Here is a 144,179-nt window from a genome sequence, read left to right on the forward strand (position 1 = left end):
TCATTGGTTGTGACATCTGATTGACATTTTTGTCGTTTACTCCCTGAAAAGAAATAGAAATAGAAAGCAAACAGAAAAGTTGCTACTATAAACCATATAATTATAATTGACAAAATATAAACCACTGATAAAATAAAGCTCAAGAGAATGACAAAAGCATCTGAAATATTAATAGGATATGAACTACTTAAGGGCTTCTGTGGACAGCTTTTCTCGTGAAGTTTTTTTTTTTTTTTTTTTTTTTTTTTTTTTTTTTTTAACGAGTTTTCAGAAAAGCACCCGAACACAGCACTGAGCCTCCGACGCGGTCACGTGACCCGGGCGGCCAGGCCAGGCAGCGTCGCTCTAATGCCGGAGGAGGAGGTGCTCATCCCGTCTCTCTGTGTTTGTGCCTGGAAGAAATGGACTCTGGCAATGCATGAATTTGATCATTCAGAGATCCGATCAGTTGAGTCTGTGAATGGCGCCAAAACAGGACCCTAAACCAAAATTTCAAGAAGGTTGGTGCATTCAAAAACTACGACAGAGGACCCGTTGTCTGGCAGGAAGGGGGCGGGTTTGTTTATTGTTGCCTCTCCCGGCGGGGCTCGACAATAGTGGCCTCGGCCTTTGTTTACAGTGCACTGCCAGAAAGCTGTTATTATTACCTTATGGAAAAATATTCTCCACTATACCAAGCACTGACATACGTATCCACTCAAAAGAAATACAACGTTAAAGGTTTTAAAGGGCAACAGCGTCGAAGAATGTAACCGAGCGACCGTTAGCTAGTCTGCTATGCTAAGTCTCGGCTAAAAGTGTGGTTACAGTGGCACTGGGACACACACTCACACACAAATCCAGAAGTACAGCTTAGGGTTAGTGAAACAGAAACCTAGTCAGTCCAAAACGTGGGAAGTTTTACACCCAAATTGAGTTGAAAACTCAAACCTGAACGGGACTCTCATCAGTGCGGCTCGGACGATTTTTTTTTAAATCTCCTGATTCAATAACATCACAATACTTGGGTGCCGATTCTACATATATTGCGATTCTTCAGAACTGCAATTACATATTACGTTTTATTGTGTGTGTGTTTAAACATCATATAGTTTGTGGATGTAGAGTTTCATGAGGCTCTGATACTCCTCAAGGTCACAATAGGTTTATATATTTAAGTCAAGTTTTTAATAAACTGGTCCCACTACAATGAAGTGGCTATCCAGCTTTCCAGTCAAACCCGATTTAAGTCACTCCAAGACTGTTCAGGTTACAGTATGCAGAAATACACCATTATAGGATAGGCCAAAAAAAAAAAAAAAAAACTGCATGGGATTAGCATAAGGCTGGCATGTCTGCAAAGGGGAGACATGTGGGTGCCCATAGAGTCAGTTTTCATTCAGATATCCTGAGGTCAAAGGTCATGAGATCCCTTTGAAAATGGCTACGCCAGATTTTCTCGTGCCAAAATTTAGCCTAAATTTGGACTGATATTATTTACCTTGCCGTACCGCCAGATTTACCTTAGGTTGTCTTGTTTCATATGACAGCAGTAGCTTTCCTTTAAATCAATTGTATCATAAAAAATTGTGACGTTTAAGTGAATTGATTTGTATTTCCCACTCTGAGTCATTAGTTCAGTTGCAAATCACCTTTTAAGATGGGTTTAAATCTGAGCTGTCCAGGACAACTCACACTGTCTTTTAAACTTCATTCAGCAGGTGCGGATAAATCCCAGCTCAGCAGCCTCTCAACCACAGAGGTGCAACTCAGGTTAACATGAATAGGAGGCGATGTCCTTTAAAACTTAACTAATGTTAGAACTCTGTTTCATTATATAAATTCAGTAAGCCCTAGTGTTACATACATATGGTGCATTGCTGTTATGGTGAGAAAACCCATCCCTCTCATACATGACACAGAAGGCAGTTTTGTGTCAAAACGTTTACTGAGACACCTTTTCCACCTGGTGTTAGAACACATCCATCTGTTCAAACCTGGCATTAGAATGCATCCCCACCATAGAAAGTGAATGGAAATTGAAATTCTATTAAATTTCTATGGTCTCCATATGCCTCTCGCCTGCCCACTTGTGATGGGATCTCACTTTCCCACTTTATATGCAGATAAACACATATCGTTTTCATTTCCATCATTTCCAAATGCTTAGGTTTCTTTTTTCTTTTCTTTTTTTTTTGAGTTGAGCCAGAGCTGGTGTTTTATTGCCATATTCACAGTAAAACAGACGATTACACCATACAGTGAAATCCTTACTTTGCTAGTCCTCCTTTCATACAAAATTAATAAAAATAAAAGTAAAAATAAAGTGGCATTTAGCAGGCAACAAGAATTTAACAAAAAAGAGACATTCTTGCTCACCCTAGCCTCATTTTAATGCGTTGTCAGTTACTTGAGACACATTTCACATCTCAGAGTTATTACAGGCTTGATCTTAGGGGTCAGGCTCAGATTATTTAATTATTCTAACGGGTTTTAGAGGGTCGGGTTTCCCCTTAGGTGGATAAATCAACCTGAACCTGATGTTGAACTTGATTATTTGAATGTGCTGGTGGGTTGGGACTCTTCCACTGTTGTGGCTCTGATGTGTGTCAGAATTTACAGATGAGGTTAGGACAAAAATGAAACCCATTAATGGTGAAACAAGCATCAGGTAGACAGTTTGAGTTTTTATTCATTAAGCAACTGCTTTATAGCTGACATGCACTTCAGTTTGCATTTGATCCATCAGCTGACAGTTAAGCTGCGCTTGGCAGAATCAGGCAGGGATTTTTTTCTTCTGGAAAAGTGCGGGTTTGGCTGGTGTCGGTGGGGTTGGGCTGGATTAGAGCTTAAGACGGGATGTCAGGTGAGTAGGTGGTCCTTCAGTGCATCCTGGGATATGTGTGTTTACACTTGAAATGTGGGCAAATCGGATCCCAAGATGGATTGAGGACACTTTGCTGCTGTTTACAGCTGTACTTAGCTGTCCACTTGTGATCAGATCGCGCAGGTCGGATGTTAATGCCAGGTGGAAACTGGGCTTTTCAAACAACACTGGCCTATATCATCAAATTGCACTGAGATGACATTAAAAATAGTTTTAAAAAGATCTACAGAATGACATTTGAGTTCAACAGACTGCAGGGTTGTTGACATAATGACATTACCTCAGATTTGTTTCACAAACAAATAAACCTCATATAGTTTTACTGGTAGAAGAATAAAAAATCCAGCCCAATTAAGTGTTGGCGCAGAGATGGGCCAAGTGGTACCTGATTTTTCCGGAGATGCTGATGGAATTTGGCCCTGATTTGACAATCTTGACTTTTCCAGTCTCTAGTTTAGTCTAGTCTCGCAGAGCCAGACCTGTCAAGTTAGCACTGTGCCAGCAAGGACTTTCTATGCATAAGATACCTCAGTACAGGCTGCACCAATGGTATAAAATGGTACATACTTCCAGTCTCCTAAGTGGACGCAGTCATGTATCCCATCAATCCCCCCGCCTTGTTTTCCAGAGTTGTCAGAGACAGTTGATGTTGTGAACGTGGTGTGAATGTTGTGCTTCCTATTGCTGCACAAAGCTTGTGCATTTTTGATGGACTGATATATGACTGTTGCTTGTCCATGTCAAAACAATACAACACTCAATACAGTACAAATTTAATGTTTATTTTGCCGCTTGTTTTTATCCGATAGCTTAATATCTGATATGAACCCAGTACAAGGTAAAGTTCAACAGTAATAATGTTCTCTTCTTCCCCTCCAAAAAGAGTTAGCCTACAAAAAATACAATCGCATTATTAGGCAAAGAAACCAAGTTATATTTGACAACAATTCATGATTTCACACAAAAGTCACTTTAAATTTATGTTTGAAGCTTGTGTGAAGTGGAACAGATCGGTATATTTGTATACTAGCTCAGAAGTGGTGGTGGTTATTGTTTTTGTTTGACGTAGCGATGGGGATTTTGAAAATGGAATATGCAGATAATAGAAGGGGACGAGATGGCTGCCCAATAGATAGTTGCCCAATAGCAGGCTTACACCCACAGTCTACATCTGGTGAGCCAGACTAGGTTCAGCCTAAACCCAGTAATGTCTCTTGTAGAAATCATGTAAATGCCACTAGAGGTCACTGCGTATGAGGTCTAAAGTAAACCTGTTGCACAGATAATCTGAGGTTTAACTTCAAAAAAAGTTAATCTTCCACCAAATGCCATTTATGTTATATCGATTGCTTGAGTTTAAGTCAAACGCAACTCTGATTAAATGCATTTGAAAACTCTCACTTAAGCCCAGGGATTAACTTTGTTTCTGTAGAACAGTCTTAGGGCTCACTACCATGCACAAAAAAGCCTAGAAGACAAAATGAACTACACAAGGGTCTCTGTGAACAATTTGTGGGTTAGCAATGAGTTCTAGACAAAATGCATTAATTCCCCGCAAAGTCAAAATTTTGGGGCCTGGTGACAGCCCGGTCATCTGAGAAAAAAGTTGCTCTTCTGTTTTCCCTTAAATATTGCACTAACCTCACGGTCATCGAATCTGGGCTTTCAACCACAACTTGGACTTCTGTCCCATAGTAAATGCAGATATCACATTTGTTGCTACTGAAACACAAAGCAGTCTTTGTGAATGAAGCTCCTGCCGTGATAGGACGCTAATTGCTTAATCGTATGATATAGTTCTGTATGGAACGCAACTGCACTCTTTCTCAACTAATTTATACCAGTTTTTCCCTTTAATTTGTCACACTTTTGAATGTTAGCACTTTATATATTTTTAACGTTGACATTTCTGAAAATTAAAAGTTCATATAGTGTAGAAAAAAATGTTTCCCATATTTGTCCATGTAATGCTTAGGTTTATTTTTTACCTATTTCATTTTGTTAACAGTGAAATAATAAATTGGATTTAAAATAAATAAATAAATTTTAAAAAAAATATGGATACAGGTAAGACAAATGTTCATTTACTACTGAGGGTAAGGGTATGTCAGTGGGATTTGCAGCATTACACAGAGCATTGTCATATGCCATCATTTGAATTAGCTGTGTTGGACAGGGGTTTGGCAGTGGACATGAAGACCTGCAGAGCTCCAGGAATGCCCCACTCATCCTAACTCTGGCCTTACCACACCAAACTGTGGGTGTTCCCAGAGGTGGGCGTGTTATACAAACTGTTGTATAATGACCAATAAACATCCTTGTATCCTTGTATCCTTGTGAGGAGGAGCTATTCAGTCGGAGATGGGCATGGTCGCCTCCATTTTGGCGGGCTGTGTTGAGTGGACCATTCACAGTCCATCTGGTTTAGCTGTGGTTTAGCTGAAGCTGCGCGTGTTTTGGCACAGCAGTCACAGTGAAGTTAGCAAGAAGCTGCAGGATAAATCCCTGAACATGCCAGTTTAGCTGAACCAATTCTAAACCGCAGCTAAGCTAGTCAAATGCTAAGTGACAGAAACAGCTCTCCTGGGTCAACAGTGGCGTCAGTCAGGGCGAGTTTGGCTCCCAGTTCTTATGTTTGCCTTTCTCTCCTTTCAGGTGAAAGAGTCCTGTGTTTTCATGGGCCATTGCTCTATGAGGCAAAGGTGTGGTAGAGTGCATAATTTTATTTAAAATATAAATATATATGCATATATTTGACAACTAAACTAATTGCAGCCAATAAATGATGCATGTCTGTGTGATTTCTGGTTTTACAGTGTGTGAAGATCAACATAAAGGATAAGCAGATAAAGTACTTCATTCATTACAGCGGATGGAACAAAAAGTGAGTCGCTTGATTTGCATGCAGTCCAGCTTTTCTGTTTAAATTTCCTTTTGTGCTTACTATTAACTTCAGGATCCGTGGTGTTAAAATAATAAGTGATAAATGAGGCTGTTTTATTTTCAGTGGGACTAAGATTCAAGGATCGCATTATTTCTCTTTTTCAGCTGGGATGAATGGGTTCCTGAAAGTAGAGTTCTCAAATATGTGGACAGCAACCTTGCGAAACAAAAAGAGCTTCAAAAGGCCAATCAGTAAGTTTTTATTTACATGGAGCAGATATAAATTGAAGGAGAAGGATTCCATAGATTACTACATCAACACTAAAACTAAACATACAGTCTGCCAATAAATCACTTACAAATTACTATAATTACTAATGACTATGCTACTCAAAGAGGGCAGAACCTAAATTGCACTTCCAAGAAACGTTTGAATTAAATGTAGGCCTTACACTGGTATATGCTAAAATATAAGTAAACATGTTTCTCTATATTGATGAAATAGTTGATCTTGGTGCCTGATGTTTTTTTTTTTTCCAGGGATCATTATGTTGAGGGAAAGATGAGAGGGATAGCACCAAGCAAGAAGATTGCTGCTGTGCAGCAGAAAAATGCTGATCTGTAAGTGAAGTTCTTTTTCCATCTTTAATTATGAAATTTAGCGTGAGTTGTTCCTTGATCTGATGTAATTTTCCCCTGACAAATCTACTAAATGTTTGTTGTTGTTTTTTTATGTTCCAGGAAAGTGAAAAAGACAAAACAAAAGAGTAAGTCCAATGTATATGAGCTACATGACAATTTAGAGGCAGATGCAGGTTATGTCCCGCCGATACTGTCTGATGCCAAAATAGAATTTTAATAAACAAAATATGAAACCTCAAATGCAAACATACCATAATCACATGCTGTTTTAGCCATTTTTAGTCATTAGTCTAAAGTCAACAGAGAAGAGTGGCTGCTTGAATGATGTGTACATCTGTTGACAGTGTTAGATTATGTTTTTATTTGCCATATTGGGTTCTGAGGTATTTATAGTCTAGTCTAGTGATCATACTGCCGGTGGCACATTGTTTCATGTTTTTCCAATGTGTGTGTAAAAGGTTAAACCAGCAGTTTAAATTTGATCATGTTTTCATCTATGTCATGATGTATTAATTTACTGCCCTATTTGTATATGCTCTTACTTCACAGTATTACAGTATTTTCAGATGAAAGGCGTTTTTATGATGCAAATCAGTTGTAACTATGTATCTATGCTGTTTTAGAGTCAGTGTAGCTGCAGCTGAATTCACATAGAAATAATAACCCAAAATCTATTAAGAGTTTTACAGTTGCCATGATCTGTCAACAGTCATTGTACATTTTGCTAAAATACTGTAAACTGCTATTGTATTTATACCTTATTTCAATCTGGACTGCTGAAATAGGCAGAATACACAAAAGAACTGTTGTTTACTCGCTCATCGATAGCTATAAATAGCCTCAAATTGAAGCTGTCTACAACCAAGGTGTAATATGATTGCTGAGTAAAACCCACAGTGTTGATGTGCCGCTGTGCGATAGACTTGATCAGCAAATGTAAAACCCAGCAAAAACTGTCTGTCTGTCTAAGTGTATAATTAGTGTCTTGTTTAGCCCCAGGGGCTGGCGAAGGCACTAGCAGCGGAGAAATGCCCCAGGGACCACGGAAGAAGAGGGCACGGGTTGATCCCACTGTGGAAAGTGTATGTATCACCCTGTTTCAGATATTGACCAACCATGCACATACACTTACCCCATTATCTGTCTGAGCTCATGTATTATTCTGACATTTTCTTCATGCAAAATAATCCTCACCTCTCAGTGACAATAATGGTGTTGAATGTGTTGGCGGCCTGATGAAAGGTTTTAAAATCACACAACCAATTACTGCTGCAGTGTTTTGCTTTAGATATAGCAGGACTTAGGAAGCTTCCATCCTGAGCTGTGCACAAGGTCAGAAATTAATAGAGGATTCAGGCAAAAATACTACAGAAAGCTCAGAAAACAAACTTTAGGTGGTAAGAAAACAGACACTACTTAGGAGATGCTTTTTTGCATTGCACACTTCACATTTTATCCATCAAGATGGATTGCTTTGGGGCAGAGAGAGGAGATAATGGTTTGCTCCTCTTCTACAAAGCCTGCTTTGAATTTCTAGCAATGGGAAGGAAATTTGGGATGTGTGTGATCTATATAACAAATCTTAGCAGTATAAATCAACACTCTGCTGTGCAAATGTGTTATTTCATAGGATGAAGACCAAACTCTGGAGCACATACATAGACTATTAAAGGCTGAAAGCAGAATCAAAATACAGTGTTGGCGGCCTTTGTCTCTTATTGACTCTTATTAGTAAGACACAGCCAGGCTTGAAACATGAGTCACTGTGTATGCACAATAAATCTGTCACGCTTATCTGTGGGCTCATCCCTCTCCTTATTTTCTGTCTTTTGCTGTCCATAAATGTTCATATGAGCTGATGCGTGATGATGTCTATTATTTTGAAGTTCAATAAATTTGTCATCAAAAAGACCAAAACACTGTTAAAAATCTGAGCAAGGGGGCATAAAACACATTTTTAATAAAACGTTATCTCTTTGCTTTTTTGTTATTTCTTCTCAACCTGGGTGTGTATGTGTGTGTCCGTGTGCAGGAGGAGACTTTCACCAACCGTGTGGAGGTGAAAGTGAAGATTCCCGAGGAGCTGAAACCCTGGCTGGTGGATGACTGGGACCTCATCACTCGACAGAAACAGGTGAGCACGGACATGCACACACAGAGACCACATCACAGTCAAATGTTTTTCTTCTACTTGTGCTTTACTTTGGGTACCACTGACAGTCGGAAAAGTGACCCCCAAGGCCCTCATGATTTCATTTCAATCAATTTGATACTTCTCTGTATTGATTTCTAATGAAAATCCATTGCAATGAGGAGTAGGGTGACAAGTTACATGTCAAAAGCTACAAGTGTGTGAAACAAACTAAGTAGGTTGCATTAGATGCAGGATGTCGTGCTGATGCTGATTATTAACAGTTCATTTGAAAATGGTGTATTTATAGACAATCTCTGCATGGAATTACTTTCAAAGTGAGTCCCAAGATGATGTTTTCTAATTTTGTAAATGACTGCATGACAAAATAAAAAAAAAAAATTGGATAAGAGGAGTAATTTGCTCTTGCCTACACAGTTGTTTCATCTGCCAGCCAAGAAGAACATAGAGACCGTCTTAGAGGACTATGCAAACTATAAAAAATCAAAAGGAAACTCGGACAACAAGTAAGAAAAACACCCTACTTACTTTAGAGGAAGTCTTACAGTAAAGTAGAGAGACTGCTAGAATGATGTCAGTCATCACCCTTAAAATCCCACTTTGTGCTCCATCATTGATTTTATATCCATTGTATCTCTAAGAAATTGCATGCAGCTTACACACCATCATCTTTTACAGTTTACCCAGCATGTTAAAGCACTTCTCTCTCAGCCTTCATTGTACATGTTGTGAAGTCTTAAAAGCTGTCACATGAACATTTACCATCACTATCTCCACTATAAAGATAAAAACTGCCGCTTCTTTATAGAGAGCACTGTAATTTTCCCTCTTCCCTCCACTCAGGGAGTATGCAGTGAATGAAGTGGTAGCAGGGATTAGGGAGTACTTCAACGTCATGCTGGGCACTCAGCTTCTGTACAAGTTTGAAAGGCCTCAGTATGCTGAGATTCTGGCTGACCACCCAGACACGCCAATGTCCCAGGTCTATGGGGCGCCACACCTGCTGCGCCTTTTTGGTAAGGAACTCGGGCACATAGCCATACACACACCAGCCTTGGCCGAGAGCCACAGGCAGTCAACACACATACAGTTCACATATTAAACCAAGCACCAAGGAGTCATCAGCACAAACTGAGTGAGCAGATAGTTTTTAATTATTGTGCAGGAACTGAAGTACACCTTCTTTTTAGCTTTTGAAAAATATTTGATTCTTGAAACACATTTTTTTTTTATCCAGCTTTATGTTACGGTGTTGCATGAATCTGTGTGAAACTTGTAAGAAATGTGCTCCTTACAAAGTTCAATGCTGGAAAGGCTAATTATTGCCCTGTGTGAAAAGAAAATTCCCTTGCTACCAACCCCTCACTTAAATAATCACTTTGCTTCCTTTGTTATGTGACATGTCTGATAAAGGCCAGTATCTAGCATCTTGAGGTCAAATAGCTTGAATACTTCAAGCCTGTGTTCACATTCTCATGCTTGTCTCATTGTGGGAGACTGTTTAAGGAGTTTATGCTTTTTTGTCTATCTGCTGTATATCGTGGCAGCGGACTATATAAGCACCACACCAGATACAGTGAATTAGTCCTAGACCAAGATTTCAAAGTAGCAATAGCAGACATTTTGTTTTGTAACTATAGCGTATAAATTACAATATTAAAATAATAATTTGATGATACATTCATATTGTAAGCAATGTAAAGAATACATGTGTATAGTTTTTCTTTTTTGCTAACTTTGAAATTATAATTTGATTTAAAGTTAGAAGTTAATTAGAAGTTATGAATATAGCCAATTAAACCAGAGTAAAATAAAAGACAGGTTCATCATCATGCATTGTGCTCCCAGGTGGCATCAGCTTAAAAGAAGTAGATTTTTTTATTCAGTGAAGAATCCTAGTTTTGTCTTCTGCCCTGTTCTTCAACATTTGTTGTCCTTGTAACAGTGCGTATTGGAGCAATGCTGGCCTACACTCCCTTAGATGAAAAGAGTTTGGCTCTACTGCTCAATTACCTCCAGGATTTCCTCAAGTAAGATTCACCACCACACGATAGACTCAGTGTTATGTTTTGATTAATTCTCTGTGCCATTTTTGTAAGTATAATCATTCATATTCCATTCTAGATACACTTATTGTCACTAATTTAGCCATGAACCTGATTTTCTGCTCTTGAAAAGAGCTTCTGTTCTAATTGATTGTCCTCTCAACTACATTTGGTGACAGATGAGGTGTAACATTGTGCGGTTCTGGGCTAGGGCTGGGTGATTATGGCAGAAATCAAAATCACGATTAATTGAACATTTTACCATATAACGATTAATGAACGATTATTACCTATTATTATAGCTTGAATCTTTTGCAAACAAACCAGCAATGTCAAACTAGAAAAAGCTGCATCTCTTCTAAACAAATATTATTTCAAGTAATATTATTGTTATATTATTATTAGGAGTAGTATATATATGCACTAATAATAATATAGTGTGCCTGCATAGTAAGCAGGCTATATTAATTTCTCAGAATTTTGCTCCCCAATGATGATTATTATTATTGTTATTATTATTATTATTAGTAGTAGTAGTAGTAGTAGTAGTAGAAGTACAATAATTAATCATCAGTATCTAGGCTATATATTATTATCATATTATTCTTATTCTTATTCACTACCCAGAATCATGGAGCGATGGACGTATGACGTCATGACTAGGGTTGGGACCCGTTTGGATTTTAACGATTCTGATTCCTTAACGATTCCCTCTTAACGATTCCGGTTCCTACCGGTTCCGATAACGGTTCCAAATATATACATTTTTGTATTTTTTTATGACACCATTATACTTAAAATAAACAAGTAATAAACATCAAGCAGCTGCCAGTTTGAACGGATCGACTTGACTGTTGCTCCTGGTCTTACTCTTATCTGAACTTTCTGTAGAAAAATGTAACATTATATTAATGAACAATTAATTTAGAGCCAATTTAACAGCAGTTGAGTAAGTTGTAACTAAGTACAGACAGATTTATGTTTGCTGATTTATGGCTCTAGTTAACTTTATTCATATATGAGACAAACGTCACATCATTAGCGTTCTAATAACAAAATAAACAGCAGATTTACAACAACCCTAATAAAAAAATAGACATTTCAAGATCCGTAGTGGCGGGTAGTAGTATATTTTCCTAATGCAGGGATGCAAACAGGAAGACCTCAAAAAAGAGAGAAGTTTCCGAACCTCCAGGGGGCGGGGGGAGGGGGGTAGTGTTAGTGTATGTTTATGAGTTGTAGAACATAATGAATTCTCTTAAAGGAGTAGATGTTTACCAGTAAGCTTGACTCCAATAATTTAACAATATGTTAAATTCTTATTTGTTTTAAAAATGTAAATTACTTATCAAACAGACCTAACAATTTAACTACCAATGAATGAGCAGGAGTATGCCTGTGATAACATAGATTGAATATGAAAAATAAGCCGAAGTGATACCGCCTCTCTGAATAGACAAGTTAAGCCAGTATGCTGCTGTTAGTCAGTGAAAATATTTCGGAGTGGCAAATCTTCACTTTGTTAGACAATCCATGTCAGTGCGCCGCTGTAGCCTGGAAATTTTCTTTGCCTTTTGGACTCGTACGGTGCCGGTGCAGTTGTTTTTCTAATTCCGCGATTCCGTGTTCGCGGAAATTATAGGGCCCTAGTTAAGTTCTGACTTCGACATTGTTTGGTTACACTGCGGGGCTGCACTCATCCCTCTGCCTCGCTTGATAATGACGGTCCGACATTCTTCATAGCAGTGCAGTGGGGGCATAGCCACCCCGGGCCCGCAGTCTTGTAGGTGACGTGACATCACCACAGTCGCTTCAGTGCACACAACTGAGCAAAATGAATGCAGATGAGAAATTCCAGGAATCGTTATGGGAACCGGTTTTGCGAAAATGATGGATCCAGCTCCATTTCTTCAATTTTGGTTCCCAACCCTAGTCATGACGCTAGTTAGCTTCTGTTGTTCTTAGCAGCCAAGCTGTGTGCTGGTTGTGGGCTAAACGATGTGGTGAGGCTCTTTTGGCATCTCTCTTTTTAATCCGTGCTGCTTAAACTGCTGGAAGTTCACAGTGTACAGCCTGAGTGAGGGGGAACGGACCGTGTTTACGATGACTACAGGAACATTTTGTGATGTGACGTGTTGTGGTGTTGTAACCGGAACAACCGACATGGGCAAGAATATGTCGGTTAAGGGCCCTAAATGTCGGTTTCGGTTATTTTTCGATTAATTTCCCAGCCCTAGGTTCTGGGTAGTAAAGTTTCTTGTTATTCATAAATATGCTCATAAATGTTTGATTCTATTAATTTGATTTTATTAATATCATGAAACTTGCATGTCCAACCTTGTTTAAGTCAGCTATTTTGGAAACATTTAAAGGTATTCTATGTACGACTTATCTAGAGTAGCACCCACTGCAAAGACGCATGGTACAAAGATAATAAATATAATAAATCCCACCACCTTTTCCAAACAGCACTGCATAAACTTGACATACACTCTTCCTCACTGAGCTGGACCTGTCATTCTAGAAGAGACTGCTCATTTGCAAAAGATCAGATCAGTTCAAGTGGTTGTGTATATATGTTGGTGTTTCAGGCCCTCAGCCATGACAGATAATTCACACCAGTTCATTATACAGCACTCAGAACCCTGTTTTCAACATGCCACAGATCACTCAGTCACCTGGTGTTTTCCTTTAATTATCTGTTACCCCTCTGTAAATGTGCTGCGCAGTTAATATCTGGACTCAAGCATGGGTTACACTCTAGGAATTATGAACTACATATTATACTACAACTATAATTAGAGACTGGTTTGTGTGTGCATTTATGTGTCCCACCGCCCACCTCCCACCCGTCCTAAAGTTTACTTGTAGGGTTTTTTTGTTGGAATACCCCCTGGAGTGTCTATGTTGCTTCCAGGCGGTTCTTCATCAGGGTTTGGTCGTGGGTTAACATTAAATGTACTAAAAAAAGTAAACAATTTTGTGTCTCATCTTCTCCGCATGTGCAACTAATGTTAGCCTACTTTTAAGGGGGTGGGCAGGAATGACAGCAGAAAGGATCAGTGGGAGGCCTGGGCTGAAAAGCAGAGACTAAAGGTAGACACACTGAAAGGGCGCTGTTCTTTGCTTGCCATAATTTTGCATCACCAAACATCAAAACGCACCTTGCTGAACAGTGTATTAGCAAAGCTTTTGCCATAAAACTAAATGATCATCAGAGATGTAACAATTTTGATATAACATTGAGAAAATCAGCCTATGAAGCAATAGCGTATTGAAGTGATTATTTGAAGAGCAAGAACAGGTGTTTTTGTCCGCAGTCGCAGTGCGCGAGAGACAGAGGAAGGAGAGGGAGGAACTGTGGCTCAAACAAATAGCTAAATGAAGGAAATGGCCATTACAGTGAGTGAAGGGGCGAAGCTGCAAATTGCTCCTCCTTCCTTTAAGCAGCACATTGCTGTCCCAGATAACTATAATGACGCAGATTTTTGTGTTGTCAGAACAGCAGGAGCATACCTTTTGTGCCATGCTCGTGTACCTTATCCTGTGTCAGGCAGCACAACAAATACAGCAACACATAAAAAGAGGCTGAAAGAGACTTTTCCAGGCGTGTTTCAGAATAGATACCCTGTTCATGTTGCATAGTTGATTAAACCTGACATTTTTGTTACCCCATGACCTTCCCTCTAGTGTGAACAGCAGGCAATTTTTTAAATTTCTACACTAATGTCTCCAAAAACTAATTTAGCATTGCCATAAGACTTTGTTGCTGGAGGAAATTAAAAGATTAGAAGTGCCTTCCCCTACGATATCTTTTGACCTACTGTCAAAATATATGGTTTGATTAAAGTGAAAACCTAACATAGACTACGTTTAAGTTTAGCACCCTAGCTTTGTAGTGGATTGCTTGGTGTGAATCCAGCCCAGGAGTGAACAGATAATGATTTTCCTGTAGGGGACCCTTACTTATCTTGCTGCCTGTGGTGTTTATCTGGGTCAACCTTATTTAACTTCCAATTAGACTTCTGTCGGGGCTGCAATCTGATAGAATGGATGGGCATGTAATGATTTTCCATCGTTCTGAAACGTGTCATGCACGAATGCACATCCTCCCTGGAGTCAGTCTCTACTATCTCAGTGAAATTTTTTGTCAATTTTCCATTTTGGATAATTGTATATTGAGCCATACACAGCTGCTATTGAGTTACAAATGATCCTTTATTGTCAAACACCTAAACCTTTCTGCAATAACTGTTCACTGACAACCGTTGCAGGTATCTGGTGAAGAATTCGTCCACCCTCTTCAGTGCCAGTGACTACGAGGTTGCTCCCCCAGAGTACCACCGTAAGGCTGTGTGAGAGCTCTCAGCACAGAGCATTTCCCCAGAGGCATGCCATGCCTTCTCTCAGACCACATGTAATATTGCCATTATTACCCTTGGAGTGGAGAACTGGATGAAAACTTTTCACTTGAACTCATCTGCTTCCTCCATAAAGGTCTCAGGAGCTTGTCACAGTTCTAAGTAAGGATTTGAAGTAATTTTTTTTTGTAGCTCTGTCCTTTTTCTCTTTCTCTTTCCCTTTTCCCTGTCTCTCTTCCTGGCATTGAAAAGAGAAAAAAGGGATAATATGTTTCCATGTCAAGAAATTACTAGTTCCACAAACAACTGTGGTGTTTTTTTGTGCATTCCATCTGATGGATGTGTGTTCCTTGACTGTCACATGTGTGTATTTTTAAGTGTTTCCTCCTGACATATGAGGTGCACGTGTATGCACCTCATATGACACCTCATTTCGCACGTTTTTGTACCTGGATCCTGTGTATTATTGGTTATCAGTTTGTAATAAACATGTTTCTACACATTCTCTTCATGGTTTAATGTCTTTCATAGACATACAGGCGTGTCTCTGTTTACTTATTTGGTGGATAAACAACCAGTCACCTTTAAAGAAGCCTTTTGCCTGAAAAATATTACAGAAAAACACCTGCAGAATCAAACAGTTGCATCAAAGTGTAGGATGTGTTTTGTGTTCAGCTATAGATACATGCTAGTGCAAAGCTATGTATATGTACTTACATTCCAGAGGCAAAGCATTTCTCCAGATTATAAACAAAAACGACACAAACAAACAAACAAACCGAAACATTACCTGTTGCAGCTTTTAACACAGCAGCCACTTTATGTGCGAACCCTGTTGAAACCTCTGGACTGAACAAAGTCTTAAGATGAGGCAAGCCTCCTCAGTTCAGTTTTCCCCTCTCAGACATGGCCAATAGTGCTGGCAGTGAGGACTCCATGGTAACACTGTTGCTATGGAGTCTTAGAGGGACAAAGAGACACATGTCAGTGCAGGCAGCACTCAGTGAAATATGCCCTCAGCGTCTAGCATGTGATGCTGACTGGAACACGGTTTGAGTATAAGCGTAATGGAAAACCAACTTGAGCAGGTCATTGCTGGAAAAGCTTGTGCTCTCAGCCAATTGATCCTGGGTAAATTAAATTTAAGGGCAAAATATGGAGTTTGAAAAGGGAGGGCACACCGCTGTGTTTGCTAATGTAAAGGATGCATTTGAGGAAGGACAAAACCTGTAGTTGATAGTTTGAGCTCTGAATGCCAAGGCTGATAACCCTCGACATTAATGCAACACTGGAACCTAATTTGTTGATATTGCATGCCAGTAAAAGATAAAAAGTGAATGGGATATGCCCTTATAGTTTGGCTTATGATGGAGTGAAAGAGTTATTCTAAACTCCAGGCACGTATAAGTTACTTAATTGGCATTCATCTTTTTACTGTGTCAAAAAATTGTGCCACCTCCCCTTTGAAATGTCATTGTCTGCCTTTAACTAAAAATAAAGTAAGAACTCCTTTTTTTGACAGTTCCATGGTATTTCACCACATAGTGGAAGAACTAAAAAACAAACGGAAATGGTAACAATGAAGCAGTTCAAAATGTCGACTTTTGATGTTTTAACACCAATGGAGAGCACACTGCAATTACTTTGTTCTGCCGTGGTGAAAAATCACTGAAATCGGCCTGCTCCTGTAGTGACTTTAAGTGTTTCCACTCAAATTGGTGAGGTTAGTGATTTTATCTTAATTTACGGGCTGTCATCCTATTGTGTATTGATATTACTAGTCATACAAGTCACAGTTTTAATGAGATGTGTATGGAATGATCAGAGAAATGGAACTGATTGACATAGGATTCAATACCATCAATTCATAAATCATATCATAAATTGTATAATTATGTCTGTAGAAACAGAAATGAATCCAGTTCACTAGAATCAGATCCATTACTCTGATTTTTTTTTTTTTTTTTTCCAAGGGCATGATTCTTCTAAAATTTACCATTTCTGTAGCACTTAAGTGAAGACAAAACTTACTGGCCACATGATTAGGCTTCCCCTCCAATGATTAGTGACCACAAGGGGGCAGCATCCCTCACCCTGACCTTTCTTGGATCTCACACTAGCCAATTAACATCCTGTACCTGTTGCTTCTTTTCTTTCTGATGATTTATAGTTCAGGGATATAATATTTTATTTGGAGCTTCAACTAATTTCATTTTCATGTGTAACACAAAATATAATGCATTGAGGGCACAACAAATAAAAAAAAGCCTCTTGTGGCGATCAGTGGTGGTGGCCATGGTTGCTTGTGTGTGTTGTGCATCCAATGTGTTGAAATATTTGTATTTCTCATCTCTGTTTCCCTGTTGAACAGAAAATGCACCACACATATCAGGCATGGGTGGGTCATTCTGATCTGGGGTTTTCAGACACCCAGGGGTCCTAGAAAGACTTAGACAGATTGAGAAAATTCCCCAAAAACGAAACAAAACAAACAAAAAATTCAACTGACCTTGTCCTCGGTGTATTGTTTCCCTTGTGAAATAATGTGGGTGTCATATCTTCCACCTAGAAATGACTGAGTAACAATTTCTTATCCATCCTTGTTATATTTGTGTGTTCCCTGTATGATTACTCAGAGGTGTAACTCAAAAGTGTTTTTCATCTGCAGTAGCACTCCTGTAAGAGTAACCCATTTAGGCCAAAAAAAAAAAAAAAAACAGATCCCAGTCAACCATCAGATCCTGAGTAGAAGCATGACAGGTGAAGTGCTGAACTGATTTATTAATGCAACATCTGTGCTCTTACACTTTCATTTTGCTCTCTGATGGTGTAAAATGGCAGGATGGGAGGGAGCCTATAGTTGGAGAAAACCATCCTGTAGGTGAACTAATAGTTTTCAAGGTCTGATGTGTCTTGTTCATGTGTGCTTGAGGAAGAAGCCCTACCTGCGTACACACTGTGCTGTAGTTAAACGCCTGCCTTGTGAAACGCTGCACTGTGCGGTAAAAGATAGCCCAGACAAGTCTCATCAGATCTGGTTTATGATGTTCTCAGATTGGCGGATAGTATCCCAGGTATTTTCTCCAGGTAGTGGATTGTTATGTATACCTATTTGACTTAGGCCTATTCCATGCGTTTATAGGTCATTCATGTAGCTGTAGATTGATAGTTTTTACTTAAGGTGTTTAGTGTTTGACAATTTGTTTTCCAGGTTATTCTTCGATGAGGTAGAAAGTTATACTGCATCTATTTGTTTTATTCCAGGTGTTTATACCAGGTTGTTCATACAGTAGTAGATGTTTATACTCCAGGGGTTTGTTCTATGTAGATAGTTTTTACTTCAGGTGTTTATTCAAGGTGTTTGATAATTTGTATTCCAGGTAACTTTGTCTCTGAAGCAGAGCGCTATACTATATCTATTTGTTTTATTCCAGGTGTTTATGCTAGGTCATTCATAAAGTGGATAAATGCTCCAGGGGTTGTGTAGACAGTTTTTACTTCAGGTGTTTATTCAAAGTGTATGGCAATTTGAATTCCAGGTACTTTTTCCTGGAAGTACAGGGGAATATATTTGTTTTATTACAGGTGTGTCTGCTGGATAGTAGATAGGTAGGTAAATGCTGAATTTGGAAGCACGTTTGTGTCTTTAGTCGTTGTTGTTTGTATCTTAAACTAAACCCGGCGTGATGTCGGGCTTCCTGCCTTGTCCCAGGATTTCTCCAACGTCTCCCAAGTAAACGCCACTCGGAAGTCCCGCCTTCTCTCACCGCCGATTGGTTAAAAAGTAAAATCAATCGCACACTTTATTATTTCGATTGGCTCTGCCGGTTGCCAATCATCAAAGTAGGACTAGTTTGCGGTTAGGCGTCAGGTGAAACTCAGCCAGTGCGGGGGGCACAAATAAAACTTATTTAGTGTGAATGTGAACTTTTTTCCTCGAGCTCTTGCACAGTTTATGAAGGTTTTCGTCGTACGGGAGCTTCGGCATCACGAAACGAGACGGTTACAATGAAGAGCCTCAAGTATCGGCTGAAAAAGCACGAAGTTACCATCACAGTAAGTTGAATTGTGTTGTCTGTTCTCTGTGGTCGGGAGTTGTTGTGTGAATTACCATGTATTGTAGCCAGCCGTTGAGCTATGGCGCTAAACAGTGCTAATGTCAGCTCATGATTTGATTTTTTTTTTCATTACGTCGGTAACCCTGACCTCTGCGGTGAAAAACCACATTAACCGACGTGCTATGGTCAGTTTGAAACTTAACTTTCAGTATCAGTGGAGGCACCTGCCACCCGTGTGAAAACGGTCAGATAATGTCATGTAATGTAACGTTGCGTCCTAACCACTTAACACACATTCAGTTTTCACGGCCCTGGCCTGAAAATGTAGGGCAAGTTTTTGTGGACTTTGTTGTTCATTGAGACTCCCAGCAGAGAGCCATCAAGCATGTTCCGCCAAAAAAAAAAAAAAAAAAAAAAAAAAATCAATCAGTGCAACTAAGTGCCAGTTCCTCTTGTTATCATCTGGGACACTTGGCCAAAAAAAAAAAAAAAAAAAAAAAAAAAAAAAACTAGATATATTCATCTGTGAACTGGTAATAACCATGCGGCCTCAGCAGTTGGTCTGTCTTCATGTTTTGACTTGCCAAGCTTTAAAGACATGGCCCGCCACAAGCAGAGATGTAACTTGGCCTCTGTTCACTTCAAAGTCCTATGCAAATGCCCTTTCAAAAAGGCACTGTTATTATACTGCAACGAAATTTGGACGGGAACTGTACTAATAACACGTTGAACATGATTAACATCGTTTTTTTGTTTTAGCTGTATAAAACATACAGGGAGTATCAACATTTTGCACACATTTGTTTTAGCTGTTTTGGATGACACAGAGGCTACTTTGTTGGATACAACTGTACAGTCTAATACAACTGCTCTGCCATAAAGTTTACTTTTATGATACCTATAAATCTCAGGTTTGCTTTTTGTCACAGTAATAGGGGTGTTCAGTCAATTCTATGCTTGGCATTGAGCTCATAGTTAGTGGTACTGTTGTACTGCACTGCATTTCATTGAGAGGTGTTTCTACTGTTCTGTCCCCCTCATGTATATAAATAGAGAGGACAAAAAAATTGGAAACAATATAATGTTGTCCATTACAAGACCTCTGCTAACTACAACCTCAGTAATAAACACATAATTAAATTTACACATTCTCCCCAATGTCAACAAAAACTGAACATTACAAACTTTCTTGAAAGGTAGAATTTATGGCAGAGCTGTTGCATTGAACTGCTTTAGATGCCATTTATAACCTTCAAAACACCTCCCTCTGCCTTAGGGCCCTAAACAAACTTAACCATACCTGTAGTAGTGAGAGAACTAGTCCAGATCATATGACGTTTGGGAGGCCAGAACATGATTCCCACAAGAATTTTGATGTGTAAGGAATAGAGTGGGGGAGGCTATGTTTTAAGACACATAAAGTACCTGACACATAAACTTGGGTAACAAGTATTATTATAATCTTTGTCTGGAGGTTTTAAGTATTGGGGTCAAATTAATCCTAACTGGTAAAAAAATGTTAGAAAATTTGAAGGTAACAGGAGGGTTAAGAGCTACAGACAAGTTCCTGTAGGCATGATGCAGTGATTTTTTTTTTTTTTTTTTCATTAGGATAAGTCTGCATGTGTTGACAGCAATAGTATTGATTGACTTCATTGAATCATAATGCACACAGTATTATTTGACCTGTAATGGAGGGTAACCCACATAACCTAGGATAAACTTGTCTTGGGCTTAGTTTAGAATTAATTCTTCCTAAACCAGCTTATGGGCTATGAACCTCGCTAATAGACAGTCATTGCAATTCTGCACAGTTCAACATGCAGAGAGGGTTTTGGCATTGAGCTCTGTTTTCAGATCCCAGCAATTACCATGAGAAAGGCACAAAGCCAGAAGGAGCTGTCTGTCTGTTGGGTTAAGTCTCTGGCCCACTCTAGCAGAGAGAAAAGGCTCTCAGGAATAAAATGGTTATTGTGTTTGCGCAGACACTCCTCATGCCTTCAATCAGAAACTCACATTGTTTAAAATTCTCAGCCTGTTTTTGCTTTTTTTCTTTTATTTTGCCCCACAGCTGTGTGGAGAAATTTGTTTATAACTTTTAGATAGTTTCTGAAAAGCCTCGAGGTAAGCTCTGTTGAGGAAACAAACATGTGACATTACCCAGGTCTGAATGGTGACTTCTCGACAGTCCCATTACATTCCATTATGTGGGCACATGCCAAAGACCTAGTTACCAGCTCTGAGATGGCTACAACATTGCAGAATGCAAGTAGTCTAAGCAATAAAACTTGGAGGGCTTCAACTAATCTGCTGATTATTTCTGTGATTAATCAGTGAATCATTTTGACTATAAAATGTTTTGTTTTTTTTTAAATGCCTATTACAAGTTCCCATGCCCCATCATGATGTCTTCAGATTGCTTCCTTACTCTGACCAGCAGCCAATAAACCCCAAAGTTTTTATTTTAGAACAGCGTAAATGGAGAACAGCAAGTAATTCTGAGAATTTGTGAAACTGTAACAATAAATGTTTGTTATTTTTTACTTGATAATTGATTTATTTTCTGTCCATTGACTAATCAATTAATCGACTAATCATTTCAGCCCCACTTGAATTACAGACAGTACCTCTACCTGTTCATTTGAAAGCAACCGGAAGTCTGGGTCAGGGAACATGTAAGTTAATGGGGTGTTAGGCTGACAGCGTCTAGTCAAATGGTAGCCTACATTTTTTAGATGAGAGGACACATTGTTCATCGGTGCATTTTACCTGGCTGGGTGTTGTGTTGAAGTCCTCCCTCTTGTTATGATGGCTAATAATTAATAAATAAGGTAAGACATCTACATTGTCCACGAAGACAAAGGGAAAGGTGAGGGGGAGTTCAATCGAAACTTTTGGAATGTGAACAAAACTGAAATCTATCCCAGTCACTTGAGGATATCTCCTTCCTCTCCTTGCGTAATGAATTTTTCTCCACATTCTTTGCCCCTCCTCCCCCACCCCTTAAGCAGGAAGTGAGGGGTTTAATTTTGATCTATGAAACAAAGTTTTCTTTTCTGGAAACCTTGACAGACATTGTCTTAATGGTATTTTTATGTATTTTATTGTCCTCTAATGTTCCTCCTCCCGCAGGTTTCCTTAGTAATGAGTGGTGAGATGCATTCCTCTGTTTCAACAACCATGCTACCGAGTTATTCTATAGCTAGTATCTGGGGAACATGCTAAAAGCTCTAAGAACAAAATTCGAAAAGGGAAGGCATTCTTTTAATACCAGCCATAGATCAAACACAGGGCGAGGTCTGGTAGTTTGGCTGATGCAGCAGGCAGTGCTCCAGTTCCTCCTACCTTATGTGCAGAAAATCATTTGCTGTCAACACTGGTTCATTGCAAGCCTCCCCATGACATGGGTTGTTATAACTGTAATGTACCCGCACCTAGTGGAAAAAGCATACAAGAATAGGTCAAAGCTGAATATTCAGTGACACTCAGATGTTTTTGTTTTTATGACTTAACCAAAGTAATGTCATTTTTCTGAATTTTTTTTTCAAGCTCTGAGGGCTCAGCTCTCAAGAGTTTTAGTTATATTCCGCTTACTTGAACACAAACAGGATGTTGTATCATGTATTTCTGAGCAGTATTGATTCCCTGTGTCTAGGTGCATGGCAGTCTATTGCTGTGTATTTTGGACTGTCAAATATTATCAAATCAAATGGACCTACCAGACCAAAAGAGTAACATTTCTTCACTGTGTGTGGGTATGCTTTCTTGTGTTACATTTTCAGCTCTTGTGGGGGTTATGTCAGGGTGAGGATATGGGTTTTGAATTGATATTAGAACTTGGATAAAGTTTATGTTGGGATAAGGATTGAGGTTGGGCATGTTGTTGAGAGGAATAATCAAGGTGTTACCTTGATTATTGAAACAGCATATTTCAAGCAATGTATGTGTGCTTGTGTTTGTGTGGTATAGAGAATAGGAGGTTGAGTTGATGATTTAGCTGTTCCAAGTTATTCACTGCCATCTCAAATGTGCTGCAGGCATAATAATCATCAAAAACATGCATTATTGCTGAACACCCACAGCCCAGAAACAACTTTTAATGCCAGATCACTTGAACTATCACTGTGCCAAACTAGAATTATTGGATTTCTTAAGTATAATAATAATAATAATAACAATGATGATAATGTAAGTATTTATTGATTCCAGAAGGGAAATAAAATTTTGCTTGCCACCCTCCAGGGAGGTCAGAGTGCAGCTTAGCATTCCTGGAAAACAGCAGCCCAAATTCCCTGAACAGCACCCTTGGAGCAGATAGGGGTGTAGTGCCTTCCTCATGGTCGATGCTTTGAATCTGAGTTCACCTGAAGGATGATGTGTGTAATTACTAACTCGTCCTGCCACAACCCTACTGCCATATTGGTGGTGAGGAAGAAAATGCATAGTAAAGTGTTAATAGGAGTTTTACAATTTTGTTTAGCATTTTGGTCTGTCCTTTGATCAGTGTTTTACAATTGATGTCAGTGTTAACTACACAACTGTGCTTTTGAATCTAGTGTGTGAGCTGTTTTTGATTGTCAGGCAGAATTATGCTCTCATGGGAACTCATGTGGAAGTCATGACTTGGCTTTCAGCAACTCTGTGTTTCAGCCAAGAGGGGATTGCTGATCAGATGTTAGCAGAAGATAAAAGGCCACATGATCCGTTGAATCCCAATTGAAGGCTTTGCTGGAGTCTGCTCTGTATTTAATGCAGGGTTAGATTTTGTCTGCAGCTAAATATACAGCTAAATATGCAGGAAATAGTCTAGGACTTTATTTGTCTTATCCAGCTATCTATTTATGACCTAGTACTTCCCACAGAGTAGATAATCTGAATAGATTTTGGAGAACCTTACTGTCTAAATTTGTATATTCAGGAAGAAAATAGACTTTATTGAACCGTTCATCTCTTGAAACAACTGTAAATCCTTAATGCTGAATCCAAGCGTAAGAGTTCATATTAATATCACCCATGTGTTATGTAAAGACAAGTATATTGACAGTGATTTTTTTTTCTCATTAAGCCATTTATTTGCTTCCTTACTGACACGGTGTCACTGTTTATATTCATATCATAGTGATCATGGTGGGACGTAAAGCAGCTCAGGTTTCTTGTTATCATGCAGAGCATAATGTATTGCAGCAAAAAACACCTAATATTAATTAACCTACTGGCATGGTGTGGTCCTCTTTTGCTATTATGAGGGTTGCCAATATGTTGCTACAGTATTCCCTTTTAGTGCTTGTAATGAACCTTAATTATAAGGGTCTTGTTGCTGAATGTGGCAATTTTAGTGAATGGCAACTCACAGAGAAAGGTTTTTATCCTCACAAATCAGTATTATGAATGCTACTCTGTTATGCTACCTCAAGAGGTTACATGTTCCAGCTCACGTGCTGCATTCATGTGGAGGAAATATATCGGGGGATAACAGCAATATTAACTAGCTGCTAGGCCTGTAATCTCTCCAGCTCATGTAGTTTTTGCAAGATCGGACTTCATTTACATTGAATGCAGTTACAGTTGGAGGGAATTTCAAGCATGATTCTAATATTAGGCAGAATATCTTTCAGTTTGGCCGAAATAGTACTTCCAAGCTCAGTGAGAGGCCTGCCACTGTGAAAGGGGTGAATCACGGGGAAAGCTTACATTAAGCTTTTTGTTGGATTTCCTATGTAGATAGCCCTTCGTTCAACCCTTGAATGTAACAGAACACAAAGCAGCCTATTTGACACAACCTCTGTGAGTCATGCTCGGTGAATAAGGGCTGCAGGGCTATAATTTCATTCTGAACCTGATGTTAGTGTGGGTATTATAGGTGTTGCTGTGCAGCCATCAGTCCTCACCCACACATCACTCAAGTTTTATCAGACCCACCCTTCCTCCTTCCTCTCATCTTCTGCTCACAGTGAAACATTGTCTTCCTTTGTTAAGGATTTCTTTTTCCTTTTGGTTGTTTATGTTTTAAGAACCTAACATTTTTGTGGACTAAGAGCTCTTGCTCATTTTTAATGGAAGTTTGCAGTTTGCCTGGACTTTTTCCCAGCTTCTTTTTGTTCCTGATCACGCCCTGTCTTTCTTCTCTCTTCTCCCCAGTGGGCATGCGCTCTATGGATGAAATATTAGAGCCTCCCTCGCCCCTTCAAGTGGTGTTGTTTTACAAAATATAGAACAGGGCTGGAAGGTGTTGATGATGGCTTGATTGAGTAGAGAGGCAGATGGAGTTGAAAGGCATTGTTGGGAGGCGGAAACATCTCTTATTTCGAGGTTTCGAGGTTTGGGACACATAAGATGGGGTTTGGGGAGGGGGCGTAACAGCTCCAAGTCCTGACAATTATCTCTGTCTGATGTTTCAGTTGGGTCTCTTTGTTTACTGATAAGATTCTCATCTTTTAGCAATATCCTAGAAATATGAAACACAAATTACAGGAGGGGTACATTTGTTTGCACAAGCTCTGTTCAGATATCTGGTGCTAAAGTAGAACCATCATATTGCCATGTAGTGGTATTAGGACGCTTACCATGAGGTTGGAAATTACTGCCATTGAGGTTTTCGAGTTTTATTAGTTTTCTTTTTTCTCTCCTTATGAAATTCCTTATAAAATCAATTGTTTTTTCTATCTTCTCACTATTTACACAATGTGCTTGGGCTCAGCTACAAAATTATGGGCCACTATTGCGCTTTGCAGAGGCAATTAATGGTCTTAGTGTCATCGAAATTGTGGAAATAGTTTGATTCTGCTAGGATACGCTGGTTTAAATAGGCTTGAATGTTTTCCCAGGATTCTTGTAAGAAACCTGTTTTTAAGCAATGTACAAATTCTTTAACATCTCATATCTCCGTGAGTAGATGTAATTGCACTGTAGGGTTGTGGTTAAAAGTGAGAATTGTCCTTTTTTAAACCAGCAGTTGAGATATTCTGCCAGTGCAGGTCTGACTTGAGCCATGCAGTAACTGCCTTAGCAGAGAATACACGGTGCCTCATTTGAGACGGACTGCTTTCACAGTTTCACAGAAATGAAAATGTCATGTGAATATAATGCCTGCTGAAGCTGAACCAGTATTGCCAGGACTGAGATGGACGAGGGAGATATTGTGTTTTGTTATGAAAGCTACAGGATATGAGAAAAGATCTGTTCACTGAACATAAAGATGGTGTGGATTTTTATATAAACATTGCCACAGTGTGTGAGCTTCTATGTTTTTGCAGCTGTGGTGTGTTTTAGCTCAATAACGCCTGAACAATCTTTCTCTAGTGGTTGTGAAGCCTTTAAGGCTCTGAGTATCCACCACATGTTATCAAGTTGAACTCACCTTAAGAAAAAATTGGTGAACTTGCACACCCAGCAGGCGTTCCTATCCCACTGTTTCTCGAGGTGAAAAAATTGTGGAATTTACGAAATGTGCTGTTCCTCCCTCCCTCATGTCAGGGTATTTGTGCTTCTCAGTTTGTGAGTTACTGTGTCGTGCATTTTACATTTGAGTTAAGCCTTGGCTTACTACAAGACTGTACTGTGAATAGCTCCTGTGGTGGAAAAATGGTTTAAGTGATTGGTCTATTTCCAGTTGCAATGGGAAAATGCCCATGATTTGTGCTGAGACAAATATGAGGCATCACATGCAAGAAGACCAGGGATCACACAGTTGAATTACATTCAAATATTTTTTTATTCATCATGAAGAGATGACTGTAAATATAACTACAAAATGATGTTCTGTCATTTCTTGTGTCATGAATCAGAAGCTGGCTAGCTCTGTAGCTGTATTGTTTCAGTGTCTGTTACATTTGAGATCAGTGACAACACAGTGCAACAATGATGATGCCAAAAATGTATGCGGCCTGTGGATGTAAGTTTTACTCCAGACCTGAATGAGCTCTTAGCTCCTGCCCCACCTATCTTTCCCCTACATCCCCACTATAGTCTCCTATATTCAACTTCAGCAGAATTATGTTGTTATAATTCTTATAATTCTTACAGTGTAAGAAAATAAACGACATAGTAAAGAAAAAAAATAGGGGTGGGAACGTGTACAAAAAATTCTAAACGTGTACACGCGCCATATAATTGCGTGTACACATGTACACGTGTCTTCAGTGTTGGTGGATTTTGACCGATATAGAACCGCTAGAGGGCACTGTCACCATTCACATAACACAGTCGCAACCGCAATTAAGTTGTTAACTGCTTCGCTTCGTGGCTTGTAACAATGTCTGGATATGAAATCCTTAATGCTAACTTGCTGTTGTCGTCCTCCACTCGCACTGACGCTGGGCTCTGTCCCCAGGCTATTCGGGTGTTTCCACCGCAGGTGGTTTACCATTGAGCCTGTGCTGCTACCCTTAAAAACTAAGGCGGCTTTCACATAGCACACGGTTTGGGCCGCGCTCTGCGCTGGGTTAGGGTTAGTTAAGTTAAAAATTTTCAGCTTGGGCACAGCGTGCGCAGGCAGCGCCGCCAGCCTCGTGCTTGCGCTCAGCTCGGCACAGACCGGTGATCGTGATCACATACACAATGAATGGCTGCGCCGGCCGAGGTCTGCACCATGCACGCGCTATGTGAAAGCAGCTTAATTCAGCTTGACACAGTGTACATTTGACAGTGCTTCCACTTACGTTTCTTTGAAACAACTGCCAAACAGTGCTTCTATTTTTGGTGGATGCCATCGCACTCGTGAGTGAACTTAAAATCAAGTAATGAAAAAAACAACGTGTACACGATTAGTGTTTTTTTCTAAATGTTTATGATTGGCTAACCGTGTACACGTTTACAAGTCCCACCTCTAGTGTTTAAACAGTATTAATGTGCTTTATAGTTAAATCTTTGATACGTACATTCTTGACAGACGGTCATATGCGTGGCACAATATGTAAAAATAAAACTCTTGACAGGGGATGGAGGGAGGCCAAAGAACAAAGAAAAACAACATTGAGGTGCATAGGGGTGCATAGAGGTCAATGGAAGAACTTAAATTAATGTTTCTCCTGACATCACTATGCCTTAAAAGTCCAAAGGTTCTATTTTTTTACCATGTATGCTGCTCCCTTTACAATTGGAGTTAAAATGTCTAGTTTGATGTAGCCTTTACTGTTGGATTTTAGAGAATTTGAGAGCCATTTTGTCTTTAAGCACATCAGAATCCATCTTGGCCCTCTGCCCCATGACCGCCTCAGGGAAACTTTTGAAAAGCCCTGGTTCTTTGGACCCCTTTGTACTATCAACAAAATGACCGTATTCTATTTACTGATGTTAAGCCATGTCTCACCCTGCGATGGACTGGCGACCTGTCCAGGGTGTTTCCTTGCCTTTGCCCTATGAGCGCTGGGATAGGCTCCAGCACCCCCCCCCCCCCCCCCCCCCCCGCGACCCTAGTGAGGATAAGCGGTTTAGAAGATGAATGAATGAATGAAGCCATGTCTCCTAAATGCTTGGGAAATAATTGATAAATTATCTCTCAGAACAGGAGTTTGGAGGGTGGGCAGTTTTTGTCTGGGACATCGGCTGTGCTAAAGAGAGATGACTAAAGCATCAGTCTCGGTAAATGGAATACTAATTTCAACAGAGATCTTAATTTCAATGATTTCAGCCAAGGAAACCGGCATAGACAGAACTAAACATAAAAAAGCTTTCATATACCACCATATTTTTTGTTCTTGCTCTTTTTTAATAACTACATATTATGCAGGACATGAAGGTTGTATTCAATAGTAAAAAAAAAAAAAAATCAGTAAGAATTGCAAGGCAGTCTTGTGAAGGTAGAATTAACAAGGCAAAGTGGAAATCTTAAGAGGTCGTGCAAGCTCCATGTGTACTGTGAAGTACAATGCTAGTAGAAGGGTTTCTTTTTTATGCAAATAAGTCTTTGTTTGTAAGAATCTGCTGAATTAATTGATTCAGCAAGCAGTAATTCACTGCATGTTTTCTCAAATCTTACTCTACATTTATTATCCTTGTGGACTCCAAGGTGAACATTGATGTCCCTGTTTACTTGGCCAAACTCAAGACATTATTGCAGACCAATATAGAATGTTTTTGATTATGTAATATATAATGCAGACTTATTTACCCAGAAACGCAATTAGTATGTGTTCACATAACATCTTACAAACTTTTCAGTGTACTCAGTAAATTATTGAAATTGATGTGAATGGCACAGCTGCAGAGCAAGTAAACATTTGAAGGGGTTCCTGTTCTGTTTCTGCTCAAACAACATGACTAAAGGGCAAAAGTCAACTTTCAAAGTCTGAATAAATATAATAAGGGAATAATAAATCAGTAATGTATGACATCCATTGCTTTTAGTTTACAAAATCCCTACAGCTAGCTGAAGGTGGCCAGATGTGCCTTCTGTATGTGAGAAATATGCAGAATTGTTCACAAATTGTTCAAACCTCATCCAAAGGGGGTACTTTGATTAAATCGCACACAACTGTCTTTGTGCAGTTAAGAGAGGACACAAATTTTGTGCACACCAAACTATTTTCACACTCGGGGATTCAGGAGCACAGATGGTGACATTCTGGGGATGCAGTTGTTTTCACACAACTCCATAAAAGGTGCTCAGGGCATTCTGAAGCCCTTTCTCCACTCCCCTTCACCTTAGGATCCTGCTACCCATCTTTGCTCTGTATCCTCACCAAAATAATGCTGGTTTGCTGGAGTTGAAACAATTTCAAACATCATCTTCATAAATAGATTTCCACAAAGTAGTGCATGAAGCATGGCATTTTCATATTTCAACCTTTAAACTCTGCTTTTTGCTTAAAGAAATTAACGAATAAGTCCATGAATCATAACGTTTAAACACGAATCACATAACTGTGGACTAAGGTTAAACAGTTTTCAACACCATTCATGTGCAAATAGTTCATTATTTGCTTGATATGTGAAGGCAGTATGAGCAAGTATGGCTGAACAAAGCCAGCAAGTATTTGAAGGGACACTGTTGCAGAAATAAACTGTGGCTTCCTTAAATCTGCAGTTTTTCTACTTAAATATTAATTTGTTTCTGTATGCATTTCAATCTATAAAACTTGACACACATCTACTTCAGTATAGGATTTAAACTCAGATAAGATGACCAGAAGTTTGTTTTAGCCGTAAGGTTGTTGTTTTGGTGATAGAGTTGGTGGTAGCGTGACGATTTGTGTTTTTAGGATTAATGTCTGGCTCCATGGGGATAGCCATGAGGTCATCTCAGCAGTGCTACCCGTCTGCTTTCCCATGCTGCACCAGCTAGCACCCGTATGGAGCAGACGGCTCACCCTGTGGAACAGCCATCAGGGAGGACCAGTTTGTGGGGGGCATAATACTCAACATGTGTGTCTGTGTGTGTGCATGTGGGATTGTGCTTTCTTATGTGTGTTAGTGAAGGGATTACCAGCTATCTCTGGGGAGGCTGGCATGTCAAAGGGGGGCAGGGGCTTATTGACTGAGTTTGGGTGGGCCCTGGCTGACCTCAGCAACACAGTCAGCCGTGATGAGCAACAGGAACCCACGTAAATACGATTCTGCTGATGAAGGACATATCTCAGCCTTATCAAGCTGGACTGCATGTCTCTTTCTCTCTCTCTCTCTCTCTCTCTCTCTCTCTCTCTCTCTCTCTCTCTCTCTCTCTCTCTCTGTCTGTCTGTCTGTGTGAAGACTGGTAAAATGTCTCTGCTTTTACTGAAAACTGAAGTTGTAAGAACTGTTTTTGGTTTTATAACTTTTACAAAGACACATTGCCCTCCATTGGATGGATGGTAGACAGGAGGAGAGAAAATGGAGATTTTTTTTTTTTTTTTTTTTTTTTTTTTTTTATCATCAACACCAGTGCTGGTCTTTACCAGTATTCTATGAGCTGCAGTTTTTCAGTGTGAAACTGAATTTGACTTAAATAGTGTGTGAGTTTCTCAGCATACATTACTTGAACAGTTTCTTAAGGATTGTCTAGTGTACAAATTTACAAATTCTTATCAGCCAAATACTGGCAAAAAATATCTTAATAAGTAATGGGGCACAATAACATCCATGTACTTAGGAAAAGCAGCAGACTGTCCTACAGCCATATAATGCCTCTTAAGCACTGGCCATGAAATGCCATTTAACCACCAGATTCTGTTGTACCATTTCAAGTTTTTTTCTGTACCACTGATAGATGTGATGCGTTTAGACTAAATTGCTTTTAGGGCTATTTGAGAAAGAACAAACACTATTCTCACTGGTCACCCATCCATCATCTTACAGAGAAGCGTATCTAAACTGAGGGGAATTACCTTTTCCGTGATGTCCCCATTCACATAGTGAAAGCGGTAAGTAGAAGCTTTGTGAAGGGTAACAGCCACATAAAACAGGTCATGGCTGTATCTGCCACCAGTTGTCAGCACAAATTGAACACTTGGTGGAACAGTGATCAATCTTGGACAACCTTGGCCAATTATGGCGACTTGCTCTAGTGTAATTCCTGGGTGTGTAATGTGACTTTTTTTTTCAATGCTTTCCCTGTTGAAAAGCAAGTGATATAAAATCATACATGCTTGAGAAGTGAAGTGTCAAATTTTATAAAACTTATGCTGATGTTTACACATCTAAAGACAGGTACAAATTTAGATACATTGCATTAAATGTTGAATTGCATTTTGGGTAGCCATGCTAAGTCCCACTGCTCTTGGTTCTTCAACTTTTGTGATTCCAGTTTACCATTTCTTTGAAATTTTCGTGCTGTATGACCAATTAATGAGATTTTTTTTTTCTTTTTTCTCAAAATTTAGCCTGACCCATACCTCCTTTGCCCTGGTTAGAGTCTGTTTGATTTCATCTGTTTTTAGATTTTCAGCAATTTATACAAGCCAAAATATACCAAAAAAAGTACAAAATATAAATATACCATATATAATTGGGAATTGACTTCAATTTTGCTGGAAATGTGATCTGTAGTAATTAAAATCTCTGTGAAGATATATTTAATAAAGATCCATGCAAAACCCACACAGGAATTAACCACATCAATTTCAAACTATTTATCCATTGTGAGTATCAGGAATATGGCTTTTAGAGGGTGCTTTATAATACTGGAAGCCGTCTGTGTGCTACCATGATACATTTACTGATGATGATGGTAGCAGAGGCATTTTGTTAGCCAGTGCTTGGGAGACATGCATATTAAACTATGTCATCCAGCCAGAGACGGCTAGAATAATAACTACTGTAAGACAAATTATTGCTATACTTCTGACACACCAGAAAACAGCAAGAAAAGTCTCCTGTCAAAAGGAGGTCCATTTAGACCAATAGCATTGGTAAAATTGCTCCCAAAGGCCAGTGGTTTCTGTCATGGACACCGTGCCCTATAGCCTACAGTTTTTCACTCTAGCCATCTAATCAGGGACTGATTGAGACTCAGCACACTAGGGGTATCTAACCACTTGGTAGGATAAAAAACAGCATGCTGCTGGGTCACAAGGACCAAGGCTGAAAGTCGCTACTAAAGATTATAAAATCTGCCAGTACACTGCCCTTAGCTGGGGTCAAGTCAGTCAGAATAAGATACCATGGAAGAACCCTACTTTGACAGAGTCAGGGGAGAGAGCCTTTTAGGAACAACTGTGCCTCTGATGTACAGACATCCTTCCAGGTGGTCTGCTGTAGTCTAGTGTTTGAGAATGTTGGTATATTTTTGGCAGCCTGTGCATTTTGCATAGGCCTGTATGGCAAATGTGTTCTAAGAAAAGGATATTCAGCAAAAAACAGCAACCTTTATTTATTATTATTTATTTTCCAAAACAATTGCTACATTCACTTTTGTACTTAATCCTACTCAACACCATGCTAAAACATGATTTCTTTTCTCAATTTTTATTATTATTATTATTTTTTAAAGCAAACATTTAAAACATTCATGTTGGCTACAGTATGAAATCTGTCTGTTTTGGTGAACCTGTGACCATCCCTCTAGCACCACCAGCAAGTCAATCATTCAATATATTTGGTAGATCACCATGAAATTTGGTGACAACATTCATGTTGGCCAGATGATGAAATCTGGCGTTTTTGGTGACTCCACATCCTTTCCTTGATAGCTCCACCACCTAGTGAAATGTTTAATCTTGTGTAGGTCATGCATTATCTGGTGGATGCCATTAAATTAGGTGACAACATTCATGCTAGGTGGCATGTTAGGAATGAAATCTGTCCATGTTGGTGACCCTATGACCGTCCCACTAGCACCACCAGCAGTTAAAATTGTTGTTCAAATTGAATAGTAACATCTCAAAAAGTTTTCCACTGCCATGATATTTGGTGACAGCATGTTACCTAGGGGATTAAACCTGGCAGTTTGGGTGACTTCATGACCTTTCCTCTAGCATCACCAACAGGCCAAAATGTAACAGTGGTTATGCTTGTAGTGTTGGCTGTAGGAGTTGAAATTTTGTGACAGCACTCATGTTGGGTAAAGAATGAAATCTGTCCATTTTGGTGACCCTATGACCTTCCCTCTAGCACTGCCAAGAGGTCAAATCGTTAAAATTGCACACTGATGTCTCAAAATATTTTAGCATTGTCATGAGATCTGGGGCCAACACTGATGGTGTGGAAGATAAAAGTTAGGAATTTGGTGACCCAGTGACCTTAGCTCTAACACCAGCAGCAGGTCCAGCAAGACATTTGCATAAGAAATAATGTGTTTGTTTTTTATCAGCGATGACACTGGTCTTTTAAGGCTGGCTGATAAGAAAACACACATGGCACACAACTTGACTGGAGGGCTCTCTTTGCTGATGTGGATGAAGGACAGTGACAACATCTGCAATCTATTGCCACACACACCCCAGTGTTGCTATTACCTAAAAGTTTTTAAAATTGTGGCTTATCTGTTAGTGCCTCTGGGCTGGTAATAAATCTGCAATTACAGTGTATTGTCTGTTGTTTTTGAAAGACTTTCCAGAACATCTGTTTAGTCAGACTTTGGTCATAGGCAAAGACGGGGTGGAGCATTTAGCTTGTGTAAGGGACAAGTTATTACCTGCTCTGCATGTTACTCCACTGGAATGTGGCCTTCTTTTGTTCCCGATCATTATAGCAGCTCATCTGTGTCACTCATTCAAATATCAAATGAACTGTCATCTTGACATGACAGGCATGGTAAATGTGATTGTATGCAAAATTTGCTGCTGGATGCTTGATGGAATGCTGTGTATTGCATAACACTTTTGTACCCTCTGATAGTCAAGCGTAGTTACAGGGAATGAAATGATGTAGGTGATATCATTGAATTGCTTTCGTTTAAGACAGCGGTTAGGATTGTGGGTAAAAAATGGTTTCCAGTGTATGCATGGTCCTGAAGTCAAGACCATTTGACAGTCTCAAATTGCATTCTTTGCCCTTTTGCAGTCTGTGTGTGATGACTTGCATGTACTGGCCAAACAAGCATCATCACAAGCATTTGTGCCCAAGTACCAGCATGCCCTGACGGTTTCTGCTTTCACCAAATATGGGTATGGAAGACAGACGACTCCTTTGCTGTGGTGTTTTCCCTAATAACGCTTTATGATCTTATAGTCTGAGATCAATCCTCACTTTCTCCAGTCTATAACACAGGTTGATCAATGTTACTCTGAAAAGCAGGTACCATTGTCACAAGGATTAGCAACAGTAGTGTAAACTCTACTCTTCCTGCCTTTCTCTTTTTAATTACTCAGGAGCACTCATATGTCCTATGACACTGCATATATTGTCATGGAAAATGTAGCCAGGGCATTGAAAACACAAATTGTAGTGTTCTGAAATGTTAGAAATAACAAAACCCTGTCATTGTTATCGAAGCCTCTGTGCATAGTGACCTTAATGGTTCCTTACTGGCAGATAGGAATTCAGCTTGTGGCTCCATGGCTGTCTGCCCTCTGTTTTTGGTCCCTCTATCACCATATCAGCAGGCCAGCTGGAATAATACCAGCCATACCAGTGCCCACCTACAGCCAAAACCAATAACCCTGCTTGTTTTTAATACTCCAACTGGGGAACATTGTTAGTTCAATGATGGCTATTAAAATGTGTGAGTGAGGCTGCTGTCATTACAGGCAAAGGTTGTTTTTCCAACCCCATACAAAAGCTACAGAGGAAGCAGAGAAACCTGAAATGCCTTCACAAAATTACCAGAATTTTTGCCCTAGATTTGTTATGAAATTGATTAGACATTTTAATTTAACACTTTATGAACTCGCACTGATTAGTTTCTTCCCCCCCCAAAACAGTCATGTATAGAACTAGTTGTACTTGTTGGCCTTTGTTTAAAAAAAATGGGGCAGGGTTAGAAAATGGTGGTGGTGGTGGTGGGGGTGGGGGTGGGGTGGGGGGGGGGGGGGGGGGGGGTGACATAATAATGAAATTATGCTTAGAAATATGACTTTGCTCTTCTCCAAAGTCATTTGTACAATTAACTTTTGAAAGTGAAGTAACAGTAGATTGAGATGAATTTTTATCAGTTTATTCATATCACTCTCACATCTTAATCTCTCCTCTCATAATATGTCAGTGTCATTATGAAACTTCCATATCCAACCCCCAGATGATTAAGCTAGAGGCATGCTTAATTTATAGAGATGACAGTTAATGTCTTGAAACTAGAAGCTCATCTTGATCTAAAGGCTTCTGCAATTCATTAATGTTATGGCATATTTGTAGGCTTCTCCTTTGTATGCTAATATTATATCATCTTAATGAACTTCATCAACTTATCATCATGACTCAGACTTGAGAAACATGCATAGCATTTACTGTTTCCTTTTACTGGTTACATTGTGTTTCTTGTGAGTCCTCTTTGAGCATATGTTTAAATTTAGTCTGTTTCTTGATAAAACAATTTACTTCTTTGAAAGAGTTCTTCAGTGATTTTGAAGAACTCATTGAATGTATTTAGATAAAATGGTTCAAGTCTATCGGGGTAAAGGCAGTAGAAGTCATTAAAGCATTAGCTTCACAAAGGTTTAACAGTAGATAATTGGATTCTTCAGATGGCTACTAATGATCTTTTATTCTTTCTTCTCTTGAAAGGAACCAATTCAGTAATTATGGTCCTTTCTTCTTCATAGTGTAGTTGGCAGGGGCAAAGGTCACAGGGGTGGGGTCGCAAGAAAGCTGATCCCCTCCCTGGTGGCAGCCATCGGAAGTAGAAGAAAATAGCAAGGAAAAGCTTTGCCCTCTGTGCCAAGGGTCATCTAAAAAAGTGTGACCCAGCAGCTGGCCAGACTACTTTCCATTTTGGTTCTATAAAGGATTTATGAGTGAGGATAACTTGAATGGCCAATAGGGAACTACCAAAGTTACAGTTTACCTTGAGGGGTTTGCCACAAATTCGCTAATGGATCCATACTCTACTCAAGTATCTTAAAACAAATCTGTAATAGGTCATTAGCCATCTGTTGGGGTATTTGTGTCAACTGGACTAGTTACAGTTCTGACCTCATTCTCAGTGAGTTTAGCCTGTTTGAGAGATTCACATCAGAACTGAATACATGTGGAAGGGTTTGGAAATTACTTTAATACTAGAATTACATTTTATTTTTACATGTTTTTAATTACATTTTATTTTGGAGTTCATAAGGACACTTATTAAATCATTTGTAGTTTTGCTGTGAATCCTCTTAAAGCCATGCAGTAGTAAGCACAACTGTGGTTATTACTGAAGAATCAACAACACAAAGATGCAAGGAACTGTGTAAGGATGAAAGAGAGCCTAGATTGATGATATAGTCTCTTTTTTCCTCCCTTTGTTCTGGGTCCTGGATAGCACTGGGTAAAAGGGATTTGTAATTTTTCTGTTCACCACTGGGGGGCATGTCTGTCTGACTGTCTAAACTGGCCCCTTGCATACAGCTCTCAGCTCCATAAGAGCGGTGCCTTGTTATACAGCTATCCAGACATTTAGCCACTGCCTTGTTTGCATACCAAAGCAGGAGTTTCTCTTTATTCCTCTGGTTACCGGACCTGAAACATCAGTGGTGGCTTGGCCCACTCCAAAGGTGATGTGCATGTGAAATCATAGTTTTTACCTGTCCTATAATGATAGGACAGGAATCTGCAATCTCATTCTTTTCGTCACTACCCAGAGCTCATGACTATAACCCGTGAGGTGGAGGAGTTTGTTTGACTCTGTGACCCTGGGAGCAGTGCTGTCCAGAGCATATAATGCCTGTCAGGGTCACCCGAAACAGCGAGGTCTCTGATGAGGGGCCAGACAAAAAAAGAGATTGACAAAGTCCCCATGAATTGGCCCCATGGAAATACAGGCACAGGGGTATATACAGGGATGGTGGGATGGAGGGCAGGCCCAATTTAATCCAGCAGGCTGGATTCAGTTGTTTTCACTGTTTACTGTCATTTGGCAGCCAGCTTTTAGGTACATTATCGCCAACTTCTGGCTAGTAACATGTTACTACCAAGCACTAGTAAAAATGAGGGAAAATATATCAAGACAAGAAGAGAGTCACATAATCTATTCAGTGTTTTTTTTTCTTAATTGTATAATTTCATGTCTATTCAAATTCAAACGTCATCACCCATCCCTACTGAATCACAGAGCACTTGGCAGTATGCTCCTGTGTTGCTTATTTTAAAATTTCCTTGTTGGTTAACAGCTGTGACTCACGCATAATTACTAGAAATTTCTGTGGCACAGTCACTGGTATTTGAGCCGGTTCCTATTCCTCTTATCATCACTGCTGATGCAGCTCGAGTTTTGACCTGTCACTGCCAGGGGATGTTCCACCGATAAATCAGCTCATCACTGAGATAGTCAGATACCCCGCAACTATGTTTATGTTACAAACCAATACCTTGGAGGATGAATGGAAATTATAAACAGATGCATAATTGGCAACCCTGTTTTGGCCTATCCACAGGCCACAAGGTTTAGTTTTCATGTTGAGTGGTTAAAAGTGATATGGGTTGTCAGATGTCACAAGTTCACATCTCTTTGGCCGTCTTCTCATCTGTAATTTACTACTATGCTGCAGTACTTAATTGGTTTGGTTATGCTTACTGTTACCTAACTGTTAAACAAATCCTACTTTATAAATACACATATGGAGTTAGGTAGGTCAGTTTGTTTATTGGACAAAACACACCCACACACACACTCACACACATTAAAACTTGAATAAAACTAAGAAAAATAAATGCATTGGCAGGCATTGGTCAACGCTGACGTACATAAAACATCCTGTTGAAGTGTGTGTGTGTGTATGCGCGCGCTCGTGTGTGTATCTATATCTGTTTGTCTGTCTTTCTGTCTCTCTATCCATCCATCTATATATCTATCCATCCATCCATCCATCCATCCAACTTGCTGCTTTCCTGTCTTCAGACCTATTGCATTCTCACTTAGCATGAACACATCCAGGCTTCACAAATCCTTATTGAGCATTTTGGTGTTTTCAGTTCATTTAATGGACAAAATTAAAGGGTTAATCAGCTACAATAAGTAAATCAGATGTGAAAATGTCCTTCCTCTCTTTTTCGCAGGATTGCAATAACTTTCTCATCCCCAAATTTAAAGCATCAAACCAAAGGAGTTGCAAGCACCGCAAAAGGGTCTGTCTAGTTCAGTAGTCAGTACAGACAGTGTCTCTCAGTTCCTCTACCTCTACAGTTACCAAAGGTTGATGTTTCATGACATGCTGTAAGTCTCTTCACAGATGTCTCCTACGATCACTATCATCCCACCGCCATAACTTCATGAAGCAGTAGATAACTGCAGATTGGCATGGACACCACTATCACTTCACATACTGGCAAAGAGCTTTATGTTTTGGTCTTGACCTCCATTGGTTCACTGCTCTCAGATGCCCCAGTTAGGTATTTCCTACTGGTGATTTAATCTGTCATGACATTAGTCTGGCCAGGGACGGTGGGAAGGAAGGATACAGAGGTGTTGCAATGAGCTACAGCCTGTAGAAAGTGATAGAAATCCTGACCTGAAGATGATACGAGTCACTAAGTGAAGTATTGCGATACAGTCAGTGTAACGGTGTGGATAGATAGAGGCCTAATGTGGATCATCAAGTGTCGGGATGTTTAGCGCTGGGTAAACAAGGTCACAGTGTTAAGTTGGAAAGTTTGGGAGATGTGTGTAGTTCAGTTGTGTTGTATTCAACTCAATTTAAAATAAACCTTAGAGGTGAACACTTAACATGTTGTATTTGCCACCATTATTTGAGCAGTATAATTTTTCATGCTTGAAAATGAGTGATATATCTTGACTGCATACTACACAGAAGAGATATGTTTGCTTCTCAGATGGAGAACATACATGCTAACTGGCCAATTATAAACTAGCACATGAACAGATTTCCAAACAAACTCACACAAACACGCCCTTATGCGATATTTATGTGACTGTTGTACAGTATGCCCTGTGGCCAGGTCCCATTTTGGCGCCTTTGTCTCCATGCGAGGCTGAGCAGTTTTAGTAAGTTGACACCCACTTCTTCATATGACATGTCATGTGGAGGAGGCCTTTTTGCATGTTTGTGAATATCAGCGCCGTTCCGTTAACGCCAGTCTGGCAGCGGACAGTAATTCAAGCCCACAAGGAGCTGATGCACGGTGTGTAAATTAAACGGGCCCCCTGCTGCCTCCTCCTCCTTTCCCTCAGTCTCTGTGCCTAATTCTTTTCCTGTGATGTTTTGCCTCATAAAAACAGTTCCAGTGACGTCTTTCATCAGAAATAGAGCTAAGTAATCTTCTGCAGTGTTTACCACCGAGGTGTAAGCGTAAGTGGAGAGGCAGTGTAGTGATTCTGTGTGGTGGGGCTGCAGTCTCAGACAGCTGATTGTAAAAGGCTGACACCTAATCTTGCTACCGTGCAGCTAGGATCAGGGGGCTTTGGTGCCGCACCACCCAATTTAGACAGATGGGTTAACAGCAGCAGCCTTTGGCCCAGCAGCATCCCATAAGGGTCAGTGCCAGGACCACTTCAAATGTGCAAACCATAATCCCCCTCTGACATTAATATTTTCAGATGAAGGCAAACAGGGAGCATGGAGGGGGATGGCAATATAAGCAAGGTCTTTTTGGCTGGCCTTGTTTCATGCTGGCAGTGGTGATAGACACTAAAGCTATTACTCATGGCACAGGCATGTACAGAATGTATTCTTAGCCCCTGTCTTCCTATCTGTCACTGCAGAAAGGTTGGAGGGTCAAAAAATAAAGAGGTAACCAGTCTACAGGGCTGTCTGCACCACCGCTGTTTACCGGGGAGGGGGTGATATTTTAGACCTGGGAGAGCTCACATATTTACCCCAGTGGGCTTGACTGACCTTGCCATTTGGCGGGGCAAAGACGCTTGAGTCCACTGAGAGAGGAGAAAAGAAAGGGAAAGAGGAGCTCTTTCGCTCTACTGAGCAAGTAGCTGGGAGCTTTTATAGAAAGCAGATTGAGAGTGAAGAAGAGAGAATCAAAATTGCATAGGACTGGGGAAAAGGCAAAGAAAGAAAAGAGGACTGAGCAGAACCGAAGGTTTTGAAGATAAAGGAGGAGGATACTGGGAAGGAACTTTGGGGAGGAGAGAGAGATAGCCAGGCTGAGTTGACTTTTCACCTGAGGAGGAGCTGCAGTAGCCGGCCAGGGCTGGTCCCAGGGCTGGCAGGGCTGGCCCTACTGCTTCTCCACCTCCATTCCCTCCTCCTCTCCTCCTTCTCCTCCCTTGAGCCCTCAACTGAACTGCTGTGCAGTGATGAGCTTACAGGCAGAGCCTGGGAGCAAAGGGAGAATGCTTACAAAACCCTTCCGAAACTACTACTCCTTGAGTGAGAAAACCGCCAGAGGTTAGCTCTTCCGAAAGAGGACTTCCACTGCAGTATAAACTGTCACCTCATCCTCTCATCCAACAATTTCTGCACTCACTGGCTGAGTGCACTTAGAATCTGAGAGGAATTTTGTTTTTTACTTTTGTTTTCCATTATTTTTATTTTTTGTCAACCGGAACCGTGGCAACCTTTGCAGTAGCACTGTGCAAGGACCAGCTTCACTCACCCAAGATGAGCCGCTGGCTGAAATGCACCTCCATGCACTTTGTAGGTATTTTTTGGTATTTTGGATATTTTCAGAGTTTGTGAAATCAGCACACCATCACCAAAAGCATTTATGGTTAGGATTGTTTGGGATTTTATTCTTTCTTGGAGACAGTAAGACTCAAATGGATCCAAAGATGTCGATCTACTTTAACTGCATGGAATATTGTATAGATTTATTCACTAATTTATAACCAGTGACCAGTTTTGTCCTTATTAGTGAGTATATACTGTTAATTTCTGGTTCTCTGCAATTACATACTCTCTAATGGTTTGTGGTTGAATCAAAGTGGGGCATATTCTGTGCTTGAAACAGGGGGAGATTATATAACAAACACGAGTGCCCTCCATTCATTTCTGGCCATTCAACTGAAGGCCACTAAGAATCTGTGTACTGCCTAGAAGTTAATTCTTACCTTCAGTGTGCCCTACCATGTTTTATGTGCAAACCCTCATTGGTATCTTAAGTGCTGATGCAGTACACTGCACATTTTTGGCAAAATTGATGTGAGTTCTAACTCACATTATTGCCAAGCAAATTGTCCGTGTCTGTTTTGTTTTTTTGTCTTGAGTTGTGTTTACTGGTTTTGTTAGGCTACTTAACAGAGAGAATGGAAACCTGATTAAAGGATTTTCCTTTTGTACTGTGCACTCTCCAGTCTTTCTGTGTTTAATGACAATGAAGAATGACATAATTTTTCTTTGATTTATCTATTTGGTTTGAGAAACCTTTGTGTGCGTGTCTGTGTGCATACATTTAACATTCCTCTGTTATCACCAGAACACAGACTGGAATAAGTATGATGATCGGCTGATGAAGGCAGTGGAGCGTGGCGAGGTGGACAAGGTGGCCGCTGTTCTGAGCAAAAAAGGCATCATCCCCACCAAGCTGGATGTGGAGGGGCGCTCTGCGTGAGTTCACACACTCTCACACACATGCACACACTCAGACATACTCAAACATGTCCAGACATTTAGGCATGTATGTCCACAATCCATACATTATACACATTCACAAGCATACTGAGTGAGACAAAGTTAATTGCACACATGCAGTATCCCATGCAGTGATCTCCCCAGGACAGACTGGTGACCCATTTGCCCACATTATATTTTTACAGATGGGGAATTCCTCTAGAATGATGTCTATCTTATTCTGACAGAAGCTTTCACCTGTCTTACAATGGAGATCCTTATGAACCCCAGTTTCAGAATACTTCCCTCATCCAGTAACCCTATATATAGATCCCATTGCCTCAGTTGTGCCTCATTATATGTCCATATTTATTTCCAGAAATTCCTCTCCAGTGTTTTTCTGCCTCTGGAATCAGTGTAGGAGTTGGGAGTTTGTGTAAAGAATGTTTGTGGTCACTCATGGCTTGACCACTTTGGCCTGGAGCTGTTTATATGGTGGTCACACAGGAAATGACTCCCTGCAAATACAGATTTGATCTGCTCTTGTGTGTGCAACATGAAGTGAACCATTTAGGCCCAGCTGCAGTCTATTATCAGGGTCAGTTGACATGCCAAAGTAACACGTTTTAGAAGGGAGGATTCTTCAGTGTTAACCTTGGATTCATATTGAGTTTGTTTTACTTTGTGAAGGGCTGGATATCCACCCTCCATAAGGATTAGTTGAAGAGTGTGTAGAGTTAAGAAAAGGATGGGATATGCAGTAGTGGTTGGTCTTGCAAAAATAGGTTAGGTTTTAAGCCCAGACTAAAATCTGCATTGGGAATACTGGAATGTAGCAAAATGGACCAGCCAAGACAATAATTTCTCATGTATCTCTTGTAGACCTATATTTAGTTTGGAGTCACCAATGAGCATGTCCTGATGGCCACACCGCTGCAATAGGATGAAATATTTTTGCGTAAAAAAGATCACCCATTTGACCATCTTGAGCTTTAGGTAAAAGATGCTACCAAGTCTCACTTGTTTTCTCTTGTTTAAGCAGATTCCAACACTAGTACTTTAGGTAGGCAGGTCCGCTCACTTAAATCCCACATATGTGAAGAGGTTACTGCTCAGTGATCGTTGTTTCAGGTTTATTTTGACCTAGGCTTGGTTACAGCATCCAGAATCCAGAAGCCAAAGTGATGAGTATTTTTAGCAGTGAAATTCTCCCATGGCACCTTTGAACAGACCAATGATTGCACACACATGGGTGCATGTAAATAAACACAAGCAAACAATTATATACACACACCCTGAAAAATGTCTGGTCTCATAATAAGGTGCCAGAATTTGTCAGGACTAAATGCGGTGCCTTAGCTGTCATCACACACATCCATTCACTTTGCAGAGACAGTCCAGAGTTCATTGTACTCCAACTCAGTCAGCTTCATCACTCAGTGCTTACTTGTCACATTAACTGTTCTGACTGAGGACAAACAAACCAGATTTTTTTTTATTTTTTATTATGCAGTCTTCAACATATTAACATATTTCAGCCTGTAGAGACAGAGATCATACTTTTGCAAAATCTAGTAAAAACAAAACTGAACCACTCAGCAAATCCTCGCATAGTCCAGTGGGCCACACACATAGGCAACATGTGTCTGTGGCATTCTGGTCTCTGCTAAAGCCAGCAAAGGCTGGTAGAATAACAGTCCCTTATAATCACGGGCCTCTGTGGGGAAAGTAATTACAAACTGTTATCCCCAATGTATAATTTGGTGTGCCCTGGATTAGCCTCACCATGTTCAATTAATGAATTCAGCTCTAACCGCTCTATTGAGATTTCCAGCTGAGTAAACTGTTTATCTCCACTGTGTTATTAGCGGGATGCTAGCAAGGTAAGCCCCCCACCACACCTGCTCATTTGCAGTTTTGATTGCTGACAAGGGCTTAACAACACAAGAAAGTCACACAGCAGCACACCAATTGAGACAGTTACTCTTTGTGGACCTGCATTTTGAAATTACGACATTGACTAAAAATAATAGGGTGTGCCATTGTTTGAGGATTTGCAGTTATGAATTTTGTGCTTGAACTCTCTTTTTAGAATGACAAGCAGTGAGTTTCACTGCTGGGTCTTTGTGAGGCTCAGCCTATTCTTGTGACCAATATTGAGGTTTTGATGTTTGCATTCTCTGAATTAAGGTTAAGATTAAGTCAGGTCAGACTTTATTTATATAGCACATTTTATGGCCAGGCAACTCAATGGACTTAACACAAAAAGAAAAATTATAATAGCATATTATTAAGATAGGAAATGAAAGTTAGAATTATGAGTTATGGTCAGCTACATGTGCCAGTCATGTAGCATGATTACTTCTCGCTCAGTTCCAGGCTGTATTTGATGACAGTATGCGAGTTGGAGTACCTTGATTGTGCTGGTTTTAGAGGGACACATAATCATACATGGCTCAGCTACCAACATATACTCTCTGCTTTACTCTCCCTGTCTACTCTCTAATAATAGCAGCCGTATCCTGTAGACTGTCAACCTGAAAGCCACTCAAGGAGCAGGTGCTAAGATGAAATGACATAGTTGAATGTGCCCTCTGAAACCCAGACTAACTGCTGTCTCACAAGGTTTCAGTGTTAGTATGATTTGTAGAGTTGTATTAATGTATACCTACTTTATTAATGTGCACTTCTACTTTATTTATTTCTGAAATCAGGTTAGGTTGTGATTTGATTATCAAACTGAGTAGTCAGGCCACTGTGCTTGGACAGACTGGTGCATTATAGGAAATAATTCCTAAGACATGAAGAGGAAGAATTCACTTTGAGCCCTTTTAGCTCTTGTGCCATTATGTCATTCATTTAGCCTTGTGACTAGATCCTTATTCAACACCCAAAGTCATGAGAAAACCCACTGCACCCATTAATCTTTGCAGCAGTTCATTTTTTTGATATTGTTTAAAAGCATTCCTCAGGCATTCTTCTGCAAAATCCCTTGGCTGGGTAACAATTGTGCTTGGTGACTCTCATCTTTTATCCCCCAAATCGGATAGCTCTAGTTTGTTTCCTACACTGTGTCTGCCCGGAGAGGTCAGGGCCCTCTGCTGTTCCCAAGAGATCCAGCATCTCCTGGCCATCAACACGGCTTTTAATACCCATGCCACTGGAGAGGTGACAGCCTCGCTGTCTCCTTGGCGGATACCTTGGGGTTAGTGCATAAACAGGTTCCTGTGGGTTGATCGGTGACAGACTAAGATTGGTTTACAGGCAAGTGTTTTGCAGACCTTGGAGCTAGAGGCATCAGTGCTGCTGTGGGATAAATCAGAGAGGATTAAACAGCTATTACAAATCAAAGTCCTGATCAGATATGTTAGCATGGAGGTGCTTAAGTGTGTGCTATAGGAAGTTGTTGAATGAAGTAAGGTTTTGAAAAATGAATACAGTAACTTTTGGCAAAATTAATGAATAAATTAAAGGTTTGTTAATATGATAATAGATATGTAATAAGGCCAGTACTTAAATTAACTGTAGTCATTCAGGCTAATGCTTCACCACATTCTGTATGATCGCTGTATGGTACAAGCTAGTTTTGCATCATTTAAAAACTACTGTAGCACACTAAACATTGAACACAATGAATTTGCCAACAGTTATTATAATTGTTTCATAATAGAAAGTTGATGCTTGAGCTGAACTGACAAAATCTCAGTCTATTCTTTCAATGTGAAGTAGTCTTGTACTGATCACTTTCCAAATAGACAGAAAGGGCTAGGAGATAGGAAAGTGAAAGGGACAGAAATGGATGAAATGAGATTAGCCGAGCAAACTGCTACCACTTGTGCACCCGTGTTTACAGGTATAGAATTTTCTATGTTTTTAGCATCTGATGGCCTCATTCCATCTGGATGCCATGTTCACATGTGTACAGTGGGGTTAATAAATGTACAAGTACCTCTTGGACTGCCTTTTTGTAGTTACAAACTCTAAGGTTTCTGCTTAAACGCTTTCAGAATGCTGATCCTGCTGATAGCAAGGAGCCAGGCATCAATTTACAGTCCTTCTCTTGTCCTTAAATTTCACCCTCACCCCAGTTCTCTTTACACCCTATCACTTTTTCACTTGCGTACTCCTTACCGTCTGCTCCTCGCTGTCTCACTCCATCTCACGCTCTCCATCTCTCTCAGCCTTTACTCTTGACCAGTCCGTTTTCCCTCTTGTCCCTCTGTCTTCAGATTTCATCTGGCTGCAACAAGAGGGCACTTGGACTGTCTCAGTCTCATCCTGGGACACAATGTTGACGTCACAGCAACCGATGCTACTGGTGAGTTGGACAGTAAACACATTCAGTGTATTGCCTTTGCCATGATAAAAATGTCACAACCCTAGTTTGCATTGTGCCCCTTGGTGTCACCTGACATGCTCAAATATTAACAGGCTAGAGGCAAAAGTTTAAAATTCATGTAATCCACATGAAATGAACAAGAATGCACACAAATGCCCACAGTATTGAGGTGTTTGTACTATATCTTGTGTCAAAGTTACGTGTCAGTGGGATGACTTTGGGCCACCACAGGTGATTCATGGGAGTCTCTGACTCAACAATTCTTTCCAGTTTGTTCTAGATGAGCATGACCAAATATGCTGCCTGAAGCAGTGAAAAATGTTGGAAACATGTAGCCACAAATGCGCACCATGACAAACCGCTTCATGAACAAAACAGAAAACAACCAATATGGCTACAGCCAAGGGTGAAGTATCACTGATTGTAGACTCGGTCTTCTGGAAGGCTTACTGCCAGTATCCGCTAGTGCGAAAGAAGTTAAAACAAATCCTTGTGTCTTGGTACACATTGAGTGTTTATTAGTCAATATGTTATGCAAATCTGTTATTTCAGTTTAACAAAACTACCTTGCATAAAATCAGAACAAGAGGAGGAAAACTGCACCATGTGTTTATTTTTTTAAGGTTATTGCTTTCTCTTGTATATGTAATTTCTGCTCTGCATGTTTGTTCTACAGTTCTACAGTTCTGCAGTTTATTACTGAAATTGGGTTCAGGGTGCCAAAGCCTATCATCTCTTTTGGGATTTAGAAATGGTGACAATGGGAAGACAATTGGTCTTGTCAATGCTCTGTTTCCTAGTAGCATATACACCAATTTTCTTTGTTATAATAATATAAAATATGAGGTAAAATTTGGTTGAATCATGAACTAGAGCCATGAGCTGATACATCCTTTTTTTTTTTTTTTCAAACACAATTCAAATGGAAAAACTTTTGAAGCAGAGATGATGATGAAGTTGTACTTTCATTTTGGATTTTATGAAAAAGCAATGGAAACTTGTACCCATGGTACAGGCACACATAATCTTTTATATATGTAACCTTTATAAAACATTTTTCAGATGATATTTCTGTATTATGTGATCCATTTTTATTTGTGTAAGCTTGCAGCAGCATACATGCACATTTCCTTGGAGGTTCATTGTACCAATTGAAATCATTCATTGTACATGCTTTCCATTTGGGTAATAATTCTGCCTAAATAGTACCTATTTAGTGCTGCAGGCTGAGTGATAAATGATTAGTGGTTTTGATTTTATTTGTCATTAGATTTCAGTTGTCAGTTATGTGATGATAATTATACACACTGTAATTTTCCATTACAAATGCTTTTAGTACTCTACAATATGGATGTATATCATATTCTGATGGCTGCATTTATTGGCTTTTAGGTAAAAATGCTCTCCATCTGGCTTCGAGAAATGGGCAGTCTCTCTGTGTGCAGAAGCTCTTACAGGTAAGATGGTGTCATTTGGCATCAGCTTGTTCTGTGGTCTCTGATTTTTAAAAGTGCCACTGTTTCTGATGGTGGTGTGTGTGTACTTTACTGTGTGTATATTCCACAGAAGGAGTACATAACCACTGGCCAGACAGCTCAGTTTGCCTTTCAGCTCCTTTAAGTAAGCCTTACCAAACAGCTCTGGCAGCCAAGCCCACCAACTTATCGGTCAACAGCAGGTCGTGTTGAGTCACGATGCCCCACTGGAGGATTTATGTGTTTACAATGAGGGGGCTATCTCTACAACATTGTGCCCTCATAGTGCTTTAGCCATCCTCTCTGGTATGGCAGTGATCTAATGGAGGTGGTGCTGTCGGTGGGGGGTTGTTGGTGGTGTTGACAAGTCTTCCCTCCTGCAAACCTGCAGTCCATTCATGGTGCCGTCATCACGCCGGAGATAGCGGCTGGACACCGGCACCCCCACCCCACCCCACCCTTCCCACTCTCAACTCCTCCACCACCGTCGCCATCTCCCTCTGTCAACCCAAACCCTTGAGGTGTAGGATTTCCCCACTCTGTGCTCTGCAGTCGGCGCCTGCTGCCTCTCCACCCCTCCTGCTCTCCTTGTCATTTGAGCATGCTGCTCATTTTTGGACCTTGTTGCTAGAGAGAGTTGGGTTTTTATAGTGGGGCTTGAGCTGGCTCGCTGGAAAGCTCACCCAGCAACATAAGGCCCCTGTTAGAGTACTCATAGCTCATTGCTGGCCCTCATCTCCACAGTGGTACAGTCACTATCTGACTGACTGTGTAGAGACGGATATCGCAAGTGTATCACCATAGCAGCACTTTCTTTAGCCTAATATGACCTGCCTGTTGTTGCATCTCAGATTCGCAGCCACACTGGCCAGTGAAATTGAATCACTTTTGATTTACCACAGCTATGGTAGAAGAGAGCCAAAATCAATAAAACCACTAAAGCATGCAATTTTCAAATTATTTACGTAGTCAGTGTTTAGAAAACAACTGCAGACTGTCATTTCAAGCGAGCCCTTTTCAGGGCTTCAGTTCAAAATCAATGTAATTTGGAGGAGATACATTTACTAGTGTTCTTGGGCCTTGTTCAGACTGCCAGCCCAAATCTGATTTTTAGTATAGTGTTATATTTGAACACTTGACTCTGTATAAAGCAGCACTTTCAAGGACTGGACGGGTGCTTGTTGGTACTTAGTGAAGGAAATTAAGGTCATGGAGATTTTTTGTTCTTCTTGTTCTCAGTCAGTTGATTTTATCAGCTCTGAACAGCAGAAGACATATGGGGGTAGATTTATGCAACTCAGATTCAAGCCATCTTTGTATGTGGTTTGAAATGCAATTCACATCGGATCTCTACAGATGCGTCTTGGTCTGAGCCAGCTGTAACTGGAACTCTGAAACTGAAACTTGGTTGCATATATCAGTCTCCTGTGCTGAAGTTGTCTGCTGTAACAGAAGAAGTCTGCACGGTGCTTGTGCATTTCTTCAGCTTTTTGTTTTACTTACATATTTGAGAAAAATGTGATTGGTTACTGTATATTTAAAGCCCAGGTTGATGCCATAGCAGCCAGTGCAGCCAGTGTTAACAATAGGGCTCGGCAATATGGACAGAATCAAATATCACAACATTTTTGACCGAATACCGCAATATCGATATTGTGACAATATTGTGGGGATGAGCATACTTTCAGAAAATGTTTACACAAGAGATTTGATAATCATTAGTGATGTGAATATGATGACCAAATAGACAGGCAGTAGACAGGCAGATACAGAACAACTGGAACAGTTAAATAAGTTCAGAAAAGTGCGTCCCTCAACTGTTATGAAGCCTTTAAAACAACCAAAATCCCAGATGATATCTAGTCTCATATCACAGTTTCGGTATAATATCGGCATGTTGCCCAGTCCTAGGTAATCTTGCATGAACACACAAATCCAACTGGTCATTTGGATATAAGAGAACGGACAGTCAGTCCTAAAGATTTGTCTGCAGTCTCAACAAAGCCTTGGATGCATGAAATGTGTTCTATTTTCAACAACTATGCTGCTTTATCAGAGATCTTGGAGCACCAGTAAAATAATGATGACGTTTCACTTCACAGTATTGTGCCAACCTATTGTTGTTGTCTTGCTTGCAGCACAACTGTCCAGTTGGAAATGTGGACCTACAGGGCAGGACAGCTCTGCATGATGCTGGTAAGGAAATCTCTCTGTGTTGATTCATGGCTAAAACTCTGTCTACCTACAAACCCAGAAATAAGCATATACAGTCTTTTCATCAGATTTAAAAAGTTGTATGTATGCAGAGTTCTGTTTTTATAAATCTCAGTCATTGAAGAACTGGGCATACATGCATGAGCCTCTTTTCCACTCCCACAATCAGACTTAATTTAGTGAAGACATACCCTTAACCAGCCGTTTTCGTATCATTGCACCACCTGCTGCTTTACACCTGTCAGCAGAGCAAATGGGAAATCAAAAGTGCTATTTCACTGACTGTGTTGCACTCGAGGTTCTCCTACAGTCAGAACAGCTGTCATTATCTGTGACCATTGTACACGGCTGTGCGGCTCATATAATGAATTCATCACATGGACGTATTAAGTCATATCTCAGAAATGTATCAATGATGGTTTGTACTGCTCATGTCTGAAGCAGCATCACAATGCATGTCACAACTAAGGTCAAAATAAAAAGAATAACAGTCAAATAAAAAGTTGACCCTGACTTAATGTAATTTAAATGAGTGATAAAATTAATCTCAGTGATTACTCAATGTTACCTTTATCAATTTGCATTTGATTGGCATTTTAATAAATTTCTGTGTAAAATAAAAAAAAAAACTTTTAAAAAAACAAAAACAACTATAAGTGCATCTGGTTATCAACCTAAATAATGTTTTACTGAAAGATTCCGTCTCTCACCTGATATTTCATCTCCACCTCATCACATCACCCTAAGATCGCTCTAGAAAAACTTTTGTATGCATTGTCTAAAAGATGTGTGAGGTGCGCCCATCTTCACCGCACATTTTGTTTTTAGAAATACCAGTTTATGTGTGGGTGTATGCATTGTTTTTGTGCATACCTTTTGTTCATTCATCTGGCCTCAAGTCTTCTCAATGTAATTGCACTTTCTAAATTAAATACACACCCTGACAAGCCACTGCTGTCATATTGTGTCAAGGCTATTGAGGACAGCTGATATTTATTGACACCACTTGTGTTTAAATCCAAGAGGCTCGAATGTGCTTTTTAACCTCATCCTCTGATATGTGATCTATCTATAATGATAATTGCTGCCTAATAATGATAAATACTGTCTTTCAAATGAATTTTTATGGTGATTTTCATCTTTTCTCACATTTAAACCCAGACCTGAGTTGACTTAATGTGCTTGTATTTATTTATTTATTTATTTATTTGGATTTTTTTATTTATTTATTTGTATGGTAAATGGAATGAAATAATTACAGTTGTTTAACTTTCTTCTGTTCTTTCTTTCTCCCTAGTCATGGCTGGCTGCTCCTCCAGCGTGAAACTTCTCTGTGACAGTGGGGCTGCTGTGAATGCCAGTGATTTTGTGAGAATTCATGTTTCTGTTCATTCACACAGTGTTTGTATAGTAATATTTTTGTCATTTCTCCATGTATGTAGCTGTGTTTGTGAGGAAACAATATTCATCCGTGGGACTGTATTATGATTGTGTGTTATGTGTGGGATGTAGTATGGATATACATGTTTTTCCATGTTCTATAGGATGGGAGGACACCTCTGGTGTTGGCAACTCAGATGTGCCACCCACGCATCTGTCAGCTGCTGCTGGAGAGAGGGGCAGACATCACTGTCCGTGACAAACAAAACAAGTAAGAATCTCCTAATATGGTGTAGGTATGAGGGAGGGTTGCCCAAAACAGATATGCGTGAATTGTCTGCTTTAGATATAAAAGGCTACTTTTGCTAAAATTGGTCAAGACCTTAGGCCAGTCACTGTTGTTGGCATTTCTGTGAATTTCCTTTTAACAACAGGCTGATGTGATGTGACCAGCAAAAGAAAATTTGTTAGAAATATAAACCAACATTCTCCCTGAGAAGACGCTGACCTTGTTTAACTCCACGGGGGCCTATACAAATATTTAAAAATTGGAAGGCAAGTGTGAAAACTTGGCAGTTGTAAAGTAAGGATAGAATGGGTGTATGACAGCATGAGTAGGTTTTAGCATTTGGTTGAAGATTTTGATCGTGCGTTTGAGGCAGAGTGAGTCAGACATGTCATTTTCTGTGGTTTCACAATGTGAGCAACATATTACCACAGCCCAAACAGCGAAGAAAAACATAATTATAATAATAATAGACTTCATTCCTATGCAGTGTTTTGCCAAACAGGCCTCACAAACTGCTTTACGTAGCACATAACATAAAGTGAAGAAATACAATAAGAGTAGATTTAAAAAAAAACAACAACAAAAAATAATAAAAAGGCTTACAAAAACAAGAATTCCAACAGTTTAATACTGTATTTCCACCACTAATATGTGGTTAGGCGTCTGCCTCGCTGTTGTTTGTCCTTTCATAGGACCAAAGAAGTGTTTGTTTTTTTTTGCTTTTTTTGTGCCTATGTGAGAGACAGGGAGAGATAATGTCTACACACACTTGCTCATGTTGCTTCTTGTGTTTGTGTGCCCCTCTCAGGACAGCTCTGATCCTCGGCTGTGAATACGGTTGTAAGGATGCAGTGGAAGTGCTGCTGAGGAGTGGGGCTGACGTGACGGCGGTTGATGGCTTGGGCCACGATCCTTACTACTACTCACGCCTCAGCAAGAACCAGGAGCTTGTTGCTATGGTCAAAAGCTACTTCGACAAAGCTAACAGAGGTAAGGTGGAAATACACTACCACTTTTTGTTCAGAAATTATATAGTAATTATGTTTATTACATAGTTATAAATTACATAGTTATAAAGTATAATTTAATGGGACAGGTGACCTACCTGTGGAACTCTGGGTCAGGGCTTTGTTTCACCATAAACATCTTAACACTGAAGATCACTGTTATGCGCCGTTAGTGGACACAATGATCTGATAACCAATTTGGTGCTAAATGAAATAATTCACTGACAATTCAGTACATAACTTGTAGTCGGCCTTTACTTATGTCCCTGAATCTCCTTCCTCTCATTCATTTTTTTTCACCTGCACATCCCATTTGAGCTTGTCTATACCATTCCCTAGTTCCCTTTCCTTATGCTCTCTAAAAAAAAAAAAAGATAAGAAAATCAGAAAATAAACAAATAATAAACCTTATTTATACAGCACTTCTAAAAACAGTGACAGTGCCTCACAAACAAGAAATACAAAATTGAAAAAAATAGAACAATTAAGTCTAGTCAATAAAAATACAATGTTTGTCTTAAGGATAAAGCAGATAAAGGAATTACAAACAGCAAAATAAAACAAAGATAACGATGATAAAATGAATGAAAGTTAGATTATACAAAGGCTATACAATATAAGATAGATTTGAACAGCTGTATAAAAGATGATACTGAATGTGGCAGTCTGAATTCCTGAGGCAAATTGTTCCAAAGTCGCAGAGCTCCGACTGGCACAGGCCCGGTCACCTTCAGTCTTTAGTCTGGACACAGAAATCTCCTGCCTGAGGCTCAGGGGCCGCATGCAGGCTTGTAAGGGATCAACAGGGATCAACAGAATCTGAAAATCAATTGTAAAATGTACAGGGACACTTTTCCCCGTATCTTAGTTTTGGTTAACATGGTTGCTGCAAATTTTGAACACACTGGATTGTGTGGACATGAAATAAAAACGTATATCATTGTGTATTCTCACATTGTACACATGCATGTGATTATACCAGGTCCAAAAGTTTAGGGTATTACAATAGAATAAAAGCTTAACAAACTTGACAGTCAGTGTGAAATCTATATCATGAGAGATCTTCATTAGAAATACTGACTGTTGCTAGCAGATGTGTCAGTCAATCATAAGGCAAGGGGCACTGCATATTTAAACACGGGAACCAATCAAAACTAGCACACAGAATTTGAGCGAGTGCTTCCAGCTGAACGGAGCCTGTCCAGACTTAGAAATTACACCTCTGTCATAATCTTTTGTTTCATGACTTTGCACTTCATGCCATAATCCCAGATGGATTGGTTGGGTGTGGCACAGTGTCTACATTCAATATGACACCATATGTCAAACACACTCTCGTGTCCAAAAACATTAGCAAGGCAAAAATGCTGTGAACAACATTAGGTCATCTGCCCTGAGACTGCTGTGCATTTTTTCCTTTATTTTAACAGATTTTTTAAATTGTATTTTAGAATTGATGTAAAAATCTAGAAGTATTAATGTATAAATGAGTAGGGTTTCCTTTTTTTTATGAATTGTTAATCTGATCTTTAAGAAAGTAGGTAGGTCTTGTTCAACACAATTCTGTTCCAATTTTACATGACTTTTGGCATCCAGCCTTGATTTCATGGTAATTACAGTCCCTGTATATTTGTACATTTGTGCCTATGTGTTGTTCTGGTTGGACCACATATTTCATACAATGCCTTCTCTGTGTAACCAAATTTTGCCAGGTACTGGCCTCATACTGGAAGACATATCAGATTTTAACTTTGTTTTTTCTCATTCTGTTTGCTACAGACAAAGAGGTTGCTAAGATGGAACAGAGGAAGCGCCAGGTAACCCAGCATCTGCTTTATTGGCTTTTATTATCGATTATCTTCTTTGCCTTCCAGTTTTCTATCGTGACATCTTCTGTTTGCTTAGACCCGAGTTGACCATTTTTTGACAGTCCTAGAGATAGATTTACACAATGAGTCTTGTTTTGAATATAACATGGTTTGGTATTGTCATAGTACAGTCCCCCTATTTTCCAGAGCCTGCAAGCAGTTCACTGGTTGCTACTCAGTTGCACATGACTGCCATCTAGCGATTATTAGTGAGCATTGTCCATAGACGTTCAAAACTTATGACAAATATATATTTATATCAGCAAAAGGTGATAATAAAGGACAGCTTGTTTTGTCCTCAGCTGTCTGTGGAGAGGTCATAGGCAGTTGAGGCTAACATAAAGGATAAGATTATACATGTAAGTACACAGACATTCAAGGGTTTTCCAATATCAGACTCAGAGGCAGTGGCACTTTACTTGAATTCACTGCACCCAAAGTCAGGTCGGATTATGTTTATCAGGGCATGCATACCTATAACATGAGCATCACTCATTTCCATGTTGATGTGAAATAGTTGGTCTGATAGGATTTAGTTTTGATTAATTTATCACTTTTCGCCAGTGCAATAATAGGTTTAACTTTGTAAATTATATAGTTTGCGTGCCTTTGTGTCCATGTGTGTCTGTGTGTTTTGTTTGTTTTAGGACTTAGAGAGACAAAACGAGACAAAGCAGGAGAGTCTGAGGAAGTGCCAACAGGAGCAGAAAGCCCTGCTGGATAAGGTCAGCATGCTACAGCAACAGCTCACACAGGTAAGCAACATACCACCACAGAAGAAATGGACATAAGGCACACTAGCTGCACAGTAATTTGGCTTGCTCTTCTTTGACTACTGCATTTTATGAGTGGGTGTACCAACAGAACGCGTAAAGTAGAAGATTTCATTCCACAGTGTATAATGTGTTGAGTATAGTCATACCCTTTGAGCAATGTTCATTTATAACTTTAAAACCATAATTTAACCAAAAATTTCATTTAGAGGACATTTTTCTCCCATACATGTTTACGCAGTCAGTGCATGTTTTTAGCACAGGTTTCTTATGTAAAAATACAAGAGTAATAATTATATTGTTAATTATATTAATAGTGATATGTAACACTGCCAGGGGAAACTGAGTGATAGGTAATTGAGCAAATTGAGATAATTGAAACATCTATCAAGCATTTCATTGATAGTAAACTTCCAATCTTTTTATTTCTCTGCAGGAGAAGCAAACTGTGGAAGACGTTCACAAAGAGGTGAGGAAATCGACAGGGACTGCTTGAAGCCATTCTTTTTTAAGCACTTACACACTATGTGGTTATATGGATTTATGATTGTCAAAATTTTATTTAATTACTGTTGTATTTATGTATTTATTTATTTATTTATTTATTCATATGTTGGAAGATGTCTGTAAAGGCAGTTGCTCTTCCTGTCTGACATGTGTCATTGCTCTTTTTACTCAATCAGAATGAACAGTTGAAGCTCTTACTCGGTGCCAAAGAGAGAGAGGAGGGTGCACGAGGCCCGGAGACTGTCAAGGTCCAGCTCCGGAGCACCTTGGTTAGTGCTCCAATTAATATCTCCCCACAGCTGTAGGCATTAAAGGACCATTCCAGTGATTTTGAATGTTTGGCCCATTTATTAAAATTTACCCATATTTTATATTGCAAAAACTATTCATGCGGGGGTACTAAGGATTTCACACCATACAATCTGTATCCCCTGATTTTTAAATTTGAATGGCTTGATTAAATTGTACGAAAAATAATACTGGAGTTGAAAAAAACAACAACTGCTACCTTTGGCAAATGATTAGCAGGAACTTGAAATATATACATTTTGTAGATATGCTAAACATACAAAATCACTATTATGGTAATTCTGAATTGTAATATGTCCATGCAGTGTATATATATATATATTTTTTTATTACCTCGTTTTAAGTAGCTCTTAGGCAGTTATTTGCACTGTGTTGGATCTTTGCAAAATATGCCTACTGTTATATCTGAATAAAATTATATTGATAATGGCACTAAATAATAAATCATGTCTTTTTAAAATCTCAGAAATTTACTAATTATTGTTCAGTTGATGATGACATTGTTATAATTTCCAAAAGATATACACGTGTGCTAACTTATAAATAATGCTCGATAGTACAAGTTAAATTATGTTCTACTCAAAAGGACAGAGGGTAAAGAAACTGAACTGATTTTAAAAGATCTAGTATTTTTGTCATTATTCATTTTCTTGATCACATTTTCTTGCATAGATTGAAGATGGTCAGCTGTGTGTTTCATGTTACACTGATATTCTGCTGCATTCTGTTTCCCCAATGACACACGGAAGAAACAGACCAAATCTATTATTCAGGCATAATTTATCCAAAGCCTACATAAAGTAATGACTCAGACAAGGTGAAAAAACAGGCAAAACACAAGCTGAAAAGTAGTAAAATATTAAAATAATTCATCATCTGAAAGTGTCTATACATTAATGGTAGAGCAGTCTGCTGTACTGTTAAGGACAACTGCAAATAAATTTAACCTCCTCATATGTCTTCAATTTAAAAGAAATTGAGTTTTGAAATGCAAAAATGTACAGTAATTTTAATTTTATTATGTATGATGTAGTCATGATTCAGAGTTAATTTCCAGCAATTTTCTTATGTACCTGTGGTATCTTGGAAAAAAGTAATGTGATTTATTTTTTATTTTTTTATGTTACAGGGGGATTACTCCGGGCAGTCAGTAATCAAAGGTGGGCTTTGTTCAGTGTCTTATCAGTTCTTAACAAATTTGAATATTATATCTGAAATTTTTCTTACATAGAGTGAGTAAATGCAATGTTTTGTACTCTGTTTTGTCCATTTAGCAGGAAAAGAGAACATTTTGGTTAAGCAGTCTCACAGCTTGGATTCTAGCCAGGTAAGCTTCTCTCTGTGGGACATCACTAAATGATTTGCAAGTGCCAAGGGCACACTGTTCATGGAAGTGTTAGCCATTGTAGTCTATACAGTATGTGTCAGCGATGGTGGATTTATTGTAGGAACTCTCATTTGAAATTATTTTCCTGTACTCCTCAGAAAAAGATATAATTTATTCTCCATCGGTTATGGGAAAAGTCTGTTGAAAAGCTGAGCTGGCCATATGGGACTTTTGTGAATGAATTATAAAACAGTCAATCTTTAAAAATGTTTTTTCCATCGTCTAAAATTTAAGCATTTGTATGTGTTTTGCTTTTTTTTTTTATCGCAATGTGTTTCTCTGTAGATGCTGCAGAATCCCAGCATGTCACGTTCCCAGTCCAGACCTTTAGAGCTGAGCCAGCCCAGTGTGGGCTGGGACGTAACTGGTGAGTTAGATGCACTCCGACATGAGCTTGAGGCAGTGAGGAGAAGGCAGCAAGCAGCAGAGGATGAGAGTGCACGACTTCAATCTGCCCTGAACCGCAAGAATCGTGAGTGCCAAGAATTGATCCAGAGCCGAGACACCATCCAGAAACAGGCTGATCAGCAGGTTCAGGAACTAGAGGATGCCCTGGGGGAGGTCCAGAAGAGAATGCTTGATTCTGAGTGCAAGGTCAAGCAGCTGCAAGCTCATGTGGTTGCAGTCAAAGAACACTTAGGAGGCCAAGCTGCTGAAGAACTTCGTGCTCAACTCCAGGATGTTAAAGCCAAATATGAAGGAGCTTCAGCTGAAGTGGGTCGTGTCCGCAACCGCCTCAAACAGAGTGAAAAGGCATTGGAAGAGTACAAAAGCAGTGAGGGTCAGTTGGCAGCAGAGGCAGAAAGGCTAGGCAAGGAGCTGGGAGCTCTGACTGCAGAAAGAGATAAATTAGCGAACACTGTGTTAGAAATGGAAACTCAGCTGAAAGAGACCCAGGTTAAACATGGCAATGTGGTGCCAGCTGAGAAGTTTGACAACATGAAAAACCTGCTGACCAACGCAGTTGATGAGAAGGAGCAGCAACTTGCTGAGCTAAGGGAGGACTATGATCGTGTATTAGAGGAGGTGGCAGAGCTCCATCGAGAAGTAGACAGTCGTTCATCGCAGGGAGGAATAGGGGCAATGTCTGCTGATGAGCAACATAGGATAGTGGCAGCTCTTGAGGAGCACAATGTCTCGTTGAAAAGGAAACTGGCTGATGTTACTGCCAAAAGCCAGGCACTGATACAAGAGGTTGAAGAGAGTGAGGAAGAGAGGGATATACTACGGGAGCAACTGGATGAACTCAGTAGCAGGATCGAGGTGGACTTTGTACCCATCAAGGATCATGAAGAAATTAGGAGGAACATGGTAACAGCTATGGAGGAGCTAGAGGATAAGGTGGTGGAAGCCAGTGAACAATATGGCAAAGCACAGGCACAAGTACAGCACCTTCAGACTGAGAGAGCCTCACTGCATGAGAACATCACCAGTCTCCAAAGTGCCCAACAGAGACACCAGTCTGAAATGGACTCAATAGTGTCTCAAAATGCTGACCTGGTGAAGGAGCTGGAACTTTTGCAGAAAAGGTATGAAGACCGAGAGGAAGAGTTTGCACAGCTGTCAGCACAGAGTCAGTGTCTGAAACAAAGTCTGGAGGAAGAGTATGTGCCCAGGCAGCAGCATGAGCAAGTGAAGACTGAGCTGAGTGCTACTTTGGAGAGTGTCAAGGCTGAGATGTTGAAGTTGGAAACCAAGGAAAAAGAAAGTGGGAAAGAGTTGAAGAATGTGAAAGATGGAAGCGACAAGTTAAAAGAAAAGTTGGAAAAAGTGACGTTGGAGATGAAACAGGACTATGTAAGCCTTAAAGACCACAAAGCTATCACAGATGAGTTGAATGCCGCCGTGGTTGAGGCAGAAAGCAGAACAAAAGAAGCATCAACAAGGTATGTGTTGGCTCAAGAGGAAGTGGTAAGACTAACCCAAGAATTGGAGGCCCAAAAGAAAGAACTCGATACCATACAAGAGGCTATTGAGTCCAAGTTTATCCCATTGACAGACAGTGAGGAAAGAGAAAAATCTTACAATGCCAAATTGAATAACTTAACAGGGAAGCTGTTGGAAATGGAAGAGAAGTACAATAACGAAAGGTCCATGGGAGAGCTCAACAAACAGGAGAAAGAGAAACTAAAAGTTGAAATGGAGTCTGTTCAGCAAAGAATAGAAACTGACTTTGTTTCCTGCGAAAAGCACAAGGAACTGGAAGAGAAATATAAGAGCAAAATTGAGGAATTTACTCAGAAGGTGGTCAGTCTAGAGCAGCATTACAAAGAAGTGACCGTTGAGAAGGCTGAACTTGAAGAGCAGAATGCCCTGTGCAATGCTGAGATCCAGAGCCTTCAGGAACGTCTTATATTGGATTTGAATCGCCTTCAAAAGTATGAGAATGAGCTTGAAGCCCTCCAAGATTCCATGAATCAAGCCCAGGCTGATTGCATGAAAGCAAAGGAGGCTCAGTATGAGGAGGCTCAGAGGACTTGTGCCTTGCAAAAGGAGCTCCAGGGATACCACGGGGATCAGGCTGCCATGTTGCAACAGCATGTCCAGACAAAGGAAGCCCTGGAGGCTGAAGTGGCTAAGCTCCAACTGGCACTCCGTGAAGAGGAGGAGAGTAATGCCCAGAGGGCTGAAGATGTCTCTGCCCTGCAGTCTGAGCTCCTCCAGGCCACCCAGGCTCTTGAGGAGCTGCGCAATAAGGAAGACCAAATGAACCAGCTGAAGAAAGAGAAGCAGCAGCTGGAGGAGGAAGTTGCCAACCAAAGCAGCAAGCTCTTGAGTTTAGCAGAAGAGTGCAAGCGACTCCATCTGGAGGCAGCCAAGGCAAGGGAGGGTGAGGACAGGACCAAAACAGAGATGGAGACTGTCCAGGAGAAAGGCTATGCCATTGAGAGAGAAATTAGGGAGCTGAAGGAGAGGTATGACGAGTCACTTAGCACCATTGGCGATCTTCAGAGGAGGATTCAGACATCGGCTGAGCAGACTGAAGTCAAAGACAAGAAGGTTGTAAAAATTTTTTGCATTAACAAATAAGCGTAGTTTTAAAATGAGGTATCTGCCATTGAAAAGAATGTGTGATTATTTTATGAGTTGTAGAAATGACTAGGGCACTTGTTTTAAATTTTTTCTTATTGCATACATGTTCTTTGTACCTTTTAAAATTTTAAAAGAAAATATTTATTTAATGCTTCATTTTATGCTATTCTTCATTATGTTGTTGATGAAGTGTTGAGATGTGTATTTAGATTAATTTTAACAGCTGTGCAAATCTGTCTCTGTGTCTGTCTCAGATCACCGAGTTGCTGACAGACGTTGAGCGATTGAAGCAGGCACTGAACGGTCTGTCCCAGCTGGCGTACGCAGGCAATGCGCCCAATAAGAGACAGACTCAATACATTGACACACTCCAAGCCCAGATCAAGAGCCTACAGCAACAGCTGGCTGTGAGTGGACACACATTACATGTCCATTATAAGATCTATTTTAGGAGCACACAGACACGTGTACACACACATTTTCCTATATTCAGTTAGTTTTATGGCACACTAAATTGTAGTTTGCTGAATTGTATCCGTCTTTCCATTAGCAATTGACTTTGTTGAAGAAAAAGTCAGAGCCAATGATAAAATAATCCTTGCATTGATATGTATATATATATATATATATATATTTACACAGTAGCATTTACACAGCTGTCTTGTCATAGAATAGAATGGAATAGGGTAGAATAACTTTATTGTCTTACTGTAGAAAGACATTTGTCTGACACTAGTGCTACCCATCTCCTCACAATAGCTGTGTAAAAGGTTTATGAAGTTCAATATCTTATGTGACGGGTATTCTGAGTTCTGTTTATGGCTTGTTTACTGCAGAACTGAACAACACAATCACAGATGTACCTGATTTATAATGATAACCTCACCTAGAGGCCTGCCATGTCCACTTGGACAGTACAGAAGAAACACAAGCTTTAGCTTTACCTTCACTGTAGTTAGGCCTTTGCGGAATCTAGATGAAAAGAGAAATTATCCTTTGCAACTATCAACTATCAGCAAAGTTATTGCACATAGAATCAAATGTATGTCTTGGTCTGCATCAAGATTAAAAACTATATTGGCCGTCTTCAATAAAAAATAGTGGTGCTATTTTGGTCCTCAGACTTAGGTGTTGCTGAAAGCAACTGAAGCAATAACCTTTGTCTTTGTCTTTCTCCATTTCCTCTTCCCATCTCTCTCTTTCTTTACCTTGTTCTCTCTCTGTTTATCTTGTCATCTGTCTCTGTCTCCATGCTTGTCCCTCTATAAGGATGCTGAGAGGCAACACAGAGAGGTAGTCTCAATTTATCGAACTCATCTTCTCAGTGCAGCACAGGTAAGTTTGTCTCACACCTTTGTTTCTCTTGCTCTATACTCTTTTGTTGCACTTCCTTTTTTTCTATTACCATATGTATGTGATAACAACAACCATCATTTTTTTAATAGTTTTATATTTGTTTGTATAATGAATGTAAGCAAGGCAAGCAACATTTAACAAATGCAAGCAATAAAAACATGAAACAAAAATAAAAATGCATACATAAAAATGTGTACATACGTAGAAAGTATGTGTGCATGTGTATGTAAGTTAACAGCGAAGGGTGGAATACTAATAATACCTGCTGAAAAGCAAACATAATACTATAAATCATGCTAAATATAAAAGTAAATGACACCTCTGTAAATTTTGTTGGTATTTGTTGTTGTTGTATTTATTGCTTTGTTTGTTATATATTTTTCACTGCTGGCTGTGAACCAAATTGCCTCTTGGTGATAATAAAGTTACACTGAACCTTGAACCTTGGGTACAACACTTTTAAAATAAAGTGTTTTTGTAGTGGAAACAGTTTGCTGAGGACACCACAGCCAGCAGCCCACAGCCTGCAAATGGGCTTATACTCAGAACCCATTGTTTGTATTTTCTCTCCCAGGGCCATATGGATGAAGACGTTCAAGCCGCCTTACTACAGATCATCCGCATGAGACAGGAGTTTGTGTGTTAAAGCATCCCCCAGCAAAAACACAATGCTACCTGCTGACTCAAATCCACCATTCTCACACCCCCTGCTGCAGAGTGTCCCTCCTGTGGCCCCTGTGGGTGCCTCAGTCAACACAGAACTTGAATAGAGTAGAACGGTCATCAAACTGTTTGCCATGCTCATTTGGCTGGTACACAATAAAATGGCAATTGTGGTGAGCTGCTACAGTGACAACGCACACACAGGGCAGTGAAGTGCTCAGAACTGAGATTTTTTTTTTTTTTTTTTTTTTTTTTTTTTTTCTGTGGCTGCTTGCTAAAAGTGGTAAATAAATGTTAACTGATACCACCATCTTGAATACAGAAGTTAGGCCAGTGCAGCGGCCACAGTTCTTTGTAGTGGCAACAGTGCGCATAAAAATGTTGATTTGAATGGGAAAGTGCATTCTACTCCAATTCAAGTTCTGTGGCCATGTGCGTGTGTGTGTGTGTGTGTGTGTGTGTGTGTGTTTGAGTGTGTGTGTTTGAGTGTATGTGTGTGTGGGGCATTAAGACAAGGTTTCTATTCCTAATCTGTAATTCCCATATGTAAAGTGGCTGTATGTTGGTTTGGAAAACTGTAAATCTTAAGGGTAGAGGAGTTATTTCAAGATCAGTAGATGTATGACAAATTACTCAGTTTTCTGTTGCTTTTATCTAACATTCACTGTATCTGACTAGAGGAATGTATGATTGCTCATTTTAAAATCATTTTGATGTGATTATCTACCTATATGCAGGATCTTTCTTCAATGTTAGATATGTGCAAAAATGAAACTTTATGCATTGCTGCCAAGTATCACTAAGAAAATATTAAACGCAAATCTCTGGCTAGATAGATTAGGCATGTTACAATAACTTAGGTGGGAGTTGTGCTAAATTTAGGTCCAATTTTAAATAACCAGCTCTTGAGATGCTCATCAGAAATGTGAAATTCATATGAATATAAGACCACCTTTCACATTCCCACCTGATGGTCACGTGATGCTCCCATGTCTTTTTGTCTTCTGCGAGGTTGTCATGTACGGTAGAGCTTACCCTTGCTTTCATTTCATTGCATTTCATTTCAGTCCCTAACACTACCTGCTTATTCAGACTGAGTCAGAATCCACTCCATTTTGGGGGCATTGGGTACAGTTACCATCTTCTGGAGGTCCAAACTAGCTTGCATGTTTTCATTGCAAAAATACCAAAGACTTAAAGGAGCCATTCACCCAGATTTAAAATCTACTCTTTGGTAAAGAAGTGCAGCGGTCTCAATAAGGATTGCTGTTTCCAAGAGTGGATCAATTTGGGGGAATTCTCCCTTAAGTTCCCTACACAGTACGGTGAAAATAAACCTGTACATGGAGTTTTGCTGGATTTGAGTCATGGGGTGTTGGGTGAATAGAGATACCTTTGCTGTGTCCTACAGTTTGCAGTGGAGCGTTGTCCTGTTGTTGAAACCAGAGTGTCCTCTAGTGGTGAGACTTGGCAGGCCAAGTTGATTGATATTATTAAGTAAGCCTGGCTCAGGGGTAGGCAGTTGCTGTTCTTGGAAGGCAAAATATCTATGCTGGAATTTAACACTAAGTACATGCAAAATTGATTTTTGTTTATCTCATTGGTTTCTTTCAGTATACAATGTACGACTTTGTCAGGATTAGTTAAAAAGCATCAGGAATGCTCAGATAGTCAAAATAGTTATATGAAACCGTTCTGCGGTATTCAGCAAAAATGTGCCAGGTGTTTATTTTGATCTGTTCCTATCTGGAGCGAAGCAGAAGTTTAAATACTTTTAAGACAAAACTGAGAAGCACTGGTGCCCCCCGAGCTAAATCTTAACCTTCTGTAACTCACTATGGGAGGCAGAGATCTTTGCAGCTACTACAGAACGGGAGCTGCATACCCCTGGGCCAGCTCTTTGTGACTTTTCGTGGTTTATTGTGGTGGTGGTGTGATTGTCGAGCAAGTCTCTTGTGCCTTTACACTGATATATTTTTTCATAGCTTTGTACTGCATTAATTACTATCCACTATGTGATGATTCTAATGATATTCAGCAGGTCTGGAATAGAACGGCACAAAACACTTGTTCAAGGTAACATTTTAATGTAGGATGCCATTTGATAAGAATAGAACAGATTCTTTTATTTATGTGTATAGGACCCCCCTTACGGATCAAGTTTTTGAAGCACTCTTGCAATGTCTTTGACTTCTAGCTAACATGCGTTACCAAGTACATTTTCTTGATATCTCTTTTGATATATCAGCCAAATGATCTATTTACCACAGAAGATACCTAAAACTATTTTTTAAGATGGCTTAATTACTTGTTAAACACTGGTGCCTGCAATTTGTTAACTAGAGGTATAGAAATAAGACTAATTTTCCTCATTTTGGATATTTCTAAATGTCCTCTCTCTCCAAAAAAAAAAAAAAAAAAAAAAAAAGTAAATAAATAAATTACAATGTAAATCCATTGAAGTAAATCTATACCAATCTGTTAAAATTTTTAGCAATGGTATTTGTGTTTGTGAATTAGTAATGCAAAATCAATAAAAGTGCCTAACATAGAAAACTACATCTTTGTTCAGTGCATTTTCTTTCCATTTCATTAAAGAATGTGGAGATGATGAAAAGATACAGTTCATATGTATTATTTTTTTATGTTAACTGTTGTGGAGCTTACTCCTCTCACTCTTTTCTTGTGGGAACGACACAGTTCATGTGGTTTCACTTTAAGCACAATCAACCCAGGAATGAGAGTGAGTGCCTCTTTGGCACACATTGCTCACTTTTATCTTTGAGCCTGTGCCTCTATTGATTTGTCTGCTGCTTTTTTCTCTTCCCAAGATTTATTTTTCATTAAAGCGCTTTGTAACAAGATGCTGAAATGTTTCCCTCAAGACAGAGGTCTAGGATATTTTTGTTACTCATCTTATTGCTGACGAATTCATGGTATGCCCAGGAGAATTTTCTGTTTAAAAAAGCGCAATGTGGTTGAATTGTTTTTTTGTTTTTGTTTTTTTGCTTTTGTTAGAGCAAATATTTTGTACACTACTTATGAAAAAACATATCTTGTCCCCTTAACACAATTCAAAGCATGACTGAAGTTTTTGTAAAGAGTTTATTCATTGTGTATCCCATCCTCTGTATGTACACACACCATGCATACACCCTCTAATTGATACAAGACTTGTCCTGGGTTTGATTGCTTTAACAAAAGCCCACTGGTTTCAAGTGGTAGCCCGCTCTCCTCTCTACTCCTTCCTTGGTTTTATGACGCTGTTATTTGCGGTCTGCACTGAATAAGCTGTTCTCAGCAATTATGGCAAATACAATTCAATCTGTTGGTAGATCTTTCTTTAATCTCATTTCCAGGGTCCTAATCAGTCCCATATATACACTTGAGGCCATTTGGTTAACCATTTTAACCCTTTACCCGCCAAGTACGGATCCCACCTCCAAAAGATTCATCATCCCAGGAAGATCAGAGAATTCAGTGGTTCCTCCTCTCTGCTTTGACATGGTTTCCTTCTAGGAACGCTGCACACTGTATCCCAATCCTTGTCTTGATTTTTCCACCTTTTCTGTGTCTTCCACAGAAAAGAATTTTTCCACCTTTCTCAACCAGCATGATTATCCTCACCCCACCTCTCACCATCTACCTTTAATTCTCTTCTCTCTTTTTTTTTTTTATCCTTTATTCCCTCTTTCCTTCCTTTCCACCTCTGTGCCTCCCCTCCTTGCTGGTTAATTCAACAGGTCAGGTCAGTGAAGAGGTCTTTGCCATTTTTGTTTCCCCGGTGTGATTGCTAACCATTTCTCTGTCACTAATAGGCCATTACTCAGACGCTCCAGCCAGCCAACCAGCTTGTGAGGCTGCACTGGGGGCAGTGAACACGAGGCCAGAGGCCCCTCTCTTTTCATTAGTCCCTTGAGGAATTGGACTGCTCTTGGCCCCAGGCCGAGACAGGCAAGGGCCCCTTTAATGTTTTTGCAAAGTTCCAAAACACTTTGTTGCCTCAATAAAGTTCATTTATGGGATAATAAGGCTCTGGAGGACACATGGTGCTGATTTGAGTTGGATGGTTTCAGCATGGCTCACATTCCCAATTCAGCTCTCTGTCTCTCTCTGCCCTTTCTCCACCTCTTTCTTTCATTTCATCTTGTTTCTTTTTCTTTCTCCTCTTCTCACCTTTCTTTCGCTCCCCACCCTATCCCCCTTTCTCTCTCGCCCCCATCATTTATTATTCCTCTTTCAAACACTTTGGCAGTGTAACGGTCTGATCCTGGGTTGACCTGGGATTTGCACACCTGGGAATGAGTAGCAGAGAGGGGGCAGGAGGCCCTCTCATTTCCCAGGATTTATTCCAGAGCTTTGGGGAAGGGTAGTGGGGGTAGATGAGGGAAGAGGCGATCAGAGGAAAGAAAACCCCGGAGCCCCAACCCTGGCAAAAGGATCAGGCTTGACGTGCCAAGACTACACCAGAGCTGTGCTCAGTTCAGTGCCCTGGACGTTTGCCGTATCAAAGGTGTGGAAGTACATGTATGGAATACATGCTCTAAAACAGATTCATGTTGTTTAAAAACGGGATAGTCTGCTACTCCAAAACATGCACACACACATACACAGATTGGAAACAGGTCCGACCTCCACTTCCCCTTATTCCTTTGGTTATTACACATGGGGCTTACGTGAGCGTTGGCCATCTTTCCTTGAAACCCAATAAGGACATTGTATACCACTGTACACTAAATGGTTTCATCTGAGCTCAATGTTTTTCTTTTTCCCTCATTAGTAGTTGGTTAACCACTAATGCTTAGTGTATCTGTTCAGCTTTTTTTCCTTCCTCCATTGACTTACCAAGAAACAGATGGGCTCAAACCCCCACATGTCTCTCTCCTGTCTCACTGTCATCCTTCCCACCACTCCTTTACAATAATCTCTCGCTCTCAAACGGAAAATCGCCCCAGTTTTGCATGTCTGCTCGTGGCACAACACATGAGACTGTGTATGTGGTTTAATAGGATAAGGCTGTGGGCTGAACGTTGGGTTGCTGGTGCTTGGAAACATGGCTGAGGCCACCTCTGACTGTTTCAATCATTTTAAAGACATTGGGTTAGGCCTGAGGGTGTTAGCTAGAGCTTGTTAGCATGGCTGGAAAAGGCTGTGTTTGATTCCATGATGAGAACTGGATGAAAAGTTGTGAGTCTGGAAGACTTATGCTGATGTGGTGTTGGCTTTTGGGGAGCCACTCCATTTTCAGATGTGGTATCTGAGGACGGCGGTTGGGATAACCAGTGCAGCCAAAAAAGAGCCTCAGCACTGAAGTGTAGACTCATTGGATGCAAATGACAGGCCGAGTGTAACATATTTATTCTGGTGGAAGCTGTAGCTAGACAGGTTGAGTGGGCTGGATGTTTAGGCTTTGACTGGCTGCAGCAGTTGTTTAATTGGGGGAACTTCCAGTAGTGTTTTATTTGATCTCTTCAACCATCTTTCAGCAGCAACCACGTCTCAACCGAAGGCCCTGGGTTAAAGCTCCTTGTGGGAAAGCATCCTGCTGAAGTGCCCTATCTCCAGGGGGCGCTGTTTAGACCTGAGGCTGAGCCTGACCTCTGACCTCCCTGTGGATGGGGAAAATGAGAAGCAAATTTCCCTAAGAATCTAATTGGCATGTACACTATGTAAAACTGAATTTAATTTAGTAGCCTTTAGACTGGCTCTTTCAACTGGCTGAAAAAAATGTGGAATAAGCATGGCATTTGAAGGCTGAGTTTGCATGGTTTTCTTTGTCTGCCACCCTCCCTGTTATTGTATGGGCTTATTCCACTTTTGTAGTGTGTAAACAGTCTTCACTTCAATCAAACCCCAGTTTTGCGTAATGCATCTTTAAATCCCACATTATCATTATTATCCGAGACATTTTGGTTGGCGAACAGTGGGTGGACAAATAACTGTATTGAAAAGATTCACAAACACATCTCCACATGAAATTTTGCATGTATAACGCCCAACTTGATGTGGAAATGGGTTTACTGCTACCCAGACTCTATGCAATATACACACGTTTTGTAGAGGCCCATAACTGTAAATCTGAGCTAATTCAAAGTGTAACAGGTCTGGTTTAAAGAAGTGCAATGATCGACTAATCATGAGGGGCACTAACACAATGCTTGATGTGAAAAAGAAAATACAGTACCAGTTGTGGTTTGATTACAGGGCCATTATCAGAGTCACTGCACCTCCTTTCCCTCTGCAGTTAAAAACTGGAGCAGTTATTGAGTGTTACAAAGTGGCTATAAAAATACCACTTCAAGGATCAGAATAATGAAATAACAGGCACAACTCACTATCATAAACGACAAACCACTTCACAGTGGTTAAAAACAATTTGTGAAAGTGTCTTGTGAAATATTGCCTGTGCAGTATAGTAGCGGTTTGCTTAAAGACCAAAGAAAGAAAACAACTGTCGAATTTCATTCTCAGCCTGAAGAATGATATGGTTGCAATGAAAAAAAAAGACTGAAACCTGTTGCCTTTGATGCTCAAACTGATATTTTTAAATTCATCTCTCAACAGTCCTGAGTCAGAATTCACCTACAATGATTTCCTATTCGCTGCACTGATTCCAAGTTAAAGCTATATGCATTCTACATTAATGGGAAAGATTAAAGAATGAATCAATTAAATATGAATTTAATCAATTAAATATGAATTAAGTGCTTGTAAGTGCAGTTACTATTCATGGTGTGTGCACACTGACAGTATGATCAAACGGACCTCGTCCACATGTGAGTGTGCTGATGATGGTGCTCAGCAGTGTACCGTTGTGGACTTAAATCTTAAATTTTTTCCATCTGGGAACACAGTTGCATGCAGGACACAAACCTTTGTGATCAAAAAATGATGGCTAGAAACAATGACGGCATACATAAACATGCACCATTTTGACTGGACATGTGGTCAGGGCAGCATGATAATGGGAGTGATACAAGTGTGAATCAGCAGAGTAAAAGCTTGCTCTGATCTGTCAGTCTGTGTCATTAAACGGAGACCAAAATGAAGGAATGAGTTTTGGCTGTCCCATATGAATGGGGTATATTTCATCAGCCTAATTGCTGTAAATTCAGTATTATTTGGCCTGGTCGCTGAGGCTGAGAAAATCCTGCAATATGATTCTACAATTATTAATTAATGACCTAGGTGACTCGTGTGTCTGCTTAATTACTGCCACTATTTTATGCCATGTGGGGCCATTGTCTACTTTGACATGAACTGTGTGTGCAACAGGAGGAGTTAAATGTGTGTGATGAGTTGCAATTAATAGCTGGCAATATATGTTAAAAACAATTGTTATTGGTAAGTAACATGAATGATGAGATTTATCCAGTCATTATTGAAGCTAATATAAACACACACCATTACATTATTGGAAAGATGATTTATGTGCACAGGATACCCAAACAATATAGAAATAGCAGGTAACACTTTCCCACATCCTCATTAAAGAGTTTTTCAGTCTACCTTTCCAAAAAGAGAAAACATATACCAAACTTTTACAATATCTTTAAAAACAAAAAAACAAAAAACATTCAAAATATGTAAAAAAAAAAAAAAAAAAAAAAGGCTACTTAATATATTTTGGTAATTATTTTAAATGCATTAGCAATGCATTAAATGAATTTCAGTTTTATTTGTGCATATTTTGAAAATCTCCCTGAAATATAGTTGACTCTTGATGGTATAGCACACCGTTTAAGTGACTTCTTTAAAATTGGGCTGCTGTTAAATTTTTCCAGCTGGTCAATGTTGCATCTCTGGTCTTTGCTGGACTCTTGCTGTGAATTAGCTTTTTGTCTTGCTTTATTGTGGGTGTGACACAGCGGTCGTTAATGATGTAGGAGGCTTGCAGAGTTTCATTTCCCCCAGGAAACCATCACAACAAGTGGGGAGGGTCAAAAGGTCAGACATTCCAAGACTGTTTCCGATCAGGGCCGTGGTTTTTATTTTCTGACTTGGTGCTGGTTGATGCACAGAAAGTGACTCCATCTGAGCGCAGAGTCAACTTGATACGCTGAGATGGGCCGCTAAGTCTGGGAACAAGTTACACACGGCCGTACTGTCACACCATCCAATTAGAGACATGAAAGAGGACGCTTTTCCTCAGGCGGGGATTCACAAGATGTCAACGGGCTATACAGGGGAGACATCTGTATTCATGTTTTCCTTTCTTCCAAAAGGCAGTAACATTTGGTAATCTTTAGCGAAACGTCGCTCTTGAGGGTAGAATTTGCCAAGTGAACATTTAGCTTGTCTTCTTTTAATGTTAAAGGGAAGGAGGTGTTTTTAGCAAGGCTGTGAGTGGATGTGCACGACTGTGTGAACGTATGTGTCTGTGTGTGTCAGGGCTGACAAGTCTCTGTGTTTTTGTTTTTATCCTCCATCTTCTTGAGGTGATAACTGGACTTTGTTACTTAAAGCTGGGAACTAATTACACCTTTAAATTCCTGCTAACAGACAGTCAAACAGTGGTGATTTCATCTTGTGTCATTACATTAGGGTCTGACCAACTAAATCACCACACACCAGCCCAGATACATCATAAATGGGCTAAATGAAGCTAAATAAGGCTAAACTCTGAGTAATATCTATATCTATTTATAGATATAGGTATAGATACATAGATATAATTTAGTTTATAAATATATATACATATTTATAAACTGTGCCTCCAGTATCAGTTTTTTATTATTTGATTTTGCTTTAAGTAATTACTTTTTTTTCATGCTATTTCATATGCAAAGCTAGAGAAATTCATGAAAAATGTATAAGCACATCTCTGACATTGCAACCATGTTGGCAAATATCTATTGGTCTATGATGAATAAGGAATTTTGCATAATTGCCTTCATTTGGAGAGTATAATGAGGGAGCAATTTATGTGTTGACAATGTAGAATCTGTAATTAGTTCACGGCATACTATGCAGTTCAGCTGATTATGTGCTAAATTTTGGATGTAAATACCCTTTCTTACTATTTGGCTAGACATCCCGGCTAAAAGACTATTATGAAAAATAAGTAAGAGATAAATTCTCATTTGGTTGCAGTGATGTTCGCAGTGACCAGGGCCTTCTCTAATCCTCACCTCTAACCTTTTCATGTCCATGGAAAGAAAGAGGTGTGCCATGCCCCTTCAACCCCCACAGTGCAAAATCCTAATTTAATTGCTGCCCCATTTTCTCTCATTAGGCACAGGTTGGGGGTTTATCACCCAGTGTTGTCTTAAAACTGTCTAAAATGTCTGCTTTCATCACAGAATATTCCTGAGTGTGAGCGTGTCTCTGATCTCGGCCCTGATGGTCTCTGATTGCCCCTTTGTGTCTTTGAGCTTTGATGCAAATTCACAATGATTGGAGGTTTCCGGCATTCCAGTGTGTAATCCCATGGGAAGTGCTCCTGTTCACCTGATCAGGGCTATTTTAGCTTGATGAGCTGCAGAGCTGTGTGTGTGTGTGTGTGTGAGAGAGAGAGAGGTGGAGAGAGAGAGGGAGGAGGGAGAGGGCAAGAGAGAGTTTTAGATTGTGTGCATGTGTGTGAGTAAATCTGTGGAGGTGTGTGTGTGTGTGTATGTGTGTGTAAGCATGCAAGCAGATCTGACTTTCATGTCCTCACTTCAGAGAGAGCTGGTTTAGACCTTTCCCCTGGCAAGATACCTTGCCCTTGGCGAGACCAAAGGGAAATATTTATAAATCATCTTCACAACAAATATTGAAGCTGGCCTGGGATGTCAAAGCCATTAGATGGACACACTCACAAGTAATGTGCAAATGCACCTCCACCTCAGCCCGCTGACCCACCAGGACATCCCTTGAACTACATCCTCGACCCAGTTAGCTCACTTATACATCACCCACACTATTTTGACCTACTAATAGCAGCACACTCCTGTATCATAAACCTCTGCTTGCTGCAAAGGAGCTCAAATGCAAGCCTTCAATAAAACCCAGCTCTATGATGAATCTCCTTTTTGTTGTTCTGTTCGCTGCTGACTGACCTATTTGAGCATCGCTATGACAGCTTGGCCCTATATGCTTGAAGTGCCTCACTTCAGCAGAGCATTAAATGACTGAGACACGTGGGTCATTTTATTCCCCTGAACCTGTTGCTTTACGGACGCCCAACTGGTAATTACCACACCAGCACAGTCCATCAATACGGGCTGTGCTTGGGCCATGTTGCTCCTCATTATGTGATGCAATCGAAGTACTTAAGATACGCTGGTGATACAGCCACCCTATAATCTGCATAAGTATACATACTGAATTACAGCCTGGGGCAAGTGGTCCGCTTGCAGCTTGAGACGGCTGTTAAAGATGTAAATGTGTATGTGGGAGGCATGGTGGTGAACATGAGGGTGAGTTGCTGAATGTGTGAACTTTGACTTGGGTGAGAGAATATTTAATGTAGTCAGCGCTAAAATATTGACAGCGGAGTGAACAGTGGAGTGAACAATATCAGTAAACAACACTGGAGAAGTCCGGAGAAGAGGATGGTGAGTAATATAGCAGCACAATGTCTGAAATATTTCATTATTGTAACTCAAGACTGCATTGTTGCAGGTTAAATGGCTGACAAAAAGATATTACAGTCTTATTCTGTAGTCATAGAGGTTGTCTCCTTTTTTAAAGTTACACAAGGTTGTTATTTTCAGGATTGCCAGAACTGGTGTTAAACTCCCTTTTTCTTTTTTTTTCTTTCTTCTTCTTCTTCTTCTTTTTTTTTTTTTTTTTAAATCAAAATGTTGGGTACTGCTTGGAATGATCCCTGACCCTAAATTGGATATTGTATAATTAATGTTACAAATGCATTCATGTTGTTATCTGCCTTTGTATTGATCATAATCACATACATAATTCATACATGACACTGTATGTGAAGACCATTTTGTGTACATATTTTGATATGGTTATTTTATGTACAATCAACAATGATTATTGGAGGAGCTTTTTCTGTTTCTCTGAGTGAGGATACAATATGTTTCAGTGGTGTTGTGATATCATGGCCTGGTGGCTCAGTGCTTAGCACAGTAAGAAGGTCCTTGGCTCACATCCCGGCCCTGGTCCTCTCTGAGTGGAGTTTGCATGTTCTTTGCTGCTGTACTTTCCTCCCACATCCCAAAGACATGCTGGCCAGGTGAAGTGGTGATTTGAAATTGCTCATTGGTGTGTGTTAACCCTGTGATGGACTGCTGACCTGTCCAGGGTGTTTCTCTGCCTTCCACCTGATGCATGCTGGGACTGGATCCGGACCCCATGACCCTGAGCGGGAATAGGCAGGTCTAGAAAATGGATGGATGCATAGTCTTTGATTATAACTGCAATTTCAGTGACAGCCTGCAGAGGACAGCATATCACCATGTGTTCAATAGCTGATGCAGATGAGATTCATGCTTAAAAAGCAACAAATGCGCGGGCCTATTGCATTACCAGTGGCACTGCCACTCCCCTCCGAGAGGACAGGATAAGATAATATAAGACTTTAATATTTGTTTGCACATGAATGTGTTCTGCACTTCGTAAAGAGGATATCAGATGTGATATCTGAAGAGATCATCAATCAGATGAACAGTGTTTTGATCTGGGTGAAGAGAGACAAGGGAAAGCCATCTACTGGCACTGCTGTAGGCACTAAATCTGTTATTTATTTATTTAGTTTTCAGGGATTTCATCACTGTTGTGCAACATCCCCTGCTTCTTGCATGAATGATGTTTTGAAATCTGTGACTGTTTGGATCATTTCAAAATTCTTCCACAATAACGAGTACTTTTGACCTTCAATCACACAAGACGGAGATCATAGACTCATAGACTGATATTCATGCTGGTTTTGTCTAACAAGGCCCCCTCTGAGACAAATTCACTGGAAATGTGTTTTCTAGAGAGGAAGGGAAGTGTAGAGGCTGTGGTTGGAAGAAAAAAGGAGAGTAAAGCAGAACAGAAAGAAAGAGAGGCGAAGTCTCCCTTCCACCAGCCTTGTTATTGCAGCCTGTTGTGGCTGTCAGAGGACCTGTCTGACCCTTGACCTCTCTTCCAGCAGCATGAGGAAGTGGTTAGGCAGCCTCATAACAAGACCTCGAGCAGCTGAGTGCTGAGAAAACTGAAGCTGTGGGCGGGGGAGGGCATGTTCCCCTTTGAGTTTTTCTCCATTTGGCACGACATTTCAGGCCACCACCACCGCAGTTCCTGTGCCTCAGAAATTCTCTCAGATTCTCCCCGGTGATAAGGGTGCGAGTTTTTGTGTCAGCCTAACCACCACTCGTCCTACTCAAAGAGGGAGTGACTCCATGCTCAGACCAAACGCCACGCTCTCATGAGAAAAACGGCCCCAATCCCATTAATGCGACCACTCTCTGCTGACCATGTGGGTGAAGTGTGGATGGATAAACCAGGCTCCTGCTCCACTGCACTCTGGCAGTTTCACACTCATAAACATAGTCAAGGCTCAATGACAGCACACTCATCGCTGAACTCCCACCCTTCCAATCCCTTTACATTTTAGTTCCACTCACACACAAACACACACACACGCGCGCACTACCCTGGGGGGGACATGCCAGATGTCAGTGCTCCGTCTCAGGGAGCAATTAAACTGGTTGTTATGATGAAAGAATTTATCTACCATTTGTTTCTCCTGCTCAAGTCTAATTGAGTGATTGTCATCTTAATTAGATTAGCTCTCATTTTTTTTCATTTTCATTGTTTCATTGTCGTTTTATTCCCCCACTGGTGTTTTAACTCTCAAACTTTGTAAAACCGGCAGGCTGAAAGTTTAATGGCCGGAGGCTGAAAGTAACAAGATTACTTCATGACTACAGCACTACTTGTACTACTTGTTTTGTTTTTTTTGTTTTTTTTTTTTGAGAACTGATGCTTTTAAGAGTACTTTTACTGGCAATTGTATATTTTTACAAGTTTCATTCATTTAAGTTTTACTTTTAAGAGTAGCGAGTGTAATGAAACCTGCCATTTACACGGAAACGCAATGAGTTTGTGATTTTACATCCCATAACTAATGGTGGTTGGCCGATATGATCACAAAGGGACCATGCCAAAATTGGTATCTGATAATGACCAAATAATAACCTGTTAATAATGACCCATGACATTTATACCAGTAATATCTGTGGCTACAATATTTTGACCATGCATATAAAATCATGATGCATTTGCTTGAGTATTCTAGTGAGCTGCCGTTACCAAAGCAATTTTCAAGACAATCTTACTTTGACAGAGATAGAAAGTACTCTTTCCACCACTGCTTACGATATTATTTCTCCCCAGCTGAGACATTTTCCCTCAGTCTCTGAAAAATCTTCTCTCATGGGTAACAAGCAAGGAGCCCCTGGAGATCCCAGACATTGACATCTCTTAATTTTAGTATCAAACCCAGATCATTGTTTTGGGCTTTAGGTGACTAGTTATTCACCTGCATGACGTGATACCAGCCTTGGTGACAGGGGAGGGAAGCATGTTCATAAAATCATCACACAGTGCCTCAGCTTCCTGTCCCAAAACATCTGCTCAAATGATTGTGAAAAATCCTCAGCATGGTGCCTGGTGGATTTGAGCACCCAGATGTCAACGAAGATGGAGGTAAACACTATTTGTGAGATGATGCTTATGCTGCAATGTGCCCTTGAAAATACCTGGGAGGTGGCCATCATGGTGTCTTCGCTGCACAAACTCAGATGTCTAAACGAGCAGTAGCGTCTGTGTGTTGTTGTGTGTTGTAGATTTTTTTTTATGTCTGTACTCTTGTTGTCTTTCTCTTCTTGTGGCCCACAATAAAATCAGCATCCCTTTGCGGTGCTCTGCAAAAAACATCTTGCTTTTTGGCGTGTTTTGCATTTTTGTTATTGGTGAGGCAGTAATTGGGGGAAAATTTATAAATGATTTATCCATTGGTTGTTAGCAAAGATGCTCTGCATACTAATAAACCCCCGAGATGTTTGATCTCTTATATACCTTGGTGCTGAAAATTGCTGATTCTGATAGAGCCGTATTTCAAAGGAGCACCTTCATTTTATGTCTGTTTATCAGTGTCAACCAGTTCATGTTTGGCTTGTTGAAAAGAGAAGTTAATAAAACCTTCAGATGTAAATGATAAAGTAATGGATTTTGATGACTGCACAGGTGTATGGTTATTATTACTTTATGGTTATTACTATAGGGTTGTTAATATGGCTTTTGTTGTACAGGATTGCTTATCAAGGTGAAATGGGTTCTTGGTCTTTGTGGATGTAATGTTGTGCTGTTAGGAAAGCTTTTCTTTTCTTTTTTTTTTTTGCTGCATGAATATTTGGTGAATGGGGAGCACTGAGGTGTAGTGCTGAGCTAGAAAGCAATGGGACAGTAGGGGTTAGTCCTACCAAAAGATATCTCTGAACAATTCTTCAGGAAATAATGTCAATCCTCCCTTTTTTCTGGAGGTAGGGCGTAAATTATTAGAGCAGGCAGATGTTCATAGATTGAAATATGCATGAATTAGTGCTTTTGGCAGCATCTCGCCCCCCACAACCTATTAGTTTTCATGATGCATGCTGTAGCAGTTGTTATCCTGGCTGTTTTACAAAGATCATAAATCTGGTCTGTCATCGTCCGAACCACACTGGTGCAGATTATTTCACTTGTGTAATCAAAGAACTTGGGTGCAACATTACAAATGCTTCAAGGTTAACAACCTTGGCAGCCACATAATCTCATTTCTTACAATCTCATCGGCCCCAAGCATGAGAGAAGCAGGGAGAAAGGAAGGAAGGTAAATGTTACCGTGCCGCCTCCCTCTGCTATCCGGTTTCCATCTGCCATTATGAATGTGTATGCAGTACATATCTGGGTCAGTGCCTGTCTTGAATTTCGGGTTTCTAAAGTCAGATTATTTTCTGTATGTATGTATTTCACTTGGAGGTCATATGGTAAGTCTGTGATAGTTTTACGGTTCTCCCTCTCTAAATTATGACCTCTGCTCTTGCCAGTGCTGCCAGTCTGAACATGGGGGATCAGCACCATAGGAACTTGTAATAGACAATCAAACTTTTCACACTCTCTGAACACTGGTGCTAATGTTACGTTATTGTCACTTTGGGCAAGATTTTCAGAAATAGCACAACACTACAGGGTGTGGATTAATTCGTTGGTGGAAACCGCATGCTTAGTGAAGCAGATCTTTATAGTTACACACTGATACTGACACTCGAACGAACGAACTCAAACTCGGCAAACTCAGTCCAGAAACGGGTGCTTTTGTAAAAGCTGCTCACCACATGATTTAAAATGGAAAATGGAGGAAATGGAAACCATCACAGTATAGCGCAATCACTCAACACTGAATCACATGTTGGGAAAAAAATAACATAGTTCAGCTGGGTGGGAATGCTAAATAACTTCAGTAACAGAAACAAAGTGAACCCACACACTTTTCCATATTTTAGGCAATTATTTATCAGGAGACTTTTCAGGTTTCAGGCCACTGAAGCCTTCGTCAGGTCTGAGATTTATTCAACCTGGCACCTACACTGATGTGCATGGAGCAGCTCAAAAAAATACTAAATAACTTGCTTTATAAAACTCTGTGTTTACCCCTCCATCAGTTCTGTCAGCATCTTACTTGACTGTTCTTCTCCACATGTCAACACATTAACACCCCATCCACACACACACACACACACACACACACACACACACACACACACACACACACACACACACACACACCTCCCTCCTATCCCTGCTCTTTCCCTCTCAAAAGTTCAAACAAACACTCAGTTCCAGCCCAGTCAGATTGGCTTAATACATTCACAAATTCCAAGGGGAAATTACTTGAAATTATTTTTCTTCAGTGGGGCATTGGCAGACCTCCATGACTGGTGTTTTCCCCTTAAGGACCTCTTACCTATGAATCAGAGAAAAAAAGGGGGATAACCATTATTAGAAATAGTAAAAGTGAAACATTACCAGTGCGAAGGGCTGCTAAGAGACTTATAAAACAGTTCAGTTTTTTCACCAAGGTCAGAGGTTTTTAACAGCTTGTTAGTGCTGCAAAACCTGGACAGTAGCGCAGATTGTGCCACCTCAGCTATAGTACGTTAACACCTCTGCATACACATGGCACAGTGCAATGGAGTTTCTGTATTGGATTTGTCTTGTTTTAGAGTTCCGTTGCCCGACTTGTACCTCCTGCTGTGAAAATTATCTGAAGGCGCTCAAGACCACCGAGTCTCCGAGGGCATTGAAGCAAGCGCTGCGTATTTTAGCAGAGAGAGATAATTCTTGAAAAATACAAGATAAATGGCAACAGAATAACCCTGAACTATGAATAGAAATCAGTGCTGAAGAGCAGCATGGCAGAGTATTTTTCATGGAATTTGCTCTTTCCATTTCTAAATCACATACTATGAATTTGACATATGCAATAAATGGCCTATCAGAGAATTTGAAAAAAAAGAAAAAGAAAAAGAAAAAAAACTAAGCAAAACTAAGGAATGAAATCTTGTCCTCTGAGGATGTAGAGGCTGATTCTAAGAGCTTCATGCCCACAATTAATAAGGTTAAAAATGAATTTAGTAGAACTATCACACACTCTCATAAGAAGCAGAACTATGATAGAAGGACATTTCAATTTGTACTTAATAAAGTTGTGAATGAATTGAGAAAGTCAAACGCAGATTTAATCCTATTAAACTTATAAATGATACCAAAGGGACTAGCAGGCAAATCAACAGAGCTATAAAGAAACATAGTCATAAAGGAGATAAAGGCTTTGACTTACAAGTACCAATAATTCAAGTCAAAAGTCAAGTTGCTGCTGTGTTTAATAAGTATTGTATGACTCAGTTAAAGACACGGCACAAGAGTTCAGACTGAGAATCAAAGTCATCACTCCACCAAATTACAATCTTCCAATTTTTAACATGTCTGAAGTATCAGTCTTCCATAACTAAAATCTTGAGCCAGTTAAAAAAAAAAAATCCAAGGTCATAGATTTTGATTCAATTTAACTGTAATTCTGCATTTGTAAAGAAATACTTAAGTATCCTGTATGCTCTTATCATTCACCTTCTCAACTTATCAAAAAAACAGTGCTCCTTTCCCAGTGCATAGAAATCAGCAGTCATAACCCCCGTTTTCAAGGCTAGAGACCCAACCAGAGTAAAAAGACCCATTAGCATTCTCCTGGTAATTCTCCTGGTAGCTGGTAATTTGCAACCAGCTAATAGTGCGCCTGAACTGTGGTCATCTCTCACTTCATTCCATGCAGTTTGGATTCAGGAAACATTATTCCACAGAGACAGCAACCTGTTATTTCATTGAGCAAATTAAATCCAGACTCGATCAGAGAGGAACTGTTGATGCTGTTTTCCTTGATTTTAAAACAGGCCTTCAATACTGCTAATTATAATGTTCTTTTATCAAAATGTCTCTGATTTCTCTGTTGAGGCACCAACATGGATGAAATCCAGTTTAAACAAGGAAGCAGTGTGCTCAAATAAATGGCAGGCATTCATCTCTTTCTAACTGCACAATTGGAGTACCACAGGGATCAATCCGTGGGCCAGTTTTATTTAGTTTGTACACCAATGATCTTCCTTTGATCAGTCCAGAGGTTCACATCCAGATGTATGCCGATGATGCAGTTATTTACATTCATGCTAAAAGAACAGAACAAGCTATAAACTCACTGCTGTATTTAAAAAAGTATCAGACTGACTATGTGATTGTTGCCTTACACTTAATGAAATAAAATCTCTAGTGGAATGTACTTTACTGTTAAGAAAAATGACATATTAGCCTGACATACTAATTAAGGGAGAAGTATCTAGGCAAAATAACTGACTCTAGCTTAAATTTTAAGAAACATGTAAAAAAGGTTTCCTGAGGTATCAAAGTCAGTTAAATGAATTTTAGACATGTGAGTCATCAGCTATCAATATATTATATTATTATATAATATATAGTATTATTATATTATATCAGTCTCTAGCTGCTGCTAAACTGTTTGTGTTTAAATGATTGTCTCACACTTACTGTATCTTACAAGCTGCACCCAAGCCAGAGTGACTACACTAAAATCATTGTATGCCTTGTATTATATTACATTATATTATTATTACATTATAAAAGGCAAGGACCTATCATCATTGTACAACTATTCAAAAGTATAGTCCATATAATATTAGTATAAAGAAGTATAGCATAATTATTTGAATTATACAATATAAATAGTATTCACTGAATTTTGCTAGTTTTTTTTTTTTTGAAGTATAAATTAATGCACAATCTTGCACCACCTGCAGAGAAAAAGTGAAGGAGACCAGAGCATCAGTCAGATGTGACCTGTCCACTAATTTTTTAAAAAACTTCCTCTTTCTTTTTTCTTCTCTGAGTCATAAGAGCACACTCACACACACACACACACACACATCATATCATCTGAGACTTTACCATAACTAAAGGTTTTAGTGAACTTAAATGTGCCAAAATGATAAAATACATACATAAAATATCAACGTTTTGCTTATTTTCTTGAACCATGTTGTACATTTGGGCTGTCATTTAAAAAAAAAACAAAACAAAAAAAAACGAATAAGTTGAAAATTCATGTCAAAATTTAAAAATGTCGTCTCATGTCATCTGCTTATTTGTGGCCATTTCTTTTAGCATTTGATGATGGTCACTGTGCATGTTATAAAAACAGGGAGAAGTCCTTTTCCTTCACAGAATCCTCTCAAATTATGTGGGGAAGAAGCAACATATGGACGCAAAGTTTCCCACAACTGAAGGAAAAGCAAAACCACAGTATGTGCTGCTCCCTGTGTAACCACTAAGTGCATTTCAGTGGTGGAACACTATACTTAACAATAAGTATTTTGTTTTCAAATAGGACAAAAACTCTACATTATACCCTTACATGACCAATCTATCATTTTGTGTGTATTGCGCACATCATTAATGTTGCATTTCTTTAAATATTGAAGATGGGAAAAACAAAGTGTCAACTTCCACCATCTACTGGCTGCATTCAACAACAAAAAAAAATCTCTTTAGTTCATCTTTTTTCCATACTTAAGCCCTTTGCTCCTCAAGGGTGCATATATCATTGATGAACATCCTCCATCTCACTCGGTCTTTTTTCCATAAGAAATTTTAAATGCCTGATTATAAATTGGTAACAGCATGCACTTACATACATCCTACATATTGAAAACGCACATCAGCTGTGAATGAGATGAGGCAACACTGATTTGCAAACACATAAGAGCATACACACACTTGTTCTGCATTAGTCTATTTGGAAAAATCTCATTAAAAACTATTCATTCATTCTGAAGGCAACAGCACATTAACTGGTGATTGTCCAGTGATTTTATTTCCATGATGTCGATGAAGATGAGGAGGAGAAACATCTGCACAACGCTATTGATGTCAGTGTCAGCTTGGTAGTTAGCATACAACATTAGCTGCCGTAGTCTATGTGCAGATTTACATTTAAAATTAATATGTTTAACCATTTACCACACAGGCGTCTATTTCAGTTCATTTACATCTGAAAATCAAGCTTAAGTGTATTTAGAAAATTTTAAAGTATGTTTGAAGCTGTGCACCATTTACATTGAATGCTGCCATGCTGACAAAAAGTTGGATGATGCTGACTTTCCTTACTGCTCTGGCGCATTTTTAGAAATCCAAAACTTCCGAAATCTCCTTGCAGCAGGAAATCTGAGGATGATGTAGTCTGAAGTGATTTTTACTACCTGTCAACTTTCTGTTTGAAAGCTGAGGAGGCCTGAGCTACAGCAGCCATGACAGTCTTCGCTGAAAGCAGCTGGAGAGCTCCGACTCTGCTCCTGTTATGAGTTTGTATAAACTCTGATATGTTACTCCTCTCTTTACCACAGGGGGCCATTTTGTTTATGGCCCGAGCCAAGCAGACCACCGCGTCTGTATTTGCAAGCTCTGCTCACCATGAGAGCTATAACAGGGCAGCGCTGCTCTGCAGAAGTTTCTGCCGTGCGCTGAGCCCCAGACAGAAAACAGCACTCTGGGGAACCACAGGCATCCATAAATATTCAGGCCTAAAGAAGTTTATAGAATTTGTCGTTAAGGATTTATGGTGGCCTGCAGAAGTGGTCCAGCATGGAAGAGGGGGGCTTTGAGCCTTGTCTCAGGGCCCGGCCTGAGGGACAGGGTTGGGGTGTGTGTGGGGGGGTCTTTTTTCAGAGTGCCAGTTTTGCGGTTGGGAAACGGAAAAAAGTGCTAAAATTCACAGATGCAAACATCACATCCCACCAGTGTGAATGTAATTAAGTTGGATGTGGTTTGGAAGGTTTAATATTCCTGTCAAGTTGTTGCATCATGGTGCACGCCAGTTCCACTGCGCTTCGTCACGTTCTCTCAAGAGCAAAACAATTTTGTGGATCACCATCTGTTTAGTGGTTTAAGGGTTTTGGTGGAAAACCCCAGGACAATGGGTTGTCATGTCTGTGTGGCCAACGCAATATTGATTCATTTAGGCCTCATGATATAATGCACTCTGGCATAAAAACTTTGCAGCACCAGGAACAATGTGAAACAAATACTGACACAGCACTTCTCTTAAGAGTGATACATAATGTATTAAAAAAAAAAGAAAACAGAATTGAACACATGACAAGAGTACATATCAGTTTCCTACATGGGTAAATTAAAGTAGCACACCATGCTGTCTTCCCTAAACTGCAGCTTGGCACTGGTTTTGTGTCAACATGCAGACTGTTCTCAGGTTTTAGGGAACTCAGAGGTTTGAGTCAGCATATTTGTCTTTCACAACTTGATTTCCTGTGGCCGGAGACATGCCCTGGTGGACGCACCGCGACCACATGATCCCCAACAGAGCTCCCGACGTGCCATCGGCATCATCTTGCCTTTCACGCCGACAGTATCTGTTCTCTTATCTGTCTGGTTTGTGTTCCTCTCTTTCCCTCCTCTCATTCCCTCATCATACTATCTCTCTCTTTCTCTCTCTCCTTACTGCTGTCTCTTTTTTTGTCCATGCTGAACTTTCAGTTATTTCCAGAGGTTTCTGTGCTACCTCAGCTTCCCCTTTTCTCTCTGTCCTGATGCTGTCATTTCAGTACGACTCAAGGCCACACAGCCAACGGTCATTGCGACAGCACCATTTCCCTTCAAAGAAAAGGAAAAAAAAAAAAACCAAAAAAAAAAAAAACCCATAGAGTCATTGGTGGCTCCACATGACACCAAGATAACAGCAATCCTGAAGTAAAGGTCAGGGTGACATTGTACTTGACAAACCCATTTCCCGTTTTCAGCCATTATGCTCCAAGCTGCTGGAACAGCCCTCCAGAGGATCTGAGTGGAGCTGAAAATATTGATATTTTTTCTTAAAGTAAACTAAAAACCCATCTATTCAGTCTGGCTTTCATGTAGTATCTCATAGCTCTATGTTTTTCTTTTTCTGTTTTTTTTTTTTTTTTTTTACTCATCCTTATTTTAGTCATTATCTACATTATTATTTATTTTATTCTATCAGTTATTGTACCGTGGATCATGGTTAATTTTATTCTATTAACATTTAACTGTTTTACTATAATCTATTTATTTTGTGTTGCATAATAATGGTAATAATGCTTGTATTAATCTTTTCCTATCTTAACTCCCCTTCTTTTTATTGTTTTATTATTCAATTAATTTTTTTATGTTTTCTTTTTTTCTATTCTTTTTTTTTTTTTTTTTGGTCTGCATTAGTCTCTAAACCCATTCTCAGCACCCTGCCTTTTGTCAGTCATTTGTAAAATATTTGGAATTCCAATATGATTTGTTTGAGATGTGCTACACAAGTGAAGTTTGATTGAATGGTTGATTTTCTTACAGTTCGGCAGGCTTTCTGGATGAAACGTGTGTGTTTTGCTGTAATTATTCTGCGATGGCTGACTGTTTCTATAGCGCTGCGGGCTCTCGAGAGTGTGCCGCGTTGCCACCTGAGTGAATGGTGTTCGCTTTCAAAGATGAACTCTCTTTAGGACACCGTGTGCAGTTTTTAATGATCTGGCTTGTGTGGCTTGCCTCGAGGCATAAGTGGCTGGTTGGCAGAGTGGATCCATCTGACCTTCACTCTCCCTCCAGCCACCTCCCTGGAGGCTGTAGTTACTGTAAGTATGTGTGTGTGCGTGTGCATGTGTGTCTGTGTGTGTGTGTCCATGCATGAGAGTATCCACATTCATATTGCACATACAGTGCAGTCATTATATTCACACACACACACACAGTGCTTGAGGCTACTTTGTGCGTCTGTGTGTGTAAGTGTGTGTGCACATATGTCTGTCTGTGAGAGAAACAGCCATGTGAAAAAAAAAAAAAAACCTCCAGAGAGTTTATGTGGAAGCCATCCCTCAAACATCCCCCCACTTCCCACAAGCCACACATCCCCAGCAGCGTCATGTGATCCCACCAGCAACATAATAAAAAACAGGAAGCCTCATTTCCTATCCCGCCAACAAATTGCTCATCCATCCTCCCCTATCTTCTCAAGCACTCAAATTTAAATAAAACAAGACATTGAAACAGGGGATGTTACAAGAGAGTAAACAGGGCCGCCACGTGGAGAATCCAGCTGCAATATTGCAATATATTAAGGGGAAATGTTGATGTCTATCGCTCTGCTGGAGATGGGGTTACAATAAAAGCAAGGCCAGTGGAGGTGCGGTGGGGCGATGGGGAGATTTTTTGAGTGCACTTTGATGTCAGCAAAGATAAACTATAAGAGAGCTATTTGAGAATGCAACAGACGTGAGCTGCCCCAGACACTGCTTACTGAGAGAAAATTGTCAGCATATTTAGTGTGGATACCTTCGCAGAATTTAAGGGGAATGACTTTTCTGGAGGGTGGATAAATAGATTATAACAAAGTTGCTTTGCATTATTATCAGACTTGTACTTCAGCCGTTGCCAAGTCCACACCCCCCACCAATTATAAGTCCATCTTTTCCTCCTGGAGCTATTAAGAAGAGCCAGGCCTGTCTCATGCACTGGCTAGCTGCATCGATCTGCCACTCATTAGTTCCAGTCATGATATTATTATGCAGCAAGGGAGGATTTTTTTTTTTTTTTTTTTGTTGGGGTGGGGGTGCATGAATGGGTGTGTTTGTGCCCGAGCGCACGTGTTCATGTATTGAATCAATGTGTTGTTGTGTTGCTTTGCCAACTATGCCCGTTTAGTAAAAGAGAGCAGCAGTTTCAAATAATCCAGCATTTCTTACACAAGAGAGTGAAACACTTATAGTGATTAGGAGAACTGTAGACCCATAATGGGTTAGCATTATGCAGAGCAAAATGGCCCTTAGCACCCTGAGCTAAAGGGATTTTAGAGTGCTGAGTGAGAGGTCTCAAAGTTCATTATTAGTAAAGCTAATGGGACTAACTAGAGGGCTGTTTTCTCATCTGTGTCATTAGTTCCTCTTACACAAGCTGGAATCTGTAAGCAGGAATACTGAAAATGAATCTTTTTCTGCTTTTCATTATTTTTCCCCCCCTTGGCAGCCCACGAGTGAAAATAAGATATGTGATGTTGCTGTCTCTCTCTCTCTCTCACTTTCTCTTCACCCACTCCCCCATTTCTTTTTTTTCACACTTTCCCGTATCTCAATCATGCACATACAAATGTGCACCCACGCACACTTACACACACACACACACACACACACACACTTAGAGAAGAGAGGGGCAAATCAACCAAACACCCTCATGAATTCTTATTACAGTGAGATTATTGAAATGGCAGTCCTTGCTTTAGATGTCAATCATCCCACTTTATGCCCGTGGTGATAAAAGCATTTATTTTCCATCTGGCTCAAGGTCCAATTACTCCTGCAGTTTACCGAACACATAGCCTTGAAATTCAGGTTCTCGGAGCAATCTGCTCAACAACATTTTGTGCTGTCTATCAGGATTTAATATGAGATGTCAATTAGGGCTTCCACAACTTTGACGGGCATCTTAAACTGATAAGGCTACTCGTCTTGAGGAGCCTCTGCTCTTGACGATAGATGAGCGCCGCATATCTAATTCAAATGCCAGCGATTCAGCATTTCTCAAAAGTTGCACACACCCCTATTTATGAATATATCCGTGCAGTGATTGTTTTTCTTATAGCTCTGCATTTGAATGCATGGCCGTTTTTGTTTCATGACACCTGACAGTTGTAGATTGAAAATCACAGCTAGACTGCGGGGTTATTTACATATGTTTGATGAGAATTACAGGACACAAAAAGGATAATGAGAATCGGGGCTGTCTGTCCTACTTTCTGTTAAATGCCTCTTTGTCTGCGTGTCCATCAGTAAGTCGACATTATATCTGTCTTTGTGTCGCTTCGCTGATATATTTATAGGAATTTCCGGAGGCTTTAGATGTTTCCTTAAGATGCCGGGTGCTGTCAGGTGGTGCGTTTGTGGTATTGGGTGACATCTGGCTCAGCCTAATGTTATATCTGTGGGGTTATCTGTTTTGACTGTGGACTGTCTGATGATATTTGTCAATATTTACTCATCTAGGTGAACAAAGACCTCTCTCTGACTGTGAGACTCACTGTTGACAAGGTCGTGGAGAGTTCATCCTGTGTTTGTTGGGAGCATGACCAGGGCATTCCCAGACATATATAGACTGTGGCAGGCTGTCTGTGCTGAGGCCGGGCTGAGGCAGACAGTCCCCTGTGGACGTTAAAGGACAACTTCCCAGACACGTTCAGGTGAGCTCCTGTTTCCCTGTTGTTCTGTCTCTCTGTCTGCCTCTATGTCTTTCTCCTTTGTCACACTTCTGCTTTTTTTTTTTTTTTTTTTTTGGTTAACTTTTTCTTATCCACCCCTTTTGATAATCTGCTTGTTCAGCGGCTTCTAGTTGAGGAAGTCTTACAAAGATAAGAGTGAAGTGCATTATGGGTCAGCTCGCTGTGTCAACATGCAGCAGCCACTGATGTAATAGCAGCAATAGGCCCTGCAGTGTGAACATTTTTGCTGCGTCTCCTTGCAAACACGTACATTACCATGTCATCTACATTATACTTATTATAATACTTGTTGTGGTGGCCTAATGCATTTGTTATTTGACACTAATATGGCCAATACATTATATGCATTTGTAATTCCTCAGCCACAAGCCTCTTTAAAGTTCAAATGAAACAGCATTTTGAGGAAATCTTTCCAAATGTGATCTTCTTTTGCTTAGGACATAATACAGGAAGGTCATCCAAAAGTGTATATCAAAAGAGAAAGGCAGTTTTATTTGTTTTATTTATAAAAGAAAGGCAGAAAGGTGTGCGTGTCCATGAATCTGTGATGGTTTTATTGATTGGAAATTTTAGTTATGCCTGCTGGTGCAGCATGAGCTAACTACTAAAGATGTACAGCGGCGTTTTCCAGGAAATAAAACAGGATGTTGATATGTAAAAAAAAAAACAAAAAAAAAAAAACTTGTTTTGGCATTTGATGTTCAGTAGGTGTATGTTATAGCATGAAAATCAGCAACCAAGGTAAAGAAATTACTTTCCACATTGTTGTGACTCCAGTCTTTGATGCTAATGCTAAATATCTTGTGTTGTTTACAGATGTTTGCAGTAATCCATATTATATATACATGGAGTTCTGTGTAAAGGGTTTTAAGCTGAAGTTTCACATCACATGATCTCTGCTGTAGCCACAAAATGTGACAGCTTTACAATGAGTCAGTGGTCAAACCGTCATTGTGGTGACTGATTTTTGTTTTATGGTCTAAAAATGTCTTTGATCAAGTCACAGTTCCTGTTTGACATAAGAAATGAAATCATTACATCTGTTTTGTGGAGCAGAACAGGAGGAGCCGAATGCAGGAGGCCAGGCAGGTTACATACAGGAACATGGTAACCAGGCAGGGCACAAGACTGGCAAACACACACAACGGACGACATGACAAGAACTAGAATCAGAGGAGAACTTACAAACAGAATATAAACTGATCTGACTGGCAAACTGCACACACCTGGAGGAGGGGAGGGACACAAGAGTGGAGGACTGGCTGAAACACAACGAGGACAGGCTGCACACGGGCACCGCTGAGGAGACGATGCGGTGCAGGTGTGAGGACGAACAAGCTGACGGGACCATGACACAATAGGGACAAAACGAACACAGATTAAGATACAAGAAGCACAAGGGAAATAAGAGCTAGGACTCAGAGGGGGGAAATCCCAAACTAAAATCCAGAGCATAATGAACCACACTCAAGAGCAAATACAGAAAACCAAACCTCAAAATCCATAAACCTCATGGTTATTATGGACCTCATGAGTCCATAATAATCAGTCTGATCCATAGCAGTCATGATTTAGTCTTTACACACACACACACACACACACACACACACATTTCCTGGGTCTTTTCCATACCAAACCACTGTAAATCCGACTTTGCAGTCATTCTGTCACCGGACATGTGTTGATGGACTAGCGGGTGAACCAAACAGACTTCCCAGCAGCTGATACACAGACCGACATCGAACTTCATCAAATAACAGGCAGTCAAGTCTTCATTAAGCTGTTTGACCTCATCTAACATTGGTCATCAAGATGCTAAATCCTGACTATTCGTAATGATAGTGTAGTTGTTTCGATTGACGTGCAAGATGGCGGAGCAACACTGAGTCACGTCAGCAAAAACTATCTGACTGAAAAACCTCTTGAAGAGATTTAAAAAAAAAAAAAAAAAAAAACTTTTGTCAGCTATATGGAGCACTGTGCCTTCTAGCCGCTGTGCTAGTTAACAATGTTTTTCCATCCAACTTGCCTGCAGTCTTTCTCATCTTACAGTAATTACTGTACAGTGCTGATCAAAAAACAAAACAAAACAAAACAAAACAAAACAAAAATAAAAGCAGAACAATAGTGCAGTGGAAATAAGTGCATAGGAATTCTGGCATTTTCAAAAAAAAAAAAAAAGACACAAAACTGTGGTTAATGGAGTTGTAGCGTTTGCTTGTTGGCTTTCACTTTGTCTTTTGGTGCCACAGGAGTGCAACATTACTCCTTGTGAGTTATGTTTTCACAGGCAAGACAACTCGTATGTGTGTGTGTGTGTGTGAGGGTTACAAGTTTTAAAGTGGCGACGGAAAGTGAGCTTCTTCACATTACTGGCAGTGACGAAAAGCTCCTCCATCCTTTGCTTCTGGGTAGCTCCACTCAGCTTCTGTCAACTCACTTGTTGGCAGAGGTCACTTGCCACCCCCTCCTAGACCGCGCCAGGGCCCCTGCAAAGTCTCATTATCCTTTTATCTCGACATTTATCTGACAAGAGAGTGGGGAGGGAGCAGCTAGGCCATCTTTAAAGATTAATGAAAAAAAGGCCCAGGCAGGGAAAAAAGAAAAGGAATAAAATGTAAAAAAGAGAAGAGGCCTTAAACTAGCAATTCTCTTTAATGTCTGTGATAGGGTTGACAGAATTATTAATCAGGAACTAGAGGAAATTCAGACCTTTGCTCACAGCTGCCTCACTTAGAGTCTTTAGTTGCCACCATTACATAGTAACTGAAGGTCGGGAGGTCTGTCACTAATTGGTTCTACAGGGTTTTGAATAACAATGAGCAGAGCCCAATTATAAAATCACTATGAAACACCACAGAGGAGCAAAAGAAAGAGCGGGGAGGGAAGGCAGGGAAGGAGCAAAAAAAAAAAAAAAAAAAAAAAAGGAGGCAGAGGGAGTGACGAGGGACCTGCTGGACCAGCGATGGGAGAGAGGGAACGAGGCGAAGAAAGAAAGAAGTGAAGCTGTTTCATCACTTTTGCTTCCCTTCCTCAGCGCAGAGCTATTAATAAAATTTATAAATCAGCGGTGGCATAAATTTTAATAGAGGGCTGTGGAAAACAGTCAAGGTCTCTGAAGATAGCTCCAACTCATTTGAAATTCCATTTGCATAAAAGATTCACGTAACACGGGCAGATTTGAAGGGAATCTTTTCTTTTTTATCGTATGTTCATTTATTAGTAATAGAACCCCTTTTATATGGCGGAATCTGACACAAACACTTTGGAATATAAATCAGTGTCTTTTAGAACAAGTGTTTCGTATTTTTCCTTCTTTCGCTTCTTTATGTGTGGTGTGCATGTGTGTTTTGTCTGTGTGTGTGTGTGTGCACGCATGCACAGCAAGCATGTGTGTGCATTAGCAATCTGTGTGGGTGAAAGCATCAGGCATGTGTGTAGGTGCGAGCGTGGAGTGTACGAGTGTGTGTGCGTGCCCGTGTTTGTGCAGATGCGTTAATGCGTGCGCGCTGTGTTGTGTTTTCTGTGATCAGTACATCAGTAGACGCTTTGAGCGGCCACCTGGTGGCTCTGTTCCTCTGAGCAACAAAGGAACACGCTCCTAAATTAGCACATTGTTAGGTGGGCGGATAAGCCATGTCAGGTGGAACAACATCCCCTCCCTTTGGCTGGCTTTCACACACACCATTGGGTCTGAGCTGACATGCTACCAGTTCATCAGGCAGGAAGCTCCAGCACAGCGTCTTTGGTGTGTGCTGTGCGAGCTTCGTGGGAGCGTGTCATTGTCTCAAAGGATGCTCTGGATTGAGGGACACATTTTGATGTTAAACACGGATGTTTAACATCTTTTGACGGATCAAAATTCTTTACACTACACCACAGCTGAAAAACAAAACAAAAAAAAAAAAACAGGAGCCTCTTTGATTATGTGGTTATTTGACTGATCACAGCGAAACAAAGAGTAATGATGCTCACTTCTGTCTGTCCACTGAGACTCACAGTCCTTGTCGATGCTTACAGTTAGCCTTAATCACCTGAGGCAGAGGCTACATGCCGCTTCCTCACCTCAGACTCCTCCACATTACGGTTTTGGCGGTATTGACGCAGGGCATTGAACAATAGGCCTGTGTATACACCCAGAACATTACAGTGTTTGATCTTGGCTGGACCTCCAAGCATTAAGTCAGAGTTAATCAATGGACTGAGACTGTGCAAACTAGTGTTGCGCACCTCGGGTCTTTTATTTCATTTAACCGGTGCAATCTTTTTTTGTTGTTGTTTTTTGTTGTTTTTTTTGTTCATGGCCTACCAGGTCCGGCCTTTGGAAATTTTTGCAGAATCAGCCATTTGCTAAAGATTTCACAAGGTGTGACCCATTTGACCCCCAATTTTACAGCTGAAATTTGTAGAATATGAAGGCAAGGAGGCAAGAAAATTATCCGAGATATTTTTTTATGATGTGCAGTTTCCTCTGGTTTTGCCACAAACACACACAGAAAATGCTGAAATTCGCCTCCCTCTGACCACATGTCACATCATCAAGATTTGTATGCACTTTTGTGCCGCTTAGAGCAAAACTTCATACATCAGCGGAGATAGAACTAAATAGTCATCTGCTTCTGTGCTGAAACGTGTCACACTTTTCCTCGTCGTGACATGGAAACGCTGCACCTGCTGCACCTGTAAGATAAACCGAGTGTGTACAGTTGCCATGAAAAAGTGACTCCTTCCTGTTTGCCATCAACTCCCATTTATTTTGTCTCCTAATTAAGCAATTAATGGCTGCCATTTCGATTGTTGTGTTTGCTGTTTGCCTTAGTGCCAGTATAATACCGCTCTATTTGTCTGTTTGCAGCGGGAAGACATTGTGCTGAATAATGCATGGCACATCACCGCAACAGACAGCATTGGCATTTGAATTATGAACACACTGACTGGGGCGAGACGCTAACTCACTCTGACTAGCCTGAGGTGGAGAGAGAAAGAGGCAGAAAAATAAGTCTCACCCCAAGCCCCTGCTACTTCACCTTTATTGGATGCGATGGATAAGAGGAAGAGTGGACATCTGAGGTACTTTCATGTGTCTTGTTAAAGTCCTTGGGAGCGTGATGGGAGGGAGGGGAGCGCCGCTGCCCTCGGAACGTGCAGCTGTCAGTACGCCTTATTTGACACATAAATACGTCTGATTTGCAAGTGGATTGGACTTTTCTCTTTTGACTCTTTTTTTGCAGCGAGTGTGTTCGTGCACAGGCATGTGAGTGGAAGTGATAGACAACCAAGAATCTCTCTCTCCCTCTCTGTCTTCTTTCTCTCTCCCCTCCTCTCTGTAGTCTCCCCTGTTTCTGCACTGCTTTATGATGATTTATTTATTTTGCTCTCCTTCAATATGGAACCACTTGTGTTAACCCTTTTACACCACTGCCAAGCTGAGTTGGATCCACTGTTGTGATGTGGGTGTTCAAGTAAGCCGGTTTTCATACATGGCTGACAATGGATAAGCCTGCATCTCTACAAACTGATGAACATAATTTACATATAATTCATCTCCACCTGTGCTCTTGTTCCATTAAGGTCCCCATAAATGGCTGGTAATAATTTAAAAAGAACGCCAAAATACACATGTAACTCACGGTTTTTATATTATGCTGCCACTGTTTTCATGACCGGAACTGAGACATAAAAATGGCCTTCAGGCTAAAACTGAATGCATAATGTATTCATTTTGAAATGTAAAGGATAATTCTGGCCACTGTCAATGTTGAGCTTTTTTTTTCCCAGTGTGCCCTTTGTCCTTTATGAAATTTCTATAATAACCTGTAGCTAAAGGGATTTTTGTAGATGTTCTATATTTTACTTAAATTATTAAAATGATTTGAAATGGGTCTTGTGGCAGATGAAACACAAGGACTCTCTGAGTGACTCTCCTCGTGATTTGGATGCACTTTGTATTGCTTGCATCATATTTCCTATGTTTAGATTTTCATGTAATGTTACACAAATGCAGTCTTGGTCTTATTAAGTCACTTAGGGGTTTCTAAATCACTAAAAACATTTCTAAAAACATTCAAGTGGAGATGGATAAGAACAATTTTCATTCACAGACTTATGTTTTTTTTTTTTTTTTTTACTTCTTTAGGAGGAAAGGACTATCAAAAATGATATTCCTGTGGCCAAAATACCCTTCAATCTATTAATCATTATTAGAAATCATCCTGAACCTACACATCAATAAAACCTAGCAATAGCTGTGTACAGACTTAATTACTGACAGCGTTTATGCATTCATGTTATGTGTTCAAAAACAAGCGGAGGCCATTGTTGCATCTGTATTTTTCCATGATAACTCCTGTGGCACCCTGTGGCAGTTTGTCAAGGTGTCTCCCTCGCACTTGTTCCCAGCTATTCTTTGATAGAGTTTATAGGGATAAGGCGCTGTTTGATCTGCGGTAAACGATGTGTGTGCTCTGTGCTGTAAGGAAGTGTGAGTAAGACATTGGGGCGTGCCTAAGGGGCAAATTGGGAGGAAACGCAGCACACAGCTTTCTGTCACCTTGAAGAGAGGCAGGATGGGAAATAAAGGATGCAGCTCAAATCTGCAGGGAATAGCACTTTCACGGGAGAGCTTGGGCATCTCTCCCAAGGGAGACGGGGGGGAGACAAGAGAGGATGTGGGTGAGAGGCAGGTGAGTATAACACTGAGGGAGGAGAGTCGTGAAAGGGGAATGTTGATAAAGGAATAATGAGAAAGTGTGCCTGGATTGTGTGAGTGAACGGGTGTGTTTGTGTGTGTTGTCGGCTGCATGAGTGTGTGTTCATGAGCAAAACTTACACAGAGCTGCCTCTGACATCTTATTAGCACATTAAAGTAAAAAAAGATAACAACACCAAAACAACAACACTGTGTAGCTGCTGCAGCTTTTAAGGGCATTTTGGCTGTGCTGCCTTTTCTACAGCAAAGCACAAGCCAAGCTATGCAAATCAGACTCAGTATTTGCCTAGCTAGAAAAAGCAACTCTATTATTATTAACAGCAAAAGAAAAAAGTCTGACTGGGGGTTATTTTACCTCTCCCAGCAGGAAGTCAGCAAATTAACAAAAAGAAAATTGAATGCAACATTCGCTTGCTCTATTATTTCTGTATTATTTCCATCTCTTTCCCCACATGAGAATGGTACCTCCTCTAAATTAATTAGCCGAGAATATGTCTTAATGATATTTATACTTTTTGGTGTAATTGTCTAATTGTGCTTTTCTAAAGAATCGTATATGTTTTGGAAGACAAGCCGTTTGCAAGGGAAAATATGGAGAGAATTTCTCGGCTTATTAAGGAATTTTTTTTGATGCTCAGCACATCATTAAGTCCGCTCCCATTGCGATTGTGCCTAACCAGCCTCCTCTCTCTCTCTGCTATCTCTCCAGGGAAAGATTCTGCACCAGGCTGGTGGTCAATTAGTCAGTGTGTGTAATTCAAAGGCTGAGAAACGACCGGAGGGAAATGGCGAGTGTGTGTTTTCTGGTGTGTACGTGTATGTCTGATGGTGGTGACGCTGGAATGGGAGAGGAGGGAAACAAATACAAAAACATAAAACGCGATAGGGCTTAATGGATGCTTGGCTTTAAGGTAATAAGTCTGGTCTCTTGAATTAATGATGAAAATGAAAATGTCATTATATATCAACATTCCCGTCTTGAGTGCAAGGCGGGCTTCCATAAGAACTGAATGAGGAAATCCATCAGCAGGAACATATGTGGTCTTACATGAGCTAAACATGCGGTATCAAGTGCATAAGATGACTAATGCCATTCAGTGTGTATGTTATAAAGAATAAACAACTACACTGTTAAATCAATAACTAAACGTGTAACTGAAATGGTAGTTCACCTCAGCATGAACATCACCTCCAGTTTGTTTATTATTTATAAGATATAAACTGAGTACATCCCTTAGGCAATTCATACCTTCTTTGAAATAAGGTAGGCATACACTTAAGGTTTAAATGCCAGATAAATGCCTACTTGTGGCTCACCATGATTCCCACTTGCGTTACATGAGGGGCCCCAATGCTCCTGTGCAGTTAAAGGTGTGTTAAACAAAACTGCCCCACACAGACTTGATGATTTTGTCTCACAGCAGCATGAGGGGGTGCTAGTTACCAAGACGACACGTGACAGCTTCCTTTGGTGTATATGCTGTTTGTCAACCTCAAAACACACTCCAGACATGCTGGTGTGTGACCGATGGTGGGGCCAGAGGTGGGGCTGGCATACGCCCATGACTCATTTCGAGTGGAGGACGAGGTGGTGACGTCAATTTGACCTGATTTCACTGCAACTTTATAAAGAAAATGAAAACCCAAACTGCGTTGGTGTGGTATGTCATGTTCCCTGCACTGAAAACTACTAGTTAGCTATACGAGTGGTGGAACCGTGCTGGTGTCTGTCTCTATTTTTGCACGGCTGGTCTATTTTCCTTTATGTGCGGCTACGTGGCCCTTCAACAGGGAAAAACATGGCTGGCATGCAGCCAACATGCAACACAGTCGCAATTGGTGTAGTAGTTTTAAAAAAACATAAAGTCGCTCCACCCCAGCGATGTGATGCGCCGTGTCTGTGCCTGGAATTTTAAATGTTAGACTCAAGTGACAAAAACGTGGAATAAGCCTATAATCAATAACAAACAATAACATCCATGTAGACGCCAAAATCAAATAACATGCTTATTCCATTTTTTTTTTTTGTCCGTTGAATGTATTCACTTCAACTGACCCAGTTTTGCATAGTGCATGTTTAAGACCACATAACCCTCCCAAGTATTCTCCAGATTTAGAAATGATGGCGACCAAACTTAGCATGATCTCACCTGATTTTCACCTGCAAAGTGCTCTCCACTTTGCCAGACTTCCTGTGTGTGTCTTCGTGTGCTTACGTTGGTTTAGAAAGACACACATTACACATGCATGTAAGAATATGCAAATGTGTGCCCACACACACACACACACACACACACACACACACACACATATTCATACCGTACAGATCATAAAAAACACATAACACATAGGGACTGATTGATGTAGTACACACCTACTCTCAGAGAAGGCAAACAGATGGAGGGAGGAAACACACACACACACACACACACACACACACACACACACACACACACTCAAGGCCTGAAAAATAAGCCTGATGGCAATCGCTTCCATCGTTCTGGGCCCAAACAGAGAAGCAGCTGCTTGATGTAGCAGGGAGGAAATGAGAGCTGGATTGGTCAGGCGTGGTTCTGAGCGTTTCTGTCAATGACTTCAAATGTTGCTAGGCTTTTCAATATTGCATCTCTCCCCCATGTGGCTTTAGCGAGGGGCTGAAGGAGCTTGTGTGATCTGATCCTGGGCATTATGCGCTGTGCCCCAGAACCCAGCCTGGCTCCATTCTTCAGGAATTTGGGAATATCAGGCAGATACATGCCATGGAGAAGGTTGGTATTGACAGCTCTTTCAATATTGTGCTCACTCCCTACTAAACGCAATCTTGCACTCTCTCGCAATGCTCACCTAGTATGTTTATCTCTGTAATGACGTTTAATTTTGCAAAGGCTGTTATTGCTCCCTTCGCCCTCACTGCACTCTTTCATCCCCAAACATTCATGCCTCCACCCCCTCCACTGCATTCTCTAAATCACTTTTTTTCACATTCACGTTTTGAGCTCCTCTCCATCTCAATCAAGGATGCAGCACATTTTATGAATTCATCAAGATGATCATGGACAGTCCGGCGAGGCATGTAGGGAGGCAACAAGGCGAGGCGATGGCTGTTGGAACAGACGGAGAAAGAGAACGAGAGAGGGAGGGGAAAGAAAAGCAAGGCGAGGGGGTGTTGCTGTACTGCTGAATTTTAATGAGTACCAGGGGGAATTTCTTCTTCACATTTTTTCTTCACTCTATCCATTTTTTTTTTTCTGGGATGCACCCCTATACTACTATGGCTCTAAATCACTGTCACACAAATGAGGTCTTACCCAGCCTGGCTTTGGTCTGGAGGCCTGGAAAAATGTGTCACGGCATGGCACCATCGGCTATGCACCAAGAGCACCCCAGCCCAAAAGTCCTAATTGAACTGCCAATTTGTCATGTTTATCTTTAGGGTCTTCCACTACTGTCTTCCAGCCACTGAACCACACATGCACATGCAGCCGCCACAGCCCTTCCCAGAAACCAGCGCGGTGTTTTTTTTTTCCGTGACAGATCTTCTGCTCATTACTGAATTATTCATTCTTTCATTAGTGTCTTCCAGATAGCATCATAGGCACTCTATTTCTTCTTCTTCATGTTTTTCTCTCGCTCACTTTCTTTCTCGTCTACTTTGTTGCACCCTCCACCCTACTAAGCCCTTATGGCCTGTGGCTTTCAGTCTATAGCTTCTCTCTCTTCTTCTCTCTTGCTCTCTCTTTCTCTCTCTCTCTCTGTCTGTCTCTCTCTCTTCTCTCTATCTCTCTTGGGAAAACTTTATTATGCTTTGCTCTGACAGCAAAGTACACAGATAAAAGATAATTGCCTGGCTTGACTCCTCCATTGATATGAAAATAGGATTTAAATTATTCACAGTGGTTTAAAGGTCAGTTGAAGGTTATTACTGGCAGAGAGAAGTAGAAAGGCACAGGCTAAGTAAAAAACAACTAAAAAAAAAAAAAGAAAAAAAAAAAAAAACACCTTGTGTGTTGCAAGCTGTGGCCGGAAGGTGAGGCGCTTTTCTGAAAGGCTAATTTGCAGTGCAGGCAGTGGAGGCATCTTGCGAACAAACCACAAAAGCCTCTCAGGGGGATTTGAACATGGTGGTGGAAGTCAGTTATTAAGCGGTAAATTAAGGGTGGCTTCTCCACAGAAAAACATTGTTAGTTGTAAATAAGGCTGTATCCGATCCTTGCTCGCGCTCTAATCCTTTTCCTTCTTGTGCCGTCTGGCTTTGCATGGCATTTCCCCCTTTATGCAAAGCCATCACTGCATGTTAGGTAATAAACTATGCCTTTCTCGAGAGGATCGGGAAGGCTGAGGCACTGGGTTTAAATCAGGGTCAATTCTACTGGGGCATCCGCTTGTTTTCCACTGTGGACATGATGGGCTCAGAGGGGGGGTGAGGAGAATTACCTGGTCTATTGTTGCTTGTGTCCCCTGAGGACACATTGGCTGATCACAGCAGGGGTCTGTGGGATAGATAGGAATGGGGAGAGGGGAATGTAGAGTGTTCTGTCTGCTCCCATTGTATTACCACGGCAACGGTCAGCGCTTGTCAGAAAAGTGCGAGCGGCTTCGTTATGCCTGCAGACTGGATTCTTACAGGTTGCAGTAGGTGGTCTGATACAAAACTACCTCATCATCATCATCCAGATGTCAGGCAGCCACACCTCGCTACAGCTATTAGACTCCCTGCAGATTTTATCTCTACACTCTGCACTCATACATAGATGAGTGAAATATTGTTTTGAGTGGACTAATTTTAAAACAACATAATTGCTGGTTTATTTTGAGGAGGACGCTGGAGATCATGTCTTGTCAGTCACTGCGCTCATGCCACAAATGCCACCCCAAATAGTGAATGAAAGTTTCAAAACTGAAATAAATAATTGAAATCTATACTGTGTATACTGGCTTCACATAGATAAACACACACACACACACACACACACACACACACATACAGGCACACAGACATACAGTGCTGTTTATTCCTGTATGTGCATGTCCATTTTGAGATGTCAGGTGAGATGATCTTCAGCATTACAGATTCACATTTTCCAACTCCCATTGCAACAAAAGTAGGGGTATCATTATCTATGTGCAAACCAGACTCCATCACACTTCCACAGTATAATATAGCAGCATAATATACCGTGTGCTCAGTACATATTGGTGGCATGTGCTGCAGGCTATCTTATGCGTTCAGTTCCTGTCAGTATCTCCACCTCAGAATGGCATTTTCTTGATTCTTACAAATGCCTATACAGGAAATCATAACTTTATTTTACGCTGCTACAAAAAGCAAGAATGTTTTTAAATGAAGGAAATAAACAATGAAATGAATGGTATATATTATGCTCATGAGTGGTGTTAAGTGGTGCTATACCCAGCTCACTTCAGCTCGTTCATTTTATTATCACAGCAAAATGAACAGGTCTATTACAAGTGCTGCCTAGGCTTCTTGGATACAGAAAAAAAAAAAAACAACTGAAATGATGGACTAAATGTATGATGAAGTGTTTAACCTGAATGGCCTCATCACTGACTGATGTTCGAATGATTGAAAAATGGATAAACAGAGTAAACTGCAGGGCTTAGATGAAAAAAAGACGACTCAGCTGAATATCCAAACCCTGACCTATATGCTTTAAGGGCTAACTGCATAATTCCCCTTTTTTCTTGGTCTGGAATCCATTTAATCAAGGAGCTATTTAACAAATCGATGGTAATGTAACCTGCGTAACAGTTTGATCCCATTAAACACCAATCTGCAGTCGTCTGAATGACAGATCTGCACACGTTTCACATACTTGAAGATACACCACGCACCGTCGTACAAGCAAACTTTTATTCATTGCTGAAAGACAAGGATCCTTCAGACTGTAAGAGCCTCTCTTTTTCTTTATGTTCGCATGCAGAAGATGGTTGAACCACTAATCTTGTTACTACCAAACATGTAAACTGGAAACTCCTGGAAACATCATTTTGAAGGGTCGGCAGGTTTCGCCTCGTGCTTATCTCGCACCATAGATTTTATGCCATTTTTCTCAATTTCATCCCCAAAAATATGTCATATATATATCTAATGTTCAATGATTCTGCTCCCTTACAGTGAAGCAACTTTGTTTTTATTTAAAATTCAAGAGTGAGGGCCGCTCTCCCCCGTGTCCCTCTGGCCCTCCCACATACGGAGCCTATTGATAACCTGAAGCCAATCACTTGGCAGCAGCACATCCTTAGAGAGCAGCCAAGCACCATTTTCCCTCGTATTCTTTAATTAGCGATACAACCCATGGGCACTAATCTATGAATCCCTCTCTGATATTCCTTAGATGTGCACCGCTTTGATTTCTCTGACCCAACAAGGAGTATTGGGATTGCTGTGCACTGTTGGAATGCTAATGTGTGCCTGGAAAGGGAGACACTGTCAGCCCGTTGGCAGACGAGACGAGATCAAGCAGGACTTTCTTCTCTCCAAATTCACACCTGTACACATCATCCCTTTCAAATAACTTCAGATGTACTGCTGTCCCCGAAAATTGTTGAATGTAATATTCTCAAATTTGGCAGGCAAAAAGGACGAGTCTCCAAAGAGGTAGCCATGACAGATACAAATTCACGCCCTTGAAAGACTTCCCGAAATATCTCAGAGCGATGACAAAAAGAGAGGAAGAAAATGCCCCAAAAGCCGCCACATGATTCCGAACAAAGCCGCGCATTAATTTCAAGCTGAATGGTAGCCTGTGGTTTGCTATAACACATGCTGACAAAATAAACTGTGAAATTAAATTCGAGGCGAGAACTGAATATCACTTTTGTTCTTTTGTGGTTCAATTTTTTATCTTCCAGCATGTGACAATAATTTCTATAACGTTATATCACAAGTGTTTGCCCCTATGTAGTATGATACAGTTCTGTAATTATTAATTAAACTGAAGTTGTTGTCACTAATCATTTGCATACTTTTTTGATATTAATCTCCACACTATGTGATCTTATCTTACTACCTAAATATAGTTCGTTGACTGGTACACACTCTCATACAGTTACACACCTGGAAGCTGCCCACAAGAATTGCAGTTATTTGTTACTGCTTGGGGGCCATCAACAGGGCCCAGGTGCGTTGCTCAAGGGTAACTTGGCAGTAGTTGGAGAGTCAGGGTTTGTGTTTTTCCCTCCCAAATTTCCCAGCTAGGATTTCACACTCATCCTCCTAGCACAGTCTTGCTTCTCCATTTTGTCCGTTTGGCCATCACTGCCTTCATTCCCATAGAGGAATAAAGTGACATGTATACAACTGTACCATAGGAAATCTCTAAAATAAGCGACTGTAGAGCCCTTGAATTAATCGAGCATTAATGTGTGACTGCTGAAGAATGGTGCGGCTGCTTGGGCTTTCCTTTGATGAGGCCAGATTTGTGTATCAGTCACAACCCACAGCTACCTAACACACTTCAAACAGGCTCAGCGCTAAGCCAATTAGCATGACCTCGCATGGTGTTGATCTGCCAGTGACATGGAGCAGGCTGGGCTTAATTGCCGAGCGCCGCATGCTAATGCTTCAGCTAATGCTAATTCGGTAGCCTCCAGGAAAGCTGAGCCCTTAGGTAAACAAAGCAGCAATACGGCTAATATATTGTTAGTGCCGTCTTCATGCACCGCCAGCACTATAGCTAATCTGCTTACAGTGAGCACCTAGTCATGCGCCTTGAGGCGGTGCACTGCATTTTCTCACAAAATACATCAGGGTTACTGTTACTGTTAGCTATCTACAGTGTGTGGTTAAATGTTAATTACTACTGACACAGTGATAACGGTTCAGGCCAGGAGACGCAGTAATGATGAGGGAAAATGTCTCAGGCTTTTTAGATTGGCCTATATAGGCTAGTCAAACTGGGGGGGTTTCTAATCACTTCTGGGTCACATTTAGGGTCAAGCTGTCAGGGCACATGCTTTTTTTTTTTCTGAACACCTTCCCTGAAGAGCTTCGCCTGGTAGAGTCAGCGTTATCTTTCAAATTACTGCTGAAGTCTTCTTCCTGCCAGTGTGATTTCAATATATTATTCCAGTATATTTGTTTGCAGAGATGGGCAGACGATACTTTATAAAACAACATGTTACAAAATGCAAATGCATCCTTGTCAGATGTCAGTTCAGTTCAATTCATTTTTATTTGTATAATATCCAATCATTACAAAAATTATCTCAAGGCTCTTTACAGAACTCCAGTACATTTTAGCTTATCCCATGAGCCAAAATTTCCCAGTGGCAAGGAAACAAACCTTTTAACATGGAAAAAATACCGGCGTAAAGATTTATTAAATTAAAAGACATATATTTTACCAAACAAATAAATAAAAAAATACATTTATATATAATAACAGTAATATTCCCATAAGTGTCAGTGCCAATAGATTAATGAACAAAACAAGAATACCGTATTGCAATATTTTGAATGTGATTATGAAAAGCAACTGTCACTTTTTTCCCCCAAACTTTCAGCAAGCCTATAATAACCTACCACTGCAGTTACATTGTGTATGTGACTTGCTGTGCTTATGGAATATAGTTACAGATACATTTGAAAATCCTCTGGTTGCAGTGTGATGAGGTTTGTTGCTTAAAAGGCCCGTAAAACCCTGAAGGAAGAGCAGGAATTCTGGTCAAACGGATGCGAGATACTCACAGGCAAAATTCTGTATTGAAAATCTGCAACTGGCAGGCAATATATAGAAAAGGCAGACATTGTTAATAAGGAAAGCAAATACTGAAAAGTTTGAAGAATGAATGCAGCGCATAACTTTAATTCAATCCCTTTTCATACAGAGTCATAGAAAAAAGTTTCATGATACAACTTTTACTGGTAACTCAGCTAGTCTGACTCTACAGAGCTTTTAAATGCCAAGCTTCATCAGATGTCTACACAGACAATTTTAAAAATAGTTTATTAAAAAACATTTTATAAAAGGAATTCTGTGTCAAATACTTTGTTTTTTCCAGAGTTCATGATAAAAGTAGGTGACGAGTGACACATCTCACTTCCGACTGTCTCTGTTGACAGCTGCACATGTTCAATACCGATCAGCCAGTGACAATCAGTGATCATCAGCTAATTATGATAATGATAGGTACTTTAGAGCTGACACAGCACATTATTCTGTAATGCAGTGCTTAAGGGGACGACATTCAAATGAAAACACTGACGTCTGACATCTTTGATCTCAAGTATGGCCTTTTTGTGGTATTTTTTGAATATTTTAAACTACAAAAGAAGTAACATATTACATATTAAGTTATTTTTTCAGACTGATCTGATACAGATTGCAAAATACTCAAAAGTTAATTAAAACATGTATTTCCAAACTTTCACTTAAAATACCATCCATCCCTGCTTGTTTGATAGTATACCCACGTCACACCCCCCTACCCGTAGCCCTCCATTTGCACTTCCCATTGTAATGGCCATGCCTTTGTGACAGTGCTCCTGTTATATAACATTTCTCTCTAATGTAGAATTGTCACTAAAATTTGTCTTGCACTATATGGAATAGTTGAATTGCCTTCAAAGGAAGAATCTTCTCCACACCAGCACAGAGCCACCAGATAATGTATATGGTACCAAGGTACTTCAAGTCACATCATTGTTCAGTTAGTCATGCTCTTCATACAGTGACAGACAACCACAGAGACCAAGCCTATGAGGAAATTGTGATCATGGTGATTTCTGATTGAAGAAATTCAGTTCAAATACACTTTCATAATACATTAATCAAATTCAAAACAGATAATTAGATAAATGAGTGAAATAAATAAATATATAAGAATCAAAAACAAATCTAATACTTCTTAAAACTAAGTTTGTACAGGAAATCATGTATGTCACATAAAAAAGGGTCTCAATACTGACCCAGGTAAACATCTCTTTAGCATTAAAGTTAATTAATTTAGCAATAATGCCAGCATCTTCTAAGTGCCTCAGTGAGGAGAAAAATAGTCTCTCTAGAGTGCATGTGAATCGAAACCCTTGGGCACCTGTAATGCTGCAGCCAAGTACAAGAATTTTTTTCATTTTGACGCTTGTTGCTCCGCCTCCACGTGAGAAATTAGTTGCAGTTTCAAGTCCTCACTTAAGCCATTGCTTGCATCAGTTGGTGGCAAATAATCTGATCAGTCAGCAAAACAAGCGTGATTGTGTGAAGATACATGGCGGGACTATTTTGAGCTATTTACAGACAGTGAAAGGGTAATACCACATCTTAGCCCAGTCATATTTCCATGTCTCTTGGCTTTCTGAGAATCCAGAAATACACTCAGACAGACTGACACCCAGATAGACTAATGCACGCTATCTTGATCTCCTCAGACAGGTCTGCAGAGAAAAGCAAGTGAGAGAAAGTGTAGTGTGCGTGGCGGTGAGTGTGTGGATGTGTATACTGGGTGCAGTGAGGGCAGCCCAGTCTCAGATCTGAGGAGGCCTGCAGGAATGTTCTCTGCCTTTGAAGAGCCTGCTGTCTGCGCTCAACAAATATCAGGTCCAGAATGAAGGGAATGTGGCTTCACACAGCTCCATCCGGCCCTGTTTTATTAAGGGATCCCGTCCGCCTTTTCATCCTGCTGCCTCTGTTGTTGTGGGGGGATGAAGAGGGCACATACATACTGATGAGGTGAGCTGGACTCTAGGCTGGAGCTCAAAGAGACATTCGCCTTCAATCAAAACACACAAACGGGGCGCAGACTGAGTCCAAGGTGAAGGAGTCACAGGGAAACAGCTGCGTGCGGGTGAAATGTACTCCTATAATGGAAATTTTTCAGAAGAGAAACTGTGCTCGCTCACTGAACTGAAGACACATGTAACTATGTTGTCATTAGCGAATGTTCTCAAACACAACATGACCAAAATGACATATGAGCAGGTTATACTAATATAACTAATGGGCACAGGGAAGACACACCTGACCTTCAGCAGTGAGGCAGCTTGCTCAAACCGCCTGCCCCCCCCCCCCCCCCCCCCCCCCCCCCCCCCCTCCCTTCCTCCCTCAGTCCATCCCTCCAGCACTGCATTACTTAGCCTTGACTCCTGACTCAGCGTCTCACTGGCCCAGACACCCATATTGAGCGCTTTTTATCGTAGCCGCACTTTTTCCTCGTTTGAAACAATATAGCCTGACTGTTGCTATTGATTTTAGTGGATTGTGCTCTGGTAAGCACTCCTTCAAGCCCCAGCTGCTATATTAAGCAATCGTTTCCCACAATAGATGACACCCTCTCCCTACCTCCCACAGCAATTTGGTTGGCTCTAATGGGCCTGGCATTACTCAAACTCTACATTGATTGCACGGTAGAGGATTTTAAAAGGAGGGGTCGAAGTTACCATCAATGCGTGTGTCACAAATGAGCCTTTTTTTTTTTTTTTTTTTTTTTAGATATATGAGGAATTGTTCCTGTGGATTGATTCACTCTGACAGTTCATGGTACTTGTGCCATAAAGTGATATTCAAACCATACTGTAATGCAGGAACTAGGACTGTGCAAAATAAAACTCAGTAACACAGTATGAAGTATCTTGGACTCAAAATGAAACCTTGAAACATTGATGTGCCCGGATTGATTCCACTGGCCCGGCATTTATTTGCATGTCTCTGGTTCTAATGTGATGTGACTACATCCCCCTGCCAGGCACTGGAGCCCTCTGAAGTATGTCTCTTTAAATCACTCGGGCCTTGGGAGTGCAACTGCAAATGATTTCAGACGCAGGGCTGCTTTTCACATCAGTTGTGGTGCATTGGATTCCCGCTACGCTATCTGCTATCTCCTCCCCATGTCACTGAGCGTCAATAAATCAGTCCGCTCTACAGGCAGCCCGCGGAACATGTGGGGAGCATAACATGCCCTGTAGTCACGCATATTTAAATATACAAGGGCTCTGTGTTGCTGCTGATTGGGCCACACATCACAGCCCAGTGCACCCAAGACAGTGGAAAAAATGGCTGCCATTTGGGAGCGTTTAAATGGTGAAGCCATTTAGCATGTGACTCACCGACGTAATCTAATTGGCTGCAGCCCGCAGACAGGGCTGTGTTTGTGTGAGTGAGCATGTGTGTGTGTGTGTGTGTGTGTGTGTGTGCCTCTGTGTGTTTTTGCGAGTGCATCTGTCTTAGGGCACCGTGTGTGAAATTTTAGGATGGAAGAATTTCACACTGTGTGCATATGTGTGTATATGTATGTGTGTGTAAGTCTCTCCAATCAGCAGCCGGCAGATGTGTAGAGTATGATACAACCATTTCATCACAGTGTAGACTTCTTTATTCATATGCGCTGACTTGCAATACCAGCTGATTTGGGGCTATAAATGCAGAAATTTTCTGCATGTTTTTCCAACAGAGTCTGTGGAAGCTGAAATGGCAGTCACCAAAAAAAATGCTGTTGAGCATCATAAGCACTTAAAATTGTTAGAAGTGTTCCAATGAAAACCTTTTACTTGACTCTGGAGCACTGGGAGCTAATATGCATGTGAAATGTTTGATTTAACACAGTATTCACACAAAGCTTTGGTTTCTCTGTCTTTCTAACTGCACATGCACAATTAACACTGTCTGAATGCTTTCATCCTATGCAGAGAGTGGACACATAATACAGTGTGGGGGTATTAATATCCCAGCAATATCACTATTGTGGCTAGGTGGCATAGTTCCATGTAAAAGGCTGCTCCTACCCACCCAGCTGCCTGTCAACATCTCTGAGGGGACAACTGTCAGATTAAGAGCCCTAGCTTAATGTCAATAGATCACAATCTGCCTCCTGGCCTCAATTATATTGCCTCTCGTCCTCCAACACTCCCCCTGGTGTGGAGAGGAGTATTAGCTGTGAGCCTCATCATGTATTCAGAGACGTAATGGCTTCTGTGTGCCTGCATTGCATAGATTAGCACCAAGGGCCGAAGGGAAGCTACATGTTGGCACTGGCATTATGAGCATTGCCATGATGGATGTCGGGCCCGAATGTCATTAGTGCTGTTGTGCTGTGAATTCAGCATTAGATTGCCAGAAAATCCTCTCAGCATGGCTTGATATCCTGTTAGTGTAGCATAGCCATGGCATGGGACATGTGCACATGTGCAGTGAAGGCTAATTTGCTAATGCAGATTGTGTATATTTTTGCGAGTCGCCAGGGTTTGGTATTTTTAGTAGTTCTTTGTGAACTTTGTCTATTAATTAATGTCTTGTCCTGCTCTCGTAGCAATAGCAGTTGTGGTAGCAGAAGTAAAAGCAGCAGTAGTACTAGTACATATGCTTTATTAATCTCAGAAAGGAAAATCCTGCGGCACAAAAAAACATCACCAGCAACACAGTACAAACTCCAACATGGCAAACAGAGACTAAAAATAGTGCGTACACATATGCAAACATGTCCGCCCTCACAGGGAAGTCATATTAGGCAGTCAGGTCAGGCAGAAATCCATTAACGTCATTCCACAATCTTGTCACACTGTTGGTGTTGTCAAATAGCGGGTATGTACCGAGCAGAATCATCCAGCAAGTATGAGGAGTAAAAAATATCACTGGCACACACACACACACACACACACACACACAATCATTTTTCTCTCATTTTGCTTTTACTCCCCCACTCTTCCATACATGGCCAGTCCCTCCGGGCACACCTTCTCTAGCCAAGGTTTATTATCTATTTGACAGAAGGGCTGGCGGAAGGCATTTTGAACACCCCATAAATTGTCATGCAGGCTGCAGTGTGATGCCTACCAGTTTCATTCCCTAAGCAGCCTGGCATATAACCTCAGTGCCAGCCCCTCACATTGCCATTTGTCGATCCAAGTTGAAACAGTGCAGTGCAATTAATGGCATAGATCATTTACATAGTGGCAGAGCTCATTTTCATAATGTTTCCTTTATTATCTGAGGAAGAAATTAACCCAGGAATATATTTACATACCAGCCGCCAATGGTAACAGCTTGCTAATTGCCTGTTAGATGATTAATAAGCTTACAGCAGATGCTAATGAATCGAGCACTCAGTGTTTCAAAGGTGCTCATGTGGCAGGGCTTGTGTTTTTTTGCAGCTTAATAATAGCAATAATTATGTACTTGTTGCACCGGCTTTCAAGCAAATACAATCAAATATTGAAAATGATATATATCTGAGTGACTGGATGACTAATTGTGTTGGAGTGCTGTCACTAGCGGCAGCAATAAAAGCAATAAACCAAAGTTACGTGCTGTGATGTGGCTTTAATTGAGGGTGCTCACCGATGACCTGAAACATTGATCTAAATTATCGCTGTATTGTTTTCTGTGTACAACAGAGCCAGAGGTGTGTGTCGCTGTGCATCATTTTGCATCACTGGTGACAATAGCTGTGCAGTGAATGTCACCAATGATTTATGGGTTTAGCAGCTTTATATTTTATGTTTAGCTCACCACACTGTCACTGAAATTAACATTTTGGCCATTTACTGCAATTTCAGGCAGTTTCATTTTTTATTTTTTGGCACTGTTGCCTTTAGTAGGCAGTTCAAAGTAGAGAGAGGCATGAAAGACTAGGAGAGAGAGTTTTCACCTTCATAGTACATGCCGCAGCCTGCCAAGCCGCAATGATGCCCCACTTTATCTCAATCTTTTATGTAGTGTTTCACAATTTGGTAATTTAAAAGTATCACAGCATACACTTTATGCTTCATTCTAAAGGAGGTGTGCTCTACAACTTAAAATCTCTGCTCTCTAATGCCGTGCTCACTCAGACATTTTCATCGCGGGTCCTTTGACCCCTTTCAAACTGCAACAGCAACCCTTTCAACATTTTACACCGTAGTATTCCATCACATTACACCACACAGTTGATTGCCAAATGACTCAGTTAGCAGCTAATGGCTGGTGGTCTCCTTCACCCATTTTCCTCTGCTGTCTAATGCAATCTGTGTGTGAACACTGGGCACATTAAACTCCTATCATGTACCACTTCTCATTGTGGTTTACTGCAAGCTTTGGAGGAATGGCAGGATCATTTGGGATAAAACGGAAGATTTCTACAGGCCAGATGCACAAATGTGCTTGCACAGAAATATGCACACATGACACAAGCAGGCGCACGCACACACACACACACACACACACACACACACACACACACACACACACAAACACATTTATGAATTCATCCCCTCTCCTTCCACTGGGCCCTGTTCTGTCTATTCTTTGGTACAGTATTATCATACCCATCCTAACAGACAGATAAGCTTTGGTTTATGGAATAAAGGCTGACTCGCCGGTTGTGATGCAGAACCGAATAAATCCCTTTTCAAATCCGCTGTTTTGCATCAGTTATTATTTCAAATATCCCTTGTGCTGTTTTAAAGTCTGAGCTCGAGAAGCCCTTGCAACACACACACACACACACACACACACACACACTCACACACACACATACACACACACATACACACACACACACACACACACACACACACACACACACACACACACACACACACACACATTCCTTGCTGTTGTACAGTGAGGCAGGCTCAGTGCCCATGTTATACATTTAGAAAGAAAATATATCCCTAATCCTCATCTCTTTTTTTTCCCAGGCCTTATTTTACAGTTTAATAAATTGCTGTGATTTAATTGCACCGCAGCACACTGCTCTCAGTGCAGCGAGTGATTAGCACGACAATGTCTCCTAAAACCCTGTGCTGCTGTTTATTTAATTGTCCCTATGATGCCATGGCTATGCTCTATTTATTTTGCTGCTTAACTAAAACAAAAGGCAGGGTTCAACTCTAGCAGAGGCTCATGCAATATTGAGCAGAGTGGAAGACTGCACTGCACTCTAGAGATGTGTCCCCCAAACATAGTACACAAAGCCAAGCAAGTGTGTGTGTGTGTGTGTGTATGTGTGTGTGTTCAGTCATGTTCAGTCAGTGTTTGTGCCAAGGCTGTGAATAGCATAACTTTCTGTCTATGAATAATTTCCAGTGTTTATGCTTTCTTTGCCCCCTGAGTTGCTATTTTTTCCCTCCTGGATTTCTTCCATTCCTCATGCAGATTTCTCACCACCATCTCCCGCATTTGCCTTGCTTTTACCTGGTTGATCACTCCTAATCACTACTGAAACAACTGAATATAGCACATTGTCATAATTTGTGTTGCATTTATCTTTTTACTGTTTCCCACAGCATTCATGACAAGTACCATCAAATGCTATTGCAGCAAATCAGCCACTACAAAAAACGATGCCACTGCAAAAAAAAAAAAAAAAAAAATCATCAAGTCACTTAGTCTCAAATTACCTGAGTGTTCATATTTTGCTTATCTTAAAACAAGTGGAAAAATCTGCAATCTCTTTTCATGTTTTCTCAGAACAAGTATAAATACGTTGAAACAAGGCAGCCCAGCCCACTAGTTTCAAGATAATGACACTCGATGCAAGACAATTCAAGTAGGAAGCAAATAGTGCCGGAAACATGTAGGAGGTTATTGTTATTAGAGAGTATTTTTGCAGAATGTAGGTCCATTAAAAAATAGACCGTGCTTTATTCTAATTTCAATGCATATCAGTTAAGAGACGTTTAACCTCATGTATGCCTGGTGTGATCTGTGATCTGGCTATTTGATCAGAATAAGGAGAAAGGTCCCCATGCAGCGTGTAAATCCACAGCACACGCTGAGATCAGAATGTGATCAGATTTTCCAGACCGCCTCCAGTCTGACTCGCATTGTGATCTCACCCGGAGTCAGCCAGCCGCAACAGCAATCCATGCAGTTTGTTCCTATTAGTGAGAACGTATGTAAACAGCAGAGACATCCTCATGGTGGGTAGAAACTAGGGCTGGATGGATTTATGGGTTTACAAATATATCAGGCAACTTTTCTTTCTTTTTCTTTTTTTACATTGGATATCAATGTGTCCATGTTCTCCGTTTCCGATATGAAAGGGGTTATTTTGTAGCTCTGTTTTTAAAAAGGGTTTTAATATTGTTTAACAGTATCTCTCATTTTTGTCCATGCATATTCTCATTTGTCCAGGTCATAGGCATCTCAAGGAAATTGAATCAGGTCAGCTGGACTTAGTTTTGTCCAGAAGACGTTTCGCCCCTCATCCAAGTGGCTTCATCAGTTCATGCTGCTCACTAGACTAGACTGGTTAGTCTTAGTTTTTCTAAGACATATAACTAAGTCCAGTTGACCTGATTCAATTTCCACGATATCTCTCACTTTCGTTTATTCAAACATTTCAGTAAAAAGACATTTACTGTAATATTCTTGATTTAGCAGTAATTTTCAAACTTACTTTTTAATGAATACTGACACAAAATATTAGATATCAAGAGCCGCGATATACTACTACTACTACTACTACTATGAAAATAAGAATAAGAATAAGAATAATCCATAATCAGTATTGGTCTTGAAAAAACAATATTAGTCAAATCCTTGTCAGAATATCATCACAGTGCCTCCCTCTGGAGCGTCATTACAGGAAGGCCTTTGTGCACCAAACACAATTGTGCAGTAGCATCACAACATGCAGTTTTTTTGTTCGCAATTAAGCAGCTCGTCAACATTTTTCAACTGTGGTGTGAAAAATGTTGTGGTGAAGGCCAACCACGTTGCAGACAGAGTGCAGAGTACGATACCGGCTGTAAATGCAGGGGCACGCTCGGGCTGTTCATTATCCGGATCGCATATCCAGATTGTATTTTAATACCAAATGTAAATTAGGCCTTTGTTATCATTCCCTGTCAGTTGTGATTCCCCCCTCTGTGCCACCATTGTATTTGCTATGGCCCGGGGGGCAACTGGCACCTGTGGCAGCTGACCTTGAAAAGTGGAGGGTTGTAAGAGGCTCACAGGAGTTTTACAACCAAGTTTGTATTTGGGAGATACAAAACAAAAGGGCAGAATGGCTGACATTTTTTTTTTTTTTTTTTTTTTGTGAAACAGTAATCGCTTCTATTCTAACCTGCCACTGATCACTGTACTGTGGTGATAATTACTGAAATGGCAACACTGACTGATGTAAATCACCAGGGAACCTTGGAAATTTCAGCCAGCATTTTCCATCCAGGTTGGGGAAAACAACAACACGCTCACTTTGAACAAGATTAAATTCAGCAGAATCTCTCAGGTAATGTGAGGCCACACTTTGTAAACTACATTTGAAATCCAAACACATAGAGACATAGAGACTGAACACAACTATCCCTGACTATCAAACATGCTTATATAGACATACAGTATGATGAACAGATTCAGATCAATCCCCAAATTCAGATCAACGGATCAGTGTTTAATCTAATCAGTGTCTACTGTGTAAAGATTAAACCAGTCTCTAGTCCATTTCCCTCTGTCCCGCTTCAAGACAATGGGGCTGCTCTGTTCTCCATTATGGGACTTCTGAGGGAAGACAGGCTATACATATTTAATACTAATCCCCCACTCCTGTCACCAGGGGAGCATGACCTTGCATTTCATTGATGATGTATTATAATCTCAGATTAAATCTTTACTCCCAGGGCAAAGTGTGGTTAAAAGAACATCTGAGTGAATTTACTAAAGGACTGGTTGACAAGACACACGAGAAAGATCCTCAAAAAGAACAAAAGACCCATACACACACACACATGCACAGCTTAGATATGCACACAGATGCACACAGACACACACACACAGACACACACACATGCAATTGGCAGGTCATAATCTGGTGATGCATGGTGGGCCTCCTGTAGCTGCTGCTGCTGCAAGCAAGGGATGTTGTGGAACCTCGTCTCAACTCATTAATTTCCAAAAGTTGGCCAGAGTCTGCAGAATGTTGCTCATAAAATATTAATATCAACAAATCTTTAAGGGAGCTGTATGAAAATATCATAGAGGGACCAATTAAGGAGTGTGCCTGGAGATAGGTTTTTACAGTTTATTCCATTCAGGTTCACATTTCTTCACATGTTTAACACTTGCACAGGAAATTGCAGCTTGTGGAACAACACATTTTGACTTGAGATGTGCTCTCTGTCTGAAATGTAAATTCCTTATTAAGTTTAATTTCATGAGCTAAACACATACAATATATACACGCACACACTGCAATGTGTGCACACTCTCAGAGCCTAGCACTCAGCTGATCCGTAGATGTGTACACTCGCCCGTATGAGCACATATGTATTTGTCTGTGTGTGCTCTTCAGCTCCTGCATTATTCATTTACTTATTCAGCCACCATTTATTCATTCGTGCCCATCTCGCCATTAAAGGGAAGTGTGCATTTATTAAAACAGGATAAAGTTTAAAAAAAAAAAAAAAAAACAAGTACGCCTAGTGTTTTGCTGTGCATAGCTAAATATAATCTTGGAAGTTTACAGTTCTACTTTTAAACGGATGTTTAAAAGGATGTTGTGCTCGAGCGACTGTCCACAATGCTGCCGCTGGATTGGCTCATCCCATTCCAGTAACATCTTCACTGATGTTATTTGGTATCTATCTTCATGCTGCTACTGTATCTGAGCTGAGGACGCCAAATAAGGTGAAGGGATGCATCTTCCAATTAAAATAATCCTATTAAAGTTGTGATGTTATGATATCATATATTCATTACGCTCTGCCAGTTAAATAATACAGTAAATAATACAGTAAATGTCTACACACACTCATTGTCTGCAGACATCCTCTCCACCCCCTCCACCCTAAGGTTACAGCTGAGCAATCTACACGCCTATTATTGACCATTCACCCACAGGGAGTGACTCACGCGGTGATGAGTCATCGTGGCCCACATGTGCATCCAGGCCGGAGCAGCACCTGAGGTATTCTGCTTCAGTCTTCGACGAGGTCAAGTAAACACCAGGAAGGAAGACCACCAGAGACGGCCCCAATCAGGCAGTGCATCAGGCAGCTAAATCCCTTTTCCAGAGACATTCCAAACAAGCCTCCAACATTGTTTGCTTGCCATTAAGGGAAGGCTTGACCTTCTTGCAGAGAAGACGTCGGCAGGTTTTTTGAGGATAATTCTTTCATTATTTCGCAGTGATATTGCCGCTTTAATCAAAATATGGAGCTGTATGCGTGTGGGTAATGTAGCTCTTGGCACACGGGCTTCCAACTGGAGCCACGGCGTTTAAGGTGAACGGCCTCGTCTGCTCACAAATATCTTCTAGCTGAAGCACCTTTTCAAACACAAAGTAGTCAGTCACAAATAGTATCACTGTGATCTGAAATCTGCCTGTTGGCAATACAAATGCCATCCTCCAAACAATTCTGACAAAAAAAAAAAAAAAAAAATCTTTTCTCTCTCTCTCTCTCTCTTACATAGTCCCATGCATATTATTTTCTTTAATCTAGTTGAAGATGACTATAATTATTCATTCCTCTGGAAAATGTTTAGCAAAAAATCCAAATTAGATTTTACAGATCCATTAAATACCGCAGTATGTGCCTTGATAAAAGATCACTTGGGAAGGTGGATGCACGCAGTAATTTACTTTACATGGTGAAATAAAATAACAGAGTTGAAAAGCCCCTCCAAATCTACAGCTGCTTTCGCTAAGATTGGATTACAACTGTTGCTCACTCCTGACTGTTGGTGTTTGCATAATACAACATTACATATAAATTTCCGCCCCAATCACAAACATCTGGCACTGCAGTATGCGATGAGTGATACGACGAGGCTAAATGTGCAAAACAAACAAAAATGGCTGACAAAACTATTTAGTCAGTGCAGTAAAATGTGTTCAGCTTGAAAGCCATAACAACAATGTCAGCTGTGTACTTGGCCTGTCTTCAATCAAACCTCCGGGCCTAAGACACACAGTCATTTGTCTGTCTCAATCTTAATTGCCTGGGGGGAAAAGCCAAGCTCAAGGTTTGTTCTCCACTGGCACTCTGTCCTAATTATAGATATTGCTTTGGCAAACCTTTCAATTCATTCAGCATTTTCTTTGTCTTACCGGGTGAGCACTTGTCTCAAGATAGGTTGTTAATGGGAGGGGTGTGTGTGTGTGTGTGTGCACATAGGAGCTGGGCTTAGGGAAAAACACTTTTGCTGGGAAGTGTCAGGAGGCCTTACTCACACTGTATTGGACCTGGAAGAACGCAGTGACGTCTCTTTGCTACAATGTGGAAACATTTATGGGTTTAATGTGTTGGAACTAGGGGTGTAAATCACAAGTTTCACCCCAATGTGATATTACATCGATTCTTTGGACAGTGATAGGACATTTTCCAGCAACACAAAGACAGCCCCAATACGATTTTGATTCAATTCAATTCAGGGGCCTACGATTATTATGAGACAATATCATTATGCCCATTTAACAGAACCACTTACATTACCATGGCGTGTTTCTGTTTTAGGTGCTTGGCTCATTTTGTGCCATGAGTATTTTATCCTGTATTGACATTGTTTGTGTATGGCATGTAATTCATCAGCTGACCTGTCTTTTCTCTCCAAAATATTTCCACACTGCTGATATATTCCAGAGAAGGCAGTAGAAGTACTTTTTTGTCTTTTTCTTATCGGCTGGCTGCCATTATCTGCCTGGCCTGGCATTATTTGAACGTTTAGGAAGGTGAAGGTGGTGTGCTTGGACAAATATGGCAACACAGACCTACATTGAGAATTTCAAAATAAAGGCGTATCTCTGTGAATACGATATGGATTGATTTTTGTCACTTAGTATTGATTATATTGGATAGTTGATTGTTAGATAGATATGTCGGACCACACCAATGGATTGTAAAACACGTAGTTGGAATGCTCCTATCCATGGTTGTAATCCCCACTAAAGACAAGAGTGGTCCCTTTAACTTGGTCTTTCAATTTGGTCTCTCCAAATGGATTTCTAGATTACCCTCAAGTGTAAAAATATATCCAAGGTGAAAACTGACATCTATCCACATCAACACATATGGGTATATATCATATTTCAGCTGGCTAGGTCTACACTGAGTCATGCAAGATTCTGTAAAAATGCAGGAAATCAATTTTCAGTGCTTACACATTTCCTGGGTGAGGACATCAAGACACACCCTAAAAGCTGCATCATCCTCCCCTTTCAAACTACAGTTACACCCTAATTCACATCCGGAGTGACTTTTACTCATAACTTTATAGTCAGACAGCATCAGATACTACTCACTTTTCTTAATTAAGGCTAATTATATCTGTGTATGTGAATGATTATTAGAGCTTGCACTGCTGACATCAGTGGATTGGTCGTAGCACGGGTGTGAGATGTCAAGTCCACCAAAAAAAAAAAAAAAAAAAATCCCAAGTCTTAATTAAAACTACCATTAGGATGCTGACATGAATTAAAACTCTCATTAAGATGCTGAGGTGAACATTTCCCTCCAGCAAGCAGTTTGTATCTTCATATTAAAAAGTGACATGAGTGTGGCATGATGGTAAATGCAGCAGAAGGATACACACAGTACAGGTCATGTTATCAATGTTGTAGATCCCATCTGAGCGGCGTGTGCTCTCTCACTAATCACACAATACTTCTCTACAAAGAAAAAGATTTGTGTGCTCAGCTCATGACTGAGATGTATAACAGAGAGTGAGTGCCTCTCTCTTGTACTGCAGGGCAGCTATAGAAACATAAGAAAACACTGTTGTAACTGTGCTGTCCTCGCTATACTTTGTGTGTGCGACTTGACAGCCAGCTAAGACCTTCCTTTCATCACGACTCTGAAGACAGCTCGCTGTTTTCTCCACAGGCTTACTGACAAGGAAAGACTAAAACTGAGAAACAACAAAGAGCATAATCAGCTTCGTGAGGTGGAAGCAGTTGCAATGACGTTTGTGAATAAACTCTGATATGGATTGCGTTGCCTGTTTTGAACTTACATTTTACATTTTACTTTGCCCGTTTTATTATGACCTTCCAATAACAGGGACAACAAGTTTCCTATGAACTCTTATATGCTCCTAAAAATAATGCTCTACAGTTGTACATGAGAATAAGATAAGATACGATAAGATAAGATATTCCTTTATTAGTCCCACGGTAGCGAAATTTCACGTATTACAGCAGCAAAGTGGATAGCAAGATATGAAGCATAATTTACACTATAAACAGTATAAACAGATAATAAGTACCAAAGAGCAATATAAACATTATAAACAAGGAATGTAGAAAAATACTATATGAGCAATTTAAACAATAGAAGAAAATAACCTAAAACCTGGGGGACAACACACTCCGCCGGACGTTCAGGGTTAGTGTGAACCCATGAGACCAAGTGGCAGAACCTGACGCCCGGTAGGGGAGCGAGGGATACAACCTAACATTTCAGGCCAAAGGCAAAAAAATGTAGAATATGTAGGAGTTAGAGAACTCATTTTTTAATACAAGCAACATACACATCTCTGCTACAAATGAACACTTTAACTTTGTTTCTATAACCTACCATTTCCGTGGAATTTCACCCTAAGTGGAAGAAGAGAAATGTTACAATTTACCCCACAGGTGGGGTAAATTGTTACGAAGGGAGTCTTAGTTGTAACACTTACAGAAAGGTTTGGTTTAACAGAGAATCAGAATCAGAATGCCCTTTATTGTCATTTTACAATAGTAGCATGAAATTGCAGCACACAGTTTAATACAATCTCATGTGCATTCTACTGGGGGATACTGATTGTGTAGGCCATCAGTGGCGTAGCGGGACTGCAGCTTAGTTGTAACACTGCGTTACAACCAACCCCACTGTGTAGTCACTGCTCTCAAACCTGACTAGCACTTGCTATGAGTTGAATCAGTGCTATGTTTTAGGCAACATGATGCTTAATAGGTTGATGTAAGATTGAATTCGGTAACACACACACACGGTTCAGTAGTCAAAAAATTAGAAGGATAAAGAAATTCACTTACTTGGTGGTAAAACACACTTTTACACATATCTCCTCAAAAATGCAGCCAATTCTCCCCAAAATTCGCACTGAGCTCCCTTACGATCATGTGACGAACAAACCGGAAGCACTTGCCAGTTGACCTTGTGCAACTACCTTAAAAGTCCGTGTTACAACTGACCCCGCGTTATATCATTATGCTCATTTAACAGAACCACTTACATTACCTTGGCATGTTTCTGTTTTAGGTGCTTGGCTCATTTTGTTCCATGAGTATTTTATCCTGTATTGACATTGTTTGTGTATGTCATGTGATTCATCAGCTGATAATACAAGATACAAGAGTAACAGAGTGTAACAGTAACAGTAACTGATACCATTGTCTCTATTATTGGTGAATAATAGTCTCTGACTGGCTGGAGAAACTGTGTAATATACACAAATCTAGCTGAAGTTTTATTACTATTTTCAGTTTATAAGCTGGCCACAAAGTTCAAAACCAATCTATGAATCCATAACATTTTTAAAAGACAGATCAAAAATTAGTGTGAATGTTTAGCAACAGTTAAGGCTGGCATAATGTTAACACCAACACGGAACTAGCTGAGCCGTTGTTGTTTAGATGTGCCATAGCAATCCAGTTTGGCAAATCCACAATGTCTAAAATGCATTGGCTCAAGCTGAATAACGCTAGCCAAATCAGCTGGTAGTGTCTCCGTGCTAGGCGGTCTGACTGTATTAAAATAGTGTGGAAATGTTTACTTTCATCCTAAATTAATTACCTCCTACCTACAGATAGATTTATAGCCCTGGTAGATTGTAAATGATCACTATGGTGTTTTGAAACACTTTATTGTGCTTATGATTGCCATGCAAAAGAGATTCATTATTATTTTGCTTGTGAGTTTTGATAGCATAAGGTTAGGTTTACTCTTCAGTGTCCACTGAGTAAAGAGTGACATCACCATGGTTAGACTGACAAGCAGAAACCTTATCCCTTCCCCAGACCCTCGTTTTGACCCCTGCTCTCCCAACCTCCCTCCACATGTGTGACAGCCAGGGAGACGTGTCTGTGTCTGGAGTGCACTTGGCTGGCAGTTACAGCAAGCAGCCACGGTCACAGAGAGTTGAACCCGTGTTTTCATTAACTTGGTGCCGCTGGCAGCCATGATGGAGACACTCGGCGAGATCCCTCATGCTGTCACATTCCATTTGGAGCACTTGGATTAAAATAAACTCACGTCATCCCTTCCTCCTCCACGCTCTCCGTTTGGGATGTTGTTAAATCTCTCCAGTCATGTTATTTCACATTCCACATTTTCCTCGTAAGTGATTACTGCACTTTATAAACTCCATGACTCACGACTTACTATTACCAGCCTGGACTGCCTCACTTTTCTCTGCCCGATTTGCAGCCTCTTTTGAAACATTAGGCCTTTGGCCATGCCTCAGAAACACAGACATTTCAGAGATGTTATTAGACACAGTGCAATCAGCTGTAAACCAGTGCCGAATTGACTACAAATTTGACCCCTTACCCCAGCCTCTGTGGAGGATTGTTGAGGACTGCGATCTGTAAACACCATCAAGTCACTTAGAGAGTCGATGCACTTACTCGGATGTCGTATGTGCACACTGTCTCCATTAAGCGACAGAGGGAGGACAATTATGTCAGCTATGTAGCGGCGGACACAGACTGCAGCCGTACATCCATTACTTTGATTTGTCCATGTCTCCAGAGAGCCAGCGTGAGTAGGAGAGGAAAAGGAGAGGAGAAGGTGGGTGGCAAACACATTCACTTAAAGAGCAGGGTGAGGTTACATGAAATGCCTTTCACAGAGTCAGAATGCCAGGTGCCAACTTCTGGTTCTCACTGTATATCTGTGAATATGTGCGTGTGCATATGTGTATGTGTGCGTGTGTGTAGGTAGAGCTGGCGTTCTGCCACAGCCTTCTGCCCTTGGCTGATGACAAACCCTGGGAGGCAGGTGGGTAATGGCTTTCCAGCACCTGCTTATTCATCCAAAATCCCTCACTTAAAGGACGAAGGAGATTAAGTCCCACTCAGGTGTCCTGCCTCCCCTAAACCCGCCGACCTTCCCTGATTGACTCGTCAATGCCGAGCCAGCTTGGTGCTTTCGGAGTCAAACCACCCTGCGCAGCAGAACAGAGAGGTTCACCTTTTGACAAATGAAGACAAATGTCTTTTGGATGGCAGCCATTTTTTAGGGAAATCTTTTTTTTCCCCCTTCCCCTCCTGTTAATCACTCCGAACATCGAAAGATTTCACTGCGTCTCCATGTGAAGTAGAGTGCTAAGTGGGAGCAAATGTGCTGTGACAACAGCTTTTGGAAAGGGAAGCAGGATAGAATATCTCTGAGCTGAGGGGTTTTGTTAAATGTGCGAAAGTCGCTCTTTGGCTCATTGGAGGCTCTGGTTGTTGGCTTGCATAAAGCTTTTTTGCCACAGCTCATTTGCGCTGAGGTTTTGGGATGATGGACTGACTGTGTGTCCAGCAGGTTTCCTCTGTTGCAGTGGGGTAAAGAAATGGACAGCAAAGGACAGTGTACCCTGAAAGAGACATGGTAAATATTATGACCACTTGAGACAACAATTACATTGTTGTTGTTTTTTGTTTTTTTTTCTGCATGCCATATGACTGCTTATTGCATTCTGTATTCCAGTTACAAGCATTGTATGTTTATGCAGTTTTCACAATGTCAACAATAAATTCACATATTGTCATTGAATTGGCATTATGGGAAGGATACATTCACTTTTGTTCACCCTCACATACACACACACATACACACATACAGCTATCATAGTGTGATAATATGACCATGTCCTTGGGAGCCTCTGACTACAGTGTACAGTGTCATGGCCTCGCTCTCACTAGCATCCTCTGCACTCCCTTGACAGCAGCCGAACCAAACAAGGAGTCTGTAAGGTGCATTGAGAGAAAGAGACATCCTCATTGAAAAGTCTGGGCACAAGCAAACAAGGAAATAGCTTGGCTATGGTCGAACCTGAAAATAATGGAAAAAGCGCTCTTTCAATTTAGCCATTCCAGAGGTTTTCCCATTTTTGGGATGTCGTGGGGGGAAGGAGGCGGGGTTGTGATATGGCCTGAGGTGAGGAAAGGTAGATGGCTTGGAAGTCAACTGACAAAATACCACTGAAAAATAGAAGCAAGCTATAAATAAACAAGCAGCAATATCCTGTGTTATGAATATATAATTTCTGTCTTTAATAACTATTGAGGCCTGGGGGATAGTCTACAAACGGCTCAGCGAGCACTGATATTGTGATTGTGAATAGAATTCCTATTGAATTATTAAGGTACCTGCACATTGCTATCTGCCCTACCAGGTGACTGCCTCTGCTCTCCGCTGACACCTGTTTGGGAGCCTCGCGTTGAATTTCAAGCCCATGATTCCCCCTGTTTTTTTGTTTGTTTTTTTTCTTCTAACTAAAATATAAAATGATATAGCAAGTAGTACAACACACAGTTTTAAATTGACTTATTTTGTTGACCGTCTCTGCTTTAAGGTAGTGCTTAATATTTATGATGTAAATCATTACCTTAGGTATCAGAGACTAATCAATTCAATTCAATTTTATTTGTATAGCGTCAAATCACAGCAGAAGTCAGTGATTTATGACAGCAATCAAACCATCTCGTGAGAGGAATCCCACAGAGGACTGAGCCAGAGAATTCCCAAATTGGACCCATTGAGGGAACAATGGAGATCAATGGGTTTCAATGGTGACTTTGGTCCTTTTGTGCCAAGTTTCCCTTTAGTCACAGTTAGAGGTATCAGATTTCATATTCCATTTGCTAAGTCTTTTAGTTTATAATCAGTATGTTGTTTATGACAACCACTGTTTTTGTCATTTTGCGAAGTGTTTCATCCCAAATAACAAAGATTTCTCTCTTTCTTTTTTTGCATGCATAGACTTTTTTTTGATTAAAAAAGATAAAACCATGGTAAAACAGAAACAATTGAGCTATTGAACACATTACAGTAAGTGTAAGAATAGAGGTGCAACATGTTGAGGACCGGTTTCTTGAGATACTATCTCATTAATATATTCAGTGTCAAAGCTTTAAAAATAAATCAGCAAAATGAACACTTTGATCAGTTTTAACTTGGTATTTGCAAAGGAATGGAAAAAGTTGCACTTTACCTCAGGTGCTTTCCCTTGAAGGACGGTTAATTTTTGCTTTCTGTTGGCCTTTGGATAATCAACACCTTATCAGTTGAGAATTTGCAGCTTTTAGTGCCACACTTGTGTTATTATGAGTCATTGCACCAGTCTAAGTGAGCTCAAAATGAAACTGCATGACCCGAATGAAAAAATGTGCAATCTTGTGCAAAATGTGCAAAATTGTTGTCAGATAGATGCTCCACTCCCTGCGCATCTTCTTACAGAAAATGTCGCTATGTTCCTTATCCATGGAAATCATTACGAGAAAATTATCTTGAGATAACTGGTTGGCTCCTCAAAAATGCGCTATGATCTCTCTTGCCTTGTGTCTGCCACTTCCTGACGTTGCGTTGTGGTTGCTTGCTCAAATCAAAGGTCACTTCTCTGTCATATGAAGCAAATCAGCGAGTTAGATGTCTTTTTTGTTTTCAAAATTGCATGGTAGTCAAAATGAGGAAGATTAACAAATCTTTCACTGAATATGCTCTGTCTGCACCTATAATAAATGCTCTCACTTGGATTTAATGTTTAATGCTTGGAAAATTACTGATATTGATGAGAAGGAGAAATTTGATAGTATATTTCGTAGCTTGACAAAGCCAGAATAGAAACACTCACATACAAATGGCAAACTCGTTTTCAACATTTCAAGAGCCACACACCATGACATTATCCCATTATACAGACCAGTGGCACGCTAGTGGAAAAAAAACATTACCAAACTGCATATTCAGGTCATTTCCATTTGCAACTCCATTCTCTCCTTATCCAGCAGCAGTCAGTTCCAGTTTAGCAACAGTGCTCAAAGTCTCCCTGTTGATTTACATTTCATCGAGAGTAACCTTTTTGCACCAGCTGAGGTATAAAGCAGCGTAATGAAACAGAGCTACATTTATGGCCGGCGCATTCATATTCATTAACCGCCCAGCATTAACGCATCACTTTCTGTGACAGAGCACAAATGCATGTTTTATGATGATGGTTAATGGTAGACTAACAAAGCTATAAAAGAGCCCGATGGGAGGCAGCAGCCATAGAGGACTACTATGGAGCAGCCTATTGATTCTCTCTGGTGCAGTATTGATCTGGGATGTTTGCCTTCCACGGAGGCCTGCTAATTGCCTGCCTATTAGGGGGATGGGCTCAAGCGCTACTCTATATCAATTCCTGGGTAATACCAGCCTATCAATAGAAGCTTAAGCAGTGATGACTACTCATTATATATTTACAGAGCTTTTATTGGCTGCTCCTAAGCCATTCCTCTCTGCGTTCAGCATATAACATGACTGTTTGCATGTGAGCAATGTGGGAAAATTAGCATGTAAACAAAAGGAAAGCACAAAACCAGCGTTAATTTGGTTTCATTTGCGACTGAAAAATCAATTTGACCAGTTGCACTGTTTGCTGTCAGATTGTTGTTGCATTAATTGTTTGCACTGTAACAGGACCGAGCATATAGCAGAATGTGACCACTGGCACAGAAAATATTGTATGCAGCTTCACTGTAAAGCATTTTTGGAAATGTAATCAGTCATCATAAATCAGTTAGGCAGTTGCAACAGTAACTTACAATTACTAAACATAATCTTCAAGCTGACATATTTGATTCCATATCCTTTCAAAAAATCTATATTTTCAGTTCTCAACCCTTGTAAGTAGGCGCACATATCACTGAGAAATACATCCCTTTACACGAGAACTCTCCAGTATCAGGCCATTAACATAGTGCAGCATTCTCTGCCTTGCTTCAGTTCACAATGGGTCATTTCGTATAATGAATTGCCAAATTATCAGGAGTGTTTTCTTGTCAAATAGGAAATGGTAATGATGATGACAAAAGAGCAACAACAACATAAAACAAGTTGTATCTTGCCCTGCAGCAAACAGCAATGCAGTTTCTCTCTCTCTCTCTCTCTCTCTCTCTCTCTCTCTCTCTCTCTCTCTCTCTCTCTCTCTCTCTCTCACACACACACACACACACACACACACACACACACACACACACTCTTCCCAAGCTGATAATCAGGCATTTATTTCATAAACAATGCTGGAACTGACTTGGGATTTGCCTAACAATGTCTCATTACTAGTGTATAGGCTTCTTTTTTTCCTTGAGATAATGCAATTCGTCAAGGAGAGTAGATGAGGGAGGGAGCGAGAGTGCGAGAGAATGAGGGACGGGGGTGGAGGGAAGGGAGGAGGACAAAAACACTTATTAATTTGCGCGAAATGGAATTAGCAGCGGGGAGTTAGAAGCGGCAGAGTTTCTAATTTTACCCTTGCCCCCGTGCGCCGATGGTAAATGGAGATTTGTCACACTCCACTTGGCTGGCTCCCCAGCTTGATGAGCTGTCTCTCTTGCATGAGCCCTCCTCAATCGCTAGCATTAGCCACAATGCCAGCGCTCACATCACTGCCATGGCCCCGCAGAGTTGTCGAGGAGTGGGTGGAAGTGTCATCAGATGCCACATTTCATCGCTGACTCTGAATAAAGGAGGGAGAAAGAGGCAAGGCGTACAGTTTGTGTCCCCTCTGTCATCTCATGTTTTCTGTTACTGTGGATGAAGCTCTGCCAGTGTGTGAGGATCTACCTGGACTGGCAAAAAAAGGGAGGAAAGGATTACAAGAGAGAATAATAGATAGCTAGATAGAAGGAGCGAGGAAAAGAGACAGAGGTTAGGTTTGTAGGCAGACGGCCGCATTCGATTAATGCAATCTAGTGGCATCCACAGGGCAGCAAGCATGATAAACAGCATGCCCTTAAATAGGAGCCTAGCACCGATCAATAACACACACACAATGCAGCACTTCACCCACAATCCCCTGGAGAGCGCATCCAGGCAAAGTAACCCGCTCACCCCTCGCCCACCCTGCAGCTCTTCCTTGTGGGACTAATTTTCCCAGAGTTCAAAGTGCACAGTCAATAATGTGGATAGCAAACATCGCACCGTCCCTGGCTGTCCTGCCAGTTCAGCTACTTCCTTGCACCAGATCGGAGCATGCAAAAATCCTCGCCCAACAAGCCAAGATGAGGTGAGATGGTATGTATCCCCCTGCCCCATCTCCTTTGTTGTGCCTATTGACGATGCTATCAAGTGTTAGCAATGCGCTGTGCAGTTTTGGAGCTTTAGTTCTCCTCCATCACCAACAACCTCCAGTAAATCTATCTGTAAAACAGTATTTATTGATCATTGTTTACTTGCTGTTATTCAGCGCTTTCTTTCTGACTATGCTCCTTCAAACCCTCACCCTCCCTCCCTCTGAGAGAGAGAGAAAGAGAGCTAACAATGTCACATGGGGCTTTAATTGGAAGCATCAAAAGCACAAAGAGGGAAGGAGAGTATTTATTTTCTCCTGGATGTATTCCTCGTTCTGCATGGAGATGATTTGTTTATCCGTTTGCCAAAGTTCCTCAAAGCCTGGGTCAGGTCAGTCTTCGCTGCAAGGCCACAGACTTCCCTCACTGATTAAAGGAAGCAACTGAGACACACTCAGGCGTATACACACTCACACACTCACACACACACACACACACACATACACACACACAGTGCCTGCAGCCCTTGCCTGGCGATAAGGATCCCGATGTGTCTGACAGCGAGGCTGACTGCAGAGTGTGAGGGAATTAGAGGGATTAGGGGGTTATAGAGTAGCGTGATAGCCTCTGGGATGACGGAGGGATTAGCCCGATTATCTCTCTCCCTCTCTCTCTCTCTCTCTCTCCCAGCCAGGCAGCCCTAGTCTGGAGCTGGAAACTGCCAGATGTGGCACCTACAGATAGGGAGAGGGGGGTGAAACAACCTGAGGGAGGGAGGGAGGGAGAGGAGGGAGGTGGCAAAGAAGAAAACTAAAGAAGCAGAAGAGTACAAGGAAGGGGAAAAGAGAAGACAGGAGGGAGCAGCATGGGAGAAGGGAAGGGTTGTAATGATAGCCAGAAAGGTGGAAGAAAAAGAAAACCAAGGAGAAACTGGCGGGGGGTAGAGGGTATGGGCTGAGGTGGGGTGTGGTGGTGGGGGGTTAATAACAGAAAAGCTGGGGAGGGGACAAGGTAGGGGAAAGATAGCAAGCAGAACCCCCTCTAGGCTTGGCTTCACTCTCATCCCCCCCTGGTGCACATTTGATTCCCTGCTTGGCTTAATATGGGATTTCATCAAGGTGGTGCTTAGAACAGCTTTACATTTTAATTTGCAGATTCTGCTGGCGGTTTTAGCCCGACCCAGGGGGCATGTACAGTATGTCATCGACTATTGGTTCATTTTTAATCAGTGGAGGTATATTCTGGGGCCACACTTTGTGCTACCCCAAAACTGTAATTGTTTGTCAGCATTCAAGTACAAAGTCATTTTATTTGCCATGACTACAGACACACACTTCTAACAGTACACAGTAAAAGTTGGATGTGATCTGATCCTCACTTTAGTGAGTGGTCAGATGTAGTGATGGTCAGAACTTAAGGGTAAGAAGTTTTAGGAGTAAGCCTTGGTCTCAAAAAACGATGTCATTAGAGAGACAACCAAAGCCAACAGGCGCAAAACACTAAAGTGCGTCACATCTTTTCATGTCGACCCTCTAATCGCCCATTGGGTAGGATGTTTGTTGTTGAAACAACCGCAAAAGACTATGAAAGGTTGTTTTCATCTTCAGAGTTGTCATATGTGCCTTAGCTGTGTGTCTGTCTTGTGCTCTGTTCTGCCCCTTAGTTCTTTTGAGTTGGCCAATTTGGACTGGGATGAATGTGAAAGCCTTGCATTGTAAAAGAGACGTGGTGTGCCAGTCATAAGAGCTGAGCAGAACTAATGAGCTAAGACTGCAATTTATCTTTGGTACCAATTAGCGGGGCCAAAATCAAACGCATGTCACCAACATGTTACACACGTGTGCAAACACTTACATCTTCATTAGCATTCATGCATGATGAATGCACCTTTTCCCACCCACATGAATGCATATACACAATTATGTACTGTACACACACACATACTCATTAACACACAAACACATGCACAGTCCCACACCATCATATAGCCACATGACTATTTTTAAGGCCTGTCTTTTTCCCTGCTCAACGTGTGTCTTGTTATCTCACAACCCCAGCGGTGGCTTGCATGGCCTGGATATATGCTGACAGGGAAAACTGAACCGTTATATCTCCAGCAAAAGCCCACAAACCCAAAACCCACAAGTAGCAGCTTCTCTAAACCCAGAGCTCTCCTCCTACTGCACTAAAACCTTTTAAGCTTCAAACACAGACCAACCGGAATAATATTAAGAGGGCGTCTGCCCTTCGCAACCTCCTCTCAACAGCCCATAATGCCTTTTTAAGCAAAGTTAAATGAGGACTTTTATTTTTTTTATTTTTTTGTTTTTTCTCATTGTGTGAAAAAGCTGTCTTCGTTGCGGATATGTGACATGGAAACTGTAACACCACATGCACTTGTGGGTTACTGTATTCTCCGGTGGCTTACATCTACGCAGGATGTGCTGACAGATAGCGCTCACTTTAGGGTGCTTTTGTGTTGGATGGAGCGGTGTCTTGCAGATTGTTTGCGCATGTGTGTATATATGAACTGCGTGCTATAAACAAGATTTCCTTCTGCCCTCAAACCATGCCCAGCAGTGCTCCTGTGTGTGTGACGGTTACACACAAATTTTTCCATGGGTTATTGGGTATGGTGCGTTGCCATGGCAACTGGTGAGATGTGTTCACTATGATTTTTTTTTCTCCTTTCTTCTCAATTTGAAAAGAAAGTAAAGAAGCAGGATGGAAATTGACTTGCACTCCCAAGCAAACAAAATCAAATGAAAGTAAGTAGAACTATGTGCATGTGGGAAAAAGTGCTGTAGATTCTTGTTTACCTAGACTTTACCCTTTCAAACAGACCTCTCTCCCAGATAAACACAATGAGCATAAACTGCATGGATACATAAAAAACATTTTCTATTAATCTGTACACAGTTATTGTCTTGGAATTTCTTTGACAACCAATTGCAAAAACAACCATAAACAGAGAATAGTCCACATCTTCATTCATGATTTAAAAAAAAAAAAAAAAAGCAAAAACTTTTCTTTAGTTGTTCAGTATTTCAGAGTTAGCAACATTTCATTTTCCATACTAACCTTCTTTCCCAAGGTTTTACAGCTTAAAACAAAAAGGTGCATTTGTTTGCTCTCATTCTTAGTCTTGCTACAATGAGCACATGTTTCTCAAACATGTGCCTTCTGTCTGTTTCCCGTCTCATGACCTGAGCTGATCTTATCCTCTATCTTCTATCTGTGTGTGCAACGCTGTCACAGTGTCAATGTGGCTGATAAATCAAAAGGAGAAGCGGAGGACATGAGTGCTTGTCTTATCTCACTACTGCTAAGTGCTGCAGTTTGTCTGTGTGCAATGTGTCAGATGGATTTCACACACGTTCACAAAAACACGCACATCGGTGCACACACACACCACTTCCCACCATCTCATTTATTATGTGTGTCTCTCTCTCTGTGTGTGTGTGTGTGTGTGTGTGTGTGTGTGAGGGTGCAAGTCTGCATGTGGTCACTGCTGTGTGCAGGCAGTGTGCTATACAGCAGAGGTGCTGTTCCATTCGGGCTGACTTTCTTGCTGACTTGATGTGACAGCCACATGTGACAAAACACACGTAAAGGAAACAACAGACATAAAAAAAGATCCAAATATCATTTTCAGTACAACACAACATCAGCATCAACATCCGTTTGTAGCTAGTTATAGATTCATCTTTTAAAGAACTACTCCAGGCAGGATTTTGGTAGTTTTGGTGCATTTTTGGACATGAGCAACAGCAAATTACTGTTGTGCCAAGCCCCATGTTGGTGAAGAGAGTTTTGAAAGAGTTCTGCAAAAGTGAGTTTAGCACTGAGAAATGCTTGAAACTAATTCTAACTAACATTTTAGTTTGCCAGTCTTGAAGGTTTTGACAATTTGAGGTTAGAAACTGAAGAATACTCAAATACCTAATATCTAAAAACACCTACACAGTAAAGAGTCTTAAAGTTAAAAAAAAAAAAAAAGAGTCTAGCTGTACAAAATCTTTAGGATTGATTCTGAAATACAACAGAATCCATTCTGAACCTACTAAAAAAATCTTGTGGGGTTTCTCTGTGACCTTAAAGACTCTGCAATCAAGCAGTGGCACTGAGCTGGCCCCTCAGTTCAGAAATGAGTAATAAAGAGAAGATTTTGAGAGACAGAGAGAGGAAGAGGGAGAGAAAAGAAGATAGGTGTGGAGAAAATAGGCTACCCCTACACAATTGCATAACTGTGACCTATAATACACCGCAACCAAGACAGACAGCAAAAGTGGGATGGAAAATGTGTGTGCGCGCGCCTGTATAGGTTTGTATGTGTGTGTGTGTTTGCGTGTTTGTGTGCCTTTGTGTGGGCTTGTGTGATAGGCTGGCATGTGCACAATGACACATTGTACTTCAAACGTATAAAATAGAGCAGTGGAGGTGTGTTTATGTGTGAGCGTATACGCGCGCGCGCGCGTGTGTGTGTGTCTGTGTGTGCACAGCAAAGCACACACCTGCAAGATTTAGATGTATTGGTTTCCGTCATTTTGCAAACGGTGCTTCTTAGAATGCATTGATAGCACATTGTTTTTGCTGCGCTGCTTGCCCGCAAGCTCACGATGACAATCTCACGGCTAAGTTGTCAACATCAATACGTTAGAGGGATTGCTCATCATATTGTTTTCTGATCAAGATGGATTACTCTTCATCAGAAGCTAGCAGAGGGTTTTAGGTTTGGAGATATGAAATCACTTCAATGCATCTGATGGAGTAGTGAGGCTGAGAGATACTAGATTGAGATCCACTTGCCTTATTGAATATCTCAGTGGGGTGGCGGGTAGGTGTGTGTGTGGGGGGGCGGGTCAAATTACTTTTTTGTCAATGCACAGAAAAAAGCTGTAGATTCTTCTTGCCCTCTCATTTCTATGTTTCTCTTATTTGCATTTTAAAGAGACTAGTACCCTCCTGGCTTACAGGGAAATCATGTGTATACACTGCCTATAGCAAAGACATCCCCAAAATCTCAGCTAGTGTGTTTTTGACCTCTTTAGAAAAAAAAAAAAAATCATCCAGATATCCCCCCCAGGTGGATGCTCTCCTTTTACATATGGATTTATAATCATACGACAGGACTAAACCAGCTCCTGCTTGCACTTCTGAACACATTTATTTGCTCAAGTATACAAAAACAAGAGCAAATTGAGCCTTAAGTCTAAACATGTGACATCACTGGACAAAATGTCAGTGTAGAAAGGGGCTGGACCACCCACAGAGCATTGTGGCTTCCCTCTAACTGAATGTGGACTGAATTAGCTGCTGCCTCAAACCGTTACCCCAGAGCTTTTATTAACCACACTAGAACCAAATGCATCTGCGGGCTGGTTTGACTTCTCTTTTCGACTCTATCAAGCGTGTGTTTTCAATATTGAGGAAGTTGTGTGTTCAACTTTTACATTGCAGAAGGTCTTAAAAATGGAGGATGAAAAAAAAGATGTGTGCATGTAGGTACAGTGGTGGCAGCGGTGCGTACAGAGAGCGTGCAGTGTGTGTGGAAGACTGGAGGTTCAAATTTGAGGGAGTGTGTCTGTTTAGGGTGGGGTTGTGTGACACACATTTTACCACATGGACAGAGTTATGCATCCTTACAACTTATTATTACTGATGTCTCTGTGTGTGTGTGTGTGTGTGTGTGTGTGTGGCGCTGGCTCTAGAACAAATGTGTCTGACTAACTTGTGCATGTGCACACGTTTACATGCACCCACACATACACACAGAACTATTTTGAAGGTGAGGTAAAGGCAGTGGAGGCCATCTGGAGTGCCACATCTCAGGCGCACGCACACACACACACACACACACACACACACACAGTTATTATAAAGGTAAAGGAGCTGGAGGCCATCTGGACTGCCACATCTCAGACGCATGCACACACACACACACACACACACACACACATGCACGTTTGTCCACCAAGTATCTACATCACATTTGCATGTAATTATGTGCAGTGCAGACGTTCATTTGCAAACATGCACAGCACATGTGGACAAATATTAATAAAATAAATATACACTCATGGGCTTGTGTACAAATAGACAAGGGCACACACACACAAACACACACAAGCGTCTCACATACACCATACACACACTCCATGGCCGTGGTGGAAAATTACCAGACGAGACCGTGCAGGCCTATATGGTTATGGGAGCCATGGAGAGTGGGAATGGGCTATTTGTGGTCTCTTGCTGACTGGACCAGAGGAGAGCCGACCAGAGCTGTGGTGAGGCTTGAAAGACGAAAGGAGCGGTTTGTCATTAGGCTTGAGGCCAGAGACCTCCTGCCTGTTCTAGCCTTGTGGAAAGCCAAACAGCAGGTAGTGTCTGTGCCACTCCATGCTGCAGGGCCGTTAAAGGCGCATTAATGGCTGTGGGAATGTTTGTGTGCCTGAATGCCAGGCTTTGCGACAAGGTAAAAAAAAAAAAAAAAAAAAGTCATATTGCAATCATTTGAGATATGATTCATAATTTTAGTGGGAAGGTTTTTTTTGTGCATCACAATTTTCTTTGTTCTTTGGCGTCTGTACCAAATAAACCAAAACACTACAAAACTTAATTAATCATCGGACATAGTCATGTTTTCTTTTTGATAGCATCATATTGGTCCCAATATAAGACAATTTTTTTTTTCTGAAAAATACATCCGAAACAGTCATTATGTATGCAAAACAGTAGGTGGCGATGTGGTGCTAGTTAGGTTCCATAAGGAAGATGACGTTCTGTGGGAGGAGCCGCTGGAACGAGTGCACAGCGACGCACAGGACCTCTGAGGAATAGTGTAAAAAAAGCAATAAAAAAAAAAGGCGAGGAGCCAAAATCGACCAATTTACCATTTACTAATTTGCCTGTAGCCAAAAAATAGGCTTCAACGCGGCTTATCTCTATTTTTATTATTTATATATTTTCTGTTTTTTTTTTTTTTTACAACCTAGGCTGTTTATTTCTTAGTAAGATTTGTTCCAAGTTTGATACTAGTCTACAATTAAAGTATTTGCTGGTTAAAGGATATGTCATGATCAGTGGTGTAGTCTAGTTTATTCTAGTGGGTATACGCACGCACGCACGCACACACACACACACAGGCTCCCTTTCTGAAACGTTAACGTTAGCTCCAGCTGTAGTGTCCCCCGAAGCGGCAGTATTCACAGGACAAGCAGCAGGCTTACTGAAACGCTGAAATAGTGTCATTTGGTTTTGCTTTCTTTTCATTGTTTTTTCTCCACTGACTAGCGTTGGACAATTTGAGGTTGTTGACTTCTAAGCCAGGGGTGTCGAACTGGTGCCATGGAGGGCCGAGAGGCTGCAGGTTTTCATTCCAACCAAACACTCCACCAGGTGATTTCACTGATTAGTCCCTCCTCTCTGCTTGGAGGTGGGGTGATCAGTGAAATCACCTGGAGGAGTTTTCGGTTGGAATGAAAACCTGTAGCCTCTCGGCCCTCCATGGCACCAGCTTGACACCCCTGTTCTAAGCCATACACCTTTTTTCCCACCACACAACTTCACCGCTTCCTTAGTAGTTTACGTAGGGTTCACGTCACGCCTGACGGAAGCCCCTATGGTCAAAAAGAGCCCGCTTCGTAACACAGAGAAGGCGACTTTATGAACGGGAAAGTGAATGTTATGTCAATAAAAAAACATACTGATACGTATCTTTTCGCATTTTTAAGTGGTTATACGGAAATTCGGGACCTTTTCTAGTGGGTATACATTGTATACCTGCGTATCACGTAGACTACACCACTGGTTATGATGTGGATTATGGGTCAGGTTGTAAATATGTTTGTGTCAGGTGTAGGATTAGGGGTGGAGCTAGAAAGCAGGGTGATGCTGACATTCACATGGGGTTTGGGCTAACTCCCATTTTGCATGCCGACTTGGTGCCCTGGGACAGAGCAGAGGAACACCTGAGAGCATGCAAAACAGATGGCATAGTAGTGCCGTTGGAGCGAACCCTGGGGACTGCCTGCTTCTGGGCAGTCCCCAGAAGCAGGCTTCATTGCATTTATGTTGAGGGATAGAAGTAATCGTAATGGGCACTACAGTGGGAGCTAGCTGTAAAGGTTAGGCCTTGTGAAGTAGAAACAGCGAGCTGTGCAGCACTCTTGGTTGCAGTCTAAGAGCATAATCACTGTATTTTTCAACGTGGTCCCTATTTTTTACAACTTTTTGGATCCAAATGATTGATAGGAGCAAAAATGTTTGATATCGGTCAAGTATTGAGCTAGAGCGCTTCAGTCGCCAGCAAACAGGCTGCAAAGTAATGACACAGGGCAAGTTCGTCCATCAAGTTACATCCATGCATGCTTTTGCCACTAAAAGGCTCATGTCTGACAACATTATGGAAAGGATCTTTACAGAGCTAGACATTTGTCTTTACAACCAGTGAGGTGTGGAGGTAAAGCAGGCAATTGGAAAGTTCCCTCGCCCCTCTTGGGAGCGTTTCTAAGTGTCTTTGAGCAAGACATTGAACCCTTAACGGCTCCTGATGTGCAGCATGTCACTTTGCATGGTAGCTTTTGCCATCAGTACATGTGTGAATGTGAGGCAGACATTGTGTAGCCTTGAGTAGTTGGTAGACTAGAAAAGTGCTTTAGAAATGCAGTCCATTTACCATTACCTCCACTCTGGTGGCAGTAGTGTGTCTCCGCTGTTGGAACAGCTTTTTTCTTTAGGTAAAAGTGCTTCGGTGTAAGACTTCTTCTCCTCTTTGGATGGCAGTTGTAATCCCAGTCAAAATGGTAACTGCAGACCAGATGGTCCGCCAGGCAGTATGTACAGGAATGTTTGGATCCATTTGTAGCACAACTAGCCACAACTTCAGTGTGTCCCAATCCAACAAACATAGTCTATGAAATCTGTGTGAAGTGTGGCACATCATTTTGTTGCCACAGTTTGGATGCGCAAACACAAACCATTTTTTTTCACCTTTTAGATAACACTAAGATAACACTTTCTGTACGCCAACACAACAGACTATTTCCAGCTCTCCACTATTTCCAGCTCTTCAACTTGTTTCTACTGCTGTCTTCCTGCAACATCTCACCTCACTTCAGACTTCAGAGCAAGACTTCTCCTTAAGTTAGACTTCTGCTAAGGTGGCAGGCTCACATCTGTCTCTGCAGGGATCCTTTCCATAATGTTGTCAGACACCTATGATAACAATCTCAGCTTGTCAGTGCCAAAAACAAGGACTTTTAGTGGACATGATTTGACGTTTGTACATCCTGCGTTTGATTACTTTGCAGCCGGTTTTGTGGCTACTGGCTGAAGTCCTCTGGCTCAGTTCTGAACCAATTCCAAAAAATTGTCTCTGATAGTCATTTGTATCCCAAAAGGTAGAACAAAGAGCTCAGGATGTAAAATACCACAATTTCCCTTTAATGCACTGTTTAATGCACCTATTTTGATTGTTTGTTTTTGATTGATCTAAAAGATGCTGTACATTAGGCTGCCTTTGTTTATGTTTAGTTTATGTATATATTTATTTATTTAGTTTTGTCAAATAAAATGATTTTCTTTATTAAACAAACAAGGTTTGCACTTCAAAAAGTCTTACCAAAAACTGGTGATGAAAAAGGAAAGTTGTCTTGTAATCAGGGTCATCTTATACTTGGCCCATAAAGGCATTTGGACATATTGTTCAGAGCCTATGCACAGCTACAGTATATGTACTGTATGTGTACAAGCACGGGTGTGTGTATACAGTAAATGTTAGAACAAGCCAAAGCATGTGAGTGCAGTTAGAAAGTGAGACATGATAATGGATGCCTTTTAATGGTTTTTATTATCCTCTTATATCGCTCACAATGCATGTCTAAAATCATCTTACATACAGATCGTTGACAGCCAACATGTGCTCCTTTCCCACCATGCAACATATACCATGTTGTATACATTATACAAGATGATTTGCTCCTCTTCACCCCAAAGGCCTCCCACTCCGTGAACAACAAAGCAGCAGCAACAACAGTGTTTCCGACAGCGGTATTGATTTTAATAGCTGTGGTCGCTGAGACTGTTGTGCTGCTCTGGCTGCTTTTATGAGCAGCCGTAAAATAACAGTGAGGAGATGGCCTGGATGCTTTCCATGTATTACAATCAGAATTTATAAATTGCCCCATTACCCACCTTTCCACTGGTTACTCTCGGAACATTAGCAATTATTTTCACATGGGTCTCCCTCATAAAACCAATAATCTAGTGATTTAGAGTCTTGGTGGAGGAGCGGTGCTCCAGGCTTTCTTAGGCTAGAGGCCTTTGCCTTTTAGACATTCATCTCAGGCTGCTATTAGATGGGCTTTGTAGGGACAAATTGCTTCTGGGATTTTCTAAGGAGAGTGACTGAGAGGGAGAGAGTGAGTTAGAGAAAGAGAGAAAAGAGAGAGTGAAGGAGAGAAGAGAATGTCGTGTCTCTGGGAAGACACAGTAAAGCAGGAATGAAGATTTATGTTATAAAAGTTGAAGAATTGGCTGTGACTGGAAACAGTGTCCTGTCCAATGAGATAGAGAGACAGTCAGAGATAGGGTGTATGTGTGTTTAGCATGTGTATGTAATAGCATGTACGGCTCCCTGAATCACCTTATAAGACTGTTAACCTCCCTACGAGCATGTGCGTGTTTTCATATATGCATATTTTTGTGTGGACTTGCACTTGTACATATCCTTTATATTATGCCTGCATATATGTCAGTGTGTGTATGCCTACACATGCTGAGTTTGGCTATAGCTAGCCAGTCAATGCGTGCTTATGGAGATTGATGGCTGGAGGAGGTGGTGGGAGGTGAGAGAGGCCTCTGCTGCACGACAAAACTCCTGATGACTGCCTACCCACCCATCATCCCATTACCACTCCCCTGGGAGAGGATAGAAAGATAGAGCGAGAGCGAGGCAAAGGCAGCGGCGTAAGAGAAAGAGAATAGATAAAGTGATTCAGGTCTGCTAACATAAAGGGGAGAATGAAAGTGATGGAGAGCGCTGAACGCAGAGATGGGGGTGGGGGGGTGGCGATGGATGAGGGGAAAGAGACAAAGGAAAGAGAGGTAAGTAGAGAGAGAGAGAGCGAGGACAAGGCGAGAGCAAGGAGTGAAAAGGAAGAGAGGAGGGAGACGGATGAATACCACAGAGAGAGAGATATTAAAGCGAAGTGGGAGTCTAGAGGGACAAGAGAGGCAGATGGAGTGACAGAGCACCAGGGAAAGAGATGGAGGAGGGGGTGGGAGGGGTGATGAAGCAAAATATTAAACGGCAGTGCTGGAGAGATAGAAAGGCTAGTAGAGGGGGAGGAGAGAAGAAACAGAGAGAGGGAAATGGAGCAGGTTGGGGGGGGGGTGCAGGAGACAAAAGCCAGACGGAGACAAAGCAAATGAGGGTGAGAAATAGAGATGAAATGAGAAAAACAAGAAAGTGAGAACAAGAGAGAGGGATACAGTGTGTGTACATTTGTGTGTGTGTGAGTGTGTGTGTATGTGTGTGTGTGTTTCTGATAGGCTTGGATGAGTTCATCCATCACACAGGACTGGGCACAGGGACAGGCTTCTGTGACTTGCCTGACCCGCCACAGGACCAGAGCTGACTCATTTACACTGACTGACAGGACAGTGTGACATCTGATGTGCTTAGGATACCACACACACACACACACACACACACACACACACACACACACACACACACGCACATACACGAATCCTCATCCTACACTTGGAGGTCATACTTGACAAGTTACTCACTGCTGTGTGCTATAAATTTTAACATTTTGCAACATTTAAATAATATAAGATTTTATCATTAGTTTCACGCAGCCTTTTCAACCACTCAAAGTCTCGACTGTTTCAAAGGCTGGCCCATGGGCCCAGTGGTCGTGCTCTTATTTTAGATAGAGCGGGAAGAAATCTAGCTATGCCTCATGAATGTTCCTTGAACTACAGCGTAACCCAAAACTGCCACTCACTCATGAGAGTTTGAGTCTTTTTTTTTTTTTTTTTGGTCCATGAAAGAGACAGGACAATCTCCTGCTGTTGGTTATTTAAAGATAACTGTTCTATTTTTTACATCGATAGTCCGTCTGAACCAGAGGAAAGTTTCTTGCTTGTGGGGACTCAATAAACTTGGAGGTTTTTTTTTTTTTTTTGCCATCATGTCTGGGGAGCGTGCACAAGGCAAACACACACATACATTCAGAGACACATGAAACACACAGTGTGAAGGCCCAGGCGCGGGTATATGCATGTGCACACTAACACACAGAGACATACTCGGACACACAAGCACTTATGCACATACTCAGACACACAAGAAAACACTCAAATGCACACAACACAAGCACACACACATACACACAAACAGTGTGGTCTAAACCCTTGGCTCCTAAGTCTATAATGAAGCCTTGGTGTAGGTCTACCGAGGAGGCTGGAGCAGCCAGCCAAGCCGGCCTGCGGTCTCATCCAGACACCCACCTCGCCTGAGCCAGCTACCCAGGCCTCTGTGTTCAGTCACTGGGTGGGATGGTCAGGAGGTCTAATCCAGCAAAGCGGAGGGTGGAGGTTTGGGGAGGATTCCTCTAGATGTGGTTAGTGTGGGACACCAAGCAAGACGGTCACTTATTTGGTGCCACAAAAGGGCACAGGCGGCCTTTCCTGTTGCTTTCCCCGGTCTTCCCTCTTGCTGACGAGCGGCGCTCACCACAGACAAGACATTGCAAAACCAGAGTCCATGAGGAAATGTTACGGATCCGCTGTTTATCCGTCACTTGCAGAACAACAAACACTCCGAGAATGATTCAAAGCGCATCTGAGACTATTTACAGATGTGGATTCCTCTCACTCTCCATTGGCACGCCACACATGCTTACACACATACACACACATACACACACACAGAAACTCACTGCACCACAGTGGCTTCCCCCATACACACAATACACCCACCACAATGACTTGGTGAGGCCAGCCCCATGCTGGAGCGTATATTTACTCCACAGCAATTTACCCTTGGGCTTTGACAGCTCATCGTTTATGCCACAGTGGCATGGTGTTGTAGGGGCACCACTCCCTGTCTGTCTATCTGTGTGTCTGTCTGCCTGCCAGCCTGTCTGTCTATCCTCCCGTCTGTCAGCAAATGGCAAACCACTGTGTAAGTGATGAGCCTGGATTATAGCCCAATGTGGAATCAAAGGTGCTTCAAGGTCAGAGCAGCGGGTAGATGGGTGGGTGTGGGAGTGGTGACCCGAAGCACATACCTGTTCTCCAGGTGTGCCCAATATGGCTCAGGACTCTCCAACACATGGGAACAGGCTCAGTTAAATTATCTGCCTCTGAAGACCTCAAACGTCTGGAACGATTTGACGTAAGTCACTGGTATTAAGCTGTCAACAAGGTATGTTTGATAAACATATTCGCTTCTCTTCTCCCTGATTTTGTATCAGTCATAGTTTGGAAATCATTTTCTTAGATTGTAGGTTGATATAAAAACATGCTTGGGTGTCTTATTGAAATAATTAGCCTGCCTTAACCTTTAATCTCACTGAATTTCTCTGCCTCATCAGATGAGACGCCCCCGGCCCAGCTCAAATTTGTCATTTACGCCTGTCACATGGAAATGGTAAGCAAGCCAATTCTCTCTCTCTCTCTCTCTCTCTCTCTCTCTCTCTCTCTCTCTGTATCTCTCTGTATGTGTGTGTCTCTTCCTCTCTGTCTTCCAGTGTTGCTCTGTCTCTCTTTCACTCTGATGTTTTTTTTTTTCCCTCCATCCTTTTAATTCTCTCACTGCTATAGTGGATAGCCGAAATGTCATGGAAGGCTGCCGCTTTTGTGTGACTATAATTGCATATTTCATAATGACACTAAGCAGACAGAGACACAGATAAAGAGAGAGGGATAAAGAGGGAGAGCTAGTGAGAGGAAGATTGTGTCCCTAGAGTACCCTGTGTTTCCAGCTTAATTGATGACAACCACAAGTGAAGTGTGGAACCTCTGAGCGCTGTGCTGTCAACATTTCAAGGAAAAGAGAATGCCGGGGTTCACTTGTATGGAAGCGATGTTAAAGTATAAGCTACAGAATGGTTTGTGTGAGTCCTGCCTTTTGTATGGCCACGCTGATTTATATACATAGCAATCTGCAGGAGGCAAATTTGAAAGAAGGATATTTTCCATAGTAAACACAGCATTTACTGCTTGTGTGGTAGCATGCAGCCACTTAGCAGCAGTTCTCAACGTCTGTGATAATGCATAGGATTTAAACAGAGACATTGTAATCGAGTCACAAGTACCCGGTCTTTTACATGGTCAGGAGACGGGGCGAAAGTCAAAAAGCAACTGCAAACACTCCCAGCTATGAATTAAAAAGGGAGGGGGAAAAAATTTGTCTCTTTTGACTGCATGTTGCCTAATTCTCTCTCCGGGCTCTGGCAAGCCAAGCCCAATGTTAAGTGGCTTCTTGAGTTTATCCAGCGAGGTCAGAGGGAAAATAAAAACATCACGCGAGAGCTACAATTACAGCCCTCGAACATGACAAGCATCTGTTTTTGTGCTTTTGACTGAGGGCCCACTTTTAATGGTTGGTTCGGGCTGCAAGATAAACAAACAGTCATAGGGTTAGCATAACCTCGTCTGCAAGCGCTAGCCAGCCTCAGCCAATGAGCCGGCCCCAGCCAGCGAGACAGCCAGAGGAACTGAGCTCTGCCGCAGTGCTAGGCAGCAACAGCAGAAGCAGCGGTGGTTTTGGCGGCAGGGTGAATTACAGCGTGGAGGAAAGCTGTGGTTTGTATACAGCACACTCACACACTCGCTCTCTTTCCCTTTCACTCCCGTTCTCTCACACATGCTCGGGCTCGCTGTGCTCAGCAGCCTCCTCTGAGTATTTCATAAAACCTTTAAAGTGACATGCTTAAATGCACACACACATACACACACACACACACACACACACACACACACACACACACTCACTTGGGTGGCCTGTCCCCAGGTGTCCCACTGGCCTCTAAAAGCGGGACCAGCAAACAACATGGCCTCTGGTGAGACTCCAAACCTACAAACCTACTGACCTCATCAAGTAAGACAGACCAGAAATCTCTTAAATGAATGGCTCTGAATCCTGTGGGAGAACATAAGCCAATGGGATCTCATTATATTCAGCATAACAAGAATCCCATTAGGCGACATTTACATGTTGCATCATCCTGTATTCTCATCTGCTTAGGCCCAAGGGGCTAATCAACAACAAGGTGACCCATGATAAATGTTGATTACAGGACTACAGTATTTGTATAGTGCTAGCACATGTTGTTTTGATCACATATTGTGAATAAAAGACGGATACACCCAAATTGTGATAGCATTGACTTAGATTACATTTACATATCATCACTTCGCTCTTTTTGTTATATACTTCCTCTTCTATATGTGTGCATATGCAGTATATTTCACTTTCCATTTCATTTTCAAATATATATTATACCAGATTCTCTTATAGCGTACGTGTAGTTTTCACCTGGAACATTGAAGAGATTATTTATGCTACCTTGGCCATGGAGTTAAAACTGCTAAGGCAAGATATATTTAGGAAACATGGTTTCATATTGGATTCTCTTCTCTTCAGTGCCTCATTGACTTTGATTGTGCGTAAACAATGTCATCTTTGAACATGCTCATTTGTTGTTTGTGCAACATGCACAGCTGCTGCAGGGGTCCTGCGACAGATGCATCCATACTATCAGGTCAACACGTGCACTCCTGTGCATTGTTGGTGGTGTGTAGATACACACTGACTTGCACACACACCGAGACCTACTTACAGTAAGCCATGCATTCATGCATTGACACAGAAGCACACACAAGAATGCAGACAGGCAGACAGACAAACAAGCAGACACACACAAACACACACACACACACAGACACACACACAGACACAGACACAGACACCTGCTGCTCATCCTGTTCCACTGAGTGTTGGGTTAATGGATGGGAGTCTAATTACTACTTTCGCATTGGGACTACTCTCTCTAGAGTCTTCTCCGCATATACAATGGTGTGTTTTTGTGTGTGTTAGGGAGTGGTGAGGTTAGCTGCTGTCAGCACACACATTGCTCATTAGCAGGCTTTCTCTCTTCCTCTCACTTTGCTTACTGCACACCACATTCACACAGAACCGGCCAAGACTTCATACACAAACGCTGCTTAATAAAGTGCAATGTTCAGCTTAACATCAAAGCACATAGCCGCAACATAGCTTTGCATATACATTTTATTTTAAGATATAGTTTATTCCTTTTATTGCTCTCTTTTTTTTCACAGAGAAACATGGTGAGAGAGATTAAGAGAGAGAAAAAGAAAGAGATCGCTGGTGTGCCTAAAGCAAGACATAAAAAACCAGACAGACACACTTCCCCATTCAACCACCACCGTTCTGGTTAAAAATAACGACAAGGAACTGCGAGTTACTGACTCCTTCTCTCACGCTACTAATGCACACATCTGTATGCACACACACCCACATACACACACACACACACACACACACACACACACACACAGCGATGGTGGTGGCTGAGGTATTCTGAGTCTGTGTTTTGACATGGCCTCGTCTGTGACGCAGTCTGTGTTGTACCATAAACTGTCTCTGTGCTTGAGTGACTTCCCCCACCACTTCCTCTGAGTATTTGTGTGTTTCATCTCCCCTGTGGCTATCAGACTCAAGGCCTAAGTGGAACACAGAGGAGCAGGCAGGTCTTCAGAGAAAAGATTGCTGTTGAGAACATCTGAAGCTCACAAACAAAAGCCACCTGGCTCGGAGGAGCACAACGGAAACGTGCTCTTCTTGGTGCAACAATGACAAGCCTGCGCTATTAACACGGCCTGCACTCTCGAGGCCTAATTAGCCCTTGACCAATGTGTTGCTAGTGTGGACTACATCATTCATTAATTCTAAAAAAAAAAAAAAAAAAAAAATCATGTTGACATTTTTGTTCAGTAAGTGTGCTCTAATTTGTTTGATCAGTGACCCATGTTTTCATTCTAGTGTATGGTAAAGGCTGGAATAAACATTTGTCAATATGACTGTAAAATAAATCCTGTCTGACCCCTGGAGCTAAATTAATGCTTTATTAATGTGATATTAATGATAGGCTAATGATATGGTAATGCTGTGGAAATCCTTTAAATCACTGATGACACTGAATAATAAGCTTGATTCTAAATGACCCAATTAAATATTTTTAATACAGTTAATGGAAGAAAAAACAGCCCACACAGTCATGATGCACACTGCTTTTCCTAATCAGTGGAACGTAACTTTGAAAACATTTTTATAAACCTTTTTGGGCTTTGTGGCCCAAAAAGTTGTCATCTAATAAAAACAGCCGACTGTGTAGCTAAGTACGTGGATTCTTTTGCTTTACCCACTGCTTTCATTTAAGTTATATTGATATAGACCTCCATAAAGAAAAGATGGCACACAGTAATTTCATTCTGGAAGCATGTTATGTGAAGAACAAATATCATTAGGCTTATTTATAATAATTATTATAGTTGTTGCAGTTGTTATTATTAGTAGTATTACTACTTCTACTACTTATCCCCAAATGTGCAAGACCATGTAGAGGCATGAGGCCCTGTGTTCTCACATTTAGCACATGCCTTGCAACCGGCCTAGTAATAGGAAGGACACAATCTGCACAAAAAGAAATGCAGCTGTAAACAACATGCATCAGTTCATGTAGTGAGTCTGAGGCCTCCTGAAACCCCGGTCCAGTCTGTAGAGTCCAGACAGCCCTGCAGGGTGGCCGCACTGTGGATTTAAATACAGCCTTTATGTTAACATAGCAATGATCAAGACTTTTATTGATATCAAGTGTGACAGGTGACATATCGATAATAATTTTCATAATAATCTAATTCAGAGTATCCAGAGAGACTGATTGCAAATTCTGAATCATTCAGAGAATGCCGGCAACCACCCCAATGCTTTACAACCAGCTTTTAGGTGGATATATACAACAGTGATAAACCTGGGAGACCCGGGAAGGTGCAAGGGGCTTAGTAACACTGAAAGGTGTTCAGTGTTGGGGAGGCCTGTGGACTGTGGGTACATCTGCAGCCATATGCAATAGTGTCTTGAAAAGGCACCACGTTGGTGCTTAATTATCCATCAGCTGAACATTAGGCTACCTGCCAGAGCCGCAACCTCTGGATAAGGTGGTGGTGCAGCACAATAGTCTTCAGTTTATACAGAAATTGAGTCTTACAGGCTGCAATGGCAGAGGAGTATGGATTTATCGCTGTCTGGCCGACCTCATGGCTACTTGCTGATGGTGGGGGATGCAGGAGGAGGGGCAGCATGAGGGTGGGCAGAGACCAGCATCGGCACAGACCCCTGGGCCGGTCGAATGCTCAGCCGAGCCGAAAATGTGTTCTCAGATCTCTGCCTGACATGCTGTCCTTTGGGGTAAGGCGTGTGGGCATGTGTATGTGTGTGGATGTTTGTCTGTGTGTGCGTGCGTGTGTATGTATGTCAGGGAGGAGGAGAGGAGCTGAGTGGCAGGAATTCACAGTGATCATCCTTGACTGGGCAGCAAAGCTTGTGTATGTGTACTTTAAAGGGCATGGAGGTGTGTTTGTATGCAGGGAGAGGATGCGATGCGTGACATTTATATACAGGCCTGCAACAGATATTCAGTATCAGTTTATAGGGCCATGTTTGATTATTAAATGTCATCTACTTGACATTTTATGTAGTTGTATATGTTCGTACTGTAGGACAACATCTTTTGCATATGGCGGTTTTGTGTTAGATTAATCTGAGCCCGTGTGCATGTGAATATTTAACAGCAG

The 144,179-nt window shown here is 40.9% G+C and overlaps 2 protein-coding genes across 2 annotated transcripts; both read left to right on the forward strand.

Annotated features, from left to right (window-relative positions):
- The first annotated feature begins 311 nt into the window (after positions 1 to 311).
- On the forward strand, positions 312 to 15,454 carry LOC115357046 (mortality factor 4-like protein 1). Its single transcript, XM_030048383.1, has 12 exons — positions 312 to 500; positions 5,522 to 5,568; positions 5,683 to 5,750; positions 5,915 to 6,001; positions 6,290 to 6,370; positions 6,491 to 6,516; positions 7,385 to 7,473; positions 8,424 to 8,525; positions 8,961 to 9,049; positions 9,387 to 9,559; positions 10,489 to 10,573; positions 14,863 to 15,454. Exons 1-12 carry the CDS (start codon positions 461 to 463, stop codon positions 14,945 to 14,947), a joined length of 972 nt encoding a protein of 323 aa, XP_029904243.1. The 5' UTR covers positions 312 to 460; the 3' UTR covers positions 14,948 to 15,454.
- Positions 15,455 to 18,798: 3,344 nt separating this feature from the next.
- On the forward strand, positions 18,799 to 65,071 carry uacab (uveal autoantigen with coiled-coil domains and ankyrin repeats b). Its single transcript, XM_030045046.1, is given in 19 exon segments — positions 18,799 to 19,005; positions 41,880 to 42,010; positions 46,243 to 46,331; positions 47,745 to 47,809; positions 49,966 to 50,023; positions 51,339 to 51,409; positions 51,586 to 51,692; positions 52,519 to 52,700; positions 54,497 to 54,534; positions 55,233 to 55,340; positions 55,795 to 55,827; positions 56,042 to 56,134; positions 57,304 to 57,334; positions 57,449 to 57,501; positions 57,847 to 60,561; positions 60,849 to 61,001; positions 61,864 to 61,929; positions 62,525 to 62,558; positions 62,561 to 65,071. Coding segments are annotated over 19 exon segments (4,305 nt in total). The 5' UTR covers positions 18,799 to 18,957; the 3' UTR covers positions 62,791 to 65,071.
- The last annotated feature ends 79,108 nt before the right edge of the window (positions 65,072 to 144,179 follow it).

Source organism: Myripristis murdjan, chromosome 3, assembly GCF_902150065.1.
Source record: "Myripristis murdjan chromosome 3, fMyrMur1.1, whole genome shotgun sequence".
Classification (NCBI taxonomy): domain Eukaryota; kingdom Metazoa; phylum Chordata; class Actinopteri; order Holocentriformes; family Holocentridae; genus Myripristis; species Myripristis murdjan.

Excerpts from the sequence above, each read along its gene's own strand:
- LOC115357046 (XM_030048383.1), top strand. The coding sequence starts at position 461 with ATGGCGCCAAAACAGGACCCTAAACCAAAATTTCAAGAAG. Across the intron at positions 5,569-5,682 it reads CATTGCTCTATGAGGCAAAG|TGTGTGAAGATCAACATAAA; the intron begins GTGTGGTAGAGT and ends CTGGTTTTACAG. Across the intron at positions 9,560-10,488 it reads ACACCTGCTGCGCCTTTTTG|TGCGTATTGGAGCAATGCTG; the intron begins GTAAGGAACTCG and ends TCCTTGTAACAG.